The sequence below is a fragment of the Parambassis ranga genome, chromosome 2, assembly GCF_900634625.1.
Source record: "Parambassis ranga chromosome 2, fParRan2.1, whole genome shotgun sequence".
NCBI lineage: Eukaryota > Metazoa > Chordata > Actinopteri > Ambassidae > Parambassis > Parambassis ranga.
This window is the reverse complement of record NC_041023.1, coordinates 24,777,470-24,916,574: the sequence shown is the minus strand read 5'-3', so window position 1 is coordinate 24,916,574 and position 139,105 is coordinate 24,777,470. Positions and strand designations below refer to the sequence as shown.

Below are 139,105 nucleotides of genomic sequence, written 5' to 3'. Positions count from 1 at the left end.
AAATTAAAGCTAGTGGCTGGAAGAATACGTTTTTATTGACATTTGTTGCTGTTTTTTACTGGTTGTTGGCTAACGAAGGAGCAGTCAGCGCACTAATTTAAGTTATTTTAGCATATTTCCAAGAAAAGATCTAACTATAATAAAGCCGTACTTCTTCTCCTCTGGAGGTGTATTTTTGTCAGCAGATATTTGTTGGATGATTCCGACACCAGCGTTGCTAACTCTGACTCTTCCTCACTGGTTGGACTGAGAGCAGACTAGAAGCTGCAGTGGTAAGACACCAAGGCACAGTGCTGTGGCTAGCAGGTTAGCATCCTAACTCCAAGCATTAACAACTTCAAGTTAGATTATTTTTTTAATCTAGAACACCACAGAGTAGTTTAAAATGGTATCATTTCAGAATCCGTGGCTAACTGCTTAGCATGCTATCTTCAGGTTAGTTTTCAGGTAGATTATTTCTTTCTGGTTGGACTGAAGTCATCATCTACTGAATCATCTAGTGGTTCAAAGGGGGCATTGCACAAGAGCATAGACCTTGGCTAGCTGATTAGCATGCTGATATCAGTAGATGTATGTAATCCAAGACAGATCAGTGTGTTAAACATGACCTGAACCTACAGTCGTTCAGTTCTGGAGTTACTAGCTGAATCATGATTTTTTGTTTGTTTGCCATACCTGGGTGTTCAGGGGCTGTTAACGTGTTTGTCTGACATGTGACACTGTTTGTAGTGATGGACCTGCAGCAAGGCCCCCGAACCTGCAGCCACAGGCTGACTGAGTCTCAGCAGCTTGTGCTGCAGTTCCAGCCGACATTTTGTGCTCCTGCATCCTGCCCTGCCACTGTCTGTCAATGTGAACACGAACGAGCCACCGCCTCAGCAGGAGGCGTGACAGCCGCTGTCAGAGTGAAGCCAGCCTGAACTTCACTGCGTGCTGATTGGACGAGCTCCGTTCTACTTTTCAGTCATTACAGATCAGCTCTGAGGAAACTTTTGTTTTTATTTGGAAAATCCTTTTTGCTTTGCACGTCAGAGGCTTACAGCAGTAACAAGTGTGTGTGTGTGTGTTGACAGTGGATTACTTTTATATCTGACAGCAGGAAAACAAGGAAACACTGATAGTGTCACGTTGACTCCTCCCATCTGCTCACCTCCTGATCCCCCCTCCTCCTCCTCACTTCCTCTTCCTCCTCTGTTATCTCTTCCACTCCTAATCCGACGCTCCTCTCTCTCGCTGGTTCATTTCAATATGAATGAAAGTTGAGCTGATTTTCCTCGAGGCGCACACACACACACAGACACACACACACTTCATTTGCTTTTTTCAGGTTCTGAAAAATAATTTAATTTCTGTTCAGCTTCATTCACATTGAGACACAGTGTGTGTGTGTGTGTGTGTGTGTGTGTGTGTGTGTGGTTATAAATCAAAGGCCATTATTATATTGGTTACAGATTGAATTAACCTCATTTTTAGGTGATTAATCTCTCAGGAAGTGAGTGTAAATCATTTTAATGTCCTCACAAGTGACATACACCACTGTGTGTGTGTGTAATGAGGAGAAAGAGTCACAGTCCAACCATACTGCATTGTGCCATTTTACCATGGAAACAGAGAATCCTGGACTTTGATTGGTGTCTGAGCTTGTTGCATAATTTTGATTTGATGCCACAATATTTCCAACAGAGGAATGAAGTGAACTTTGTAATAGTCCTCGAATGCACCACGTATCAGATAAAGATCAAGTTTAAAACTAAAAGTTCTCTCCTCCTCAGCAACAAGCAGGAAGCTATGATGGAGTCACATGTGTGCAGCAGTCACATGACCAACAGAGATCACACCTTTTACTTATGTGCGTACTGCATACAAATACTTTTTCCAAAATAGATCTTTGTAGCAGCGTAGTCTAACAGTTTGGATGTAAATGGTCAAACACACCCACACGCACAGACATCTGCAGTCTCTCTCTGAGTGTTTTGTTTTTGTGCCTGAAGACTTTTTATATAAAAGACGCTTCTTACAAAACAGAACAAATCTGAAAAGCTGTGAACAAGCTGTGTGTGCGTGTGTGAGTGTGTCCATGCCAACCTCATTAATATGCAGATCTTTCTGCGCCTCGCCTTGTGTTTTGGGTTTCTGTGAATGGATGCTCAGATGTGTCGGCGCTGACTTTCGCCACGTTTCTCCTCCCGTCTGAGGCCTCCAGAGTTCTGCTGTCGTTGGGCTGTTCTGCTCTGACAGCAGCTGCAGCTGTTAACGATGTTTTTGCTTCATTATGGAGTTTTCACCAAGAGAAAATTGTCCCTGCGCTGCTTCCTGCATTAGTCTAATCGTGGCAGGTCCCGGTGTTTTTGTGGTGTTAACTGTTGTAGAATAAAATGGCGTCACATCTCATTATGTCCAGAGAGCATGAAAATCCCATGATGTCGTCGTCTCATGAAGCTTAAGGTTTAGAGACAGACTGAACGTTGGAGCTCCGTTTAATAAACAAGCAGCACACTCTTTTTCACCTGACAACAATAAAACTTCTTATCACCTCATCACAGTCCATGATGAACAGCAAAAGAGCAGATACCAGCCCATATGAGAACAGCAGATACAGAACAGCAGATACCAGCCCATATGTACAGGAGTGATAACACATATTGAACAGTAACAATAACAACAACAAAAAACATATAAATCTTTCTGCAAGCTTTAGCTGAAATGTTTATTTGATATATCAGTCGTTTGTCCTGGAAACCAGTGACTAAGTAGACATTAATTAATGGCCAATCAATAGCAAGTGTCTGACTCAGAGCCAATCAGAGTAAAGGCTGAAAAAGAGAGAAAAGAGAGCTTCAAGGTAAATGGAAATGTTCAGAGGAAATTGGATGTTTGTTCGAGACAAGTGGAGAAAACACGAGGAAATGACAGGCAATGTGTGTGTGTGTGTGTGTAGTAATTATATCAGCAGTCAGGGTTGATGGATGATTGAGGTTCTATCTGCAGCCGGAGGCCCCGAACGCACCACAGCACTATTAATCTGACATCACTACAATGTGTGAGTGTGCATGTAGCAATTTATGTTGGAACCCTGTGTGTGTGTGTTACTACAGTTTAAAGAAAGTTTCCATATCAGACAGACTTCACTGCAGGACTCAGTCTGTATGGAGGTCCATTAGTGCCGACACTGCAGGCTGACTTTTCACAGACTGTCCTGAGAGTTAGAGGCACGGCTGTGTTCTCTGACTGCTCTGAGTTCTTTCTCCACACTGAGCTTGTTTTGGGTTTTTTTTTACCTGCTCTCACCTCTGCACAGAGTGAAAGAGGATTTAGAGGGTTTTCTATATTATATTGTCTGTCACTGTGTGGATATCTGTCCTGATGGTGCATGTTTGTGTATAGTAGCGTGAATGATCGAAGGAGTGAGAGCTCTTACCTTTAATACAAGATCTTTAAGCAACATACAAGTTTTAGGGGGCGTGTTTAGATGGGTTCTCGCCCAGGGAGTAATTCAGTGTAGAACCGCCACTGGTAGAAACAAATATATATATATATATATATATATAAACTGTTAGCTTGTAGCTAGCACTGTATATAACAGGTTCTTGTAGATGAGAAAAAGCTGGACCCACAATTCCACCTAAAACTGAGCAAATGTGAACACATCAGCTGCACAGAGAACTGCACGGCACAGAGCTCCATGTCTGTCAGCATATAAAGAGGTGAGCCAGGCAAGCTGGAACCAGAACTGAGTTTCTGAGTCCAGGACACTCGGAAGCTGTTTGGCTATGGTTTGTTGTTAGCTTAGCATGAGGCCATGCTAAAGGCTAGTAGCTGCTCCACTATCTGTGTCCAGGTGCTCATTCTTCTTCTCTTGTTTGATGGAGTGCAGATTAGATGCTACATTGACTCAGTAGCAAACCTAGTGGTGGGACTTAATGGTTCATTCTGCACCTAATATGACTTCAGCACAGCACATACAGTGGAATGCGATTTCCTGCTCTACCTCATAAGAGAGGATCCCAGCAACAAGGTCTGTTTTCCTCCAGAGAACTTAAGCTCTGTTCAAACTCCACCCAGGAATTCATGCAGAAACACAAGTGCAATGTTCTGGAAGGGGCCACCCCAGTCCCCAGACCTTAATATCACTGAAAATGTATGGATTGAATACCACCTGCCAGACTTTAGGGGCCTGTCTGTACATAAAATGCACATAAATATGATTTCACTGCTGAATGTTTGTGTTTCCAGGTGTGAGGTGTAACATATGTTAACATGAAGCTGCTGCCTCAAAAGCTGAGGCAGTGTCCAAACCTCTGCATACCACTGTAGATGTGTTTGTCATAATATCAGCCGTTATCTCTGTATTGTCTGTTTACAGTCAGCGTTTGGGTCTTTAAACCTTTATTAAATAAACCTACAGTCTGCTTCCTTCAGGTCTGCTGCAGGCTCGAGGACCCTTCTGTGCGCCAGGGCTCATTAAACTTACATGAAATCAATCTCAGTGAGTGTAAGTGCCACTTTTAAAAGTCTGATTTTGGTGTAGGAAGGCCTTAAATGCACTAAATGTCTTCAATAATATTAATATGACTGTAATTATAAACAGCCGGGCTCCGGTTTCAAACAGCACACCTCTCCTCTGTGTTTCTAATGAGCGGTTTGAGACAGAAAATGAAACCTTCTATTCTGCTGCTGTCACACTGCAATGGGCCTCAGTGTGTGTGTGTGTGTGTGTGTGTGTGTGTGTGTGATACATATTACCATATCAATAGTTCTCTCCTCCTTCCACCCACTTGTTCTCTGTCTCTTTCTGTTGGGATGTAATTGTGGCTGATTATCAGCCAAGCTCTGTTATCAACACACACACACAGCAGATATGTGAAAGAAGAAAAGCCTCAGCATGATAAACAGCAGACAGACTGTATGATTTTCCTCCTCCGGATAAATCTGGAAATGGATTTGAGAAACAGGAAGCTGAGCTTCGTCACCTCCCTCTGCTGAACTCCAGTCTCATTTTGAAAGCTGCATTGTGAAGCAGCAGCCTGTGGCTCTTTTAGGATTGCAGCAATAACTTTCAGTCTGCAGCAGGAGGGTATCAATAACTCTGAACTTTTTCACCATGTCAGCTTCATTTCTGCCAAAAATCAACCCAATGATCCTCAGAAGGAGTTTTTAAGAGTCTGCGACACGTGAGGCTGCGGCTGCAGGAGTGCTAAAAACTAAAATACCTGAACCCGCCCGCGAATTCTCAAACACAGAGATCTGACACAATGACAGGGAGAAAATTATTCAAAAGAAACAAACCTCAAAGACACTCGAACAACAAATAAGACAAATGTTCACATGCAGCATGACAAACAAAGACTGAATCAACATAAAAGAGCCGAAAATGACTCAAAGTGCGACAAAGAAATCCAAACGACCAACAAAACAAAGACCAGCACCAACCAGAGGAGATAACAACTCAAACAATCTGAGGAAACAGCCAAGCAGCAGAAACACACAAGCTGAGAGACTGAACAAACAGAGCAATTACAAAATTAAGACAGAGAGAGAGCAGGAAGATGAGCTGTGGGTCCAATCACACACCAGCATCAGATGGTAGTTCAGAGGAGGAGACGAACACAAGTCACTAAACCATCTGCAGCGCTTCCTCTTCTTCTTTTCTTGTTGGACTGACAGCAGATGAGCTGTGACATTAGCTCACTAGTCCATCTAGTGAGCTAATGAGGGCCACCAAAGAAAAAAAAATGAAAAAAGAAGAAAAAAAATTACAAGTGTAATCATTTTAATGACCCAGTTGCGTCTCTACAGTTTACATTTATTGGTCTGTATCCAGTAATGTGCAATTAACACATATGGGGCTAAACCTGAGAAACATTGTAATGCACAAAAAAATCCCTGGGATTAGAGCTGGGCGGTATGACCAAAATTCTATATCACGGTATTTTTATATTATTATAACGGTTTCCGGTATTTGACGGTATTTTCTCCCCTTATGCATGACGTGTTACCTAACCCTAACTGCATTGATTGTGGGAAGAATTACTGCAGTAGAGTGGTTACCCTATTCCACAGTCATGAGAATTGTTACATGTAATACAGTAGGGCTGTGGGTTATGATTTAGTGTTTAATATGTTTATTGGGTTTTCAACAATATAAAGATACATATACAAACCCCCAAAAAACAGTTACTTATATATATATATATACATATATACGGATAAAAATACACCAAAACTAAAATAAACACAATTAACAACCCCCCCCCTAAAAAACTCAGCCAGAATAATTAAAAATAAATAAATAAATACCCACATCCAATTATTCCTGGATCTGTATCAATGGTTGGTCAAAAAGATTAAAAAAGGTCTCCACACTTGATAGAATTTCTTTTCAGAACCTCTTATCCCATGTCTAATTTTCTCCAGTTTAAGATTAAATAGCACATCTTTAATCCATTGTGACACTGTTGGTGGGGCAGGATATAATAATAATAATGCATTGGTCTTATATTGCGCTTTTCTGCTCTGTTGGGCAGGCACTCAAAGCGCTTACATTAAGATGCATTATTCTTTCACACCACATTCACACAGTGGCAGTGGTAAGCTACCAGTGGTAGCCACAGCTCCCCAGGGGGAGACTGACGGAGACGTGGCTGCCAAAGTGCGCCTACGGCCTCTCCGACCACCGCCGATTCATTCATACGCATTCATACACCAGTGAGTGCACTGGAGGCAATGCGGGTAAAGTGCCTTGCCCAAGGACAAGTTATTGGACAACCCTGCTCTACCACTGAGCCACTGCTGCCCTTAAAGGATCCTTCCACAAAATCAGCCGTCGGGCTAGTAGAGTTGAAAAAACAATAGGCCTACGCCCCCCCCAGTGGGCAACTGTAATCCCTCCACAACAACCCAAGAAAGCAACAAGAGTGGGTTTAAAGTTATTTTAGTTCCCAGTACACTCAAAAGTGCTTCACAAACAGTAAACTAGTAACTAGTAAGACATACTGCATATATTTGCTGCCCAATAATAATGACGAAAATTTGGCAGAACTAGGCCATCATCCTGTTTTGATTTCTGCAGGTGTTCCTTTCGGAGACGGGGTTTTTTATTATTCCAAATATAAGATGAATTTATAGATCCTCAATGTGTTTTTTTAAAAACACATTGAGGATAAACACAGGAAGACTCTGAAATAGATACAGATATCTAGGGAGTACAGACATTTTAATCACATTCATTCTCTCTATTAATGAGAGCATTAAAGGGGACCACCTAGTCAAATCCTGCTGAACTTGAGTTTGAAGTTTATCAAAATTATTCTTAAAAAGATCTCCAAAGTTCTTTGTCACACAAACACCAAGATAAACGAAGCTGTGCACTGCAATTTTGAAAGGTACCGTAACCTTGGTAAGTGAAGCATCAGATATATTCAGTGGCATTAGTTCACTCTTATGTATATTTAATTTATACCCAGAAATTTCCCCAAATTTATTAAGGAGCTCCAGAATTGAAGGGATGGTTGTTTCCGCCCTTGACACATACAGCAGGAGATCATCCGCGTACAGAGATAGCTTATGTTCTGTGCCCCATCTTATAATACCTCGGATAGAATTATTACTCCATATGGCTATGGCCAAGGGTTCGATAGCCAAAACAAAAAGCAGGGGAGTGTAAAGTAAATGGTTTGGAGCAATAAGTATTTGTAAGAACCATTGCTGAAGGACAGGCATACAATAATCTAACCCACAATATGGATAACCTGCCAAAACCAAATTTATAAAGAATCTCAAAAAGGTAGTCCCACTCGACCCTATCGAATGCCTTCGGGAGTGTATATAACATTAATCAGCCTACGAATACTAAAGACAGACGTTTTTGTCTGTCTTTGACAAAGCCAGTCTGGTCAGCTGATATCACACTAGGTAAAACAACTTCTAGACGGCGGGCCAGTATTTTAGCCAGTATTTTATAATCACAATTTAAGTGAAATTGGCCTATAGGATGCACATTCCAAAAGGTTCTTATCTTTTTTCAAGAGCAATGTTATACAGGCTTGGTTCATAGTAGCAGGAAGAGATCCTCTATTAAGAGACTCTGTGTATACTTCTGTGTATACTTCTGCCAAGACAGGTGCCAGTTGTCCAGAAAAAGCAGCATAAAACTCACTAGGTAATCCATCTGGGCCTGGTGATTTCCGAGGTTGTAATGATTTAATTGCCGCCACAATCTCCTGCTGCGAAATAGGCGCATCCAGGGCAGAAACCTGATCCTGAGATAATAATGGAATGTTCAAATCTTTGAAAAAATTAGAAAGAAGATCAGGGTTACAGGATTTATCAGAAGTGTACAATTCACTGTAGTAGTGTCTGAAGGAATCATTTATTCCTTGCTGATCAGTGATGATTTCACCAGCCTGAGATGTCACCCCATTGATCATCTGCTTCGCTCTGGCACCTCTTAGCTGTCTCACTGTCTCGCCAGAACCTTGTCACCATGCTCATAGAAGTTACTTCTGTTCTTTAACAGCAAATATTCTATAGGTTGTGATGTTAGTATATCATATTCTGCACCAAGCTGAAGTCGTTGTTTGTATATGTTGCACCTCCAAAATGAAAAGAAGCATGCGCTCATCTTCAGTTTTTGTTCTTTATTTGCAACATGCCCTCGGCAAGCGATACAACTAGTCTTCAACTAGACATTAAAAAAAACAAAAAGAACGCTCTTAAAGGGACCAACACGTATACCATTTCCCCTGGAACTTAAGGCAAAACCAATAGCGCCGTGAATCTGCTCCCATGAAAACAACACCCAAAATCACAAAACAACACATTTCTTCTGCTTTGGGGCTTATACTAACTTAAATGAGCACTATGATATAAAAATAAACCTGAAACATAAAATAATTATTCTGCTGCATTACATATAGATCAGGAGAAGGACTTTGTGAATGTCTGTTATCCAAGTCAGCTATTTGTCTTTCCAGCTCCATTTGTTTTATTTTTAGTATCTCTTTTCTTTTTAGCCACAAAAGATATTACCTGGCCTCTCAAGTATGCCTTAAGGGCTTCCCAAAGAGTCAAAACAGAAACATCTGGTGTCATATTATCTAAATATAAGGAAATTTGATCTGAAAGAAAAAATTTCTTCACAAATTCTTCATCCGATAATAAAAGAGAGTTAAACCTCCAGATTGGAGTGGGAGTCCTGGTATCAGTGATATTCAATTTGAGTAGAAGAGGGGCATTATCAGAAACTACTATAGGTTGATATTCACATGAAAGAATATCTGAAGTTGATTTATTATCAGTAAAAAAAAATAGTCAATTCTACTGTACGTTTGATGAGCATGGGAGAAAAAAAGAATATTTGCTGTCCTGTGGATGGAAAAAAACCAGATGTCTGAGATGCCATAGTTTGAAAGAAATGTCTCTAGACAAGAAGCAGATTTTGATATGGGATAACCAGGCCTAACCGATGACCGATCCATCCCTGGGTCCAGACACAGATTAAAATCTCCCCCCATAATAAGCAGGTGTGAATTTAAACAATGGATCAATTTATTGATGCGGGAGAAAAACTGTGGGTCATCAAAATTTGGAGCAATATATTAGCTAAAATAACTTTGAGATTAAAGAGTTTGCCAGTAACAATAACATAACTTCCATTTGAGTCGGCTAGTGTTGTAGAAGGCGTGAAAGAAACATCCTTATGTATCAGTATTGCAACACCCCAAGCTTTCCCTTGAAAGTTTGTGTGAAATAGCTGACCCACCCACCCACATTTAAGACGAGCATTATCCAAACTCCTGAGATGTTTCTTGGACAAAAGCAATTCCTGCACCCACAATTTTCAGATGAGTAAGAGCTTTTTTCCTCTTAACAGGATGGTTCAGTCCCTTAACATTCCAGGTAACAATATTTAAGGGGCTTACCATAATAACTGAATCAATAATGAAAATGAGAGAAACTCAGTGATCAACATACAACATTATGCGATGCTACCAAGTCAGCTTTGCTAATGGCGGCCTTGGGCTCGGCCCTTTCACTCGATTTAGAAGGTTTAGGTGGCTTGATGAAACGACCCACAACTGCATAGAGTCAGGAGGTATACTTATGTATACATATATAAAAACAGATGGTCTGACGAGAAGAAAAGTAAGCTGGTGGGTTATAAAGGTACCGTAGTCAAAAACGGGAGCTAGAGCACAACATGTCCTATTCCATGTACACCAAACCGGAAGTCCCGGGTTATGATTTAATATCCAGTAGCATCGTGATTACTTGAAAGTTTTTCCTCAATTACAATTACTCAATTACTAAAAATACAAATAATTGGGGGGGGTGTAGTTAAGTTATACTTAGCTTCACCCGTGGCTTCGAGTAAACGCAGACTAGATGAAGGAGGCGGAGTGACGTGACATAAGGGTGTTAAATACTCCACGAGGACAGAGAAATCTGTTCGTGTTCCTGAGGTGGCAGAAATAAGAATAAAATCCTTTTGGACCAGACTTTTCATACTTCATGAGAAACGAGTGTGCAGAACCGCTCATACAGCTCCACTGCAGCGCAAGCAGCATCACACACACATACAGGTTTTGATGCTGTTTCGCTGCTAATCATCGGCAGAAGCAGCAGTTCAGGTGAACATGTATGAAGCGGAAATATTTGGGAGAACAGGCAAAGCCATGAAATACTAAACAGTAGCATCGTCCTCCTCTGCGTCAAACATGTTTGTTCACCTAAACTACTGCTTCTGCTGTCTCCAAAAGTCTCCAAAACCTGTTTGTGTGTGACCGCGATGTGCGCTCAGAGCTGTGTGAAGAGTTTTTACACACATTCCTGCTTCAGAACGTCCCCTGTCCATTCTCACCAACAACTCCACTAATACCTGTGCTCTGCTCCATGCGCAACAATGAAAAACATCCCATGTGAAACAATTTACAACCGTTTGTTTTAGGCAGACATTTTAGGCAGGTGTTGTCAGTATATGGAAAATTCATATCATAACACAAATTCACATAATTCATTGCGGGCCGCCGTAAATGTTTCATTGGCCTGCGGGCTGCACATTGAAAACCTATGATCTAGTGGATGTTCATTAGTGTTGGGAAGTTCAACTCTTTTTATTGACTCAGATCTTTTTCTCTCGAACACTAAATTGATCTAATCTTTTTGTGTCTACTAATCTTTCATTCATTTCACAGCAGGTGGCACTGTATCCCTCTCGTTGGTGTTGTAAAAAATGCTGTGGTTCTAAAACACTAAACTGACAGAGTATAATACACAACTACCACGAGCAGTCCAAACCATGTGGAAACCTAGGAGAGAAAATACACCACGATACAGTGACTTCTGTCCTGCATCCTTCCTGCCATTGTTGTTTAGCAGCACGAGGTAGCACGTGACAAATGAACGAGAGACAGTACGGCTCCTCACACAGCCTGAGCTGTGAGCGAGAGCTGAACGAGAACGATGAATGAATCTGTGTAGCCTGAGCAGCCTGTCACGTGACAAAAGAATGAGGACCCGAGGACGAAGTCGTGAACTAATTATTTCTGTTTCCTGTCCTGCTGTGTGGCGAGAGAACAAATCGCTCACTGAGATGACTCATTACTCCCGGGTCATATAAAAGTTTGCAACCGACACATCACTAATATTTTTTTATGATGTGGCCTGCAGCTAACTGGTTAGCATGCTAACTTCAGTGCAGCAGTCCCAGTTCAGAGAAAACAGACTGGAAGCACAAAAAGAATCAAAGAGATAAAGAGCACAGACATGTGACCTGTGGAGTAGATCCACTGTTTCACCAACATACACTCAGTCTATTTCTGCTTTTAAAATAGATTCACTCTCTCACCTTCACACTACTGCATGGTGTGTGTGCGTGTGTCTCAGTGTGAGACTATAATTGGCTCTTAAAGGAATTGTCACTTCTCAGGGATGTATGAGCAGCAGAAAACGATAACCAATCAGACGAGGCCACAGCAGGAGATTTTTCACCAATCAGCACTTTTCCAGACTTTTTAACAAGGTTTTTCACTAAGTGTCAAATTCTGTCCACTCAGTGTAACTGACACGTTTTACCACCGCCATTTAGAGTGACAAACGTGGATCCATCCGCCACTGAAAATAGTCCCTATCCTGTGACAGTTCTTAGTTCCACAGTTGTCATATAAATAAAATGCTGAACAGTTAAACTGTTTGTTTACATGAGCCCTGCTGCTGCTCACAAGTGTCTAAGGTTTGCTTCTGAATTCAGATTGTTAGAGAAACAAGCGGGTTTGAGATTAAATGACTCTGGTCTGGGATTAAACCAGTCTTTACTGTCAGTAAACGGGACTCTGAAAGCTTCAGCATGAATCCAACAGCAGCGTGCCAAGAAATTAAAAATACAATAAACACAAAACCTGAGGCAGCCGCTCACGTTTACAGCCCAAACATTTCGTTCTGCATGACTGCAGCGATGAAAACATGCCACCGATATCTGCTGAGCTGTGTTAACCTATACACACACATGCTGTCAGATTCTAATGTGAAGGCCTCCACACCGAAAAACGTCAGGGTCAAAGGGCTTTTATTCTGAAACTGATCAATATCGCTCTCACTAACTGTGCTTTTAAATTGAATTCAGCTGAAAGAGTGAAACAGCTTTCATCTGTTTGGTGCTGATAGCAGTGTGTGTGTGTGAGGGAGAGAGAGAGAGAGAGAGAGAGAGAGTGGAGGTTGAAGCAGATAAGGAGAGAAGAAGCTCTTTAACAGAACAAGATGACACACGCGATAGCAGCAGTGTGTGTGTGTGTGTGTGTGTGTGTGAGGTCCGTTAGCTTCTCTGTTTTCATGTCAGCCGGAGTGACACAGTGATAGTGATCACACACACTTACTTACTTCTACACTTATGAGGACTCATTGTGATCTAAGCCACAGAAATAAAACTTATACTAAATAACAACTAAAGGTTGATGTAGTGATGATGTCATCAATATTTTAATTTGCAGTTTATAGACGGCGCCATTTTGTTTCTTGTTTTTTTGCTTAAGTGGAGATGCTTGAAATGACATTAAGGGTTAATTTTTACTCACACCACACACACCACAACCTAGAGTCCCCCATGTTAGTCCCCCATGTGTGTCCCGACATTCTTCACCACATTATTCGTCATTTCAGCCTCTAAATGAGTCCCCCGCATTAGTCCTCATGTTTGTCCCTGTATCTGTCTCCACATTAGTCCCACACAGTATTTCCCACACTGATGATCCCCATGTTAGCCCCATGTTGCTTAGCATTTTGGTTCTCACGTTAGTCCCCACACCAGACTTCATTGGTAGTGTTAAGCAATGTGTGTGTATGGATCTGTCCCTGTATGTTAGTCCCCACAACAGTCTCTGGATTAATCTCCAACAGTGGTTTCCACATTCCATACCGTTCCCTGATTAGTCCCCATGTTGGCGCCACATTAGTCCTCATTGTCAGTCTGCAGATTAGTCCCCAACATTCGTCCCCATGTTAGTCCTCATGTCAGTCTTCGTCTCAGCCTCCAGTCCACCACATTACTGTCCAGATAAGTCCCCATGATTGTCTGGGCTTTGTCCCCACTGACTCCACATGTCGGTCTCCAGATTAGTTTCCCACAGTACGGTAATCTCCACATTAGTCCCCACATTAGCCTCCATGTTGGGTCTCATGTTAGCCTCCAGACTAGTCCCCATGTTCGTCCCCTCACTTTTAGATCCACACTGTAACAGGACAGTTATTAAGTAATTAAGACATCATTCAGGTTCACAGCTGTGGGACAGACAGAATGTGGGGACAGTCGAGGCTGTTCCATTTAGAAATTTTTAATTTAATTATTAAACAAAAGCTTCAATCATCACAGAGGAGAGAGACAGTTGTCAATCAAAGCCGTCAATCAATGTCAGACTTCAAGTAGATCCATCATTTAAAGAAAGTCCTCCATCAGGGTTTTATTACCAACCTGAATCTGTTGATTAGGACCCCTGTGGGCTCTCTGCAGAACTCTCTTTAGATCTGGCACTAAAACAGACAAGGTGGAGGCGAGGGTGTTCAGATGTTTGGATCACCTCAGGTGTGTTAATTGGCTCGTCACCTGCTCCTATGAGGCTTTATTAATTCCGCGCTGATCACATGTTATGTTAGGAATATGTTCTTTCCTAACATATTAATGACACAGTGTTTAGTCAGACATGGTGGAAATTCATTCTACATGTTTATGTTCATTACAGCTGCAGCTGAAGGGAATGTGAAGCTTTCAGAGTTTGTTCACAGAAACTATAACTCGTTTTGTTCTTTTTCTAACTTTAATTCCTTTTGTGGCTTTTTCTCATTAAACATCTTCTTCTCACACTTTGGAGGCAGTCTTAATAAAGACCTGCAGAAAGCTGCTGCTGTCTTTACTTTCTTTAAGTAATGTTTTCACATTTGCTGCTCGCCTCCTATGCCGTCTCCATCCATCACAGCCAGGAGTGGGGGGGGGGGGAGGGAGGGTAATGGAGGTCACCACAGAACGTGATTCGTCTTTTCACTGCTGCTCTCTTGTTATTCTTCTTCTCTCCACATCACCAGCTCCTCTTAACCCGCTTCTTTCTTTTTCTCCTAATACCACTGCATCACTGGTGTCTTCTCCTCTTCTTCATCGCTCGGGTGTTTTATCTCTTCGTCCTCCTGCAGTGCAGTTTGGGACTTAAAGGACCGGTGCTTTATAGACAGTGTATATTAAACATACAGCAGAGAGAAGATCAAAGTGCACACACACACACACTGACACACACTCATTGCAGTCAGACTGAGGAGATAAAAGCAGAGGCTGAGATGAAATAAAAACTATAATGACTGCTTCCTGCCTGAAATATTCGACATGAACTCCACTCTGAGACAAAACACAGAGTCAGGATGAAACCCGTAAACAAGCACTCTGCTCGCCTTCATCTGAAGGAGGTCACACAATTACTGCTGCATGTTAACACAAACAGCACACAGTGTCCACGACCTGCTGATTTTAAAATGAAGATGATGCAAACTGACACACAACAACAGAGGCTGAGGCAACAAAACAGACACAAAACAACCACAAAGAAACTAAAAACACAACCACAAAGAAACAAAAAACACAAAGAAACTGAAAATGAACACAGAGATGAAAAGATGACACAATACTAGAAGATCATGAAAAAAAGAAGCAAAACACAAAACGACCACTAAGAAAAGGGTCTAGAACAAAAAAAGGAGACACACAACTAAAATAACACAACACAAGAGATACAAAACAACCATAAAGCAACACAAAACTAGAAAAAAAGACCGTAAACACACAAATCCAAAAACAAACACAAAATGGCCACAGAAGGTGTGAAATAATGACAAAGAGACACAAACGAACCACAAAGACAATCGTTCCAAATAATATAACCATTGTTACTGAAGCTGGATGATTCTAACAACAGGTTAAACAATACATGACACACACGGTGAGCTGTGAGTGACACACACATTAACAGCGCTCCTCGTTGTTGTCCCCCGGGCAGCACAGTGTGCGGTAAAAGGTGTTTCTCTGTGGGCCGCTTTCACAGCCTGCTTGTGGAGGTGTTGTTCCAGCTGGAAGCACACAAACAGTTAAGTGTGTGTGTGTGTGTGTGTGTGCCCGCAGCACTGCGACTTTGTGAAAAAGAGCCGTGTCGTGAATAAAACTCTCGTTCACGGCTGTTCTTAGAAAACACGAACGCAGTGTTTCAATTAAAGCGTCCAACCATGCAGAACCACCATAACAAGGATTTAAAAATGTCACATCGCTCACACAGGGAGCACAAACACACTGTGTGTGTGTGTGTGAGAGAATCCCTTCAGGTCAGGTTAGCAGTGCTTGCAGTGAGTCTGTGTGTGTCTGTAAATATGATTTAATGGCTGTTTAAATATTTCCAACATTTTTGATGTTTGTCTTTTTAAAGGATAGAAGTGTTTGTGTTTACTCATGATCCTCTGTAAACACACAACACAACACAACCTTTAACCATCTGTTTACTCCGCTTTGCTGTAGTCCATTGCTGTCGCCGTAGCAACAGGGTGACCAGAGACACCTTGGCCTCCACGTCTCCCACAACACCCACTGGATTCTCCACTCATGTTTCTCTTTTTTTTTAAATCACATTTTTAAGAAAAAGAAAAAACATCCACAAAGAAACTACAACTAAAAGAGAAACAAAACTACCACAAAAAGTCATAGAGAAACAAAATAAAACTACCACCCACACAGTGAACAAAACCACTATAAAAAGACAAAAAACTACTGGACATACACAAAATAAGACCACAGAGACACACAGGTGGAAGAGTGAACAGCTCGGTTCCTTTCTGTTCCTGTCAGTCATTGGCACTTTGTTACTGTGAGAACATGATGTTTAAACTGTCATATATTTTTCTGTTGGCAACACAAACCTGTCAGGCGGCAGTGACAGTTCATATAAACCGCAGCATTGTGTTGCAGAGGTTGCAGAAGTTGTTGTTATTGACGGTTTTCTCACGTTCCCTCATTTGTGATCATGAAAAAATTAACAACTTTCAGAGCAAACGTTTCATCTCACAGTGCGCTCCTGCTTCTGTACATTAGGACAGTATGAAGGTAAATTAAGAGAGGGGGCAGCGGCCATCTTGAATGGCTCACTGGTAGAAAACATGTGAATATTCACATCATGGAGGTTGATCATTTCAGCAGTATGTAAAGGGTCTCCCTGTAGAGATGTAAACACTGTGATTGTGTTCTTGTTAGCAGCGTGGACAGGTCAGCCTGTACTTCCTGTTACGCTCATTAGCACACATCCCTGCACAGAGAATGATGCTGTGGACATGTTTACCATCATTAAGGCGCCGTGCGGGGATTTATGTGAAACTTTAAATCAATGAGAAGCACCTGAACGCATCATTAGCTTTGGCGTACTTCAGATGGGTGGAGAGAGCACGTGATGAAAAGAGAACGGGACCCTGCAGCCAGAAGACATCTATCACCCTGACACACCTGTCTGTCTGTCTGTCTGTCTGACTGTCTGTCTGTCTGTCTGTCTGACTGTCTGAAACAAATGAAGTGAACATTTTTAATGTAGCTTCACACACATGCAGTTTGTCAGCTGTGTTTGTTGCTCAAAGCATCTGAGCATCTTTTTTTTATCCCCTCCATCCCTCCTCTCTAATCACAGCCTGGCAGAGTGCAGCTGAGCGTGTGTGTGTGTGTGTGTAAAAGCGTGAAGGAAAAACCTGAGGAAATAAATTCAAACCAGAAAGTGTTCAAAAAAAAGTCAGAGAGAAGAAAGATGGAGGGGTGAGACAGAGGGAGGTTTGAGTGGCCTGAAGACCGAAAAACAGCTGCTGCAGATGGAACACACACTTATACACACACACTGAAGGCTGGACATTCAGCATGTGTGTTGTCTGAGCACAGATGTTCCTAATTTGTTCCAATTATCGTCTGTTTATTCTGTTACACAGACAGCGGACTCACTCTGCCTCAGATGGTGGAGTCAGGGTTCATTCAACAACAGCACAAAGGGATTTTAGCTGTTTCACTACCAGGTTTGTTTATTTTGTTGTAAAATATTTTAACTTCATCTCTCATATTTGGGTTGGTGAACGGATCTCATCGCTTTTCCATTTGATGGGATTTTGAGGGGAAGTATGAATCAAGATGATGCAGTGTTGGTGCTGGGCAGCTGCCCCAAGTCCACACCTTCATCAGCCAGAGATGACAGACACAGCTCTATTAAGCAGTGACAAAAGCACTGAAAGCAGAATGAGTCTTCTACATGATCTGATTCTGACTGATGCTGACGGCACCTTAAAATGATAATGTTAGCTAGTCCAAAGGCAAAGGATGGCAGATGGCCAGGCTCTAACCTGATCGACCATCTGTCAGTCACTGAGCTAACTTTGACAAACAGTAACACTTTCGGCCCTCTGATTGGTCAGAATGTGGGAAAATAATGTCGCTTCTGAATTGTGTTTGGTTAAGTAAGGATCTGATGTCCTAAAGGGGCAGGACAGGAAGGAAACCCATGTGACTCTGATACAGGAATTGACACTTCCTATCTTGTTAGTGCTGACAAACATAAACACGCACTGTGCAGATGTAAAAATTAAAAAAAGGTAGTATCCAATGATGTGCTGGCGTCTGCCCCTGGGCTGAATGTGATTGGCTGACAGCTCATTATGCACGTGGCTGGGGCTCAGACAGCGGAACTGATTGGTTTGCTGTGGGGAAATGGAAATGTGATTGGTTCAACTTCAGGGTGAAATACAAATGAGGTTGTTTGGTTTCAGGTGGAAAATGTAGATGAGCTCTCAGCGGAGACTTTTCATCTTCAGTTGTTATGTTGTTGGACATAAAGTTGTGTGCGCTACAATGAGCATGAACTCTGCACAGGAAGTGATGTCACCGGTACCAGGTTCCTTCAATAATCAAGGAACTGTTTACTCTCATTTTTACTGCACTGTTTTTGTGTCTGTGTTGTCTGTGATGAGGTGTGTGTACAGTGTTTACCTGCACACACACACACAAATGTGCCTCTTCCTCTCTGGACCTCGTCTCATCACTCACTGAATTAAAACCAGTCTGAAATGAGTCCATCGGGCTCGTTGCTGAAATGAAAAGTCGATGAATCTCCCTGTCGGGCCGTGGTGGATTTTCAGGCATCTGTTTGTTACAGACTCACGTCGCAGGTCGGAGGATGATTGGGACGATCATGTCGGCCTGTGTCACTGCAGACAAACATGGAGAAGCTAGGTCACATGATCTTTCAACCTTTTTTTTCTGATGACAGAAAGTCATTTTTTCATTTCCCCTCCTCACTGTCTCTGTGGATTTACCTTTATCCTCCCTGTCAATTGGTGAGTGTGTGTGTGTGTGTGTGTGTGAGAGAGAGAGAGAGAGAGAGAGATTTGGGAATTACGTCACAATTTACAAGTTCACCTTGACTTCAGAAACTGAATTATTCTCTGCTTTGCTTGGTGGATCTGTTTCATTTCTTATTTATTTCTCCTCTCCTCCTCCCTCTCCTCTTTTCCTGCTTTCCTTCTTCTTTCTTCTTTACTTCTGCCTCCTTTACTTCTCCTCATCCCTCTTCTTCTTGTTTCCTTGCCTTCTCTCCTTTCGCCTCCTTTCTTTCTCATTTCCTCCTCACGTTCCCCTCTTTTCTTGTCATTTCCTCCCTTCTCTCCTCCTGATCCTCAAATCATGTTTCTTTATCCATCATATTTTCTTCCCTCCTCTTCCTCCTCTCATTTTCCTCCCACACATTCTTCCTCTCTCTTGACATCTTTCCTCCCCTTTTTATCTTCTTTCTCCTCTTCTTCCTCCTTCTTCATCACTCCTCCTCACCTCGTCTCCTCCTCTTTTCATGTCATCATTTCCTCTCTCCTCTTCTCTTTCACTTCTTTCCTTCATCATATTATCCCACCTGATTTTCTGTCCCACTTCCTCTTTCTCCTCCTTCTGTCTTCTGCTCCCCTCTCTGATCTCCTCTCATGTTGAACTCCTTCTTTCCTCTCCTCCAACTCCTCCTCCTCTCTTATTACCTCTTCCTCTCTCTTTGTCTCCCTGTACTCTCTCTTGTATGTCTTCTGTTCATGATGGATGTGCTGATGGATGCTGGGTTGCCACGGTAATTTGATAAATGGCTTAGCAAGCGATACATGAAGCAGCAGAGCGCACCAACACACACACACAGGCATGTGGTTTGAAACTGACATTGTTTTTCACACCTCTGTTCACAGTTCCTGACCTTTGACCTGGTTTGATGTCTGACTTTATAAAGTCCAAATAATGAAACAATTTTAATGATAAGTTAAGCATGACATGAGGAAGGGTGCCTCATCCTCATCAGTTCCAGGTTTCCCAGACAACAGGCAACTTTTATGCAAATGTTTTATGCCTCACACACACACAAACACACACACACACACTGTACCTTGTGATAGTTATGATTGACCTAGATATGAATCATAATTAAACGACTATTTCCCCTACTTAACAATTCAGTAACAAGGAAAAATGGGTGGAGTAGTATGTGTATGTATATTTGTGTGAGTGAGTGCGTGTGTGTAAGTGAATGTGTGTTGTCCTTGACTTGTGGCAGAAAAGATGAATGAGCCATAATTACGCTGACGTGAAGATAATCGCAGGAGGAAATGAGGAAGAGGAGGTGGAAGGAGAGCCAAGGTTGAGCAGCACAGCAGCTCATAAAAAATTCACCTGAAAAAAAAAACTTCGGGGTCAAAAAAAGTTTTTCCAAATGTGGATTTCAAATCTTCACAGTTTGTACAGTTTGTATCAAATTGTGCTTTTAGTGTTGTAAAACTTTCGTCAGCGCCAACTGAGCCGCTTTAATTTTTCAGTAATGTGAACTTTTCACTCAGAGCAGGAATACATTAGAAAAACACAAACCTTCCTCCTCCTCCTCTTCATCTCTGTGTCAGGACTCTGATCAGGCTGCTTTAACTGGAGGGGCTGATTGTGCAGTTTAATGTTCAAAGATCAAAGCAGAAACTCTGAAATGTTTAAGATGCTCCTGCTCAGATTTCTGGAACTTCATCTGCTGAGAATCAGCCTGGAGTTTGACTTCTGTTTACATTCTGCTTATAGAGCAGAAAAGAAATTTAAACACACTTTTACTGTAGGGTCATCACACGTTGATACACCAACACTGCTGAAACCTGGTTTATACTTCTGCACCGAACAGATAAACCGTTCAAACTCCTTGTCATGGTGAAATTCACCACTAAAAACTGTTTTTTTTCTGTAAAGTCGCTCTTTGATTGGTTGGCTTCCACCACTTCCTGTTTCAGTGAACAATGGCGACTGAGAGAGAGCGTGTGTGAGAGAGTATCTTGTTTTTCTTTTTTCTTTTTTGTTTGTTTGTTGGAATATCTTACGGTATGCCAGCACAGGAGCACCTAGTCTGAAGCGTTTTTTTTTAAATTATTGAAGTTCTTTCATTCAGTCTTTGTGTGACTTTTCTAGAATTTGGCCTCATGACATTATTTGGAGCCTGACATCTTTTGTGTTGTCGCCCTGTGTGGGGAGTTTGGCCTCAGTGTTTGGTTTATTTCCATGGTGATGATGATCACATTCTTTCTGTTGTTTTATTTAAAAATGTGGGCAGTGAACTATGCTATACTAGTCAACATAAAGTCGTCCTAAAAACGTTGACTTTATGAGAATCACAGTCAGCGGGTCAGCTGCAGGGTGGCCGATGAGGCTGCACTGATTGGTCGGCTCCCTGCAGAGTCAGCTGTGTGTGGCTCGTCGGTGATCAGAGTGTGTTGCATCACTGTGTGTCCGCCGTCATCACCACCCTCAGCAGGACAGACTCAGGCTGACATAAAGTAGTGAAAAGGAGAATTCGCCAATCCGTCCGACTCGAAGCAGATCAAAAGGAGATGGCTGCTGTGCTTTCAGCTGGCTGAACCCAACTAGTCCACATCCAACAGGGAGGAGGGTGGAGGCAGCTGACCCGTGGGCAGGCAGGACACAGGATGTATCATACTGTTGCACACAGACACACACTGCACTTTATGTTAGATCTTCCAGGAACAGTGACGCAAACTAACACCCACTTTCATCAGAAGATCACATGATGCTGCGTCTCTGTCTTCAAGGACCAAAACCTGTGACGTGTTACACAGAACTGTGCGATGATGGATCCACACTGGCATCATGATGAGGAAACAGGAAGCTGCAGTTTCTTCACTGCGTAGATGCATTTAGTTTCTGAGATTACAGCTAGCATGTGACATCTACACACGTTCACTCAGCACACACTGTGCATCCTTGAGTCCTGTCCTTGACGTCACCCAGCTCGCTCAAAGGCCTCCATCAGAGTGATGAGAAAACTTCAGGTTAGCAGAGCATCATGATCCTTAAGCCATGCCCACCAGAAGGGATAAGAGCCCATGACATGCAAAATTAAAGGCTGATAAATGTCAATTAATAAATTTTACATATATATATCACTTGTCTGTGATATCATTGATCAGCGCAGAGGTTTCGGCTCTTTGGTTGTGAAGTTTGTGGTCCCCCTGTGACCCAGGGGCAAATCCAGGGACATGTTGGGTCATGAAGGTGCTTCACATGTCCTTCATTACGGGCATAAGAAGGACATGTTTGAAAAAAATGTGACGCAGTTAAGTCTCTGTGTCCCCTGAAGGATGCCACATCTGATGTGGATCACAGCTGTAGTGTAGTGATGCTAGCTTGCAGTCCGACATGTGGACCGTGTCACCTCTGTGTCCTCCAGCAGACAGGAGAAAGACGTTTTAATGGTGTTTAATCCAGCCTCCACAGCTCTGACTCACTCTGAACATCAGACCTTTGACTGATGAGGTCTGATGTTTTAAAACTGAATTCGATCATATTTAATGGCGAACACAGAGTGTTTTGAAGACACATCTGCATTCATGTATTCAGTGGAACACGGGTGTGAAGCCTCCCGTGGGAGCTGCATCTTGGGTGAAGTGTTGCCGTGGAGATGTGAAGCTGTGCTGTGTGATGTTTGCAGTGTGTTATTGAGTTTTTTCGTCTGTGACTCAGGCAGGCGGGTTAAACCGGTGCTCATTTAGCAGCTCTGCTGAGAATTCAAACGCTTTTATTTAAATACACACTGACAGGCTGCTGATTAATAATCACGCAAACAGATCGATCCCTCAGATCCATAAACGAGCATCAGACACAGAAACAAGGTGTTTATGTGTTGGGGGAAGGGGGGGGGGTCAAGGCTGCACTTTTTATAAATATTTAAACCACCGAGCTGGAAGGAGAACTTAGATAAACAATACAGATAGATTTATAACACAGTTTGATTCAATTTTTATTATTGATAAAGAAAGTTGGACCAATAATAAAACCTGTCCAGACCAGGACAGGCTGTTCCAGGACTGTCGTCAAACTCCTCATCCTCTTCTGAATATAGGAGTAGGAAATACAGGAAGAGAAATCTTTCCCCTGATTGGAAACGACTGCAAAAGATGAGCCGCAAGCGTCACCTGGAAGTGAGTTTGTAAAACCAACCAGGGATCACCTCACCTGTGCACAGGAAGTAAAAACATCACCGCAATATTATCAATGTGTTACACAACACAGAAACACACAGGGGACCTCAAAAAGTGACGGACCTGCCCGGGACAATAATAATAATAATAATAAGCTAAACGCTAATGAATAATGTTAAAACGAGCAGCAGACTTTCACCTGTCCCAGCAAGTGCGTCACTTTTTGGGGTCCCATGAAAACATTTTTGTGCATTTTATCTGTCATTGTGACTGCAATGCAAATACACAACATATGTAGGGGCTTAAAGAAGAAGAAGAAGGCTTGATTTTCCCTCTTCTTCTCTCAGCCTTTATTGTCTCCAACAAAGAGTAACGAGTCTGTCTGTCACACGTTGTGCGTTATTTCAAACATCAGCATGCAGCACACACTGTTGGAGAAGGGATCATGTCAGAGTGTGTTTCATCTCACCATTACCTCACATCTTCAGGCATGAAGCCGGAGCAGCGGCCGGGCCAGTGTGGTCACTGTGTTAACTGGACCTCTGTGTGATTGTCTGTGTGTGTGTGTATGTGGCCTTCTGACTGAGTGCTGAGTCCATACCTGGATGATTAATACACCTGGAAAAGAGAAACACACTCTCACCAAGACAGGCCCGTGTGTGTGTGTAGTTGGGTTGAACTCTCTCATGTTGAACCTGATATGAATTGACACATGGAAATACCCACAATCCCCTAGGACAGGTCTCTAAGCTCTGTGCTGAGCTGATTACCTGCTGCTGACACACACACACACACACGTGTAGGAGAAATAAAAGTGTTTCTCCGCCATCTACAGAAATGTTTCTGCAGGTTCTCTGCTTTTATTATTTAAAGCCCGATCAGGAGTCAATAGAAAATCAATAGATTGAGGATTCTGTGATCAAATGTGGCAGAGACCCTGGCATTCCTCAAGGCTCCATCTTGGGTCCTCTGTTATTCATTATTATCCAGTTGCCTGTTCTAAGCCGATGATGCCCAGACCTGCAACTAGACTGCAACTAGATATTCTGGCATCTGTTGGACTCTGCTGTTCTTACAGTATTGATCCAAATCCAAAGAGCTTCATGTGAACCACCCTCAGACTCTGAAAAAGAAGTTAGTGACTGCTTATCATTGGTTTTCCCAGCTATAATCCTGCACCGAGGACTTCGCGTCAGAAAGTCGGTGAAGCAGCGAGCAGTTCAGGCATCACGTTTCAACAGCAGTTAAATAACATCTGTGGCTGCAAATTACCCCAAAATCCAGACTGTCTCTAACAGCAGAGCAGAAACCTACAGCAGAGTATAAACCTCAGCCCGTCTGTGTCCTCCGCCTCATTCTGTTTTACAGAGACTGATGGATGGATGATGGATTATTGATAGAGGGACGGGCCGATCGATCGGAGGAGGAGACAGGCTGAAAGTAGGCCACCCATCTGCTCAGACCCATCATTTATCTGCTGAAGTCCAATTTTTAATCTGGACAGAAGCAGAGGAGGAGGAGGAGGAGGAAGAGCAGTCTCTAAGTGGAAAAAAGTAGGACAGAAGGAAGAAAACAAGGAAAGAAGTAAGTGAGGACATGTGTGAGGAAGGAAAGGAAGGAGAGCAACAGATACAGCAGATGAAGAATGTGCAATATTCTAGAGATTATGTGAGGAGGCGATGGAAAGAATGAAGGAGAAAAAGAAGAGGAGAAAAACTGCGAATATAAACACCGAGGTCACATGTAAACATGTTCTGATGGTCAAAACAGATTTGACACCTTCAGTGTTTAGTGTCACACACTCTCACGTTTGTAAATTTATGGTTTTAATTTTGGAAAAGTTTTTTTTTTCAAGTTTGTATATATTGATTATATGCCTATTTATCTTTAATAATTTAATGTTGAGAATGTTTTATATTGTTTAATTTGTTTTTATTGTCATTTTGTAATTTTTGTTAACATAAATTAACACATTTTTTAGAATTTCTAAGACAAATCATTAGATAAATGAATAATTAATGAACAGAGGAAATAAAAAACACCACATTTACACCTTCAGTTCATGAAGTTTGTTCTCCTCCATCAGTAGAATCAGAAGAAATGTGACGAGCCCACAGAGAGCAGGAGGGAAGAGCAAACAAGAGAAGAAAGAAGGGAGGAAGGAAAGGAAGCGAGGAGGGAGGAAACGTCTGCACACAATCTTCGTCGTGTTGATGGACAGATGTGCAGCACCTCCTTGTGGCTGCTGGGAGGTCTGCACACACACGCACACACACACACACACACACACAGGATTTCATTATAAACTTTATATAAAGGCTCCACATCATTACACTGATGGAGCTAATACATGATATCCTGTTTCTCCCCTGATGAGAATAAATGAGTCTCTGAATGAGAATGTAATGAAATATTGAATATGTGATGCTTCCTCTCCACAGCCTCAGCTCCTAACCTGTGTGTGTGTGTGTGTGTGTGTGTGTGTGTGTGTGTTTAAAGTTTACACAGTGTGTTTTAAGCGATTCCTCCCTTCAGAGCTCTCTTTGAGTTTCTCTCATCAGGCATGTCTGTCTGATTGGAAGTGTCTCTAAAGAAATGGATTTGCTGCTGTGTACTGAAGGAAAAACTGCAGTAGATGTTTAAAGAATATTTGAATGTACTCATAAGTTGTTTTGAGTGGATCAAATTCATGGCCATTTTTTTAAATGAAAATTGTGAGTGAGGCTGTTCTGGATTTGGTGTCTTTTTGGGGACTATTTTCAGTGGCGGATGGATCCCAGTCTGGCGCTCTAGTGTGTATTTTTGGCACACAGAAACTGGATTAAATTGGATTTGATTAAAAGGCAGTTAGCTGTTATCATCCCATACATATGGCTGGCAGGTTATAGGCTGCATACCAGTAGGCCAGATGATGCATTATAATCTGTTCTAATGAGTTATAATCAGAAATGGGTCTCATGATCCAGATGAGGTCACAAAAAACACAACAGGAAGTGATGTCAGCCTGTTTGTGTTTCTGTGTGTGTGTGTTTGGTATACATGTGTCTTTCTGTGTGTGTGTGTCAGAAGTAATTCCAGTTTTCAGTTTTCTCACAGCACAGGTATTAACAGCTTCCTGCTTGACCGATCACATGACCCACATAACAAGAGGGGCGGGGCTAATTGGTGTTTAAATGTGGGGCAGACAGCATGACCAGGTAATGTAGCAGTAAACTTTACAGCCTCGCTCACTTGTGGTTTATTAGCATTTAATTAGCAGCCTGTGTGTGTGTGTGTGTGTGTGTGTAACTGCACCTCATTAGTGGGAAATGTGCTGATTGACAGAAACCTCCAGCTGCTGTGTGATTGGTCGATGGCTGCTCCTGCAAAGTTGAGAATTTTTGCAGAAAAATGGTAAAGTTGTGAATTCCTGCAGGAGCCAATTATGTTCATTCACACACACACACACACACGTATTCACAGGAAGGTGACGGAGAGTGAATTCACTTTAACAGCCGTGCTGCTAAATTTACTGAGCATCATTGCTGCTGCCATGTGACAGTTAAACAAACTCAGATTTACTTTTTACACATTTCTCACATCATTGCCTGAAACTGAATTAAAAAGGTCGGCTACCACAAAACAAAACAAAAGGAACACAGACAAGCAAAACAACACAAAATGCACACAAAGTCTGAAAGGACATTCATTATGAAGAATGATGAATTTTCCACATGAAGCAACCTCTGTCAGTCTCTGCTGCTTCTGCTGCATCAGCAGTGTTAAGCGTTATTTTCACTGATGATTATCATTAGCATGTGACCACACACTGTCACACAGCCTGTAAATATGAACACAAACATTTGCAGGCTGTGAGCATATTTTTACATCTTTTAACTGAACAATTAGCATTGTTACTTTTTGTCTTTGTGTCCCTGTGGTGGTTTTGTGTTTCCTTAGGTTCATATTACATCTCATTGTGTACATTTTTGTTGTTTTGGATTTCTTTTTATCCCATTAATAATGTTGTATCTCCTCTACCTCCTCCTGTTTTCATTCCACTGTAGCCATCTTGTGCCTGTTTCTGGTCATTATGGGTCTGCTAGCGGTCAGTCCTTTGTATTTTGCATGTCTGTTAGTCATGTTGCTTCCCTTTTATTGGTTTGTATCTCCTTGTTTCCATTTGGCCTTGCTGCGTAGTTGGTGGTTGTGTATCTGCCTCCCTTGGTGGTTGTGTTGTTGCATTTCTTCCTGACCATCTTTTGTCCCCTGTGTGAGTCTCTTTGTGGTCCCTGCAAAGGGCCTGTAGTCCTGCTGAGTGGCTCACATGTTAGTGCTGCATGTAAACGCTGTAACTAACACTGTTTCAGGCTGGCTGCCCAACATCATTGAGACTGATATTTCTCTCAGGAGCTACACCTGAATGAATATTTGACTTCGTCAGGTGAACACAAACACAACTGCAGATGAATGACAATGTTGCTGCTTAAACATGTGAGAACTCTGCTGCCCCCTGCAGGCTGGTTGCTGCTCACCATCCCTTTAAATTCACGTCTCTGTTCAGTGAAGCGATTTGTTTTCTTCTCTCCTCGACAGATGAGTTTTACCTGCTCTGATTCACATTCCCCGTCTGTGTGTGTGTTTGTGTGTGTGTTTTGATAACAGTGCTCCTTCTAATAATCAGCCACAATTACATCCCAACAGGAAAGGAGAAACAAGTGGGTGGGAGCTATCAGAAGGAAATCATTGATATGCTAATGTTGTCTCACACGCACACATTCTCAGGTCTGCTGCAGTGTGACAGCAGGAGAATAGACTATTTTATTTTCTGTCTCACAAACCTTTTATTACAACAGCAGACTGAAAGCTCTCATTAGAGGAGCCTGCGTGTCCATCACTCATCACACCCAGACATCTGCAGAATGTTCTCCATGTTCCTTTGAGGTGAAACTCCTCTGTTGACAAATATGATGCAGTGATGAGGCAGCATCTGGGGGCTGAGAAAAGAAGCCAATGCAGGAGTGTTAAAAACTGCAATTCATGCTGCAGCCACTAGGGGCTGACTGCAAAAGTGAGTCAATCCCCACAGACCTGAGACAGCAGAAATAAATGTCGGTGTTGTGTTATGGCCTCCACAGAGACAGCTCTTCAGTAAACCTATGGGTGACATCACAAACACAGACATCAAAGGAGATGGTTGTGGACTACAGGAGAGCACACAGTCAGCATACCCCTCTGACCAGTGACCTCCCCTGGACTAACAACACTGCATCACTGACCAAGAAGTCACAGCAGCGCCTCTACTTCCTCCGCAAGCTCAAAAAAGCCAGAGCCCCTCCCTCCATCCTGTGCACCTTCTACAGAGGGGCTGTTGAGAGCATTCTGTCCAGCTGCATCACTGTGTGGTATGGAGCCTGCACCACCACCTGCAGGAAGATGCTTCATCGCATAGTGAGAGCAGCTGAGAGGATCAGCGTCCCTCTCCCCTCCCTCCCTCCCGCTTCTTTAGTCTGCTGCCATCAGGAAAGAGACTGCGCAGCCTCCAGTCCAGAACAAGCAGACTGAGGGACAGCTTCATCCACCAGGCTGTCAGGAAGCTGAACTCTTGTTGTTTCTGCAGGAGGTGAAAATGTTTTTTTCATGTCTTCAGTTTGAGAGGTTTCCTGAAAGACTCCTCTGTCCTTTGTAAAATGCCTCTTGAGACTGCTTTGCTCAAGGGCACAGCAGCAGCTATTTTACAACTTACAGCGGCGGAAAACAGAGACAGGCCTGTTACCATGGTTACCCCGGAGATAGAGAAAGAAAGAGAGAGTCTATCTGACTCTTGTTCATGTCAGTTCAGGTTTCTGAGCCTGACAGGATTATAACCTGACATGAAACCCCAAACACACACACACACACACAGAGCCTGTGACATTGAGAGAAAATAGAATTGAAGGCTGCAGAGTCACAGTACAAATCAGACGCTATTTACCCTGGAGCACACACACACACATACTCTCACACACACAAACACACTCACGTAGACACAGATAACAGAGCAAACACACACCAGCGGCTCTCAATAGTTTGGATTACAGCTTGTGTGTGTATGTGTGTGTGTGAACCAGGGGATTCAGCAGTGAAGGAAATGCACACGAGACCTGCGTGCACTTAATAAAGCCTTTTTAAACCCTGTTAAAGGTTTACACGGACAAATAATCAGGTTTCTGCGGCTGAAATTGAGCTGTATTAACCAGGTCTCCTGCACCGGCGCTGTGGACACCACGCGGGTTTCAAAGTTTCATAAGAACAGTTTGGACGAATACATCAACAAACCAAGCAACAACAACGACAACAAAGTGCCTCAGAGTGCACAGTCTGAGGAGCCAGGCTCTTAGTGTGCAGTTCAATCTGAGGGGAAAGCTCATGGATGTGTGTGAGGGGGAGTGGGGGGCACAGTGTCTGTCCTGACCCTGGTCCACCTCTGAGTGGTATGAAACTTGATGTCTAGATGACAAGGTCAGAGGTCAAAGGAACACACCACAGAAACAGGGTCAAGGAGGGACCATGGAGCCATGGCAGGAAGCACACTCTGTAAAATCCTGTTCCCTGGTGCACTGTGTGGATGACTGTGGAGGAGATGCTCAGCATCTGCTTTCAGCTGCTGTGGGAGCTGAGTGCAGCGGCTGTTTGTGGAGTTTTTGGTCTGTTCGTGGTTGTTCACTTGCTGCCTGCTGATGTATGATTGGCCCAGACACCTCACCAAAATAAGGAGAAAATTATTCAGACCAATTATCATTGTTGTGAAATCACAGCTCATATTTTATACTGGACCATACAGACAGATGTTACGACAGCTCAAATAAAGTGAGGCCCCCTTGTGGCTGGCTGCAGTATAGGTTTATAAACCCCTGGACGCAACACAGTAGGGGTGGGCGAATCGATCTAAATATCGATAGTATCGATACCAAAGTTGGGATCAGTAATTACTCGATACTAGCGTGATGAGATCGATATTTCTGTGGAAGTTTCTCTTCTATACCTTCAGCAACTTTACTCGTATTTACTCGCGGTGCAAACAGCGCTGCTCTCTCACTCTGCTCAGTGCGCAGGCACACCCCGCCCCTCCCCCTCCTTCTCCACTCTGCTGGAGCAGACGGAGCTCCCGATTGGCTGTAAAGTACGGCTAGCATCATGGAGACAGCAGAGAGGAAGAGGAGCGCTGTTTGGAGTTATTTCACAGCGACAGACGAGAAGAACAAACTGCTACTTGTGAGGTGTGCAGGAAAGCGACCTGCCACTGTGGAAACACAACTCATTTACACAAACATAAAGCAGCAGAGCCCAAAGCGGAGCTGCAGAGTAAACAGAGGGAGGAGGAAGAGGCAGATCCCCAAACATGAACCAGAGACAGTGGTCACTGACAAAGGCTTTACTGCACAACACTCATGAAGATCCAGGTAGATGATTTAAAGAAGTGAAGGTTTAGATTGAGTAATCTGCAGCATGAATTAATGGTGTCTTTCTGAGTGCAGTGATAAGACATGCAATTTTAGCAGAATGACTTAACAGTCATCATATCACCAGCTGAAATAAATCTTGTTTTTCTCAAATTCCAAAATACATCTAATAATGTAATTATATAAGTTTATATAATGATATGTATTTCAGTATGATTAATATAATTATGCTTTGGTGATAACTGTTGAAGGATCTTTATTCTTCATATTTAGGCTCCATGCAGGTAGGTGTTAAACTTTTATACAAGTATCTTAGTCATGCTGTTTCACCTACATGATTCACAAAGAGCCATGGCTGTCACAAGGAGCATTGCTGACATGATTGTGAAGTTAAAATTTCAAACTTATACAGTTCTGCACTTTTGTTTGCAGCTTGATTTACTTAACAAATGTTTCTTGTGTATTATTATTCTGCTAATCACGATAATCTATTTAAAGGCAAAAAAAGAAGGCAAAAAATAATTATTTATGATCATGAAATTTCAAAGTAAAAGTATCGGTATCGGTATTGGTATCGGCGATACTGGCCCTGGATTTACTTGGTATCGGATCGATACTGAAATCTTCAGTATCGCCCACCCCTACAACACAGACCAGACTAACAACTGCAAGTATTCCTAAAAAACGTTTTTAAACATGTTAGGTGTTAAATGCTCTTTTTTCGACATGTCACACTTACTTATTGTTGCTAGAAAAATAAAGATGTTACTTCACAGCCAGTGCAGCAGGTGAGTTCACTTTTGTTGGCTCCTCTTGACATTTATTAACAGTAAAAAGCTCAGAAAACACACTAAGATGCAAAGATGCTGTTTGATGAGTATTATAAAGGTTCCCAGCCTCAACAAATTGATGTATTAATAACTCAGAAGTGGCTCAATGGCGCCTTGTAGAGGTTTTAGAATTTTGTGAGCCCTCGCCTTTAAGTGCGGCATCAGCGTGCAGTACAGCCACCACACCAGCAGGTGGCGTTTTGAGTTTGTTGTGGTGTATTAGCACACATGTAGCTAGCTGAGCTGCAGCAGACTTAGCAGGTTGTTCGGTTAGTTTGGGAGCAGAGGAAACACAGGCCTGTAAGTATCAGCTTCAGTGTGAGTGTGTGAAGTGAAGTGAGGTGAAGTGAAGTGAAGTGAAGTGAACTGAAGTGAGGTGAGTCTTTTGTACTTTTTCATTTCCTGCTGCTGTTGTTGTCGCGGCGCATATGCTAGTCTCGTTAGCATGTCTATGGCGTTTTCCATTTTACGTTAGCATAACGCTAAAGTCCGCGCGTTATTAATTATACAAGTTGTGTTTGCGGTTATTAATTTTTCACTCTATATTAGTTGGGTATATATTTGGGAAATTAACATACAGTTTATTGTCTTTTTTATGTGTGTTTTGTGGATTTGCACTGCCTTTATTTCATCTTCAATACAGCTAGCAACATTCTGTAAAATGTCACATCACTATAGAGACTGTGTATTGAGAGCCATCCACAAATGTTACAGTGGAAGATATGAGGACCAGCTAAATATTGTAAGGCATGACATAGGCGCGTTATTTTCTTTCTTATTTTTTATTTTTTTTTTTAAACATCATCATCTGCAACAAATGGTTATAATATTTAGACATATTTATTCATTTAGACATGAAGATAAATAAATTTGGGACCAAGACACTGTCATATAAACATCTAATTAGCCGGATAAAGGTCATATTCAGAGTTAAGTCTGTAGTTTTTTCACAGCGTTTTAAAGCAGATTCCAGCAGCTTTGGTTTGTTGAGTGAACAGGTCTGCATGTGTGAACTGGACCATCACTACTGCAGGAGACAAACAAGACAGCAATCATAATCGACAATGTAAATGACAAATAAAAACAACAAAGACAATCAAAGTCCACATACTCTGCTTATCAACATCTATACCTGCTACATCAGCTGTTGTCTTAAATAAGCTTGTAAATAGTGCAAGATACTGAAGTATCAAAGGTTGTGTGTGGCTTCTAATTAAAGAGAAAAACTGTCCGAGAGCTCTCAGTTTCAGTTAAGTGTCTGTGTTGGGCCAGTGCTTCAGCAGTTAGAAGAGACTTGGACGTCTTCCACCTCACATAGAGACACAGATGATCCAAAGTATTCAAATCCATACCCTAACCCGAAACCAAATGCAGGGTAAAGAGGCTCAGTGAACGTGGACTCAAAAGTGTGGAGGAGCACCAGCGTGCCAGAGAACACTTTGTAGAAAGACAGAATGCCGGCCAGATAGTCCAGATACACCGCCACTCTGTTAGACTCAAAAGTCAACCGGCGATCGATCACTCTGTCCCTGTCTTCATGCCGGACAGAAAAACCGTGTTCATCACAAAGCAGCATCCAGGAATGGTCGTTTGCTCCAAGACAGCCGTCAGTGCCCTCTCCTCTCCGCCGGATTTTTCTGTATGTCACAGCTATATAAGCCTTTTCTCTCCACTCCACCTCCCAATAACAGCGACCAATCAGACCAGTGCTGCACAGAACCTGACGCCAGCAGTCAAACCTCTCCAGGTGGTGCGGATGCCACTGCTGCTCCTCAGTTACTGTCACCTTGGTGCAGTCGTCAGACAGTTTGAGGTTTCTGTGAGCTGTGTTTTGGTCCAGTTTGAGTTCACAAATATCTGTTGGACACAAAGACAAAGGTTTGTGATTTGGCCGTGAACAGATCTCAGCTAGAATTCTGTGATGTAAATCAAGAACTTACATTTCTTCACGCCGGGCTTCAACCGCTGCTCTCCACCATGATCCAGGCTAGAAGAAAGAACACAGTCTGTTATCACCTCAACCATCAGTGTGACAAAATAAATAGTCTCTACATCCGGTCATACTTCAGTGTGCACTGTGGATCCAGTCCATCAGAGAGCAGCGCTGCCCCTCTGTCTCCTGGGTGATTGTAGCTCAGGTCCAACTCTTTCAGATTGGAGGGGTTGGACTTCAGAGCTGAGGCCAAGTAAGAACAACCTTCCTGTGTGATCATACAGCCAGAGAGTCTGCATACAAACACACAGTAGTTTTAGACTTCCAGAGTTTGGTTGCCAAAGCTCCAACGCTTGAGTTTGTGCTTTTTCCAAAACTGCTTGTGAGGACAGCTTCAGACTTTTAGCTTTGGATGCTATGTTTGGATTTCATCAAAAGACTCAAGAATGAACTGATTAGAGTGTAGTCGGTGAAAGGTCAAGACCAGTGTGACCTCATGTCTTTCCTGATCTACTTAACATGGTCAACACCACAAATCACGTTCTTTAAATTTGACAAATGAACTGATTAGAATCAAGCATTTCATTGATAATTTGACAAAACATTTTTTGTCGTACCTGGAGTTAAGTTATCCAAAACCAGGATGTTTAATATTTGTGAACAGAGTTATCTCTGTTTTAGAAGCTACATACAGTTGATTTGGTGAACCTGCCATGCTTTTGTTGTGTGTGAGGACCTTACTCTTCTGTATCAAGGGAGAAAGTGGAAGCACTTCATGCCAAATGTCCAATTTGCAAACTGGTACCACAAATAGTATCAGAATCTGTCTTTGTGGAAACCATCTTTGTTAGCAAGCACTATCCAGCATACAAAGCAGCATTGTAATGGACATAACAGCAAATGAGTGAGTTCTTACTTGAGACTTTGCAGGGTGCAGTGTGGACTTGCTAGTCCTTCGGAGAGAAGCTTCACTCCTGAATCGCAGAGGTCATTGTCGCTCAGGTCCAGTTCTCTAATGCTGGAAGGCTGAGAGCTGAGCACAGAGGCCAGAGCTTCACAGCTCTTCTCTGTCAGGTTACAGTTGTTCAGCCTGAGAAATTAGAAGTCAGACAAAAGAAAAAAAAAGTCAACATATACCCACATTTGCACACAGTCACAGTCAATGGTTGCAGATTCTCGTGCTCATACAGCAGCTTTTTGGAAACTTTGACCACCGGCAGAAGCCTCTGTAGACCCTCTGCTGAAGCAGAGTATTTCTTCAGGTCAAACACATCCAGATCATCGTTTGACGACAGCAGGATGAAAACCAGAGCAGACCACTGAGTAGAAGAGAGATTTCCTGAGGAAAGACTTCCTGCATGCAGGTACTGTTGGATCTCCTCCAGGAGGGACTCGTCCTTCAGCTCGTTCAGACAGTGGAACAGATTGATGCTCCTCTCTGGACAGATGTCCTGCCTCAGCTTCTCCTTGATGGACTTGATTATTTTGTTGTTGATATGAGTGTCATCTTTTTTCAACTTCAACAGGCGCTTAAGAAGATTCTGGTTGGTCTCAAGGGAGAGGCCAAGGAGGAACCGCAGGAACAAGTCCAGCTGCCCTTTTGGGTTCTGCAAAGCTCTGTTAAGTGCAATCTCATGGACGTCTTGTAAAGATTTTCTCCTGCAGAGCGTGCACAGACTCTCTACATTTAGCGTTGGCTCTGACAACACGTTCCTGTTGTTGTTAATGAGAGACATCACCACATGGAGGGCAGCCAGGTACTCCTGAAGGCTCAGATGGACGAAGCTGAACATTCTGCCCTTATCGTCGTCCAACTTCCACTTACGCACCTCTTCAAAGACCTCAGTGAAGACTCCACAGTACAGAGCTGCTTTGTGAAAATTAATGCCACTGTCTTTGAGGTCTTTCTCGTAGAAGATCGGGTCCTGTTTCTCCAGCTGGTGGAAAGCTAGTTTTGCTAATGACTGGATGTATTTGATGCCCTTCTTTAAGCCACACTTTTCTCCTGTCTTGGTGATCTGATAAGCAATGAATTCTGTGTACATCTCCGTCAGGGTTTTTGGCAGCTCTGTTTTCTTCCTGGCCTTTAAAACATCCTTGAAAACACAAGCAATGAGCCAGCAGAAGATTGGGATGTAGCACATGCTGAAGAGGCTCCGTGATGCTTTGATATGAGAGATGACTCTTTCGGCCTGTGTCTCATCAGGAAATTTCTTCTTGAAGTATTCCACCTTCAGTGGATCAGTGAATCCTCGTACCACCGTCATGCGATCTACAAAGTCTCGCGAGATATGATCGGCCGCCGCGGGCCGTGTGGTTATCCAGATCCGAGCAGGGGGCAGGAGGTCCCCCTTGATAAGGGCTGTCAGTAGCACATCCACTGAGGTGGGCTGCGTCACGTCAAAGTCCACCGTCTGCTTTTTACCACGAGCGCAGTCCAGGTGAAGACGGCTTTCATCCAGTCCATCCAGCACAAAAAGAATCTTAATTTCACTGCTTTTATAATCTCGGTTCCCTGATGTCTGTAGCTGAGTGAAGATGTGATTAAGTTCCCTCTCAGTGATGGCTTTGGATTCCCATATAGACGCATGGATTAGTTCGGCCAAACTAAATCTCCTCTCCTTCAGTAAATTCAGTTCACGGAAATTCAGAGGGAACAGGAGGTGTATGTCCTCATTGTTTGTACCTTCAGCCCAGTCCAGAACAAACTTTCGCACAAGGAATGTTTTGCCAATCCCTGCAACTCCGGTTGTCACCACTGTTCTTGTAGGGATTCCGGCAGGATCTTTAAATATATCACTTGGTTTAATGGGTTCCTCTGTTCCTCCTCGGTCCATTTGGATCTGTATGATCTCATGCTGTTTGTGCATCTCACAACCAGACGTGACATACAGCTCTGTGAAGACCATAGCCAGGTTCTGCTCATCGGTCCTTTCACTCATGCCCTCTCGAGCTCTGGTAAAAATGCCCTTCAGGTGAGATCTCAGTTTTTGTTGGTGCTTTTGAATGTTTTCTTGAGGTTCTGGACCTGGAACAAAACAAAGGAACTGGAATCACCTGACAGATGGAAAAGAGGAAAATCACGACCGCAATCCCATGTGGTCTGAGTGTACAACAGATTTTCATTTTGATATGAGGGAACTACGATCATGATCATGCCAACCAAAGGCAACAAGACCTCCTATCTTAAATCTATGAGCATTGCATTGTAAGAAAAGTTCTCCCTGTTCTTTATCTTTCTTTATCTTTTTACACATAATCCTTCATGAAATTCATTTAGTGTGGTGACCTGAGGAAATGTCATGCCACTGCACCATCATTAATTATGGGGAGTGCTGTTGCCTGCTTACCCGTTTGTTCTGAGATTTTGTTAGTCAAATCCTCAACCAGATCGTTCCTAAGAATCCTCCCCAAAATGCTCTTTGCCACATCCACAGCCTGTTCGTTGTAATGTTGTACCATCAATTTAGCTATTTCAGATTCGTCTGTCCCTTCCAGACGATTCTGTGGAATCCGGCAGAAGTCGTTGTAAGGCTGCCGCAGGTGAAACTTAAAATCTTTTCGCTCTTTTTGTGATAAGTCCTCCAAAGCACCAAAGAGCAGGCCCTCAATAGTCGCCATCTCTGCACCCTGATAGGATCAGATGAAAGGTCAGAAGGTGATCTCTGACAGAGGCAGATCACCTGGACTAGAATTACTGACAGACATGTGTTCTACATGTGGATACCTGGTTCCTCCCGTCGCCTCTAGAGGTCACTAAATCCGGCACATTCTTCATTTGCCTTAACAGAAACAAAAACAGTGTTTAGCAGATAAGATGGTGATACACAAACTGGGTCATATAAGGCAGAGTGTCACCATGATTCACCTGCTTTTTATCACATGACCCAGACAGATTATTTCTCAGCAGATTCATAAACTGCACGTGACTTTCGCACCAAGATACTAATGCTAACCTTTGGTACCATGGACATAAGAATAACTCATCAGTTTCCCCTCCTACTGTTTCAGAGTGATGTGAGGCGTGTGTGGCCTGTCAGAACCACAGACAGCACGTAGGCCTGAACATGAACCCATAACATCAATTATCAGCAGTATCAATCACAGTCATAAGATCATAAAAGGCATTTGCGGTAAAGCGACTGTAAAAATGTTTTTACTGTCACTGTAGGGGAGGACAGCTTTATGTGCACATGTTGATTAAACTGATGACTGGTGCTCATTATTAGCACATTCAGTACATAGTTCAGGTTTGATTTAAATTTAAGAAAATATAAATCTGAGTTCCTTGGAATGAAAACATGAAAGTTGTATGCAATAACATTTTTAACTGATAGTTTTATGAACTGAAAAACAGTCCAAGGTCTGCAGCTTATCGGCAGCTTTACAAACCACACGTCTGTCATTACAAAACTCACTGCAAGCAGCTTAAAATGTACTTAAAGTAAAGTTAGAATTTCATTTGTGATTTCAGAATTTTGCGGTGGAAGTTAATTTTTAATTAAAACAATTCTAAAGAGCAAATTCAAATGAATCCATAAAATTGATTTATCACCCAGAATCTAAGAATGAAGTCCAAAAATTTAGATAAAAATTATTTTCCTTCCACAGAATTTACAAAAAAATAAATAAATATTTTGAAAATAAACAAATTAGAATTTGTTTTCTCTGATTTCTTAGTTCACTGATACAATACTGACTCTTGACCTTTAAACTGAAGTCTTAGAACTTCTGACTTTTTAGGAAAAAAGCTCATAACCCCATTTTAAATAGACAAATAAGTAAGAATATAAGATAATATACAAGATAAGAAAGTCAAAAATGACCTACTGCAGTTTGTGTCTGGCCTTCATCCTTCCAGCTGGTGGAGCATGTCTTGAACTGTGAGCTAAAAACAGAAAAGTGCGTCTAATCCATGAAACCACCTCATTAAAAAATGAGGTATATGCCTGATCAGCTATCCGGGAAGAAGGAGGATCAATTTTCTTCCTTCCTTAAACTTTCCAGAGCTCTCAGCAGTTTTACTGCAGCTGTGAAGCACCGGTCAAAGTCCAGAGTGATCCACGCCCCTGTGGGAGATCCCAGAAAGTCACAAAGTGCTTGTTGGTTTTTGCAGAATTTTTACTTCTTGTTGACACACACACACCCTCACACACACATAATTATGATACTACAATAATTGCTACATATTGACACAGTCTCTCTGCCAGCAGTGAAATCAGATTGCTAGGTGTCTGCAGACAGACCGCAAATTATCCATCAGCTGGTAGGTCCTTGTTCCTAGGATTTCTGATGACTCTGTTAGTAGGAGGCTTTTTTATTGTTATTTAAACATCACAGTGATCCAGCTCAGTGAGTTTGGGCTTGTTGTTTTATAAAACAAAAAAACTTCATAAATGAGCTAAAAACAGAATAAATCATGCAATTCTCGTGCTGTCTGTGTGGTCACACGGTGCCGTAAGGCTTGGGTGCGTCACAGAAGAGGAACTTAGCCGTGCACTTCTCATCTTGAGATGCTGTTCTCTGCTAGCAAACCTTCAGCAAACAACTCTGTATCAGACGTTTTGGCTCCACTTGGTGACCTTCTATGAGTGCAGAGTCAGAGCAGTCTCCTCTCTGTCAGTCATGACATCAGCACAAACCAGGTTATACATGGACAGCAGGAGATGTAGAGAAGAGTGATTCAGAGTTTCTCCACTACAAACACAATTACTTTTACGTGACTTGTTTAATCCAGCAGTGACACCATCGTGTAATCCACTGATATCAACAATGTAACTGTATCAACCTGATCGTGACGTGGCACCGACACGAAAATTAGTAAAATTACGTGCAGGCACCACGCAAAACTGTCTCCATAGAAAGTCAATGCAGGGCATTTTCATAGGGATACCACGGTTTTTAATACGTGTGGACACCACGGACATGAGCTCCAATAGAAATGAATGAGCCGTTCTGACTACAGTCATGTCGCTCTGACAATTCACGCATTTTCGCATTCAGTCATTGTGACCATTTGTAACTTAAGTTATAAGTTACTTATATAAGTCACTCCTAAAAAGGCCCATGCAGCCAGTAGTTCCTCAAAAGGAACTGATTAGTCTGAACTGCTGCCAGCACACACAGTAGCTTGAGGCCTAACCTGGCTTTTAACATGCTTAGATGAAAAAACTATAATCACATGACACTGGTTGGATTTCTTTGTGTAACTGTTGTATTAGATCATCTGAAGTATTAGATCTAAATTGCAGAGTAGATGCCTAAATCAGGCTGGCTGCAGAGACGGAGGCCTCGTCTTTCCACTGTGCAAAGATTATAACAAACATGGTGGGGTGTAAGTGATTAGCCATACACATTAAAGTCAGTGTAACAACTGTGAACATGGGCAGTGAACACTTTGTCTTCAAAGTTCATGTGTTAAAGCAGAAATGTGTTCCTAATGTGTTCCTTCCAATATCGAGATATATATCGTGTATCATGAGATATCCTAAAAATATCGGGGTATTAGTAAAAGGCCATATCACCCAGCCCTACTGTATATATTGTATAACTTCCTCCATTGTCATACCTTTCAGGACATTTCCAAAGGGACAAAGGCGTCCCTGTTTTACACCACTAGACCTCAGAATGCACTGACAGTCAATATTTGTTGACTGTAAGAGTTGATAATGGAATGGTCTACGGGCATGATGCTGAAAAACCCGGGGATCAGGTTTTTTAAAGCAACAGCTTTCAAGTGACAGAATCACAATGAATATGCTAATATGATTTATTGATTTTATATATGCTATTTCTATCAGTAGTTTATTAGAAACTTCTGTCTCTACACTAAAACTGTGTGTGTGTGTGTGTGTGTGTGTTGTGGGTGTGGTGGTGTCTTATGTTTGATTTGCAGACAGGACTATAGCACCCATGACAGCATTCAGTGTTGATCATTTTTCCAGCTTCACCACAGCAGCACTCACAGGTTAGTAACATCAGTCTTACATGTTATATATTTCTTACATGTTAGTTTAAATGAATGAACTCCTTCTAGTTATATTAACTGTCGTGTTCCTGGAAGCACAGTCCAGTCTGCAGATTAATCCTAAACCTAAATCTACTCACAGTTTGAGAGTCTCACAAAAGCTGGAAGTCAGTCAGCCAGTTTTACTCGTCGTAATGTATCGTCCACCTGCTGCTGCTTATTCAGAGTTCCTGCTTAAGTTTTCAGACTTTCAGACTTGAAGTCATTATAGTGGTTGACTAACATTTATAGTGGATGTCCACTTTAACTCACTCTTAGTCAGCAGGGTTCTCTCAGTTAGTACAGTAACCCACACACTGTCACAATCCTGCCACAGCTCTGTTGAGCCTTGTATTCCTGTAGCTTAGTAGGGCAGACTTCATGAGCTTCTTCACCAATAAACCCACTAAAAAATCGTTGAAGACCAGACCAAAACCTTTCTGTTTTGTAAAGCGTATAGTTGTTAAACATAGTGTGTAGGGCTGATAGGATACAGTCATGTCTTGACATCCAACCACAGGTAGAACAGGCTGACTACCTCTACGTCTTTAAACTCCAGGTCATTCATCTTCATCATAGCTATGCTGCTGGGGACACAAGCATGATCCACTATCCAGTATGTCCCCCACCTCCTCAACACCACCACCATCTCTATTCCCCCACCTCCTCTCCTCTTCTTCTTCTCCTCTCCTCTGCCCTCCTCAGGCCGACCCATTATTTCATGGTCCTAAAGCGACAATGTTGATCGTAAAGGGTGCTATATAAATAAAATTGAATTGATTGTTTTATTTGCAAACTGCAAATTCAACAAATGCGTGTGTGGCTACAGTTAGCTGGTTAGGCTCAGCTGCCTTGCTTTGGGATGATGTCATCATCAAAACTGACTATCTGAGCACATTAGGGGCAAAATGGTAAACAGAAAAGCTTAGCATCCTTAGCAATGGTGTGGATTTTAAACAGCAGTGAATGATGCAACAAAACAAACCTTTTACTAAAAGCTGCAGGATAGCTTACTAGCTAGCTGAAACTTAGCTCTCCACCTTCAGAACTTAATTTATTCTGAGTTTGATCAGTTTATCTACAGCTCATCTTTCTTTGAATATTCCAGGAAACCACATCACCTGTAATGACTCTGTTATGAAAACTGAACATGTCAGCTGCCAACTATGTGCTAACTGAGGAGCAGCTTTTGTGCTGCATCTGTCTTGATGTGTTCACCGACCCCGTCACTTTACAGTGTGGACACAACTTCTGCAAAACCTGCATCATGCAGCACCTGAACTTCAACTCCCAGCGGCAGTGCCCCATGTGCAAAGAGCACGTGGACAGGAAGTACAAGCTCGCCATGAATACTTTCATATTGGAGATGGTGGTTCAGTTCAGACGGTCAGCTGGAAGGAAAGCCTGTGACAGCTCGGAGCCACGTGTAGGAACACTAGAAAAAGATGTTTACAGTGTCTCTGCTAAATGTGAAAGGAAGTCTGTGACAGTCCGTCTGCTGTTAGCGTTTACCCTCACATGCTTGGTTGTCTTCTTCACTGCTAACCAGTACTTTCATTTCATTATGTGCGACTTGAGTAGCAGGTGTGAATACACACCCATTCGTCAGTCCAGCATGAAGGAGAACCACAAAAGTCAGCTGGTGGTTCCTCTGGAAGATGAATATGAAATACAGAAGACAGAACTCCTGAACACAAAGGTTCAGATCCACCAAATGATCCAGGAGAGGTGGCAGAAGATTCAGGAGCTCAAAGAGTCAGTACAGCTCAGTGAAGAAGCTGCAGAGAGGGAGGTGGCCGACGGCATCCAGGTGTTCACCGCTCTGATCCAGAGTTTGGAAGGAACTCAAGCCGAGCTTGTTGAGATGATTGAAGACAAGCAGAAAGTGACCCGAAAACAGCATCAAGGTTACATTGAAGAGCTGGCGCAGGAGATCTCTGAGGTGATGAGGAGGCGTGCTGAGGTAGAGCAGCTCTCACCATCTAAAGACCAGCTTTGCTTCCAGCAGAGCCTCTCATCCCTGAAAGCTGCGCTGCCCTCCAAAGACTGGTCTGAGGTGAGCGTCTGTCCAGTGACGTTTGAAGGAGTCATGAGGACAGTAATGGGGAAAGCCGTGAGCCTGTTGACAGACCTGGTCAGGAAGGAAATGCAGAAGCTGCAGGAGGCAGAGGTGAAAAACCTCCAGCAGTCTGCAGCTGAGGTGACGTTGGATCCTGACAAGGCTCATCCAGCTCTCGTCCTGTCTGATGACAGGAAACAAGTTCACTGTGGGGATGATTTGAAGAAACTTCCAGACGACTCCAAAAAGTTTGAAGCTGCAATTAATGTTTTGGGGAAGCAGAGTTTCTCCTGCGGAAGGTTCCACTATGACATCCAGATCAAAGGAAAGACTGAGTGGACTTTAGGAGTGGCCCAAGGATTGATCAGTAGGGCAGGAGAACTCAAGCTGAACCAAGAGAACGGTTTCTGGACAATATGTCTGAAGAAGAGCATGGAGTACTTTGCGCTTGCGAGCCGCCTCGTCCCTCTCACTGTGAGCCATCCGCCAGAGAAGGTGCAAGTGTTTGTGGATTATGAGGAAGGTCGGGTGTCTTTTTACGACGTCGACACTGCTGCTGTTCTTTACTCCTTCACTGGCTGCTCCTTCACAGCGAAGCTCCACCCTTTCTTCAGTCCTGGAAGCAGAGACGGTGGTAGAAACACTGCTCCTCTTATTATCTCTGCTCCTGGACCCCTTCAGAGGCCTCAGACAGGGTCTAGATGACAACAACTAAACTGGAAAAAGACTTACTGACAGACTGCTGCAGTAAATGTCTGGAATTTGGTTTTATAGTTTGGGCACTTGTGAGTCAATTGTCTGCTTTATCACTGCAGAGTTATTGAGCTATTATGTGATTAGGGAACCTTTCTTCTCTTTGACTCATCTCAGAGTGCCATCGTGTGTGTCATCGTTTCCCATGCAGATAATTTGTTTTGATTAACTGTTTTGCCATTGGCAGAAAAGAACACTAAACCAGTCCTGCTCAGACAGATGTAGGCTGCCTCACCTGCTGTGACTCCACTTCAGCACATAACAACATGCAGCCTCACAAAACTCCAGCTCCAAGTCTGCACAAACTGTATGGATTATGATAATGTGTCAGAGGCCAGGTGCATGATGGGAAAGGGAGATGAGTGTGTCTTGGCTGGCTGGTTGGGATAGGAGACAGATTATGGAAATATGATGGTCTGGATTTAAGATTTCCTCCAAAGCTGAGCGACTCAGAGAGTCTTATCTCTGGCAGATTAACTTTTCTTTTCAGTCCTCCCAACATTTGGCTGCTTAGCAAAACAATCAAATATCTGGACAGAAACATGAGTCAGCAGTGCAGAGAGCGCTCGCCGTCGCTCTCTGTCAGCCTCAAAGAGGCTGCGTTCAAGCAGCTTTTATTTTGGATGTGGTTTAGACTCACAAAGATACACAACATACACAAAGATGTGCAGCAAAAGATTATGATTACGAACAGTTACTGAGTTCATTTGTAAACTTTTGATATCATCTTCATCAGATCAGTCAGAGAGCCACTTCTTGTTTTGTAGGAAATAAAACGAAGAAGAAAATCCTTTCCATTCTTACTCTTGATACTTGCATTGTTGCATTATTGTGTTCACACAGACGAGCAGCAGCCTCCAGCACAGAAAAAGGAATCCAGTATGGAAGCACATGTTATGTAAGCTTAAACAGACACAGACTGACAGCAGGTTGCACACGATTTATTGTGACAGAAGCTAAATCGGGTTCAGGTCTATCAGGTGGGACAGCAGCGAGAGAGACAAAGGAGAGCAGCAGATCAGCAACCACCAAGGTAAGAAATCCATTGTTTTTCTTAACCTGCTTGTCCTGTACAGGGCCAGGACCTCTCCCAGGTGTCCCAACACAGACCGCCAATCCCACTCACACATATGACAAGGTTAGAGTCTTCATATACAGAACAAAGCCAGGGTACCCAAAGAAAACCACCACCAGGTTCAACCAGGAGTGTTCTTGCTGTGAGGCAGCTGTTCTAACCACCATCATGCTACCCAGGGTAAGAAACAACACTTCAAATGTACTTTGTTGTGTGGTTCCACCTCTGTTAAAAGAAAAACAACCAAAATTAGACTGACTAGGATCCCACAAAATCCTTTGACCAGGTGCTAGGAGGAGCCAGGTCAACCTGGAGAGACGTTGAAAGCAGGTAAAACAACAGACAGGTCCAGAGTGGCCCAAGGGCCGAGGGTGGAGATGGAGAGATGATGTAGTTTTAGTTTCTAGTTTATTTACAGTCTGTTGGTACTTGGAGTCGTCCCATCACAATACTGTTTGTACATTACCTCGACTTAGCAATACTAACTGAACCAGTCCAGCAGGATCCCAACAGCACGACAGGAGCAAACCTGAGTCACCTTATCATCTTTACATCAGTCCCAGGATCACCAAAGGCACACTGCAGAGGTGTGTGTGTGAAAGACATTGCGAGATCATGCAGAAACTGGTTCTAAGAACTGATGCATGGTCCTTCTGTCAGTCCCTCAAGTCTTCCAGATTAAAAACATCTCAACCAAAAGTAGTGCTGATATAAATGTGCATTGTTATCATTAACTTGAACAACATATCAGCTAAAAAGCAAATACAATACATCGTATCTCAGCATTTCAATTATAACAACCTGTCATGTATGATGTTTGCTGCATGTTTGTTCTTCTCTCTCCTTCATCCTCTCTGTCCTGTCTCCCTCTTCCTCTCTCTCTCTCTCCTTCATCCTCTCTGTCCTGCCTCCCTCTTCTCCTCTCTCTCTCCTTCATCCTCTCTGTCCTGTCTCTCTCTTCTTCATCCTCTGTCCTGTCTCACTCTTCTTCTCCTCTCTCTCTCCTTCATCCTCTCTGTCCCTTCTCCCTCTTCTTCTCCTCTCTCTCTCCTTCATCCTCTCTGTCCTGTCTCCCTCTTCTCCTCTCTCTCTCTTTCATCCTCTCTGTCCTGTCTCTCTCTTCTTCATCCTCTGTCCTGTCTCCCTCTTCTCCTCTCTCTCTCTCCTTCATCCTCTCTGTCCTGTCTCCCTTTTCCTCTCCTCTCTCTCCTTCATCCTCTCTGTCCTGTCTCCCTCTTCTCCTCTCTCTCTCTTCTTCATCATCTCTTTCCTGTCTCCCTCTTCCTCTCCTCTCTCTTTCCTTCATCCTCTCTGTCCTGTCTCCCTCTTCTTCTCCTTTACCTGGCTGACTGTCAGCAAGAAGGTTCTCCTTATGAGTCGGGTCCTGTTCAAGGTTTCTTCCTTTCGTTCAGGCTCTGGGTCTCTGTGAAGCACCTTGAGATAATTTTGACTCTAAAAAGCGTTGTATAAAAAAATTAGAAATTAGAAAATTAGAAAATTAGAAATAATAAATAAATTGAAATTTGAGATTGTACAATCCTATGATGGTTTGTACACACACAGTAATTCAGAAGACAAATCAAATTCTGTTTTCCTATAGCGCCACCAATTTTGATTTTTGATGTTTGAATGAATAATTGTTATGGCGCCAAGAAGATGAACTTTAAGGGAAAACAATGGCTTCTCCCCGGATTATCAGGCCCTCTCTGTGGGGTTAGGTCTGAAGTTTTAGGCGTCCTTCCTTCTTTGTGTTCAGGTATCTGTTTCTGTACAGAAAGCGGTGAATCAGCACCTCCACGTTTCACTAAATGAGGTTTCAATTACAGAGACAAATGAGTGTATCACTGATGTTGTGCCTGTCGCTCGTCCCTCCAGCTTCATTAACTTCCTGTTTCTGAGCTGTGCCTCTCATCTTCTTGACTGTGTCTGTTTAAATGAGCTGTCAGTCAACCTGCCCCCAACCCCCCCGCCCTTCCTCCCCGCCAGCTGCAATTACTGCGACATTATTACCTCAGCGTACAAGACGGGGGATTAAAAACGCTTTTGCTGCTGTCAGTTCCCTTTAATGCAGGCAGAGCGCTACACCTGTCACAGACTGAAGGAAACAGCAGACTGTTCATTCCAGCTTGTGTTGTTTTTATAGATTCGTTGTGACTTTGTTGACATGGGATCCTTCCACCTCAAAGAAGACGGACTTTCATTATCCTCTGTGATCTTCTTACGGACGACGTCTTCAAGGTGGTTTTGATTGTCCAGACATCCTCAGGTCCTCCTGACACTTTGTTCTGCCGGCAGTTCTTTCAAGGACCTTTCAACTTTTCAAAGGACAACCTCTTATATCATCTCTGTCCTGTCGAACATTTCTTGCATCCTCCTGAAGATTCCAGTGTTCTGGAGGTCCTCTACAACCCACTCAGTACCGTAAACCGTCTTGAAGCACTTTCAAAGATCATTAAAACTTTCCTAAAGATCCCTGTAGCCACTCCTGTGACACCAACCTGAAATCCAAAACCTCCTCAAGAAGGATGACCGCACATGTCATGTACAGTCTCATCCAGGGTCTTCTAAAACTTCCCCCAGCAGTCCTCCTACTCTTAAAAGACAAAATCACCCAAGGAACCACCTTAAAGATTCCTGCATAGATCCTCAGAGCCTTAAGCACAGCTGGACTGTTTCTTGGACCACAGATTTGCTGTGTTGTAGTTTGGAGCCAGGACCAGCAGATGGAGCCATCTTATCATGAAACCAGCTCCACAGAGCTGCAGCTTCTGCTCTGTGTGTGTGTATGTGAGGAACATGCAGAGATCAGTTCTGTTAGATATAAGGTCCCATGAAATTTAGGATCATTACCCTGTCTTTTCCACCTAGGGGGCGCCAAAGAACAATTTTTAAAATCCCTAACAAATACAGTTTTGCAGATTTTTTTGAATTTTTTTATTTTTTATCTTTTTTTTTATTATTATTCTCGTCAGGACCAACAGAACAACTCTACAACAGCTTTCCGGATGCTCACATCCTCTTAAAGAACACCCACAAATCACTAATGGACGCCTTCAAACTGCAGTTCAATTCATTCCACCTACTCAAGGACCCTTAAGGACCTCTTTTAAGGACCTTTCTCAGCTCCTCAGTAACTCTTCAAGGACTATTCAAGGTACTTAAAACCTCAACAAGGACTCCTATCACGTCCCACCACTGCCCCCAAAGTCTCTGACTTACATTTTAGCTCCCAGCAGCCTCATCCAGGATGGTTGTAATGTTTTTAATGAATCATTAGCACGTCATCATCAACTCCAGCAGCCTCCTCAAGGACTCATCTTACAAAATAATACATATTGTTTGTGTTAAAGCGTCCATCTTCATCATTGTTTTTTGTTCTAATTAAAATCAAAGTGTTTCCGTCACTGTCAGGTAAACTCAGACATACATTTGAATGTAAATGACTGAACTGTCTGAACTGAATGAATCACTGCTCTGTGTCAATTCTGAACCTGTTGAATCACACACACGCACACACGCACTGCTCCCTGTAAGCCCCGCCCCTCCCTGACACACACAGACCGGCTGGTGAATAAGTAACATTCATTCAGAGGTCTCCTCTTTACGCGGCGCCTGCTCGGCTCTCTCTCGGTGTTTGCCGGCGGTGTTCGGAGCAGCGGAGAAAGCACGAAGCAGCGGACAGGTAAGAGCTCTGACGCAGAGGTATCGATCCAGCTGATAATCGATCACATTCCTGCAGTGTCCCTGTGATATTTATGATGCTAAAACTGGTTTCTGTGCTGCTCAGGAGGAACTTCTGTGAAGCTCCTAAAGGCTCAAACTCAAAGCAACTTTAGAGACATTTATTACCAATATTATCAATATTTCTGTTGCATTCCTGTTCTGTGTTAGCTGTTTCAACCCATCTGTTTCTCTCTGTAATTATGTTTATGTTTTTTTATTATAAAATGTATGTTTTGATCAGATTATGATTATTAATTTAGTGTTAGTTTAATTCAGCCTGAGGTCGTGCTTGTACAGAATAAGACAAATGTAAATAACACACACAGCTGAGCTCAGTGGAGTAAACTCCATTTGTTTTGACAAACAAATGAGATGAAACCAAAAAGAAACAAAACTCAGCAGTGTGTTCATTCGAGCTGCTGACAGTGAGCATCACCTGTCTGTCTCCTGAGGCTGACAGGATCCACAGACGACTCTAAGTACAGGTTAGCATGAGTTTAAATTCCTACACGTAAAAATGGAACACGTGTTCTGAGGCTGAACGCTCACCAGCTGCTTCCTGCTCTTTCATTCCAGTTCTCTCAAACGTTTCTGCTTCTGTGGTCACTATCATGTAACTTCCCACAAATCATCAACCAACAACCTGTCCTCCAAGTATCAGTTCAACCAAACCTGCCATGTGTGCAGTGATGACACCGCTAGGAGTGCTGTAGAGCAACATTTATGCTTTATATTGTGAAATCTTTTTTAATCAGCATGGTTAGACTCCACCTAACTCCTGATTAATCCAAATGTGGGTGAGCGTGAGTGGAGCTAGTGTCCTGTGATGTCACCCACCTGTCAATAAAAGCAGCCACCATGTTTATTTCTGCTGTGAGACATGACATTTTAACATGGAGGACTGACTTTTAGAGACAGCCCTCAGGTGGACACTCATGGAACTGCAGTTTTCTTTGTCAAGTTAATGATGAATGATTGATCCAAGGATGTTAGTCATCAGTCAGCGGCCATGACAATTTCCTGCCAGTGGTTTTCTGACAGTCAACATGTCAGGACAAGAAGCCAGAGCCTCTCAGGAAACATGCGCGCAGTCCGAGGACTTCGTCATCACACCTGCTGCACCTGCTGCTCTGAATCACTGTGTTTTCTTCCCACAGGTCACTCTGCAGCCATGTCATCACTCTTTATCCTCTCCTTCATCTTCATCCTCCTCACCCCAGCCTTGTCCCTGGAGTTTCGTTACCACAACAACCGTGAGATTGAGGAGTACCTCTTTGATGTCAAAGCCGCCAACCCTGACATCACACACCTGTACAACATCGGCCAGTCGGTCAGAGGTAACTGCACACAGAGACTTCTGTGACATGATCACAGGCGTGCTCCTGTCCTCAGGAGTTTCTGTTGTTTTTTTGTATCACATTTTATGAATGTTGAGGCCATGTTGACAGTCCTCAGACCTACAGGTGTCACTTTTAGACTACAGGGTCATAAAACATGCAAAAGGTCCAGGGGTCTGACTACTTCCTGGAACAACTACATGCCTGATGTCTGATGACTGAATCGTGCTAATTAAAATTTCATATAAAGAGACATGCTTCACACACACACACACACACACACTGGGAATGGAGGTTAACCATGAAGCATTGGGTGTCAGTCACCATGGCAACCAGGACACCGACTGTCTGTTGGTGTGATCAAATGACATGACTGTGAACGGAGGTTAATTTAATCTGGGACGTCTTAATCTGGCTAATACATACACACAGCTAATCTGAGGTAATCTGGGACACCAGCTGGCCTGCGTCCAACCTGTGTGTGTGTTTGCATTTTTGTGTGTCATCTTGTCTGTTTGCAATGAGACAGTTTACCCCTCAGGTTACTGCAACGTCTCGATCACACTTGATTTACTGAAGCTCTGTGTGTGTGTGTGTGAGACACGTGCTGAGGCTTGCATTCCTTCAGCGTCAGTGCTGACATTCACAATACTTACAGTAGTTTTGTTTATATTGAAACTTTTTTACACAAATAATTTACATGAAAACATATCAATCTTTTTTCTAACTTTTCCTAAATTACAAGTTTACAACAAAAAAACACAAATTTATAAGAAAAAATAGAACTTTACTGACTTTAAATTGTACTTTTACAAATATTCTCAGATTTATTAGATAAAAATATTTCTGACATGATTAAACGTGATTAAAGGAAAGAGTTTTTTCTGACATTGCAGTTGTTAACCTTCAAAAAATATATATTTAACATAAAAATCAACATTTATGAAAAAATATATTTTTCAAACAGTTGCTGCTAACATTTAAATTTAAATGTATGAAAAATCCATTTGTACCTCCTTTCCCCGCCTCCTGCTCCTACTGCACGTTGGCTGGTAGCTGTGCTAACCTTGTGGTGTTTGTGAAGTTGTATTTATGTATTTATTGTTAAATATAAATGAGTGAACGTCACCTCTTTGTCAGGTCAGCAGCTGTGGGTGTTGGCTCTTGGAGTCAGTCCTCACCGTCACACTGTCGGCATCCCAGAATTCAAATATGTGGCTAACATGCATGGAAATGAGGTGAGAGTAAATGCACACACACACACACACACACACACATGCATGAATACACTCACAACAGGACTCCTCCCTGTTAACAGGAAGCAGGACTAAAGAGATCAACAAAGCCTTTGACAGTCAAACACAGGGCTTTGTGTGCAGATGGCAGGCTGTGTGGTGATGTGTGTGTCTCAGAGGGAAACGGACAGTGTGCTGTGTCAACATGAGTCTGTTAGACAACATTATCACATAAACATGTGCAGATGAATTAAACGACAGCAAACGCTAAAAGAAAAGATGTTTCAGCTGCTGCAAAGCAAATGAATCAGAAACCCAGAAAAGAGGGAAAATTAGCAACAAGAGACGGGTGTGACGGATCGGAGCTGACAGTCATGATTTTTACATGATGTCCTTTCTCACTCCTGTCCTGACGCCACAAACGGGTCAAAGTTTTCATGCCTCATTGGCAGCGACCATGATGGCCAGAGGATGTATTTTTCCAGGTGATCTGTCTGTCTTCTGTTTGTCATCCTAAGAACCCCTTGATGGAACAACTTTGTCATCAACTTTGGCACAAATGTCCAAGTGGACAAGATCTGATTGGGTTTTAGTGGACAGAGGACAAAGGTCATAGTCACTGTGAAACATCATAAAGTCTGCTGAAAGAAGGGGTTCAAAATTTGGATTTAACATCAAACCATTATATCTCACTAATGTTAGCTGATATGCTAGCCTAAAATGATGTACCTGTTGCTTAGCTGCAGCACAGAAATGCTAATAAAGCTGCAGCCTCCTCCTCTGCTGGTCCTGACTGCAGCGATGTGACGTTTGGGTGTGACGGTCCTCTTCCTGTTTGGACCTGGACATTCACTTTGTGATGTACATCCTGGCATGCCCTCTCTGTTTACATCCACATACTTCTGAAAGACACGTTCTGAAGTGCAAGTTCACTGCAGCAGTGCAGCAGGAGCATGCTAGCCGAGTTAGCCTTTAACAGAGCTGCAAACAATAGACTGTGCATTCTGACTCCGCAGAGCTTTTTTTTAAAGAATGAACCACAAAAATATTCCCTTTGATTCTCTGCTGTACTAAAATTGTGTCAAATTATGACCCTAAGACTGGCACAGAGACCCGCCGGAGACAGGGAACGTTTGAGTGGCAGCTTATCACTGAATCAGCACATTTAACCAAACTGCACTCATTTTATCACATCAAAAAAAAAGTGTAGCGGAAACTTTGACCAGCATCTGGTTACCGTGGCAACCCAGGGCCACAGCATGTGTGTATGTGTGTGTGAATTTAAATGTCCTTAAATAGACTAGTAACGCCTGGGCACACACACTCAGAGTCAGCAAACAGAGTTAGCGGAGTGTGTCGGTTCAGAGGAATGGCCCATTCTCTAAAACCACTCACACACACAGTATGAGTGGAGAGTTTAAAGGAAAGGCTCAAAGAAGTGTCCTGCAGTGCTCGTTGTCTGCTGTGTGTGTTAGTGTAGACGGACTTTTGCTGTTCTTGGTTTATCCCGGCTCTATTTTGAGGGCTGTTAGGATCCTCAGGAGGAAAAAGACCATTAAAAAAATTGTGCGTTTGTGTTGGTGTGGGCGTTGGGGAATGAAGGCGAGTCAGTTTTCTTGTGTCTTCCAGAGAAACTGCTGCACTGTCTCTGTTTCTGAGGACATTAAAGGTCCATTAGCAAACATCTGCTAATGCACAGACACAACAAACAACAGCAGTCCTGTTTAATCTGAACTGACCAGAGACTAGTGAGGGCGGATCACTGAGGAATAACACACACACACACACACACACACAGAATCTGATGTACAAAAAGACACATGTGGAACATCACTACAGGTATTGTTGAAGTAAAGAAGTACAAACAGGAAGGGGAGGAAAGAAAAGAGCCAGGCGGTTTTGACGGATGATGGCCAGAGGCAGAGCCAGCCCTGACATGTGTGCGTGTGTGTAGCTGCTTTGTACACACACCTTTCCCACCCTTCTCTCTTTCTCACTCCTGAGGCTCTTATTCATTCACAAAGTTTCCACCCTTCTTGGAAAAAAAACCTGGCCTCTGAAGTGCGTTTCGTTTCCTCGCTGACTCACGACATCACTTCCTCCCCTGCGGTTTCCATCAGCGGAGAACAAGCGGGCATCAAAGAAAGAAAAAAACAGAAAAGGATGAATTAAAGCCTGAAACTCTGAGCCGCAGTGCTGTGGTTCATTCATAAAAAAACTGAAAAAGTCTGTTCAGTAAATGTCTCATTTTACCTTGTGTTGTGTGTCCAGGTTCTCGGCCGGGTGCTGCTGCTCCATCTGATTGATGACCTTGTGCGTGGTTACCGTAACAACGAGATGTGGTCAGTGCGGTTACTGAACAGCACCCGCATCCACGTCCTGACAACGATGAACCCCGACGGCTTTGACGCTTCCGACACAGACTGCCAGTACAGCCAGGGCAGGTGTGCAGCTTCCATGTGTTTAAATGTTTAGCCCATTTTAGCTCCCGAGTTTTGGCTTTAGCACAGTTAGCGAGCAGCATTCATCAGCTAGGAGGGCAGATTTCCCACAGGAGCTGGTGGAGACCAAAACTAGAGCTACCAGAGTGAAGAGTGGAGCCTGCTGGGATGATTGTGTTACTCTGAAGAAGACTCAAAGGTTTTATTTGTCCCACGCTCATACAATATGTATGAGCAAGTCCTGAGGGGAATATCTGTCTGTTCAGCTGCTAAATGCTCCGCTGTGTCCACCCGCTCGTACAGTTGCTCCTTTTATGAGTTTAGACAGAGTTTAAAGGTGAAAGTGTTCAGGTCCTTTACTTAACTAAACGTGCAGCTGAAGTCTGTCACTTTTTCATTCAAGCTGTGTATGCTAACCTTAAACTGACGCCTGTGGTGCCGTTCCTGGAGTAGGTGGAGCCTTTTGAAGCATCCAACAAAGTTTACAATCAGGGGAAGAGTTACACAAAGTCATGAGCTGCAAACACAAAACGCTACATTACACCGCTAGCTTCAAAAAGTTTTCACAGTTCATGGCAAATGTACCACACAAAGTCTAATCTGTGTCACAAGCTAGCTCATCACCTGTGGGCGGACGCTGGGGGCACGTTTGTTGATTATGCAACACTCCAATGCCCAAAACATGTTGATTGGCAGGAAACCATGACACACAGTAGATTTGTATCTCACACACGCACACACAATCAGACACACAGTCTATTTATGTGTGTTTTGACTTCATCTCTTTGTAGAAGATTCTAGTTTTGTGTGTTTCAATCAACTGGTGAGGACAGACACATAGCTCGCAGTGTCACTGCAAGGTTTGAAGTTCAGTGTGTGTGTGTGTGTGTATTTGTGTGTGTCCTCTCTTATCCTAACCCTATAAGGCAACGTTTCCCTGACAGTGAGACGTTCGAGGTCAGGTTTTGTTTTTGTTTTATCTGAAGATCAATAACAGCAGCGCTGGCTGACCTGTGATGTCAGCAGGTCATGTGACCGACGCCAACCTAATGACCTTGACTCTGATCTGAAACAGAACGTCATAGAATGTTTGCTCCTCGTGTTGTGTTGATAAAAACTTTATTTATAAGACTCTGTTTGATGCTCTGTGTCAGCAGCTGTTCACATAATGATTCACAGAGGATCGTGGGAAACCTGTGCCTTGCTCAAGGGAGCTTTGCAGGCAGCTGCACATACACAGACGAAAATGGTCATTCAGTTGTAATGTTTAAGTGATCAGTTGGATTGATCAGTGATCAGTGTGTGCTTTCCTCCATCAGGTTTAACTATAACGGCATCGACCTGAACCGGAACTTTCCGGACGCGTTCGCAGGTGTCAGAGGACAGCGGCAGCTCGCAGAGGAGCAGAGGGAAGCTGAGGTGGGTCATGTGACCTGTGGCATGTGTGTGTGTCATCAGCATTATTTATGACTGATTCAGGAGTGAAGGCGGTTAACGGGGGGCTGTATCTTTAATCCTTTCAGTAATATTTAAAATATTGTGGCTTTAATTCTGCTGTGTGATTGGTTGTTGTGTTCCAGGTGAGAGCTGTGATTGGCTGGCTGAGGACTGAGACCTTTGTTCTGTCGGCCAACCTTCATGGAGGAGCCCTGGTGGCCAGTTATCCCTACGACAACAGCAATGGAGGTACACACACACACACACACACACAGACACACACAGACAGACACTCACACACACACAGACACACACAGACATGCACAGTCACACACACACTCACTCACACACACACACACACACACAGAAGTTTGAGGATAAACAGCAAAGAGATGAAGAGGAAGACGCTGGTGGTCCACAACTCACAACACTCCCATGAGCATGTTTTTGTTTTCTAAGCTTAGTTGTGTGCCCTGACTCTTTTGTGCCCTGAAGTGTGAAGCAGAGAGAGGAAGAGGAAACAGGGTCTCAGCCCGAACATAAACACACAAACATAGCTGAACAAGCCGCCTTCACAAAGCTGCGTCACTGCACCCTCTGCTGGCAGCTGATGGCTCTGCACCACAGGTCCAACAAAGGCAGGCTCCACAAACTCACGTTTACACACTGAGTGTATGTGTGTGTCTGCTGTGGTCATTCCAACAGGTAGCGAGCTGGTGGGCGGGGCCAGCATCACGCCTGATGATGACGTGTTCGTTCACCTGGCCAAGGTGTACTCCCACAACCACGCCACCATGCACCGGGGAAATATCTGCGAAGACAGCAGGCCCTTCTTGGAGGGCGTCACCAACGGATACGAGTGGTACCCTTTGGCAGGTTGGCAGATGTTAGCTTAGCTTAGCTTAGCAGAAACCTAATGAGGAGAGGCTCTGTGACTGTCACTCAGCACCTCCTCTGGTTTGCAGCAGAAATATCATCACTGCAACCTGATCGTGTCATTTAATGTGTGTGTGTGTGTGTGTGTGTGTGTGTGTGTGTGTGTGTGTGTGTGTGTGTGTGTGTGTGTGTGTGTGTGTGTGTGTGCAGGTGGGATGCAGGACTATAACTACGTGTGGGCGCAGTGTTTGGAGCTAACTCTGGAGGTCTCCTGCTGCAAGTTTCCTCCAGCCGATGAACTTCCTGTTCTGTGGACAGACAATAGGATGGCTCTGCTGGCTTTTATCCAGCAGGTCCACCTGGGTCAGTACCTGTCTATCCACCTCCCTCTCTGTCTGTCCACCTTTCTGTCCCTCTCTGTCTCTCTCTCTCTGTCTGTCCACCTGGGCCAGTACCTCTCTGTCTGTCCCACCCTGTCTGTCCACCTGTCCCACTGGAGTAATACTTAACCACCGAATACTGTTTTCACAGGGGTCAAAGGTCGTGTGTTTGATGGCTCCGGCGTCCCAGTGGAAAACGCAGTGGTGGAGATCAAAGGTCGCAGCAACATGTGTCCCTTCAAAACCGACAGACACGGAGAATACTACAGACTGCTGCTGCCTGGAAACTACAGCTTCACAGTCAGTATGATTCTGTCCTGGTTATGTATGCGCACACCTGACACAGACATCCAAACAGTGCCACCTGCAGGCAGTAAGTCCAAACTGACAACAGACTGACAATAAAAGGTAGCCAGATAGCCACATGCTAACATTAAGTAAAGCTAATTATAACCTGTATCAGGATAGGAGATAAATCCATCATGAATGTTCTTCCCAACACACCTTCTGTTTGATCAACAGGTGACCTATCCAGGCCACGAGGCTTTGACGGAGACTCTTTACATCCCTCACGGTCCTGATCAATACTCCGCCAAGACACACAACTTCCTATTACGACGGATCACCACAACAGCTGGCTCCGCCTCAGCTACACCCACCCCGGCTAACACCAGCCAGGCTAACCCCAACCCTTCATGTAACTACACGTTACAGCAGCAGGAGCCGGGTAGAGCCATGAGCGGGCCCACATGGAGTGGGCTGCTGGTGCCTCTCAGCCTGCTGCTGGTGCTACTGAGTGACTGAAGTGAACTTCATGGTCACAAAAAAAACAGTAAACACTGAACAAGAAATCTCCAACATGACGTCCAACACTGAGGGAGTGTGTGGTGGAGGTGGTGGTGAGGGAGTTCACCACTCGCCACCAACTTTATGGCTGCCTATAACTATACACAGGGGACAAAGGGATGACCCACAGAGAGCCGAGCACTGCAGAACCAGAGCGAATTAGCATCCTAAGCTAATATGTCTTTATGGCACGGGACACCTTAACATAATGTTATATACATACATAGCTGGCATGCTAACTAAAGCTGGATCCATACTCCGCGAGAATTGAGAACTCCCTCCCCCATGCAGATGTTACGCCCACAAAATGACGTAATTTTTTGTCTCGGACCGCCCGTTGTTCTGCACTCTTGTGCACAGGGTCCGGGCAGAACTTTTTCTTTCAAGGCTGTGCGGCAACCCTGCTGTGATTGGTCGGAATGTATTGTGGGCGTGATGAATGTGGAGAAGCCAAGAGCTTCTTCAGGTGCAGAACACACTGACAGAAGGAGGAAGTACAGCAACAATGGACAGTTTAGATGAGCAGCTGGCAAACAGCTCCTGGAAGGAGAAACAGGGCGCACAGGGGAGAGAGTCTGTCCAAAAGGTGGCAATATAAAAACTAATCCCAGTATTGATCACGGCGTTACAGTGGCTTGCGCACATTAAACACTGGGAGACGGGATGTATTATTGCAGACAGTCATCCACACGTTCACAGAATTAAACTCACACAGACCAGAGGTCTGCTACAGTCAGCTGCACTGATCTTCTATCTATTGTCAGCTGTGCGCCCTCTTCCATGGAACATTATCAGCTCGTTAGGCCAGGTAACCACAACTGTGCACACAATTTACAATACAACTGCATTGTCACCCTAGTGTGACGTGCGCTGCTTAGGAGGGCCGTATGAGGAGTTCTGCACACACACGTCTCGCGGAGTATGGTACCTCCGTGCCGAAAAGAACTTTTTTTTTTTATCTCTTACCACCCGTGGAGCGAGTTCTCTGTTCTCTGTCTCGCGGAGTATGGAACAGCCTTAACCAGCTTGTTGTCTCAGGACAAGATGAACCAGGTTATACTCACTTTGCTTGCACTACTCAGTCAAGCGAGTTGTATGGAACAAACCTGGAAGCAGCCACCCCAGTTGCCAGTTTGTATTCACATGATAGCAATACAAATGTTAGCTGTCAAGCTAACTAGCTGAAAAAAGCTAGATAAACTAGACTTCTGCAAAAATGATGACCTTAAATTGCTGCTATTTTATAATACTGATAATACATGTTTATCTTATAGCCTTAATACTGACAGAGATACTAAAAGATCACACAAAGACATAGGATCGAAGGGAAAAGACGTCTCAGGACATGACAGCATGAAACAGTAACACAAAAGGATTTAAATGTGAGCCTGACAGCAGGGAGCTCGTTGTATTTGAAGGGGTGAGGAGAGGACTGGGGTCTGTGGAGCACAGAGGCCTCCCTGCAGCCGGTGCAGGAGCAGGCATATCTATTTTGTGTGGGTGAAGAGTAATTTTATCTGTGAGGACGAGCACTTTAAATTTAGCACTTACAGCAGCAGAGTGCTGTTTTTAGACAGAGTCCAGAAAAACTGAGCTGGGACATGAAGAGCTTTTGGTGACGCAGCATGTTTGATTCTCATGCACACGTTTAGTCCAGAATTCATCTGCTTTTTCTATGATGTCCATAATTTTACTGTGAAATAATGGAGAGTATTCAGGCCTCAGAAAGGCTCAGGCACAACCTGCTTTATACCAAATATTAACAACGACGACAACCACAGTGACTCTTCAGCTGATTTAAACTCTAAAGCTTGGATCTTCGTCAGGACAGAACCTCTGCAGGTCTTCCTCCTCTCTGCAGGTCTTCCTCCTCAGTCCTGTATTTTTGCCAAACGTGTGTTTTCTGTGTTTTTCTACTGTATGATGTGTACAATGACTTGTGCCATGTCGCAGTGTCTGCCGGCTTCAGTCACAGCTGAAACGTCAGACCTCAGCTTCTTTCTTGTCTTTCATGTTTCACTTGGTTTTAAAGCTGGCTGGGTGCTGCAGTGGACTCCAGCTGAGGACTCACTGCTCAGTCAGCCTGGTTATGGAAGGTTTCCATTTAATCTTTTTTTTTCTTCATTGATCTGATGGAGAGTTAAAATGATTAAAACAACTTTATTTACACATTTGGCGTCACTGGGTCAGTTGGTCTGGAGGTCTGACAGTAGTTAGCCGTTAGCACAGCTTTGACAGTGACTACCAAAGGAGGCCATGTTTGTACTGACACTGGATGTAGTGATGACTTTAACCAGAGAATGAGGGTCCATGTCATGTTTTGTTCTCTTATCTGGTAAGCACTGATGAAACAAGAACCCCCCCATGTAATGTAATGCTAGTGGATGTAGTGAAGACTTTAATGGTCTCTGTTGACTCACTGTACAAACACATCTGCTCTATTTTTCCCTCTTATAAAAAGAGACAGTCTGTATTTAGCAGCGCTGCTCAACAGCGCACTCTGCTGTCAACAGTGAAGACATTCAGATGCCCTGATTGGCCGGTGCATGTTAGATGGACAGTCTGTATTTTTTTTCTGTGTTTTAGTTCCTCTTTAAACTGTTTTAAATCAATCAATGTTGCCAAAATTTTATATTGGACCACATTATATTATTATTTATTGATGGAATCAGTAAAGTGGTGGTTTTAAATGTATTTAATTACATAAAAAATAAAAGTACAGTCAATATACAATCAAAGATAAAAAAAAGATATAAATAGAATAAAAAAGTATTTACTATAATTTTAGTCATTTTAAATACCCAAGCCCCTCCCTGTGGGCTGAGCCAAACACATAATATTTTTGAACTACATATTTTTTTTAAATTTAAAATAATTAAATAGGCCTACATTTACAACTTAAAGTTTTAAATTGTTTAAAAGTATTAAAATAAATTCTTCCAGGTCATGTGACTTCTAACTGTCCCAGATGAGACAGACCTCTGTGAACTGGCTGAGGGCATATCCCGCTTTATCTCTTGACATTAACAAAAGAGTTTTAAAAGTTATCGACCAAATACTGTTTAACATTGATTGAAAAAACAAAGTCATTACATTAAAAAATCAGTAATAATGAATACATATGATAAAGGTGGCCTTAACTTTTTAGACTTTAACACCTTAAATAATACCTTCAAAATCAATTGGCATAGACAATTTGTCAAGAACCCATTTTCTATTTAGAATTTCATACAAACTTTATTTTTTCTCAAGTAGGTGGTTTGAACTTTCTGAAAAAGTCCCTTTAAAGTTATCTTATTTTCATAAACAGATGCTTCTTTCCTGGTCATTAATCTATAAACACAACTTTTCTCCTCATAGATATTACATATGGAATAATAAAGACATCTTACACAGGAACAAATCTTTATTTTACCCTTTCTGGTTTAATCACAGCATACTTCTGGTCCATCAGTTATTTAACTCCAACGGTTCACTTTATACATATGAAGAATTGAAATATAATGTCTTAATTCCTATTAGTGAATTTAATGTTGTTATAAATGCAATCCGTGCTGGTATTCCTATGTTATTTAGAAGCACACTAGGACAGAATCCAACATTATTGCCTATAGATCCTACCAAACTTGCAATTGGCCAGATTTGTTTCTCCTCAACACGCAACAGTGTAACAACCTCCCAAAATCAATAAAAGTTTTGTTACCTTTAAGCAGGGTTATCAGGCTCTCCCGTACTATACTCTCTTTCTACTTTGTCATTGCATAAACCACAGACCCATTAGAGGGATGTTTTCTGCTGTATTCATTCAAAAATCATATTTCCATCACAACACAAATAACCCCACAACCCGACCCATATTTACAAATAATTGTCCGCTCCGTCCTAAACCAAATGTCCACTGGCAAACAGACAGATAAACAAAGTCACTCCAGCCCCGCTCCACGCGGGTGTTCCTCTCCACCAGCGTGTCCGGGGTTCAACAAACGAAAATAGAAAAATAGAGGAAAGAGTCCGCCGTCAGGGTCCATAACAAAGGAATCCTCTCACCCGTTACGGTCCGTACTATCCCTTAATTTACTCACGGGTCCCTCATAGTCTCCCCGTTTCCTCGTCGTCTCCGACGCCGCTCCACGCGCCCCTCTCTCGCTTCCTCTTCTTCCTTTTCCAGCCTATCCGCTGACCGCAAAGAAAAAGAAAAAAATCGTTCCATCCCCCTACCGTCCTTTCACACGCCGTGCCCCTCACTACAGAACATCAAACACAAAACATCCCCTGGCCTTAATCGGCCCTTCCCAATATACAGCAGATCTTTTATATGGCAATACCCCCCTGAAAACAACATCAAAAACATAATGCATATGTGGCACTGCTACATAGTCCCCCCCTCCAGCCAAAGGCTCCTAAGTTAAGACACCATGATATGCTTTCAAGTTTACCATGTTAATGGTATCCTCTCTGGTTTGTGGGTTACCCCAACCTACTCTGTAATTGACTGGCCCTAACCTTTTCAGAATCCTTGCTGGACCTTCCCACTTGGGCGCGAGCTTAGCTGCAAATTTATCCGTGGCCTTGGAAAGTGGATGGGACCTAACCCAGACTAAGTTTCCCGGCAGGAAGTGCGCATCTTGTCTGCGGGCATTATAATACTTAGCTTGTCGAGCTTGGTGTACCCCTACTCTCCGTTTTACTTCTTCGAGCAACCTCTGCTGTCTTTCCACTAGGTTGTAAGCGGAACGCTGATCAGGTGACGGTGGTTTATCGAGAAGCCTTTGAAGGGGTCCATGGAGATTTCGCCCCAGTGCCAACTCTGCAGGGGTTTTACCTGTAACTTCATGTTGGGCGGTGTTAATGGCAAAGCGAAATTCTGGTATCCACTGGTCCCATGTGTCATGCCGTGGGCCCACAAAGGAAGCTATCATAGTCTTTATCGTACGGTTAACCCGTTCCGTCAGATTGGTCTGTGGGTGGTAACTCGTGGTCAATTTCTGTATCACTCCCCAAGTTCTACAGAGGTCTTCTAAGAGATTACTAGTAAACTGGGGTCCTCGGTCAGAGACCAGAAACTTCGGTACCCCCCAGCGGGTGAAGATTTCCTCTCTAAGAATCCTGCTGAGACGTTCTGTTTTGCTGTCTCTTAGTGGAAACATTTCCACCCACTTAGAGAAATAGTCAATGACCACCAAGAGAAATGTGTTGGCCTTCTTGCTCCTAGGGAATGGTCCCATGAGGTCAATGCCCATCATCTCTCCCGGTGCCATAAGGGCAGTGTTCTGGAGTACCCCATAAGGCTTATAGTTGGCAGCCTTAAACTTCTGGCAGGTCTCACATGCCTTAACGTGTGCCCACACCTCCTTTCGGACCCCTGGCCACCACGCCACCTCCAGCACTTTCAGGAGAGTCTTCAACTGCCCAAGATGCCCCCCCAAGGGATTGTCATGAAAATATCGCAGGAACTCTTGCACCAGAGATTGAGGCACCACTAGCTGGAATTTCTCCCCTTGATCCCCTAGAGGGATTCTCCGGTATAACACTCCTTGATGGTGCACAAAACGGATGCGGCCCGGGGAAACTTTAGATGTATCGTAAGATTCCCCTAACTCCTGTACCTTTGGATCTTTCTCCTGTTCCTTCGCAATCTCCGCAAGCGTGGTGGGCAGACCTGAGTGGCCCCTGGTGGTAACAGTTAGACAAGGAGAGGGTAGCTCTGAGATAGGCTCATAAATCCGGGACAAAGCATCCGGGGCAGCGTTAAAGCATCCCTTCCTGTAGCAGACTGTGAAGTGGAATTGTTGCAGCCGTAATATCCAACAGGTAAGACGGGATGTTGTTTTTGGGCAGTTAAAGGCCCATGACAGAGCGGCATGATCCGTGAACACCACAAACTCCTTTCCCTCCAGATAATGCCGCCACTTTTCCACTGCCCACACTACCGCGAGACACTCCTTCTCTGAGGTTGAATAATTACGCTCGGGACCTCTGAGCCCCCTTGAGGCGTAAGCGACCACCCGCTCTCCTTCGGGAGTTACCTGCGTGAGGACAGCCCCTAGACCCACGTCACTGGCATCTGTGTGAACCTGGAAAGGCAAATCTAAATTCGGCTGGATTAACACTGGGGGAGACCGCAGAGCTTTCTTTAAAGCAGTCATACCATCCTGGCACTCGCTGGTCCAATTCCACGTGACCCCTTTCCTCTTGAGGTTGTTTAGAGGAGCCGCAATATCAGCAAAATGGGGAATAAATTTGTGATACCACCCTGCCAGGCCCAGGAACCGCTGTAAGGCCTTTAAATCCTTTGGGACTGGAAAGTCGGCCACTGCCTGGGTTTTCTCCGGGTTGACCTCGACTCCCCTTTCCGAGACTATGTGGCCCAGGAACTTCATCTCCTTTTTAAAGAAGTGGCATTTCTTCATATTAAGACTCAAGTTAGCCAAATTTAGTCTCTGGAACACAGCAGCCAGGTCTCGGAGATGATCTTCACGGGTCTTGGAATATACAATGATGTCATCAATATAAACAAAGCATATTTTTCCCCTCAGTTGCCCCAAGACCCTCTCCATCAACCGCTGGAACGTGGCAGCTGCATTCCTCAACCCGAACGGCATGCACTTAAACTGAAAGAGCCCTAGAGAAGTGATGAACGCTGTCTGAGGTTTACTGTGTTCTGCCATGGCCACCTGCCAATAACCTGATTGCAAATCTAAGGAACTGAACCAGGTGGCCCCGTCTAGAGACTCTAAGATGTCATGAATGATGGGCATAGGGTAGGCATCAGGTAAGGTTTTGGCATTTACCCGTCTGTAGTCCACACAAAACCTATAAGATCCATCAGGTTTTTTTACTAAGACCACAGGTGACGACCAGGCTGACTGTGATGGTTCTATTATGCCTTCCTTTAACATCTTGGCCACCTGCTCTTCAATAATTTGCTTTTTCATAGGGGAGACCCTATATGCCCTAGTTCTTACCGGCACCTCATCTTGTAAGAAAATGGTGTGTTTTTCCATCGTGGTCTTCCCCAGAACCCCAGAAGTAACAGCTGGCCAATCCTCCTTAAGCTGTTGTAGCTCTGCCGGGCCATCGGTGTCCTTACAGACTGGAGTTATTGATGTAGATAACTCTGCCCAGCATGGAGGCATCTCCCCTGGTTGTGGGGCATAATACAGATTAACCTGGGTAGGGGCTGTAGAGGCGTTTGTGCCTTCCCAATGCCTTTTAGCTTCTTGGCTAGAGAGAAATGAATAATACTCATATCCATGCTCTGTTCTCAACCCATACCTATTCCTAGCCAGGTCAAGAACTGCCCCAGTCTGAAAAAGAAAATCTAGGCCTAGAATCAATTGAAAAGCAAGATGACGGTCCTCCATGACATGGACTTCAACAGTCCATTGCCTACCATGCCAACTTATGCCTAAAGTCTTCCTACCTAGAGCTGGGTGAGCAGTGCCATCCGCCATCACGAACTTTGGTCTCCCGGCAGGTTGCAATGGCTCCTCAGCATGAGTAAGCTGCCGCCACCAGCTTTCCCGCATAAGTGTGAAGGTGCTGCCGGTGTCCACTACAGCAACTCCATCCACCTCTCTGATGGAGACAGGAGTGAGCAATAAACTAGGTTCCTGTGTTGGTCTAGGTTGTACCACGGCAACCCCCACAGTTCCTTTTTGCACCCCCTTTTTCTCTACCGTTCTCCTTGATGGCTTTTCTGAGTTAGCTTGGACTCTCTGCCAATACTCCCTCGCCCCCGAGCAGTCCTTCTCCACCATAGAGCCTATTCTCACCAGCTGAGCGACAGTGGAGACCGTTCCCCGAAGACATCCAGCAACTCTGGGGTTAATATTATTGAGAATGCGCCGCACAATGTCTTCCTCAGACATGTCTCTTTTCCACTTCAGGCATAGGGCCTGATAATCATATGCAAAGTCTCTGAGGCATTGATCAGGATGTTGCACCATAGACCGTAACTTCTCTTCCACCTCGCTCATATAATCAGTAGGGAGGAAAGCGGCAGCGAAAGCATCCTTAAAGGACCCCCAGTCGTACAGCTGACTTTTCATGGCCTTCCACCAGCTGAGGGCAGGTCCCTTTAACACGACGGACAGGGTCCCCATCAGCTCCTGATTTGATAGAGGGCGCAGCTCCAGGTAATTCTCACACTGCTCGATGAAGTTAATGACCTCCGAGGACTCACTGCTAGTGCCGAAGGTTGGAAAGTCTAGGCAAACAGGAGGTTTGGAATAATATGAGGCAGCTCCCAATTGACTAGGGGAAAGCGCATGGCCGGGGGTGGAGACAGCTATGGGACTGAACTCAGTGGAGATGGCAATGGACCTCTGAGCTATCGGTGGGCTAGCGGTTCTTAGCTTTTTTAACTTCCCATTCCATTGCTCATCTCTGCGTAACAAACAATTCACCATGTCTCTTTCTAGCTTCTCTACACTGGCGATAAGGGCTTTTTCCAGTTTAGCAAAGCTAGCGTCGACATAGTCCCTGAAACTGCTCTCACGGTTAAGTGAACTAGTGAGGGAATCTCTAAAATCTGCCTCCAATTTATTTAGCTGGTCTTGCAAAGGGCCCCCCAGGCTGTCTGCTGCCCCAAACTCGGTTTGAGTAAACTTTTGTTCTATCTCAGAATCTATTTCCCCTCCTGTCACAATCATTTCAGCATCCTCATCAGTATTAGCGTCAACCAGCACATTGTTAGTTTGTTTTACCATCCCCCCTCCCCCTGCAACATTATCATCATCTGCATCATCATCACATTCATCATTCAAATACAAAGAACCCAATAAAGACGTGAGGTCCCCAGTCGAAGATACTCTATGTCTTCTTGTGACAAAAGGCCCTGCAGTGAAACCTGGGTCACATGCCCCTGTCTCTATATCAGATGCAGTCCTATGAGTGTTAGACCCCTCCATAGTTAACAATTTTCTGTGGCACAAACAAAATCAGAGTACAAAAAAAACGAGCTATACATTTGAGCCTGGATATGAGCCTGTCCCCGTACGGGCCACCATATGTCACAACCTCCCAAAATCAATAAAAGTTTTGTTACCTTTAAGCAGGGTTATCAGGCTCTCCCGTACTATACTCTCTTTCTACTTTGTCATTGCATAAACCACAGACCCATTAGAGGGATGTTTTCTGCTGTATTCATTCAAAAATCATATTTCCATCACAACACAAATAACCCCACAACCCGACCCATATTTACAAATAATTGTCCGCTCCGTCCTAAACCAAATGTCCACTGGCAAACAGACAGATAAACAAAGTCACTCCAGCCCCGCTCCACGCGGGTGTTCCTCTCCACCAGCGTGTCCGGGGTTCAACAAACGAAAATAGAAAAATAGAGGAAAGAGTCCGCCGTCAGGGTCCATAACAAAGGAATCCTCTCACCCGTTACGGTCCGTACTATCCCTTAATTTACTCACGGGTCCCTCATAGTCTCCCCGTTTCCTCGTCGTCTCCGACGCCGCTCCACGCGCCCCTCTCTCGCTTCCTCTTCTTCCTTTTCCAGCCTATCCGCTGACCGCAAAGAAAAAGAAAAAAATCGTTCCATCCCCCTACCGTCCTTTCACACGCCGTGCCCCTCACTACAGAACATCAAACACAAAACATCCCCTGGCCTTAATCGGCCGTTCCCGATATACAGCAGATCTTTTATATGGCAATACCCCCCTGAAAACAACATCAAAAACATAATGCATATGTGGCACTGCTACAACAGTAACCGAGATATATGTGCTTTATTCCAAAAAGAAACTGTTTCTATTCCATATGTGGTCTCTTACTGGAATAACTTAATAAGCAACCTTGACTGAGGAAGATCTGGAGCTTGCCTGCCAGATACATGATAAATAATAAAATAAAAGAAGTGTCTTTCAAAATAATTCATAGAATTTCCACCTCTAAAGTCTTTCTTGCACAACGTTTTAAAAATATTACTGATACCAGTTGTTCTTTTTGTTTGGGATCCTCTGAAGATGTCTTTCATTTGTTTTGGTCTTGCCCTTCTTCTACCAGCTTCTGGACAGAAGTCTGTAATTTGATTTCATTTTCTATTGATCCTGATTTTTCCCTTTGTTTGGAGAATGTACTGTTTGGCTTCACTACCTTTTCACTTACAAAGACTAATCAATATTATCTTACTAATCTTATTATTTTGTTATCTAAATGGTATATTCACAAATCGTTACACAATTTGAAAACCTTTTTTTGTTGCATTTAGGAATGAGGCCAAACAGTACGTCAAATCTATAGAGAAATCTCATAATTTTAAAGCTATAAAGACTTTACATTTATGTGCTCTGTACAATATTTTTGTATAATATTAATTGTAAAAATAATATCTTTGTATATGTAACCCCCTGGCACTGTTCTTTATTGTTCAAGTTTTAATACAGGTAAAAAAAAAAACAACAACTGAACTGTCAAAAAAAATGTGAATGACTGAAAATGTCTTTATTTGAATGTAAAAGTTTTGTTTTTTTTCTCTGGAGCTGGATTAAAACCCTCAGCATGTGTCCAGCAGTCATTTCCACTTCCTGCTGGAAGCAGCCAGAACAATCAGTAACATCCTGAGCGGCCGTGGCTCTGAGACTGAGGTGAGTGGTTCTACTGTTACTCACGCCAAGGTTCAGCACAAAGAGAGCAGTGAGGAAGAGGAGGCTGATGAAGAAGGCCCCCTGCAGGAGGAACAGGATGTTTTCCTCTGTGCTGCCTTTCATTTAAACAGTGACCAATCAGACAGATCTGAGTGATGATTGTGTCTTAGTGCATCAAGTTGTGTTGTTTTGTGTTTTTTGTGTTGTGTTCTTTGCAGTCTTCCGACACACCGAGTTGTATGACTGTTTGCCTCTGTTGTTGTTTTGTGTTTGATTGTGTTATGTTTGTCTGTTTGATGCAGGCGGGCGATCGCGGAAGCAGAAAACTCGCGCCGTGATACGGCAACTGCCTGTCCACAAGTAATTTTAAATCCTAATCCAAATGAGTTGTAACAACATTCAGCCCCGTACAGTTGACTCTAGAAGGAGACTTATCAACAGAGACCCGCATCGTGTGTTGAACCAGGCCGTAAACACGTTTATTTCTGCTGTGAGGCTGCGGTGTGAACTGCAACTATTCACACTTCCGCGTTGTTTTAAAGTGTGAATCCCAGATGTTGCAGCTTCGCCGAAGTTTCAACCAATCAGTAGGCTCTATCAGCAGCGGCAGCTAGCTAACCCTGACCCAGAGCTCAGCCTCCTTTGAGCCGCTCCACCCGTGGCCGTGTTTTAATGATAATGTTTGAGTTTAGAGAAAGTTCTAGAAACGATTCTAGAGCTTTCCGTCTCGGCCTCAAAGAAAAGAGCTGCTGGTTTTTAAGAATTTGCCCCCTTACATGTTGAGGTAAGCTGAGCTTTTTCTATGCTAAATTATTAGCACTGACTTTTACTTATTATATTTAATTATGGTACTGTTATGATATTATACTGTCATCTGGCAAATACACAATAACACGAGTGTACCTGTTATTTCACGCAGTAGACAGAAGTTGGTACGTAGGTTAGCTATGTCGAGCTAGCATGCTAACGCTAGGTCAGCTGTGAACGCTGGTGCTGCAAAGACATGTCTTTGCTTTTATTGTGCAGGTTAAATTCCTGCTGCAAATGTTTTAAATGAGGTTGTGAGGATTTGAGTTGTTGGTTTAATACATTATGGTTAAGATTATATTGTTGTTGTTTCTGTTTTTATTAGAGAAATCACAGAACACTTCTCAAACAATACATGACCTGGCTGCAATAACCAGACACTCGAGGACACCAGAGTCCCACAGAGGAGCACAGACCTTTAGTGGTGAACTTTGAAAACGGCCACAAACTGCTGGACGGCTCATAGACAGAGCCTGACAGGAGGCACTGCCCACTGGATGGAGCCTGATAGTTCAGAGAGATGTTCTGATGCTCTGAGGACCACAACGGACACTGCCTCAGATTCAGGGTTTGTGCTTGTGATGAAGAAAGTTCAACTGAGGAGGAGAGGGGAGATGTGAATGACAGTGAGGAGGAGGAGGGTCTGGAAGTGGAGTAGGAGGCTGTTTTAATGGATGAAGAAGAACTGAAGAAGCCACTTGGGGGAGTGGCGAAACATCTTCAAAAAACAATCCTTGAGTCCAGTTGCCTCGATTTGAACTCTTGGAAATGGAGGAAAAAGAATATCAACTTTCAAAGTAAATCTGATCTCTACAGGAGATGTCTACAGGAAGATCTCTCAAGCAGCCTTTCCCCAGTGATCAGCTCTTTGGAACAAGACTTCCCGCTGCAGAGGTTGGCGACCAGAGTCTTCTATTGAACTTAAATTCCCCATGTAAGTATGGCTTGAAGGAGATGCACAATTATATTGTAGCTGACTGATCATGTACACCTCACTGTAAGCCATGTCTGTTTCATGTCTCTATCACTATCCATTGTTACGAGATAGACCAAGATGGATCCTTGCATAAACAATTTGGATGGCTGGTTTAATTAGAAAGGACATGACAGTTGATATAAAATATGTTACAGTCACTAGGACAAAGAATACCGCAACCAAAGTTATCATGATATTTTTATAGTTATATAGACATACAGTTCTCTTTAAACAATGCTTCATTTTTGTGGTGGTTTTCTGTCTTCATTTGTGTTTTAGGGGCACATTTGCATCTCATTGTGGTTCACATGTTTATCGTCCTTTTCTAGTTCAGGTCCTGTTGTTTAGATTTTGCATCTTGTTTTATGCTGCTGGTGCTTTTGAGTTTGTAATTTTTTGAGGTCTCATAGAGGTCCTTGTACATCTTTTTTGTGGTGGTTTTGGGACAGTTTGGGATATTCTTGTCTCTGTGGTGGTTTGATTTTTAGGCTTTGTAGATATGAAGTTTCTATAGTCTATTTCATACATGTCTGTGGTCCCTTCCAGTCACCCTGGTGTGGTTTCGTCCCCTTGTTGTCTATGTTTTTGGTTGCTTTTCCATTTTTATTGTTCATTTTCTTCACTTTGTGCTGGTCTTTTGCCCTTCTTGTGGTCATTGTGTCCCTCTCTGTGTGTTTTGTGCACCTTGGGGTTCATGTTTGTGTCCCTTCCTGGCATTTTGTCGATCAGTGGCCCCTCTCTGTCCCACCAGGCCCCCGGTGCTGTTCAGTAATCCATCTGAGCCGTCAGGTGTGTTTCGAGCTGTCTCACCTCTGATCTCACTTCAGCTGCATTTGAGCAGAAACGCAGCAATTAAATGGATTCTGGCTGACTTTGATCTGCTGTCTTCAGATTGTGTAGAGATTTAAAACACACACTCAGACACACACAGACTCACACTGTGCTCCCTCAGCAGCAGGGGTGAACACACTTTCTTCCTCCTCCTCCTCCTCCTCCTCTGCTCTCAGCGTCATTTTAATCCTGCCTGCGTGCTGACAGCAGACACAAACACCTTCTCCTCCTCCTCCTCGTCTTCTCTCTTGTTTTCTTCTTCACGTCTCCTCTCAGCTCTGATGAGACATGGGATGTGGAAATTCCTCACAGACGGCAAAAAACAACAACAGCAGCAGCAGCAACACTGGAGGTGAGACCCGCCACTCCTCTCTGTTTCTGTGTGGAGCTCCTGTTTTTTGTGAGAACAAATCTGCTGTTTCTGAACATTTTCATGTCTCACTGCTGGATTATTGTTCCCACAGAAGTTTTTTTTTTATTTAATCCATATATTTTGAGCCGTTTAATTCACTTCTGCCCTATTTCTGCCCATGTTATGCTGGTTGTTTGTATCTTTCTGGGGTTTTCTGTTTATTTAACTCAATGAAGACAAAACCAGGTTACTTATTGTGATTAGTAATGTCTCTTTAAACTCTTTAAAGTGCTTCACAGAAAAATGAAAACATCAAAATTAGGAAAAGAAACAAATAAAAAGAAAAATGAACTGAAACTTTGAGAAAATAAAATATTTTGTTTGTGGATATAAAGATTTTATATATTACAACCTAAAGACAGCTCATTAAAGCTAAAGATAATACTTAAGTCAGACGATCAAGAATCAGGTTTCTGACCTCCTCTGGAACAGTTAAAAAAGGAGATGAATGTAATTATGGTGCAAAAACCACCGACATCACAGCAGTGATCAGAGTAAATTGTTGTTGATGCCCTTTGTGGTCTGACCGATTGAATGAACAGCTGTCAGATAACATAAATGAGACATTTTTAGTTCTGTGAATGAAAATGTCAGATCATAGAACAAAAAACGCTGACTGATCTGCTTCCTGTCTGCTCAGGGCGCACCGGGTCCTCATCAAAGCTGTGAGTTCATTTTCATCTTTAAATGTGTCGCTGCTGTTTGACCTTTCTCTCATGTTCGCTGCACAGTGCTAATGTATATATATGTGTGTGTGAGAACAGCTCAGATGAGTTGATGGCAGACGACGACAAACAGAAGTGAGTTGATTATTTTTTATTCATTTATTTAAATGTGTGTATGTAAGACATTAACGTGTGTGTGTGTGTTCAGGAACTATGGCGGCGTGTACGTGGGTTTGCCCACAGACCTCAGCAGCATCCCTCAAGTCCAGATAGGATCACTGAAAGGTAACACATCTGCAACAGTGATGTAGTGTGTGTGTGGAAGTTCTGAAAGAGCAGAATCTTACTGTTATTCACAGTACAGCACACACACACACACACATGCATGCATGCACGTATCTCCAATTTCCTGTTGAATCTCCAGGGTCATGGGAGCCTGGGAGAGCGAAAACAGAGAGAGTGTGTGAGTGTTTGTTGTTGTTTTATCCTAACGTGTGTGTTTGATATTTTGTTGGTACTAAAAGTGGTGTGTGTTTGTGCTGTAATATTAGCTGTGTGTATGTTAATGAATTTCTCCTCCTCAGAGGCCAACAGAGACTTGGCATCCCTCCGGAGGCCGCTGTGGGGAAACGGCCTGTGAGTTAATAAGGAGGTGCCATGCACGCTGCGGTAAGTGACAACCTCTTCATTAATCAGCTGTGATGTCAGCAGTTAAAGGACCAAACTGCTGCTCGTGGTAGCTCAGTTACAGTAACAGACTTAAGACTTACTGTAACAAAAAGTGTGTGTTAGAGTTCTAGGATGACGATATACAGCATCACATTTTATATTGACATGTACACACACACAGCCTGCACGTATGTGTATGATGGAGCTATAGAATAGGATAGACGCTCCACTGTCTGTCCAGCCCAGGGAGGAGATTTGTTCAGTTTGTTCAGTGTCCTCCTCTCCACCACTGCTTCAAACTTCTCCTGTCTGCAGCCTTCCTGATCAGTTTACACACACACTGATATAAGTTTGTTTATATGAGCACAGCTTGATTCTTTGTCCTTCTGTCTGAACTGAAAGGTTCCTCAGAGGTTTGGCTCAGAATGACGTCCACCAGGAAGTGTCCACTGATCACCAGCAGCACCCAGCAGAGCCCAGCTCGCCCCACAGCGTCCCCCCGTCAGGACTCTAATGGGCCTGTCGACTCTCTCCACTCAAACACTTGTGTGTTTTTGTGCTGCTGCAGGTTTTTCCTCGTGCTGTGCTGTTGACACTTCAACACACTGTTGTGTATCAGGGTGAGTGGGGAATGTAGATATGCTACTATGCAGATATTAGCACGTGTCGTAGAACAGCATTCGTTTTGTACATACTTTGGAGCTAAACATGGACATTTTGCTCCTTTTCTGGCGCCTGTTTCATTTGTAATTAAACTTAATAGTCTGTCAATGTTGAATTTGAAGATTACGTTGTTTTTTTACAGACATTGTACATTAATGTTTCCCTTTTCGTAGCAGGTTTGTAAACCTGCTACGAAAAGGGAAATTGTGACCTGAAGTCTTTTAGGTCAAAATTAGTTGGAACATTAAATCATCGGACAGAACAGTAAAAAACAACCTGTTTAACTGTTCAAAAGTCACAGGCCAGAGTTTGTATACATAACATTTAAGGAAGGTATTTATGTTGTGCTAATAGTTGATCTGGATACAGTAAAAGTGCCTTTTATGCGACTACACATGCTAACTGCTACGTGCTAGCTTTCAAAGACCCTCAGTGGCTTATTTCCTTAGATCAGGAGTTAGACAGTCACTGGGTATCCTGTGAAAGCACCCGTTTATGGTTCTTTAAGTCGTTGCATCTTTAGCTTTTAGTCGCTAACATGTGTCAAACCACCTCACACCAGATTACTCCGCCTAGTCCCTAAGCACTCATGTTGCCAGAGATTTTTGTTAGAAAGTCCAAAAAACATTGTGACTGAACAAACAGCTGTAAAAACCTCTTCAGTGTGCTGGTGGTTTAATGATGTCTCTCCTGAGCTCACCTGCGGTTTGCTGGGACTGAAAACCTGCAGACTCTTGTGTTTGGCCCTCGGGGGCTGAAACAGTGAGCGGCTCCTGCTGTGACTTGACGTCTGTAAAGCGTCTCCTCCTCAGAGCATTTGGCTGCTGATGAAGGTAAAATCAGAGATGGTTCATGGTGTGGAAAAACCTTTAGAGGAAATGTTACAGCTTCAAGATGTGTGAAGCATTGTTCTTTAAAACTAATTTTCATATATTGGAAAATTAGTTTGAATGACATCATGGCTTTGGTGTTATTTACATCCTTTGTTACAGCTACAGGTGTGTTTTCTGTTTTGTACAAATTGTTGACATTCAAATTAAAATGTGACAAATCCTGAGTCAGTTTTGATGCTGTCTCTTCCCTGTGTTCAGCATCCATGCAGGCTGATGGGTGTTTTGTTTTGAGTGGACATCAGTATACCTGCAGGACCCTAACTCTGCAGTCGAAACGTCGAAAGAAAGGTCTTGGTGAGCTGAAACGGAGCACCTCTGCTCCATTTTTCTAACCCTAACCCTCTGGCACCCTCTGGTGGAGGCATCAGATCACAGTTTCGGTGCAAATGAAACAGTACTTTATGAAAACATGTTGAAAATAGATATTTAATTGAACCTTTATTTGTACAAATGTTCACCACTTAGTGAGGAACAACAGAACCACAAACAAACATCAGCTGTGAGGCACGCAGGTGCATTCATGCATGTAGAGCAGGAGTAAAGTGCACTGGAATGTGTGTGTGGTTTGAGGTCAGACTGAAGAATCTGCAGCAGAAGCTCATGAGCTGACTGAAAGCAACTGAACCAGTGTTATAAGATGTGGCCCAGTCAGCTTTATGTAACTTTGTAGAATGTTTCTGTATCATCTCACAGATTGAATTTAAAAACAGGACCAGGAAATGATCCACTATGGTCACCGGACCTGTGGACTGGTTTGTGTTCCTTGTGCGTGATCACCTGAGGACGGAGCTGTCGTGCTCATGCCAAGCTATGACTTCCTCTCCTGAAGCTAACTTCCTGTACAGCTGTGTCAGCTCGTCAGACTGCGGCGCCTTTGACTCCGGCGTGCAGGGAATATCGAAGTCTGACGACACCTGAGACTCTGGCATCTCCTCCACCCCTGGCTGGGGCGTGCCGCTGCCACCTTCCTTCCTCTGAGGGTGGCTCTGCTCTGGTTGGAGGATTACAGTGTCAGGTAAACATGAGTCCATGTTCTGAGATGAGTGATTGGACAGAGAGGCGGACAGAGTCAGGCTGAAGGTGTCATTGACGTCATCTTCCTCGCCAAAAAGTTCGGGTGTCTGCGAGCTAGTCCTGGAGGCGGATGTGACAGAGCAGCAGGAATGTGAGTGGCTGTTCTGGCTGTCAGGCAGCATCTCCGTGGTGAAGAAGTCCTCCCATTTCGGTGCCTGAGGAGAAGGGTTCTCTTTGCCGTCTTCCTCAGTGGTCTGTTTTGTGTCGCCTTTTCCCTTCTCATCTTCCTCCTCCCCATCTTCGTCTTCACCGTTGGACTCTGTGCAGTCAAAGTAGTTTTGTCCAAGAGACGAAGAGTCGGCGACAGGCAGAGGTAACGACTCCTCCACAGACACAGGGGGCGCTCTGCAGCCCGGAGGTTCATCTAAAATCAAGAAAAAGGAAACCAAACTGTATCAACGTGCCAATACTGCACTGTAAACACAACCTAGGCTAAAACATTTAAATACCATCAGATTAGGTTCTACGGATTAATCGATACACCATCACAAAATTGTACTGACAGTTTTTGATTTCCTGGTTCAGCCCCATCTTCTTCCTCACTGGTGCCAGATCCATCCCGTCAAAAAGATCTTCATCACTCTCCGAGCCTCAACACAGACATACAACCGTCATCAGAGCACATGCAGGATGGAGAGCACCTGTTGTTCGTGTGTGTGTGTGTGTGTGTGTGTGTGTGTGTGTGTGTGTGTGTGTGTGTGTGTGTTACCATATGTAGGCGGCTCCACCCTGCTGCGTTTGAGGACTCCCAGAGGTTTGTAAATGAATGCTGCCTGATCAGACTGGTTTCTGCACATCAGCTTCAACCTGACAGACATGTTCAACAGTCCAATCTTGTCACTTTTAATCACTTTTTCTGTACTTAGTAAAATTTAGATGTTAACATTTAAAAAAGTTCTTTTATTAATATTTAACCATCAAAACTTAAAGTGAACTCACATCCGTGTAACTTCGGCCAGAGTGCGACCGAGTGGGATGACATTGGGGTAGATGTTGACAGGTTTAAGATAAGACAAAAAGTCTCTGATCTGATAGAAGAAGAGCAACATTAGTCCACACACGTATTCTGTTACTCTGATTATCAGTTTTACTGACTAAAAGCTGAGCTGAAAAGTGTCTTTACCTCAGAGTACGAGGAGTGGAAACTGAAGCAGGCTCTGTAGGAACTGGACCCTGTTCTGGGACACACACACACACACCTTTGATTTATGAGAGAACACAGCTGTAATCTAAGATTATAAAAGCTGCTCTCACTTTATTATGACGTTTGTTTTCTTGGTTCTTTCTCCAAACCACATGGTGGATGGTTTGATGCTGATGATGTGCAGAGGAGTCCCGTCAGCAGCCGTACAGCCACAGGGCAGCCGGTTGCCCTGGAAAAACTCATCATCCTACACACACACACACACACACACACACACACACACACACACACACACACACACACACACACACACACACACACACACACACACACACACACACACACACACACACACACACACACACACACACACACACACACACACACACACACACACACACACACACACACACACACACACACACACACACACACACACACACACACACACACACACACACACACACACACACACACACACACACACACACACACACACACACACACACACACACACACACACACAACACACACACACACACACACACACCACACACACACACACACACACACACACACACACACACACACACACAGGGATAGCTCAGTATTTTTTGCCTGTTATTCACTACCTTTAGAGGAGTCTACTTTGTGCCTGTACAGTAAAGTCAGTTAGCTTATCATAAAGACAGTAGACAGCTAGCCTGGCAGTTGCTAATAGTAAAAACATTTACCTACCAACACCTATAACAATGAATACTCCTGCAGCAGGTGTAGCTTGCTTTGAATCAGACTATAGGTACTGTTGACCGATTTAGTGCAAGCTAATGTTTTATCTTTATAGCAGGCTAACCAGCGCTAACACAGATGTGATCTGAGTATTACATCGACCCTTAGCATGTTGCAGTCATTACCTTTGGGTGTCGACAGGCATGAATCTGTGAGCGGCGGTCAGTCGTCACATAGCTCAGGATTTCTGGCATCTTCTTGAACATGTCCAGATGGTTGACATGAATCTTCAGAAAAGAACTGACTTAAAACAGTGCTTTCATAGAGCAACAATCTGTATATAAAAAGGTGTGTGTTCAAATTCTGATCCACAGCTGAAGCACATGGGTATTTGTCACCTCATAATTAGAGTCACAGCTACATGCTGGGTTTCTGTAAACAACTTTTTTTGTTTCATTTTAAACTTTGGTGTGAAAATGTAGAAGGACTAACATACAGGCTGGTAGGAGCCAATCAGTGTGTGTGTGTCTGTCTCTCTCTCACCTGTGTGTTAAACTCTTCTCCCATGTTAGTAAACAGGTATTCGTATCCATATGCAGCTTTACAGTTGAGCCACACAACGTGATAAGAACTTTGGCTGATCCAGTTCCCAACTAGCTCTGAGATACCGTTCAAACAGACCTCCTACACACATGCACGCACACAGATGACAGATATTTAAGTATTTGCATAACTATTTTTTTACTGCCTCTACAGTTTTCATTCTACTCTGCACTTCAGCTGTACCTTATATTACAACACACAACACATTGTGTACAGTTATACTGGTTGGATTTATAGTGTGTGTGTATATATAATTATATACTGGTTACCGCTCACAGTGTACTTTTTGGATAAAGTGATAAAATCACTTACCCTTGTGGGTATCTGATAGAAGCGTGGGTCATAGAATGTGGAGTCTAGATAAACACTCTGAATATCTTTGACTCTGCAAAACAAAACACTGTGAAGAGCTGTGAGAGAAAAGAAGACAGAAAACAGAGAAGATCTTTATCACTGACCTGCTGCCAGAGTGCAGATGTTCTATCCTGGCAGCATCTCCAACAGCCAGCCTGAAGTCGCCTGTATACAACACGTTTCCATGGCAACCCTCAAACAGGAACCTACACAATAAACACACACATCATCAGCATCCAGGAGGCACATGTCTGTTTTCATTGGTGGTACAACGAGGTCTCACTCACATGACCGAGCCGGGACAGTGACCTGCCGGGAGCAGCGTCACAACAACCTCTTCTTTCTGCAACACAAACGCCAAAAAACAATCAAAGGATGAATCTACGTGTACCCGTCTGACAAGAGGCCAGGTCCATTCATTCCAACTGGTTTAAAAAAAAACAAAGAAGAAAATCACGCACCTCTCCTGTTGCTTCATCCACCAGAGAAATCTGAGTCGGACTCTCCAGCTCCAAAGGAACCTGAGCACATGAATAAAGACTGAGTCCTGGTTACAGCCATAGAACAATGTAGAAAGCAGAAGGTGGACTCACTATGTACTCCTCCCAGAAAGAATACTTCGGGTTGTTCAGCAGCAGCTCTTTGGTCACGAAGGAGCAGTACAGCCTGACTGTGCGGCTGTAAACACAAGAAGACATTTTCATGACATGTGTCCTCTGTTTGTTCACAAGTGTTTTAATCACAACTGTGTTTGTGCTCTGGATCTGCATAATAAGAACTCAAATACAGTGAGGTCAATAAGTATTTGATCACCCTGTGATTTTGCAAGTTCTCCTACTTAGAAATCATGGAGGAGTCTAGTATTTTCAGCATAGGTGCACTGTGAGAGAGAATCTAAAAATAAAAATCCGGAAATCACTTTGTATGATTTTTTTAACAATTTATTTGTGAATTACTGTGTCAAATAGGTATTTGATCACTTGAGTCAAAACATTTTAATATTTGGTACAGAAGCCTTTGTTAACACAGAGATCAAACTGTAACTCCTGTAGTTCTTTACCAGGTTTTCATACACTGCAGGAGGGATTTTGGCCCACTCCTCCACACAGATCTGCTCTAGATCAGTCAGGTTTCTGGGCTGTCGCTGAGCAACACAGAGTTTAAACTCCCTCTGAAGATTTTCTATTGGATTTAGGTCTGGAGACTAGCTAGGCCACTCCAGAACCTTGATATGCTTCTTACAGAGCCACTCCTTGGTTATCCTGGCCGTGTGCTTCGGGTCATTGTCATGTTGGAAGACCCAGCCTCGTCCCATCTTTAATGCTCTGACTGAGGGAAGGAGGTTTTTGCTCAATATCTCACAATACATGGCCCCGGTCATCCTCTCCTTAATACAGTGCAGTCGCCCTGTCCCACACCCCCAGAGCATGATGCTACCACCCCCATTCTTTACTGTAGGTATGGTATTATTGGGATGATACTCATCATTCTTCTTCCAAAAAGTTCTACTTTGGTCTCATCTGACCACAGGAATTTCTCCCATGACTCCTCTGGATCATCCAGATGGTCCCTGGCAAACTTCAGATGGGCCTGGACATGGGCTGACTTAAGCAGGGGAACCTTCCGTGCCATGCATGATTTCAAACCATGACGTCTTAGGGTTGGTCCCAGCTCTCTTCACAGCACTGACCAGCTCCTCCCGTGTAGTTCTTGGCTGATTCTTCACCATCCTTAGCATCGTTGCTACCCCACGAGGAGAGATCTTCCATGGGGCCCCAGTCCGAGGGCCAGTGACAGTCATGTTTAGCTTCTTCCATTTTCCGACAATTGCCCAGCAGCTGTTCTTTTTTCACCGAGCTGCTTGGCAATTGCCCTGTAGCCCTTTCCAGCTTTGTGAAGGTCTACAATTTTGCCTCTTGTGTCTTTTGACAGCTCTTTACTTAGACTTTGGCTGATTGTGGGGTGCACAGGTGTATTTATAAGAGCTAATGACCTCAAACAGGTGCTACTAAATTAGAATCATGAGCAGAGTGTAGCTGGACTATTTAAAAGCAAAGTAACAGGTCTTTGAGGGTCAGAAATCTGGCTGATCAGCAAGTGATCAAATACTTATTTGACACAGTAATTTACAAATAAATTGTTAAAAAAACCATACAATGTGATTTCCGGATTTTTATTTTTAGATTCTGTCTCTTACAGTGGACATGCACCTATGCTGAAAATTCTCCACCACTACATGATTTCTAAGTAGGAGAACTTGCAAAATCACAGGGTGATCAAATACTTATTGACCTCACTGTAATCCTTCTCTGCACCGACAGGTCTGTTTTCAAAAGAGCAGTGTCTTTAGGTAAATGTGGAGACTTATTTATTAACACATTTTTAAAAATTTTTAAATATTGACCGTTTTAACTTCAATTAGTGTTTTCTAATTTTATTTATATTTCTATCGTATCTTTAAAATGAGTCATTTACCTTTAAACCCCATACCTACCGAATGTTTTACTTATTAAGACGAATTTTAAACACTTTGTATCTTGGCTAATATTATTTTTACTGACAGATATGACCTTCCACAGTATCAGGTAAACGACAGGTCCTGTAAGGTACGTTACAAAAAATGCACCCGAACAGTTTTTACCTGAACTGCAGTTTCCTCCTCAGCAGAGGTCCTTTCAGTCCTTTCATGTGATCTACGAGACACAAGGAAGGATTGAAGCGGCCGTTAAAAGCTAATAAATGCTGAATACCACCCATTTAAACGAACTGAGATGATGCTAGCTAGCATCCAGTTCACCTTTGTGGCAGTGCGAGAGGAAATATGCCCGGGCATGTAGGTTCTCCCTGTCAAACCGGTCCAGAGACACGGTGGGATATTCCTTCATTCGACCCGCAAATGAACTCATCTTTAAGCCGAACCGTTGGCTTAAAGCGCCTAAATTTAATCATACGTTGTTTTTAAGAAACATCGCATATTCAGATAGTGTCGTCAGTCTTGTCCCGCCCACCGACTTGAAACGTTCTTCTTCGTTTCACTTTATTGCACTGCAGCGGTGTTCAGCGGGTAACAGCGACACCTACTGTCAACATGAACTCCGCTGTTTTAGCGCTTTCTAACCGCATTAATGTGCTGTATTTTATATTTAGTATAAATAATAATAATAAAATATGTGTTTTATCTTCAAATATGATCGTAACGACACAACCTCATCGGCTGTCTTTTTAATGTTGTCCTCTTTTTGTTTGTTATGGTTCATCCTTTGGCGCCATCTGCTGGAAGCGTCACGTCACGTAACCAGGCAACCAAAGAAAAATACTTCAACTTCCTCCGAATGTAAATGTAATATATTAAATTAAATTAAAGGCTCACACAAAACTATTAAAAAACATTAGTGAGCAACTAAATAGCTACATCAAAACAACCTAACACAATCTTTACTGTTAAAACTCATCTTTATAAAGTTAATTATTTAACTCTTTTCTAGGGGGTGCAGATGATGGCAGTCACCCACCCCCGTCATCCCCTCCACCAACACTGCCTAACATTCAGCCCCCAGGCTAGTCACTCAAATGCCCCTGCTATGTGTGGATTGAAGAGGAATTTCATCACTTTGAAGGTTCAGTGGAGTTGTGGTTTATTACGTGTCTTTTTTTTCAAGAATCAAGAATCTTTATAGTCATTATGCAAGGCACAATGAAATGTTGTTTAGCAGCTCTTGGCTTAAGGCACACAGGTAGACACATGGAATGAAAAAAAGGCTAAATATATCTAAATAAATATAAAATAGAATAAAGAATAAAAGCAGTAAAATCTAACAGTGCAAATTAACTTTTTTTTAAGTGACCAGTATGAATATATTGCAGCATATAAATGTTCAAAAGTACAGTCTGTCTGTGTACAGACTTATTGCTCAGTCTATTGGGGGGGGGGGGGGGGGGGGTATGGGAAAGTGGGGTGATGGATTTCATAGCTCTGGGGAAGAAGCTGTGTCTCAGTTTGTTGGTGTGAGTTCTGATGCTCTGTCCAGAGGGAAGAGGTACAAACAGTTCGTGTCCTGGGTAGGTGGGGTCTGCAGCTATACGCAGCCCTCCTTTGAATCCAGCTGTCGTATATAATTCCCTGTGTTGTCTTCAGCACCCGGGTCAAGTCCTTCCTGTCCTGTGCAGTGCAGCTCCCGTACCACACTGTACCACACTATTGTGGCTCTGTAGAATTTTGTCAGAAGCTGAGGGGAGAGTCCAGTCCTCTTGAGCTTTCTGAGGAAGACGAGCCTATGTTGAGCCTTCTTCAACAGGTGAGGCGCTGCTGCAGCCTTGTATGCTGCTGGAATGTTGCAGTAAACTTGATCCAGTATGTTGCTGTCTCTGGTGGGGAAGTGTATGAACTTGTGGAATTTTGGAAGCACTGCTTTGAGTTCCACATGATTGAAGTCTCCAGCCACGATCACAGCTGCCTCTGGGTTGGCTGATCAGACAGTAGAGCTCCTCTAGCGCTAGCTTAGCGTTAGCCCGCGGTGCAATGTACACAGCTATGATAATGATGGAGTGGCGTCCTGTCATCCATATTATATTAAAAATTATATTATATTAAAATAGTAAACACTCTCTGTTACTTTAAGGCGGCTGCAACCGATGCACTGGATCTAAGCTAATGTCTGCACACAAATTATGAATGGACATGTAGGTTGTTGTGTAGCCTACTGGTGTGTCTTGTTATTACAACCGTGATAAAAAGGAGTTTTAAAAAACAGAAGATTACACAGTTGCTGCTACTGATGCACGTTATTAAGGTTACTGTTGTATGCCAACTTATCATCCAGTAAAAGTGGCTAAGTCTTCTTTTCTTTGCTTCAACATAACACCTACCCCTGAAATGTTGTCGGGCACAGGCGATCAGCTGCTGCTGATCACCGGTAGCACCCCAGTAGCTCCGGTGTAGCTCCAGCAAAGCGTGATGACTAGCGAAGCAGCGGCGAATCCATCGACCCAGCCCGGTTCATACACGCGGCGCGCAGCTTGCAGCCCAGAAGCTCTGAGCTCTGTGTGGGTCCAGTTCATGCAGCTGCCGCTGAGGTCCAGTGCAGCTTTGACGTGTATTTGGATGAATAAATTCCCTCTTGCCATAAGTGATATTTAATCAACTTCTATTACTCTTTGTTTCAAACACATTAAACTAACCCCGTCCTCAGCAGCCGTCCTCCTGCAGTCAGAACACTGGTTGCTCCGGATGCTGTAATTGCCCCAACATTAAACACCTGTGGCAGGTTTGGCTCTGCCCCGGGTGCTGAAGATCCTTTAGCGCCCCCTAGCGCTCTGCTGCATGCTTACAATCCTACATAAACATATGACTTACAATCTGAATAATGCATTACTGTAGGTAAATATTAAACCGGTTTGTTTAGCCGATGTGTACATCGTAACGTGTTTTATTTAAACTTTGCGTAAAATATCAGAAACTTAGCTCTTTGAAACGTCATTCGGCTAAATCGTGTGAATTTTAAATGAAGTTTGGCGAGCAGCGGCGCCTCGTTTGGATTAATAATTTAACTTGAACAGCTAAATTGAGATTAATTGAACAACTTCAGCGTCATGAGTTTCTGTGTGTGTCCGAGTGTAAACTGCAGCTTTGATTCAGTTTAAACTCCTTCCAGTGTTGGGACAGTATGGCCTTTTTTTTCTTGACGTTTGAATCAAGTTCTCCGTGCGCATGCGCCCGGTCGGCCCAACAGTGATTGACCTCGCCTTTAACAGCTTGAACCGAAGCTACCGGGCTTATTGCCTTTAAGTGTGACCCGATTGCTGCGCTTCTGTGAAGTTATGTTTCCAGCGGAGTCATCACGGGAGCTGTGAGGCAGGTGAGTGTGCAGGAGGAGCGGGTTCTGTTCAGCGGCTCGTTGGTTTTTTCTCTAAATATGTCGCTTCTCCTCGACCGGCTGTCTGGGTGGTTAGCTTAGCTCCGTTAGACGGACCGCCTGCTTTACTGTTGGCCTCGTCAAGCTCGGGTTAGCTAACTTGAGTAAAGGTGGCTGTAATGTTTTCTGTCGTGTCTCCTGTTTGAAAGCTGTTACATAGTTTAAAGATGTTTTTTTCAGTGTTTTCTTAGAGTTAACGGTGACATATGAACGTTGCCCCGAGGCGAGTTAAGTCACACGGCTAACAAGCTGTCAAAGTTAAGTGTTTCCCTGGCTGCTCCTAGCATTGCAGGCTAAATGGTGAGATTGGAGTGAAACGTCTGACACGGTGTGTTGTTAATGTGTCTGTCTGCTGCTGGACGGTCGGATGATCTGATGGCTGATCAATAAGCAGAGGCTGGTGGACGCCCACACATTCAGTTCTCTGTTTATTCACTCTCTGCTCGTCTGTTTTCACATTAGCCTACTTTTAGTACTGAGATCACAGCTGTTGTTAAAAATATAATTCACTAACTAATCGATGAATCTAAAAATAAGAATCAGCCAGACGTGTTGCAGCAGGAATGAGTCTTAAGTTTTGGATGGAGTGTGGTTGGATGCTGTTGGAGGCTGGATGTGTGAGCTTGTGTTGAAGTGCAGCTGGTTTGGATCAGTCAGCATCCGATATGGAGGTTAATGAGAAGGAATTGCTGGTCCGGACATGGTTTCAGTGAGAGTGCCACAGCAACACCCAAGCCTTTAAAGGGAGGTTTGAAATGATTGATAAAACATATGCAAATGTGTGGCTTTAGTCACTGAAACCATCAGACGCTGAGTGAGTTGACCTTTGTCTTATTAAAATATCAAATATTGTTTGTTTCAGCTACTAAAATGTGAGTATTCTTTCTTTTCTTTTATTTATCAATCAGCCAGACAAACAAAACCTGCCAGGACTCCTCAGCTCAAACATCAGTTTTATTATTAAACGTCTGTTTTCTGTCTGATTCTTAAAAACCAGCCTGCTGCTGGCTGTTTTGTGGGATTAACAGAGGTATCACTGGCTCACATTCTCCTGCTCGCTCCGATAAGTCGTGGGGTCTCTCTTTAAGAAGCCTACTGAATCACAAGGCTGCAGAGGAATGTAGCTTTAGGCCAGGTTTATGCTAGTTTATAATGACGCTCTTGTTTTCCACTCTTGTGTGTTTTCTGCTGAGAAAGCTCTGCAAGGGTTTTATTTCCCTTCCTGCTGCCTTCTCACCCAGAAAGGAGGGAACCAGCACAGCTGCCTCTGCTGGACTGCATCTGTGAGAGAGAGGAAGATTTTCTCAATGTTAGAGTTATTCTGAAAAGTTGTTCTCTGAAATATGTAAATAAGGAGAACAGGCCTGCAGGTGCTGAAACAGAAAGAGGAGAAACCTTTATTTTCCTTTCTATATATAAACAGATCACGTCTCCACCTGGTCTGACTGTGGTGAGAACATACATCAGGGGAATTTTAGGGTTTTATTTGATTTTTTTAAAATAAACCCAAGGTGGCTCCTCTGAGCTGTGGAAGTACTGAACATGCAAAAATCTGTACGTTAACAGATAAAAACTCAACAACTACACGTGTCTGAGTGTGCACTCTTATTACAAAGAAAGAAAGTGTTGCTGCTGTAGTTCTTCTTGCGTCACACAGTCTGAATCATGAGGATTTCTGCTTTTTTTTTCATCCTGTGAAGACGCACGGATTCTCATGAATCTTTCTAAAAATCATTTTCTTCTTTTACTGAGCAGGGCTTTTGAACCACTGGGACAAAAGTTTATTTTTGTCTGATTTGAGCTTCCTCTTTTGTCTGTCATCATCATCATGATCATGAGCATTCACTCAAAAGATGGAAGTGGCTGTGGTTTGTTATCACTGCTGACAAAACAGGAAAAGCAGCCAGAGGAACCACAATAAAAATCTGAAATAAAAAAAAATCTCCTTCCTCTGATGGAGAAAATGTTCATCTGTCAACTCTTTGTGTTTTAGAAGAAAGTTTGTCTATCTATCTATCTATCCGGTGCTCATGTGTACCTTTGAACAGGTTTAACTCATTCAGTTTTTCATGTTAACTATCAGTAGATCCCTGCAGCTAAGATTAAGCTAAGCTCTGGACACTGTTCCCATCAGTTACACATCAAGAAGGAGAAAAAGGAAACGGGGAAAACCATCTTTAGCTTCTCAGAATTTTAAACTGTTTTTTTGTGCTGTCTTTGACACTTTCTGTTGTCACACAGGTGAAGCATCCTTCCTACCTGATCACTGCAGTTCGTCCTCCATGATGTCCACACACTGACGGGCCACACCCCTGACTCCTGTGCAGCTAGTCAGCTAGCATGCGGCATTGGTCCCGTGTTTCCGCAAGGCGGCGCTGCTGAGAGGTGATCGGCCTGTGCTGGGTGCGCATCTGCAGAGGCAGCCATGGACGACTTCTCCAGCAGAACGTATGGCACCAGCGGCCTGGACAACAGGCCCCTGTTCGGGGAGACGTCGGCTCGGGTAAGGGAGGACTGGACCGAGTCTGTGTGGGACTCTGAAAGTAATATTAAAACTTACATATGTGCAGGATGTGAGGAAGAAACAAAGTGTTCATGTGGTCTGAATGCGACATCCTGTTGACTCTTTTCTCACAGGATCGAATCATCAACATGGCGGTGGGGGGATTTACGTCTGTGGTCGTTCTGGTGAGTGAACGGTTGACATTCTGGCACACGGTGGTGTTCACACATTTGTACTAAAGAGCAATACACACGTGTTCATTGATTATAATCCATACCTATGACTGCATGTGTCTCTTTCAGGTGACTGTGATCTGTTCATTTGTTTTCCCGTCGTTGCCTCCTCGGCCGCTGAACGTCTTCTTTGCAGTGTGCATCCTGTTAACCTGTGGATCCACCTTAGTGCTGGTAACACACACACACTTACACACACTCACAATGTCACAGAGAGTACTGATGTTTACAAAATGTCCGACACCTCTCTCCCTTAGATATTCTGGTACCGGCAGGGAGACCTGGAGCCCAAATTCAGGAACCTGATCTACTACATGCTGGTATCCATCGTGCTGCTTTGTCTATGTGCCAACCTCTACTTCCAGGATGTCAGGTAAAGTGAACCGGTGGCGAGGAAGAGGAGGAGGAAGAAGGGAAGACATGGCCTTGACTGACAAGACACGCAGGCGGAAGGACTGCATGGACCAAGACTGTAACCAAATTTCACACACAGACTTGCAGAAGATTCTGGGACCAGAACCAGTGAGACTTAACGGTTCCAGGCTGAACATGTTGGTGCTGAATTATGCAAACACACTGGACACGAGGCGTCGCAGTGTAAATCTGCTGGAGGGCAAACACATCGTCATTCCTGCACTCACATCCTGAGAGGACATGAGGATGCAACAGTTTAAGGACAAAATCCGACATCATTTAGTGACTTTTACATGTTTCTTCTTCCTTTGCCCTCCTGTGGCTGATAAAATATATTTATATCTTTAAATAACTGTTGGAGGAAGGAGAGCTTTTCATTCAAGTTTGGCTCTTTGAGGCTCCAATAAAGTGTCTTTGAATGCTCTGTTCAGGCAGGAGGTGTCAGAGAGCTGAATGAAGAGCCAAACATTTTAGGAGAGTCTGAGTAACAGTTGTTACAGCTCGACTCACAGACTTCAAACATAAAGATGTCTTCCACACGTTTCACTGATTCAACACTGAAGAAAGTGTGTGCAGAAGTTGCCTTAGAATAATCTAAGAGTCAAAGAAATCCAGAGATGGCGGCCTGCTGTGCATTTAGAGTCCCTGCATAGTGGAGGTGCTAACGGCTAATTCAGCTAACATAACAACAAATTCAGGGCAGGAAGTCTGAGCATAACTGACACAGCAGCAACACTTTGAGCTGCACAATGAAATGACACATATCTGCTTCCTGTGTGTCAGTGATGGTGCATTCAGGAGCTGAATCAGGAATCTTTTTTTTTCTTTAAACTGGAATCATGTAAGCACAGTGAATGCAGCAGAAGACCGATGGTCCCTGCTCATGCCTGCAGTCCTGTAGACTGGAGCACAAACGGCGATGACACACAGCAGCTCTGGCGTTCTGTGGCCAATTTGTGCAACAGTTTGTCTTTTTTTTTTCCTTTTTGCTTCTTCGTCACAGTTGGTTTAATGAATTTCCAAATCTCGTCTCGCTAAGAGGATTTTTCTTTTTAAATTAGATTTAAATGCCGAATTACACTGACTGCCAATTCTCCCACTAAGCGTGTCTGAATTACGCTTTTGTCTAAGCCATGCACTCGCTCTCTCGCACACACACACTCTCTCTCTCAGGCCAGCTGTAGCACCAATGAAAATGAATGAATCTTGTCTGCCATCTCCGTTTGCACTAATAATCCTGCTGTTTCAAAGTCAGAGCTGCTGCAGCTTTAGTTTTATACATGATAAAATTTATTTATCAATTATTATCGTAGCTCTGTTTCAGACCGTCACCACGTTTTGTTAGAAAATCACTGATGCGTACGTAGCTGAATTAGCAAAGGCTACCTGAAGAAAAAGCAGAGGTGAAGGTGCGTTTGTTATGCAGCAGCCGCTTCCTGTTTGTTACTCCTGATTTGGTCTCAGAGTGTTTACGACATATACAACAGATTTGTTCATTCAATCTTCCATTCACATTCCTGTCATGGACCAATAGCCAATAGAAACTCTAAGTACACCGCTGTAACATGCTAGCAGCGCTGCAGGGCCACACTTAGCAGCATTTTACTGTTGAAATCCTAATTACAACCCAACCAGGTGCTGACCACAAACACACCACCACTCTGTTCTGTACAAGCTCCTCCACCGTGCAACACAACAAAACAGGAATGCTACCAAATCAGCTAGCTAACATGCTGTTTATCTTGTGTGACTATATTTTTAGCACCTCACAACTATGAGTGAACATGTAAGCCAAACTATGCATTAATAAAGCAAAATGCAGAGTGCTAAATGCTAATGCTAGCATGCCAACATGATTGTACAGATGATGCTAGCTTGCTGATCTAGATCTCGGATCCATCGGCGGCCATTCAATCCTGCATCCTTTAAGTCCAAACTAAAAATGGAGTCTGATTTCAAAGGAAAAAAAATGCAATTCTGTATTTTCGTTGAAAATCTAAACTTGTTGGCAAAAAAAATATGTAGTAGCTTTAAAGTTTGTTTGGCTGCCGTAGTTTTTGTTTACAGAAGATCTGCAGGAAGCTTTGAGGTGAACTGACAACTGAAAGCGAAGAGCCGACCTCGCCACGACTTTAGGATTGTCAAAGCCATGTGTTTCTTTTTTATTTAATATTTTATGGAATAAATAAATCTGTATCACCACCAACTGTCTGACCGACATCATGAAATCAATTCAGTCTGAACAGGCTGATGTAAACACAAGTAGAAACTGTGAGATTATTCCAAATAGTTTATTTGTTTGAAACGTGTGCAGTAGTGAGCAGAAGGTTATTGTTTGTTATTAAGGTTCCACTTCCTGCCTGGATAAGAGAGAAGTGCACCCGGTCTGAGGGGACAACAAGCTGATGATGGTCTATTAGAGCCACATGTTGAAAAAGGTGGGAAAAAAATCAATAAATATTACTAGGGGTACAAAAAATAAAAAAAAAAAATGCCTGGAAAAAATAGACCTTGTTTAAAACTATAAAACAGACAAAAAAATTAAATGTTTGTATAAAAAACGAGTTTTTACATGTGGATCTAATTTATGTAGAAAAAATAAACAGCGAGTGTCATGACAGTACAAGATGGCAGCAGTTGGGCTACGTTCAAGAGGGTGTGTCCTCACCTCTGAGCCAGGAAAGAGGCAGGGCCTAGACATCCACCGCTCTGATCACTACACCACCACGCTCACTCCTCTGGAGCTCAGGATGGCGTCACCTCACCTTACCTCAGCTCAGCCCAGCCAGAGGAATCGGTGACCTGTCATCCATCTTTATTTACAGTCTGGACGAGGGTCCATGTTGGCATGACGACAGGTCAATCTATGACAGTCTTTGGCACCGCTGTGAGAAGCTGCGTTCACATTTTATCCAGGGGTTCAAGCTTCATCATTCTGTTTAAAAAGTGCTCACTTCCTGGTTTAAGTCAGGTGACTCACAGTTCAGCAGTCTGAGGCGGAGTCTTTGTTCTGTGCAGCAGCAGCATGGAGGAGGAGACCGGGAGCCTCGTGTAGTCCAGCTCAGTCAGAGCCTTCCTGGTTCTCCAAGATAGGATCTAAAGACACAGACAGAAAGTGATGTCATGTTTAAATAAACTCAGAAGGTCTACAAACTACAACACACATTTTTACATGAGTATGTGTGTGTGTATGTGTGTGTGTTACCTGTTAGTGTGCTGCTGATGTTTGGAGGAGACACAATAAGCACAGCGCTGCCTGATGCTATCCCAGAATGCACCACTGGACCCTCAACAGAGGTGGAACTCAGCCCCTGAAAGGCACAAACACACAATTTAATGTTAACAGTCACTGACGTTTCTATTTTTTTTTGCCACCCTTTTCAAATTAAAAGCATGGACACCTTGTCAGTAAAGCCATCTGTGATTGGCTCCTGGGTTTCCGTGACAACACTCTCTGCACCCTCCAGGAGGCTCGTGGCATCAAGTCGTTCATCAGTCTGTGCCCGCCCCTCTGTCTCCATGACCAGCTGTGATTGGCTGAGGGGGTCTGAAGAGGTGGGGTCTGAGGCAACCGTCTGGATGATGACACCGTCGCTGGAGCAGAGGCCATCAGTCTGAGGAGGGGAAAACACACTGAAACACCCGGAAACACACACACACACTAACAAACACACACACAGAAAACGGACCGACAGGCTGTGAAGGATGATGTGTTCATGTGATGAAGGTGAGGAGCCCGTCGTCAGGGTGACTGTGCTGTTATTGGCTAAACTGAGAGGAAGCCCCTGATTGGACGTTGTCTGGAGGTAGTAGGTCCCCGGAGTACCAGTGGGCTGCAGGTGGAAGGACTACAGAACAAACACACAATCACAAAGAGGGAGGAGAGAGCACATTGACACATCAACTGTCAAACGCACAACACAGTGAACACATTCTGTGGTCCCTTCACAATAAAAGCCTGTGTTAGCTGGCAGCTGTGAAAGCGTTGTTGTGCCTCACCGGCAGAATCTCAAAGGTCTGCAGGGCGCCTGTGTTCAGAGTGATGGTCTCACTGTCACTGGCTGATCCTGCAGAGTCTGAGGCTGACACAGACACACAAAGACATGGACTGTCAGGACGCACACAAAGCAGACATCTGCGTCAGATGAATGAAGTCAGGCGCTGTGCGGCGCTCACCCAGGTGTGTGATCTGCAGCGGGATCTGTACAGGAATCTGCAGCGCGGCCACAGAGCTGGGGGCGGGGCTATTGCTGCTCTCGTCCAATCGGGTGAGTCGAATCTGGAGTGAGGAGGAAGAAGGGCTCCCAGGGCCAGACGATGACTGTGAGGATGCCATCACCTCATGGAGACCCTTTAGGAGGACTGAGAGGACACACAGAGGTTTTAATACCTAATATGAAGAAGAAAATGTGTGTGTGTGTGTGTGTGTGCATACCGCTGAAGGGTATCTCTTTGTGATTGGCCACTTGTCTTTTGATGCTCCACCACTTGGATCGCAGCCACTGAGGCGATCGCACACTGCTCCACCCGCCAGCGAGGTCCTCCCACTTTATTTCATTCTCATCCTCCACTTCAAGCTCCAGAATCCTGCAACATGTTCACCATCATATTTATGTAACGCTTCACACACACACACACACACACACGTCTTCCTACCTGCGTATGAGCTTCAGGTCGTCCTCCTTCGTCCACTCCGTTCCACCGCTGTGTTTCCAGTTCAGGTAGTTCAGCCATTTTGACCGACACTGTTTCTCTGAGCGGGTGCGAACCTGATCGGCAACCATCGCCCAGGAAACTCCACCCGTGACCGCTGACCCCGGAGACACACCCGCCATTTCATACACGACCTCTGCGAGGCGTCTCTCCTCCTCCTCGCTCCACTTCCCTGATTGGGAAAAAAAACACTGGTCAGTGACACACACACAGACACACTCGCCTGCCTGTCTGTACCTGTGTTGCATGTGTCCTTCATTAGACGGCAGCGGTCTTTGACAGACGAGGCGCTGCGGCCCAGAGCAGCTCCGATGGTCGCCCAATCATTTCCATGCTTCTCCCTCAACCTGAACACACACAGCGCAAATCAAAACAAGCTAACATGTGTTCACACTAAAAGAAACCACACAGAGGTTTTACTCACGATTTCAGCTTCTCGATCTCATCAGCAGTGTACCTGAAAAAAAAAACACATTACAACATTACGACTGAACTGAACTGAACAATCCGTGAGTCTAATTGCCTTGATTTGGATGAACATCTTAAAGTTTCCGGTTTCCCGCCATATTGAACTCACTTGCCGACGTGGTTGCGGTTGTCATACATCCGTAGGACTCGTCTGTAGACGGCGAACAGCGGTCGGTTTAAGCCCAACGCCACAGAGCGGTAGAAGTCCTTCCTCTCCTCTTTGGACATCTCAAAAATGATCTCAGCCGGATCCTCGATGCCGCGGCCCTGAGAAAACATCACACACATTCAGAACACCATAACATCAAAAAATGATGATGATGATGATCATCATGATGATGATGTGGGAACCTTCACGTATCGGTCAATGTTGCTCATCAGAATGTCGATCTCCTCTTTAGACCACATGCCCTGTTTCCACTTGTGACCTGAAGAGGAAGAAATGTGGAGTGAAACAGATTTTCTTAAACAGTTTTTTCAGAGCTAAACAGGAAGAAGCTCTTTCAGAGTAAGAGTCTGTTTAAATGAACCACATCAGAGCCCTGATGCCAATACCAAATACCAAAAACCACTATGAAAATAGAGTCTAGACTCACATCCAAACCAAGTCTGAAATCTGAAGTCTTAAATACATACTGATTTAGATAAGGAATTAGTTTGGGGTTGTTCTCCTCTGTACCTTTGTTAGTCAGCGTGTCTTTGTCTTCTTTGGTTGTAAACCAGGCCTGACTGACAGGTGACACTTCTGTCTTATGATTGGGTGACAGAGAGTCCTCGTCCTCATGCAGGATCTACACGCACACACACACACAGACAGTGTTAAATTAACATTCATTATTGAGGGAAAAAGCAGAAGAGAAGCATCAAGTGCACCTGAATCTGAGCGACGCCGTCCTCTGACAGGTCGCCGTCTGCTGTGGCCGTCATCGTCACCTCGAAGCTCTCGTCATTTTCTGACACTGTGGACAAAAAAAGACACAAAGGTGTTTTTAAGTGATTAAACATCACCATGTAATTAAAGGTAGGGTAGGAGATTTTGAAAACTCAGTGAGAGTCAGCCAGATTTTGAAGGTAAACACACGCCCTTTTCTCTCGGAGCTCACCCCAAAGCCACGCCTCCCAACCAGTCTGTGAATTCGGCCATCATGCACGTACCTCTCTTGTGCGCAGAGCAGGAAGAGAGTGACAACCAGCCGCGCAGGGGCGTCTCATAGGATTGGCTGATGTTTTTAGCGTTTTATAGCTTCCACAGATGATTAATATTCTTCGTTTTAATGTAAAACTGGCAAACTGATTGGTTGCTATCGGATTGTAAAGAGAAGTTACACTAATTTAACAAAAAGTCCGTCAGAATGAAATCTTCTACCCTACCTTTAAGATTCAGAAAACCAGACTCAAAGTTTCACATAATGTCAGAGGAAGACATCAAAATGTCTCACTGGGTAACGTGACGACGGAGAACTGAGGTGTTTCTGAGTCTTCCTGTTCTTCTGTGGACAGGCGGAGCTTCTTCTGAAGGGGCTCAGAGTCCTCATCTACACACACACATCGTTTCAGTTATAAAACTTGTAACATCTGTAAACCTGCATACATGCGCTTTCATGTGTGCTTTGACCAACCATTGGCAGGACAGTGCAGTATGATGCTTCCATCGCTGTCCTGAGTGAGTGTGACCGACTTCACAGTTTCTAACGCTGCTGCGTCTTCGTCCTCTGCTGCTGAACTCATCCTGCACCTGCTGACACACAAAACACACACACACAGGTGTGTGTTGTTGATTAAGTTCAATGAAAAAAGAATCCCAAAATGAACTACATGAAGTCCTCTTTTCCGCGGTCAGGCACTGCAATAATGCATCCATGCATCATATATTGTGCTCATACTGCATACTGTACTCTGATTTGGATTTTAGTGACACTTATACTCTTATACTCTGTACTTAACTGCATTTAATGTAACTTGATAACTCTGGCACAAGAATTTCCTTCGGGATTAATTTTTATCTTATCTTTAGTACAGTCAGAACTCCCTTCAGAAATCTGCCACTTTAAGGTTTATTACACAACTTATATTATACAATAATAACTGAAATGATCATTTCAGGCTCTTCAAAAAAGTTTGATATTTTACTTAAATCCTAAATATACTGAGAATGTTGATTAATGTGGTTAATCAAGAGCAACTAGACATTTCAGTAGCATTTTATTGTGTATCTTAAATCCACACCAAACTCCCAAAATAGTTTCAATTCCCACATCTATTACTGTTCACTTATACACTTATATTCACTTATCATCAGTTAATATCAGCAAACTTGCTGATGCAAAAACAAGTTTCAGCTGGTATCAAAAATTAAAACTGATTATTGGCTCGCTGCTGCCCTCCACAGTTTTCATGTGGAAACAAAGTTGAACAGTTTGGACCATAATATGTTGAAATGTTTTGTGATTATTGAACAGCATGTGCGCCAAACTGTGCATGAGAGACCTTTAAGTGGGTTTACTTTAAGTTAGAAACAGTCGTGAATGTGTTGTTTGGAAAACAAAAGGTTTGTGTAAAATCAGTCATTTTCTGATCTGAGTCCTGATTCTACGCATCGCTATTTGCAGTGAGATTCTCTCAGTGATTAAATTATGTTTATTGACCGGAAAATTGGCTCATTATAGTCAGAATGCATGAATGATGTGATGTACTGTGAGAGAAATCTGCTTTTATCCTGCCATCACTGCAGCACATAATGCTAACCCGTTAGCATCCAGTCAGCTAGCCAGCTAAATGAAAGACGAAAAGTCTCCGGCGCCATGTTAGTGCACAAGCTGAAGCTTATGGCGTCTGTGCGCTGTGACGGAGGTCTGGCGCTTTGGCGGATACATTTCTGGCCCTGAGTTTTCTCGGTGCTTCGCAGCCGCTTCCACTACTGAACAGAAAGTGAATTTTACTTTTGATTTGGCTACTTACTTCCTGTTTTTGGTCCGGGGACTTGTGAGTTACCAGGATGAAGCGAAGTGCCAGGATGGAGGATCGGCCGTCCGAGGGCCGCCGGGTTGCCAGGTTTTAATGTTATTCGTAAAAAGGAGGTATAAACACAATGTGGTTCGTACTGTAAAGTATCATCATCTTTATTCATATGCTATTTGTATGTAATGCCTACAGTTGTAATAGAAATGTATTCAAGAGGACCATAAAATATCGTAATAAATAATCAAGAGAACATATTTAAATTTAAGTGAATTCTTTTTATTTCTTTGAAAATTAAAAGTATTTAAAAAATCTCAGGAAACCACTTTCACACAGTTTGGTATAATAAACATATTCTTCCTGAGACATTTGAGAGATTTATTTACATAAATAACTACAAATTGAATAATACAGATACTTGATATGATCGTCATGATATGATATGATATGATCATGTATATTACGTTCAAAAGAATCAGCGGGTAAAAATTCAAATCTGGCAACCAGTGTGTCCGCTCAAAAAAGGTGTCCGAGTAACCGCCTCAAACACTGCTTATTTTCTCTTTAACCTCCATAAAGGTTTGCAGTGGTTAAAAATGTAACTTCCTGTTTAAAAGATTTGATTAGTTTTTGTAAACGTGTCACGCAATCTTTGTGTACGTAAACGTGCGCGTAATTCATTTAGAGGGAACGGTTCCGCTGCCGTTTCGCCCGGACAGTTAATGGCGGCGGACAGCGCGTTGAAGCTGCTAAAATCCAAATCACACATTTGAGCAAAATCTTAACGTAAACATGGAGGATCCACCAGTGAGAGTGTAAGTCTGACTTAACCGGAATTTAACCCGCTGCTGTGATGACGGTTCATGCAGTTAAATGTTGCTGCTGTTAGATCTGAGATGGTTCTTATTGATGACATTTGAGCAATTCCATGATGTCACATTTCAGTGTCCATTAAAACAAGGTTACACAAACTTTAGAGCCATCGATCGACTCGGATCAGGATTTATAAGAGTTATAACATGTTTAAATCTCAGCAGGTCAAATTTGTTTGTACGTTTTTGAATTAACTGGATCTCGCCAAACTTCGATAAAAATTTACATCGATTACGGTTTCTTCTAAGCGACAGTTATTTAAAGCAATGGACGAGCCATCGATGCATGATCGGTGTTGGTATTTAGTACCGAAAAAATCGGCAAGCAAACATTTCACCAGAATGTTAGGCAGCCTCCTTCAAACCTTCGATCATTGATCATAGATGTAGACAAAAATACATTAAACAGATGTGTGTGTCTGTGCGCAGCTTGGTGTGTGGAGATGTTGAAGGCCAGCTGACCACTCTGTTCAACCGAGTCCAGGCCATCCAGAAAAAGACCGGCCAGTTTGATGTGAGACCTGTCTGACACAGATAATCCAGCATGTCACACACTGTCAGCAGTGGGTCAGCAATGGTTAATCAGTGTGTGGGTGTTTGTTTTCCTTCAGTTGCTGCTGTGCATCGGGGAGTTTTTTGGAACAACACCAGAGGCCGCGGCAGAGTGGCAGCAGTTCAGAAGTGGAGCCAAGAAAGGTGAAAATCCTATTTTAGTCCAAAGGTCCTATTGTTCGGCCACAGGGGCGCTGTTAAGCTACTGACACGTGCCAGTCTTTAAAATGGTTAAAAATGAGGTGATCAGCAATCAGATGCTGCATGTTTAGAATTCTTCTGTTGTGGTCCTGGAGTAACTGTACTTTTTTTGTGCCTCCTCAGCTCCTATCCACACCTACATCCTCGGAGCAGCCAGTCAGGACACGGTGAAAAATTTCCCAAACGCAGACGGCTGTGAGCTCGCTGAAAACATCACCTATCTGGGTAAGACTCCTGTAGACACTTAACAAACCCTGAGTTGTTTGCATGTTAATGTCTCCACACTCATCCTGTGTGCGCTCCAGGTCGGCGTGGTGTGTTCACCGGTGCGTCGGGCCTGCAGATTGCCTACGTCAGCGGCCAGGAGGCCCTGCAGGAACCGGCCCCGGCTCACTGCTTCACATCCAAAGATCTATCGGCTCTCGTGACGCCGCTGACCAGCACCTCCAAGTACAGAGGAGTCGACATCCTGCTGACATCACAGTGGCCTCGCGGTGTTTGGCACTACGGAAACAGCCCTGTAATGAGGAGTCCATCGTCTATCACTCTGACAGTTTAAGTGTTTATTCAATCTTTTTTGTTTCCTTGTTTTCAGGAAGTGAACACAAAGTCGTGTGGAAGCAGCTCCATCGCTAACCTCGCAGACAAGCTAAAACCACGATACCATTTTGCTGCACTAGAGGGCGCTCACTATGAGAGACTCCCATACAGGTAGACGTCTTACTTCTCCTCATGTTACTCTGTCTGCATATGACGGCAGTACTGTACATGTGTTCCTGTCTCCGTCCTCAGGAATCATGTCATTCTTCAGGAAAACGCTCAGCATGTTAGCCGCTTCATCGCCCTGGCAACCGTCAACAACCCTGGCAAGAAGAAGGTGTGCGTCTGTCTGGTTTTTGTGTCAAAATCTGAACATATGTACACAAAACAGTTAATTAAGGAAATAAAAATCAACATCCATAAATCCACCTAGAAATAGAAATAACATGCCTTTCAGAACTTCTATTTTAAATTTTGTTGTCATTTTTTTCACATTACTGTAGCCCAGTGATAGTTGTCAGTATATTCATGAATACACCACAAACAGGAAGTGCTAATGACTAATTTGTTTTTTGGCCAAATGTGTCAAAATGTAACAAGGTAGAGACCCTGGATCCTCTGCAGAAAGCAGAGGTGGAGTTATACAAAGGTTCCTGCTGTAACAACTTATGACAGCTTCCTGTTTACACTGCCCTAATGCATTATGGGAAAAGTTAATAACAAGTCACTCTCTCCTTGTGTCTGCAGTATCTCTACGCTTTTAACATAATCCCTATGAAGACCATGGATCCATCAGAGCTGGTGAAGCAGCCACAGGATGTGACGGAGAACCCGTACAGACGCGCCACAAAAGACAAGACGGACACACAAAGGACGACCTTCGGCACCACAGAAGAAGAGGTGCAGCAGCTGCTTATAAAGATGTTCAATTTCACTACACGGACTGTGGTCACCTCTTTTCCTTTGTTTGTTCAGGAGCCGGCCAGTCAGTTCTTCTTCGACCTGAGCAGCAAGCAGGGCGGCAGCGGTCCTCGGGGCCGCGGCAGGAAGAGACCTTCAGATGGAGGAGGAGGAGGACGTGACCAGCAGTATGACAGAGAGCGGCATCAACAGGGGCTCAAACAGCCACGCAGACCACGTGAGTCTGAAAAACACAATGTTTGTATTTTAACCCATTATCCACTGGGGGCACCGGAGAGTTGCCTTTAGCTTTAAGCCAAACAAAGAGCCCGTACCTGTACTGATGAAATGTTTTCTTCTAATTATTTATCGCGTGTAGCTCAGCCTTCAGGTCCCTGCTGGTTCTGTCTGGCGAGCCCTCAGGTGGAGAAGCACCTCGTCATCAGCATAGGAACGCACGTGAGTTTACACTGACATCAAACACATGTTAAAGAGAACAGGCCCGGTCAGCAGGATGGTCTGTCCCACAGTGCTACCTGGCTCTGGCCAAAGGCGGCCTGACCCCTTACCACGTGCTGATCCTCCCCATCGGGCACTACCAGTCTGTGGTGGATCTGAGTTCAGAGGTGGTGGAGGAGATGGAGAAGTACAAGTCATCCCTGAGGAACTTCTACAAGAGCAGAGGACAGCGCTGTGTGCTGTTCGAGAGGAACTACAGGAGCCAGCATCTGCAGCTGCAGGTACACACAACACGTCAATACATTTATGACACTTTGTTTACACATCTCATGACTAAAATGGCAAGAAATGTTTTAGCTACAAAATTACAATTAATGAATCAACCTTTGTGCTGTCCAGGTCGTCCCAGTGCCGTTGGATCGCTGCACCACAGAAGATGTCAAAGAGGCGTTCATGGTCCAGGCTCAGGAGCAACAGATGGAGCTGATGGAGATTCCCCAACACACTGACCTCAAACAGGTGAATGCACCAGGAAACTGCTCTCTTACTGCCACTCTCTCTCACACACACACAGTGGGAGCAGAAAGGGAGTTGTTGAAGTTAAATGTGTGTATGTGTTTAGATCGCTCCTCCCGGGACTCCGTACTTCTTTGTGGAACTGGACTCCGGGGAGAAACTCTATTATCGCATCCAGAAGCATTTTCCTCTGCAGTTTGGAAGGTGAGCAGCAGTCCCCACAAAGGCTGTAAATATGAAGCTTACACAAGCATCTTCCTGTGTCCATTCTGACCAAACACTAGCTCTGTTTGTAGCATATCAATGTGTGTGTGCAGGAGTCATTAATATTTCACTGTAGGGTCACTGTAAAGAAGGTGTGTATGTTTGTGTGTGTGCAGGGAGGTCTTGGCCAGCGAGGTGCTGCTGAACATCCCGACCCGAGCAGACTGGAAGGAGTGTAAACAAACCAAAGAGGAAGAGGAGGAGAGCGCCAAAAAGCTGAGAGACGAGTTCCAGCCACACGACTTCGCCTGGGATGATTAACACAGACGTGTGTGTGTGTGGGGACTGTGGTAGAAAAGACCTCATCTTTCTCTGTGAACCTGTTAAAGATGGATCAACACCCTTCAATTGACAGGATAATTATGTAACTGCCAGCCAGGTTAGCGTAGCTTAGCTAAAAGACTGGGGCTCCAATGTTTTCTTTTTGTCTGTTAGCTTTAGCATCGTTGCTACAGTAGGTGCATTTTGTTGCTTCTGGATTTAGAGCTAGTTTCCTGTTTTTAAGTTAAGCTAAGCGTGCTAACTCTGGTAAACCTGGTGTCCATCCATATTTTAATACACACATTTAGATTTTTATATTGAATATTGTTGCTGGCGAGTCTTTGTTTATCATAATACACAGAAACAGGAAACGGTCCTTTCAAAATAAAATATTTCTACACAGACCGGAGCTCTTTAACAGTAAAACCTTTCTGTAATTTCTCTAAGCTTGAAATTACAAAACAAAAGTGTTTTGTTTTTAAACATGTATTTTGTAAATGAACAAATAAACTCTTATTTTGGGTCTGTGGCGCCGTGTGTCATTATTACCCGAAAGAGCCGAGAGGAAACATCAAGATGTGGGTTCAGATTTCTTTTAACAAAGCCTTTACCAAACCGAAAGCTTAGTTTAACACAAATCAGTGTTTATTAGTTAATTTATTTGGCATCTTAAAGACATGTGTGAACTGCATTCATAATATTTGCATAAAACAGTTCCTGCTTTTATAAAAAAAAAAAAAAAAATCAAACCTAACAGGCGAACACATTCAGTTAGCTGCAGAGAGCCTGTTAGACTGCAGCTCACAAACTTTAAGCAAATTTCACATAAACTACAGCAGGGTAAAAACAAAAGTGTCCACTAGGGGGCAGCACAGTCACACATCTCCTGTGGACTGTCAGCCTGCCCTGTGGATTATATTTCTGGTACTACATTATCCTTCGGTTGTACTCCAGGTGTGAACATAAACTTCTTGCAGGCGCTACTGAGACAAAGTTAAACTCCATACGCTCACAGGTCGACACCTTCCTGCATGGATCTGAGCAGCGTGCTCAGGGACGACTGTTACTGTGTTTAAACTCTAAAGCGACAGGTTGTAAAAAGTGATTAAAGATAGATATGTGAGTGAGTGTGTGTGTGTTTTATTGTTTGTTTTACACAAAGTCCCGGGACCTCTTAATGGCGCAGCAGAGCATCATGCTGAAGATCATCCCAAAGATCTGCAGGAGGAAGAAGAGTCAGCATGGGACACAAAAACACTCACTAGACTCTTTAATGCTCATTATAACATATTTTACATATCGAGGTGAACTAACGAGTAAATGACTCAGATGTTCAAATATTTTGATCATAAATAATAACATTTTCTAACAGTAAATGGTTCCTCAGATCGAGGTGTTCTGAACAACATGGCAGCTCTTGTTTGAAATCCCACAGCAGATGTTGCTAACTGGCTGTAGCTATAGTCTCAAGTGTTCAACTGTGTGATGTTAGCTTGGTGTGTATTACTCTTTAGATGTCATTGATCATGTGATCACTTCAACCAATCAAATCAGCAAACTATTAAAAGAGGAAATAGAACAATCTTTGAACACTAGCTACTAGCAGTTAGCATGCCTGTAGTAATGTAGTGTAGCTTATTTGGTATATGCTAATTATGTAGGCTGCATGGCGTGACTCCACAGACACATTCCACATTAATATAACACACATGCTGGTTGCATTATGCTAAGCTAACGGGCTATAAACACTCACCATGATGATTCCGATGCCGATCCCGACTCCACCGATGATGTGCAGCTTGTTGTTGAACATCTCATCGATGGCAGCCGGACAGCTCTGATGGGACGACACAAATTCATCAGTGTGCACATTTCGGTCCTCATGCAAACACAAACACATGGGTGTGTCTCTGCTGCATTACCGTGGTGACAAAGGCCTCCAAGCCCTCCTTCTTGGGGCAGGTGTCCTTGGCGGCGTCGATCACTGTTCCTGTTGGACCACAGCAGTCCAGCTGCGAAGAGAAGACGCCGGCTCAGACAAAGTGTGCGTTTGGCAGATTGATAAACTGAATCAACACTCAGGCTGTGTGTGCTCACTCCGAAGTGGATGAGGCGCAGCGTCTCCTTCAGCGCTTCCTGTTTGGTGTCCTTGTAGTTGACGTAGGTCTGCTTGTAGAACTCTGTGACGTCCTCCACCACCTGAAGACACACAGAGCCGTTAACCCACTGCTGACTGACTGATCGATGATCAATAACAGAGCTGTGTGTATGTGTACCCGGTCCTTGTTGGAGAGACCCCAGATCCCAGCAGCCACTTCAACCGCAAAGATGAGGAGCAGGAAGAGGAAGAACTGGGGCAGACATCATCATTCAGTGTTACAGGAGGTGATGACGACACAAACACAAACTTCTCTTCATGTATTGATGGCCAATATTTACTCTTATGGATCGCTCTGTAGCAGCTACAGTGAGCTCAGCACGTCGTCTGTTTGTTGACATCAGATCAGACTCGTGTGTGTGTGTTCACCTGAACAGGTGTCATCTTTTGTTCCACCTCTGCATGCAGGTTGTATGTATGTATGTATGTAACTTTAACTCACCAATCCCAGCATGCACGGCGACTCTTTGATGGCTCCGCAGCATCCCAGGAAGCCCACAACCATCATCAGAGCGCCCGCCGCGATCAGGATGTACACACCTGCAACACAAGCGTGACAGAACGTCTGAGCACAAACTACACACTCTTACAATCATCAATCGTGAGACAGCTGCTCACGTTCACTGTTAGACTGGAAACGCCTGCAGGTCTTGATAGAAATCTCCATCAGTTGTTGCTGCATGTTGTGTCATCATGTTTTAAAAAGAGAAGTCTCAGGTGTTTGAAACATCTCATCATAAATTAGAGTTTCCAAACTCCGGAGATGATCTCTGGATGAATCATGAGACAGCTCCAGAGGAAAACAATAACACACATCGCTGATGTCACAAGCACACACACCATTATTCCTCCTCCTCCTCGTTCTGTCTTCTAAAGCTGTCATTAAGATGTTTGTCATTGCAGGCCGGGCCTCTGTCGCCTCGCTGCCCACTTCACTTATCAGTGTGATGGAGGCGAAACACAAAGAGAGGGGGGGGGGCGGGAGCGAGTCCGTCTTTCTGTCACAGTTCCTCCGAGAATACAAAAGTCTGAGAACAAAGACATCCCTGTGCGCCGGCAAAGAAAGAGCGCTATGTGTGGAGGAGCCGCCTCACTGTGGACTAACTTTGGCCTCAGCTGCCCTCTGAGCGCCCGCTGCCTGCTCATCTAAGCGGGTCCATGCTGCATCCACAACATCAACACATACAACAACAGGAGCAGCAAAGAGCTGACACAGCTGAGGAGGTTTATGTCCCCTCTGTGACTGGTACTGAACTCAGGTGTTTCATCCTCCTGCTGCCCTCTGCCTGGGTAGTGCTAGCTTGATGGCAAACATAGACAATCAAAACACTGTCCACAGAAAACGGCATCCGATTCATCCAAACTAAACTTTATTTACAAGATCAACATATCCAGATAAAATTATAATATATATATATATATATATATATATATATATAATAAGCTACAGCTAGCCCACTAAGCTTTTCATTTATCATTTATCAGCTATGAAACACTAGACTGCTAAGCTTGTTTGGTTGCTAATGTTGTCACTGTCTGAGTACAATGACAGTTAGCTAGCTCGCCATGGAACAAATATGTCAATGTTGAATTTAGCAAATATTAATGAACAAACATGCAAGTCAGGACTTGTTAGCAAGCTAGCTGTAGCTTCCTGTCCTTCTAATGAGTCCACACAGTCCATCACTCATGTGGTGTGGTCTTAACATGAAGCTATGCTCATGAGGTTTAAACTTTAATGATCCCAGAGGACCAAAAAAAAAACAAACACACTTCCTGTGTGAGCTTTAACGATGCGACACTACTGGAGTCGCTCTCAGTGCTGTTGAGGTTGTCGTTTTGACCTCACAGGTCTTACCAGTGAAGAAGACGGAGGGCGAGTCCTCTCCTTCAAACAGTCCTACAGTCCGGGAGTCGAAGCGCAGCCACAGACCCACAGCAAGCACTGCAGTACCTGCAAGCTACAAAACAAACACAACTTTATTAACAACACGCACAACATAATGAAGAGATGCTGCAGGTGCACATCATCACACGCGGTGAGTGTGCTGAGCAGATGGTAGCGCTGTAAGTCAAACAATGACCATGTTTTACACCTGACCAAAGTACTGGTTTGTCGGGCTGTTTTTGTTCCAGACCAGTTTGCATGCCGATGAAAGAGTGTTCTCAGTGAAGCAGACTTTCTGGAGGAACCTGACCAACCAGCAGCTCCGCATGTTTTCAATCCCACCATAAATCTGCATCACAAAGTATTGACACAAAGGCAATCAAATAACACACTGTGTGTCAGGGACTCGTCGTTTCCTTGGTAACCAAACACTGATTACATCAGGCTCTTTGTTGCCACCCGAATAACTTCCATAACATCCCACAGCGTGATCCTGACGTCGGTGTTGTTGTGAAACATAAGGCATTCTCCACTAACTGGCAGCGTTCTTCTCTGACACACGTCTACATCATGACCAACACACATGCACACACACACACACACACACACAGTTAATACACTGGACCCTATTGGACAGCAGAGCGCTCCGGATCACAACCAGTCAGTGGAAAGTTTCTAAAATTAGATCAGTTGTAATAACACTGATAACATGTGATAAGCTAACTCTGAGACACCTGGGCTTGTTTTAACATCTCTCCCAGAGAGGACACACACAGTCACATGTTCTGGGTAATAACTATAATAAGAATATTCCACAACAAAAGGCACAGAGAGAAGATTTAAAGCTTGTAAACCTGAAGCCAGTGCATCACATCCACTTCTGTCCATGGCCACACACAGCCTGTCAGAAGCAACCAATACAGCAGTTCCTCAAACAACCAACAGAGGGGGGTCAAACAAAGGGAGCCACTCTTCACAGGGCCACTCCTTCTGAACAGAACCAGGTGGATACTGTTGGTTCTAAGCCAGCCTGTGTCAGGTTTGAGTACCTCAGTAGAAATAGAGCAAGGATGTTAGCAGCTACAGCTAGCGTGCAGAATGCTTCGTTATTACCTGCTTTAATAACACACAGAGCAGCGTTAATGCTCCATAAACACACTCAGGAGACAGTGTTTGTGTGGAGGAAACACAGCGCTGCCTGGTGGTGACAACATCTTTCCCCTGAGGTCGGTTAGCTCTTATTAACCACAGAGGTGCCATTAAACCCTCAGGAACAACAACCATGGAAAGATGAATCACCACAGCAGCCATGACTGAGGCGACCACAGAGGGGACGGGGCTACACAGCACGACAAGCGATCAGAGGACAATACAGGAAGTGACCTGTTTACCTCCATTAAACCACAACAGCAAGTCCTTACACTGTAAAAACTGTCTCGCTAAAACAACTCCACAATCTTCTCCAAATTCTGTCATTTGTCATGTGACTGCTAGTCACATGAATACAATACAACAATAAATAAATGAGTGGAGTATCTCTCTGGCTTCCACAGAGGATTGTGGGAAATGAGTCTGAGTACGTAAATGAATCTAATCCGCAGTTTGTTTTTGGAGGTTTCTGACACACTGTTGTGTTGTGGCAGCTGACTGTGACCTCATCACACACACAGTCAAAACAGTCATTAGGCTCAGAGCAGCTGTGTGTGTGTGTGGTGGATGTAAACAGGTAACAACACATTTCACACACAGACTCCTCTGAACTTTTTCTCCTTCAGTCAGTCAGGCAGGATTTACTGTTCCATCAGCTGATCTGAATATGACCTGCTCTGCTCTGAGGTTTTTGCATTTTCAGGATTTCCACCTCTGATTAAAATGACATTTCTTCTTCTTGCTGTGACAGACAGGACTCCCACTTCACCACGAAGGTTCAGGCTGACCACTCAACATGGAGATCTCTGTTAGCTTCAGCTGGACCTGGGATTGTTCTGATGTTCTGATGGATACATGCCAGCTCATGTTTAAGAACAAATACATGCCGTCATTTCATGAGCTGAACCACGATTTAAAACAGCTGAAGTACAGAACATGTGACCTGACCTTCCTCCTGTGGTGTCAGCTGGCATTGTTTGACTAACAAAGAGTGTATGAAGCACAGAAGGAGCCACACATCCACATCCAGTCTGTATAGCAGAGTAAACTTCAACAATATAAGCTTCACAGAAAGACACACGTGTAAGAAAAACTGATTTTTGTAATCATAAGCATTAAAAACTGTCAGAACAAAGTGATGACTTTAGAGAATATAAGTAAAAGAGATCAGTGTGAGCAGACTCCTGGGGCATGTTCTGAGACTGTCCTCAGTTCCTCATGCCTGCAGTGAGCCTCTGATTTCACACCACTGCCCGTGAACACCGAGCACAGTGTCATGTTTCCACCACAGCTACGTACCCAGAAGAGGAAGTTGAAGATAAAAACCAAGTACTTGATGCACTGCAGTCCCCCCATGGCTCAACACAAAGCTTCCTGCTGTAAGACGGCGTGGAGAGAAAGAAGAGCAGCGGCAGACGCAGGAGTGTTTGTGCGTGTGTAAACCACACCCTGAGTGTGTGAGGAGCTCACCTGGCTGCTGGGAGGAAGTTAATGGGTGGAGAGAATGAGCTGGGAGGGATGAAGGGGGGGGGGGGTGTACAGCTCAGACAGCAGGTGAAAAGAATTAGCTGAGGCCCAGAGAGGGACACACTCTGATTGTTGGTCATGTGACTGCTACTCACATGTGACGCCATCATGGCTTCATAGTTTACACTGTACGATGCATTCAAGGACCTGTTAAGTCTACCAGTTTTTGCTTTGTTCTGTGAGGAATGGTTGATTATTGATCGATCTGATTGGAGTGTTTAGCTCTACAGGTGTGTTCACACAGACACACCTCCTGGGAGTGAGGCTGTTTGGTTGAGGTAACCCGAGCTGGTCCCTCCCACTCAGACCAGCAGCAGCACTGATAGATCCTCCCTCCCTGCTCTCTCCTCCTGTCAGAATCTCTTCCAATGTTGTTGTCTAATAATCTCGCTCACGTTCTGACTGATCATCTTCTCAGGCAGTGGGTCATTGGCTCGACATCACCTTCCCTTTCCTATTGATGCTAATAACATACAAACACCAGGCTGACAGTGCTGTTAGCATGTTAGCATCACTTTAAATTCGGAGGCCCTCACTGTCTATACAGGTCAAACCATCTCTGTGAGCTGTTAGCAACAATGCTACACCATTGACAGTAAAAACTATGGACAGAGCTTCCGTGACGTCACCCGTTTGTTTCTGAAGAACGGTTTTGAGTCTCAGTGGGAGGTTCCGGGACGTGATGACCGCCGCCATGTTGGCAGCGTCACGTCATCTAAAACTCCGAATATGGACAAAGAGGGGGAGCACGAGCGGGGTTTAGGGGGGCAGGCGATCGTGGAAGCAGGAAACTCACGCTGTGATACGTCAACTGTCTGTCACTCAAGCGGCAACGCCCATAATTAGGCGTAATTTTAAGTCCGAATACAATTGAAACGAGTGAGTTGTAAAAACAATTCACCCCCCGTACAATTGATTCTAGAAGAGGACCAATCATCTGAGACCACAGCGATTTTTTGTACCAGGCTGTAAAAATGTTCTTTTCTGCTGTGAAATCGGCCATTTTAACATGGGAGTCTATGGGAAATTACTCGCTTTTGGAGCCAACCCCCAGCTGTTGCAGCATGAATTACAAGTTTTGACACTTCCGCATGGGCTTCAACTTTGAGCCCCGAAGGTTGCTACACCTATGACTTTTCATATTACCATGGTTACTGTAGAACGCTGTAGGTGGAAGGAACCAAACAGTCTGAACTGATGGGGGTGTCACACTTTAAAGCCATGCTCCAGAGCTTCCAGGCTCCCCCTACAGGCAGTAACAGTAATTATTTCAACACTGTAAATACCTGTGTACATTGACTTGAAACAGATCTGAGATCGTTCTCTTGAACTGTAGAAATGTTTCTATATTTCTGTTTTAATTAAAAACCTGGAACATTCCAGAGCTAACAGTGTTAGCGTGAATTTTTTGTTGTTGCCTGCAGCATCACAGATGTCACAGTTTAAGCTTGATGCCTCAGTGTTGTTGCTGCAAACAGGAATCTGGAACATCACACAGCGCTGAGATCCACCTTCACAGGCTGCGGGGTTTCTGTGGCAACATGGCCGCCATCATGTGTGAGTCCTTCTCTGGAGAGGTTTCACTCTCACCACTACATCCATCCAACCCATGCTATTTAATTATGCAGGAATTTACGATTTTACATTAAATGATCAAATGTTATCAAATAACAGTAAAGTTTTTTTTACAGTGTAAAAACCGACCAGACCTGTGTGCCCTGAGAGTGCTCATTTTCATTTCTACATACATGTAGATAAACTGTAAAAAACAGTCTTAGTGTCTCTAGGACACATTTGTACTCCCCACGCCAAGCCCCATTCAGAAAAAGCTTCTTTTCATTAATTTGTAAATAACATTAAAGAAAATAAATCTGAGCAACACTGCACTGAAATAAATTACACGTGGCTCTTAACTTGATGTTCTTTGTCATTATTAAATCATAATACACAGACAGATTAAATTCTTTATATTCTTCAGATTACTGCTAACAGTTAAGGTGAAATATTATTATTTATAACAGAATTAAGCAATTAAGCAAACTGATACAGTTACAGGATTATTATTAGACAAAAAAGCGCTCACCCAGAAGACGAAGTTGAAGATGAAGAGCGCGTACTTGACGCACAGCTCCCAGCTGGTCAGCGCCGTCATTCCTGCTGTTGGCGGTGATTAAACGGTAGAAAGTATCCGTCGGTCTCCGGCTGTCTCTGGCTCTTTATTCAGTTCGGACCTGTCGCCACGTTTCGGCTTTGTTCGGTCACTTCCGTCAGGACTCGGTGATCAGCTGCTGCTGCTGCTGCTGAAGTGAACACCCACAGACAGAGAGGGGTTCTGTCTGACGTCTCTTTGTCTTTTGTTTGGACTTTTGTTCTTCTGACAGAAAACAGCATCACTGGATTAAAATAAAGCAGCGAGTGAGAGAGCGACAGAAGAAAGTGATGGTACACAAACACTGGACAGCTGAATGAAAGTGGGCCTATAAATAAAGTCAATAAATGTTTTAAAATAATCAAATACCTACCTGCAGCTGTTTTTTTTACATCAGGCATGATGCTAGTTGCCAGATAAAAATGCTAATGACTAGCAATTGCCCCAACCAGCCTATGTTGCCAGTCCAACACTGCTAATGACTAGGGATGCTAGTGACTAGCTACAGAATGCTAACAGCGAGTTAAGGAATGAGAGTTACTAGCCTGGTAATGCTAGCTACTAGCCTAAAGATGCTAATACTAAGTTCAAGATGGGGCTAGCCGAGGCGTACTACTGACTAACACAGACAATGCTAACAACTGCTAGCAACTAGCGCTAAAATGGCAATCCAAAGCGGCATGAGAATGCTAGCAAGGAGTTACAGTGAGTAAGCAGAAGGGTGCTAGCAATGCGTTTTAGGAGGCTAACAGCTAGCCCACGTATGCTAGTTGGCAATCTAAGAATGCAAATGTTTAGCTAGTTGAAGAACACTAGTGAGTGCTGGTAACTAGCTGTGGGACTGGAGGACACTAGCTTCAGGATGCTAACAAACACATAGCAGGAATTCAGTAATAGGACATAATGACCATAAATGTGTACAGTTACAGTATAAACACACACTTTTAGATTCTAAAGCCATAGGTCAAGACCAACAAAAACCGTGTGTGTGTGTCAGGAGGCTATATTCTCCCTCTCTCAGTGGGAAATGTGACAGTTCACTTCTTCTTCTGCAGAACAAAGACAGCAGTGTGAGCGCTCAGCCCACCGCTGTTGTTTGCAGCTGCACACAAACACAGTGATGATGATGATGATGAAGGAGTACAGTGTGACACAGCCTTCCAAAATCATTTGAAAACATTTAGCTGCTGGGTAATACTGAGAATGATTTTAAACTACAGCTTTTTAGATATTAAAAATACTTGATGGGATTTTTATGTTAATTCTGCGTTGCAGTTTTTTTCTAAGCTAAAAAAACCTGACTTTTAAGCAACACCGCTTTTATGCTGTGTGTGTGTGTGTTCATCTTTTCACTCCTTCACAAAGCTCCCCTTCAAAGCTGCAGCAACCGCCTTGCCTCTGTGTGTGTGAGGAAGGAGAGGAAGATGAGGCTCATTTTCAGTGTTGTTCTCAGTTTATCAGAGAGCTCTGTGATGATGATGGTTTTTTAGGTGTGAATAGTTTTGGAAGGAACAGGTTAATTTAGGAATCAAAATACCAGAGGTATTGAGAAAAAGCTGCGAGTTACTGACCTCTAGTGGTCAAATGCAAAAAGGGCAACAACTCACCTGCACAAAAATGATCAAGAAAAACATTTCAGTACAGTACATGTGTATATATTATATTACAAAAAACTGTACAATTATTTACCTCAAGCCCAGGTGACTATATTAATTAATTTATTATATTTTTAAAATATTTTTAAGGCTGTTGCTTTTCATAGAAAGGTCCATTTTGAATCTCGTTTAGGAGTGAAAAGAGGAACACACACAGAAAATATTTTCCACGTGTATTTTTGTAACATGTTTATATTTAAAATGTATTTTTAAGTGATTGCCTGAATTGTTTTCAATTATGAAACGAAAGGTTTATCCTCCGGCCAATCAGCAGCGTCCTGCTTCTCTGTGCGGACCAATCAGAGAGCAGTGTGGTCTGATGAGGCTTCTAAGCGCCGGTTCACCTGCTCAGTGTCCTCACGCTGGACGACCCGTCTCCACCTGCCCGGTTCACAGGAGATGCAGCGCTGCAGCGCACCGCCTGGTTAAACCCCCAACACCGTATCCAAGAGCCATGGCCCGGACCGGCTCCGGGACCCTGCTGTCCCGCCGGAACCACAAGTTGGACTCCTTCCTGAAACGGAACACGGAGCGCGCGGTGTACGAGCGGATCCGAGCCTACGAGCCGTGCGTGGTGGTGTCGGACACCTTCCACAAGGTGTACATGCACGCGGTGCTGAGCGACGAGCACGTCTACCTGACGGAATACCCGCCGCGCACCCTCACCGCTGCCGTTAGTTTCGGGCGCGTGCGCGACATCGAACTGGTGAGTTTAAAATAACCAATAAAAAAACCGACAATTAACAGCTTGTATTCATCAGTTGATCGATCATGTTGTTTTCTGTGTTAAAGTCATTCATCAGTAAATGTTAGTAAAGTTTCCAGTTGCAGCTGCTCTAAAGTCACATTTCTGAGATTTCTTTTTAATTTATATTATGTTTTTTTTAGACATAAAATGAAGAGATGAATCGATAATGGAAGCAGTAGATTATTATGACTGTCAATAAGTCTGACCAATAGAAAATAAAGGCGGCACATTTACAGGGAATTCAGCTGGATCCCTGAAGCATGTGATCAAACAACTCTGAGTTCTGCTCAGCCTGTCTGCTGGTGGCCATGATGGTTTCAGCAGGACTTCATGCTGCACAGACTCCTCAAAGGGTTAATGATCCAAACAGCATTTATGCATTTATTAAAAAACAGCTGTTGAAGCTGCACAGAGTCACAGTGTGTGCCTGTTAACTAAGAGGCACTGGATGTTTGATCCTTGTTAAACTCTTCAGATTACAGGTGATTTACAGGTTTCACTTCTCACACACACACACACACATCGACAGGCTGAGTGTGAGGACGTCACGCCTCTGATCTGCACTCTGAAAACACAAGTGTTTGCTTCTCCTGACCATCAGAGCGATCCAGTGATAGTTACTAAAAAAGAAAAAGCTAATTGATGATTAGTGCTCTTTAACAAACATCATGTTGTGCTAATCTGTGTTCAATCAACAGCTCCTCATCCTGGGATTAAATTTAACCTCACAGACCTGGTCTGAACTATTTTAACCTTAAAATAGGTTTTGACACTACACTGCAGAAAAGGTCTGTGTGTGGCAGTTCGAGTAAGCTTCTGTTTTCCTCTCAATCTCGTTATGTCAGAGGGTTAACTTCTAATCCCATCTGTAAACTGTCAGATTACTGACAAGGTTGCCCTCGCTGCATGCGGATGCTGTTAGTGTAATGGAAAGTGAATAATGACTCGCAGGAGGCAGTGTGCAAGGAAACATTTCCAATCTAATCTAATCTAATCTCAAGAGTTAAATGTTTAATTTTAATCCTAATTCTTCCTCCATTAATCTCATTATTCTGTGGCTTCTGGAGCTGATGTTTGTTCTTTGCGTCCTCCTTTCAGGTGAAAGACTTCCCAGATTTCCTCAGTGGGAAGGACAGAGAGCGCTGCCAGCACATCCGAATCATCCACACCGCTGAAAGGTCAGCGGGGAAGGCACGTGATTGGTGGAGGAGAGACAGGGGGGAGGGGCTTCCACCTGTAGTTCTGCTGTCCCACCCTACAGTGATGCAGACTGGGGAAGGTAAAGAGTCTGTCCAACATAGAGAGTAGATTTTTAATGCGGCTAGCGCAAGATGCTAACTATGCTAACAGGTATCGGTTAAAAAAATGTCCATAAAAGGCCACCAGACATCATACCATGGTACCACTTCCAGACACGGTGCCTCATAAAGCTTGGTTTAATCCTCGTGTTTAGGACGTAGGCTGCTCTGAACATGAAGTCTCTGTGCTGAGAATCACATTTCAATCAGGGTTGAAATCAGTGACCTGATCTTTGTAAACAAAGGTGCTCATGTTTCCCTGTAACTCTAACAGCCTGTCTCTGCTTTCCCCACAGGATATCCTGCAGAGAGGTGAGCGCACACACACACACCTGCACACACCTATACACACACACGCACACAGATGTCAGGGTTCACGTTCATTATGGGACCTTTGTCCCTAGAAGGATGACAAGTCCTAGTCCCCCAGTCAGTAATGTACACAAACACACTCAGGTCTCTACTTTGTCAGGTGATTGTACTCGTGTGGAAGCTGCTGTTACTTTTTTGAAGGGTTAGTCCACCCAAAAACACTCTACCTGGCTCTCCTTTGCTGGTTTTCTTGGGACTGTTCTGGTGGGGGATTTCGGGTGGAGGCTCTCAGCTGGTGAATCTTTATGTGTCTGATTCTGCATTCCTCCAATCTCGTCCCGTCTGTGGAGTTTCTGGGCAGGAGTCAGGGAGACAAACTGTAAAACCTTTACAGCTGTGGCACAGCAGGAAGGCAGAGGGTTAACAGAGCTGTTTATATTTGTATGTCTGTGTGCAGTCAGTTTAACAGTTTAATCCTGTTGTAAATGTGCAAAAGCCGTGTCACAGCCTGAGTGTACAATGACCCTCTCATAAGCATCTCAGGTAGCTCATGTTTAATTCATCCAGGAAAGAGACGACTTTACCTGCTGCTTACTAAGAGGCGGCATCACAAAGAGACACAAAACGACCACAGAGAGACACAATGTGACCTTAAAGAGACACAAAACAACCACAGAGACACAATGTGACATTAAAGAGACACAAAACAACCAAAACAACCACAGAGACACAATGTGACCTTAAAGAGACACAAAACAACCACAGAGAGACACAATATGACCTGTTAAGTGCTGTTAGCATCACTCAAGAAATTTTGTGAGACTGCAGGGAGACAACAGGAAGGAAGTGCTGTCCCAGGACTGTTGCCTGGTTACGCCAACATGCTGCAAAACTGATGCACACGAAGCAAACAGCGGTCTCTCACGCTTGTCTGCCTCACTGCTCGGATGTGTTCACCGCTGGGACATCATTAAACACACAGACACACACACCACACACAGACTTGTCTTTCATGTAACAGTAAACAATAAAACTTCATGCAGCCGTCTCTTTTGTTCACTCAGCCAGTGGGGCACAGAGGAGCTCTGCCCACTGGTGAAACCCACCCGCTCCGCCTCCTGCCCAAACTCTGAGACTCTGGGCCTTCTATGGGTCCCTCAGCCTCCCTCCCTCTCCTCTTCACCCAGTTCGCCTCCATCACCCTCAGAGGAAAGCCTGACTCAGGTACACACAAATCATTTGGTCTTTGTTTGGCTCGACTCACTTCCTGTTACACACCTCCTGATGCTGTTATGTCACAGGTGTCGAGGAGGTTCAGTTCGGTTCTGTCTCGCCTGCTGAGACGAGACGGGGTGACCGGCGAGGAGGAGCGGGACACCGAGCTGCATCTTTACGTGGTTTCAGAGACGTCCAGACTTTACCTCCACCTGCAGAGCTGCTGGAACAGTTTCATCATTGTGAGTGAGAAACAGAGCTGCACCTGAACCAAACAGAGAGGCTGTGTAATCGTTAGAAAGACACAAATCTCTGATGTGAATGTGAATACAACTCTTTTGTCATCAGAGGTCCACTCTGCTGCAAGACCCACTCTACAGGAGGAGGTGCAGCGCTACACCCGACTCCTCTGCCATCAGGTAGCTAGCATGCTAGTAGTGTTGGCCTTTATTGTTTGTCAACATTTGATTTAAAAGTGTCTGTGTGTGTGTATGTGCGTGTGTGGCATGTGCAGCGGGGAGCGGACGGCCCACCTTTTCGGGCAGCTGAGCTCTGAGCTGCTGCAGGATGGGATCAGCGTGGAGAGTCTGTACATGTTGTTGCAGGAGCTGCGAACAGCCGCCCTCCGCTACGTCACACTGCGCCGACTCTTCTGGAGGGTGAGGTTGCTGAACAGCAGCAGGTCCTGCAGGTTGTTCGTTGTCCTCGCCTCTCACACAAACTGTTTTTTTCCTGTTTCAGTCCAGTGAGCTGTGTGATTTCCTGGTTCAGACGCTGGAGGACTGTCTTCACGGCTGTGTGGGCCTCGGTGGAGTCTACACAGCAGATCAGCTGCTGTCAGTTTTACTGTGTGTGTGTGTGTGTGTGTATTTAAGTCATACTGTGGGGACATAAATCTGTTTAGACAGTCACACTGTGGTAACACAACATCCGCACATCCTCCTGGGTACAAGTGCCTGTGTAAACTCTAGGATGAAGGTTTTGGTTAGTTTAAAGTTAGGCTTAAGTTAGGATGAGGTTAAGTCCGTGTTTAGATTAATGTAAGGTCAGTAAGTAATATCTAAGTAAAGGTGGTAAAGTTAGGTTGAGGTTAGGATGACATTTTGGTAAAGTCAGAATACAGTAAGATGCAGCTTGTTCACATTAAATAGCTTACATATTCTATTAGTGATCGATAAATAGCTGCTAAAAATGTAAAGACGTGTAAATCAACAGGAGGCTTCTGTTTGTTTTTAGGCTGAGCACCCTGATCGTCCAGACGCTCGCGGTCATGTTCAGGGAGACAGAGGTCGAAGCCGCCAGAGTCAACCTGCTCTCTGCTAACAAGTAACCACCCAGCAGACCTGTTTGTTTTTGTGTGTCTTGGCGTCTTGTGTATCGTTAGCATGTCCTGCCTCCTGCCATACACAGTTCATGTCAGTGCTGTGGTGTTTGGTCCCTGCAGAGGCGCCCGGGCCTCCAGGATGCTGCTGGCCTTGGTGTGTGATCCACACACACACAGATCTGAGACGGACTCTGAGGTGAGCTGCACTCTGATGTCATCAGTGACGGCTGTGAGAGTGTTTAACCCTGTGATGTCGGTCTGTATGTCAGCTTCAGGCCTTACTGGCTGAGTATCTGGACGCCGCCTGCGCTCTGCTTTTCGAGCTGCTGATTTTAGGCTATGAGGTGAGATCTGACACGTGACTGAAGTCTGATGGAGACGAGCTCTTCTTCACTTGTTCTTTGTGCGTTTCAGACCCGCTGGTGCTTCTCTGACAGCTTCCTGTCTGTCAGCTGGACGCTGCGAGTCCTGCAGCCTCACCCTCACCTGGTAAACACCACACCAGCAACCTGCACCGTCCCACCGCAACAACAAACCCCACTAACCTGAGTCTGCCCCCTGCAGGTGGCCTTCGTCAGTTACCAGGCCCAGCAGGTGGTTCTGGTTCTGTCTGGGCTTCAAGAGCTGGTTCTGACTCCCGTCCAGTCCGTTTTACTGTTCCAGCGCTGTCGCCTCCTGCTGGCCTGTCTGCAGTACAACAGCCACCTGGCCCAGCATCTGCGGTCACACTTCAGAGAGGAGTTCAGGTTTGAACTGACGCTAACAACATGCTAAACCTAAAGAGGCAGAGCTGAGCGTTCAGCAGCCGAGTCAAAAGACAGTTAAGCAACCAGATATCAGAGACAGTTAACCACAAGGCTAAAGTCAGAACAGCCAAATCCCCCCAAAAAAGACCAGTAACTACACAGAGGTCAGAAAGATGGTTGCCAGTGTGGTGAAAACAATAGAAGGACAGCTACCTACACAGCCACAGCCTGACAGGCAGCTTACTACATGGCTAAAGATAGGCAGTGGCAGCTATATGCATGGCCAGAGTCAAAGAGAGAAGGCTAACTACACAGGTAAAGCCAGGAAAGAGCTGCTGCCTGCATGGTAACAGGTTTAGAACCACAGCTCCCTACATGACTGAAGTCTGAGACATGAGTCAATACAAGGACAAAGTCCAATAAGAACGTGCAACAGAGAAAGACGGCTAAAAAAATGAAAACTAAAAATCAGTCAGAAAGACGGTTTGATTCACTGTTAAAAGCAGGAGTCAAGAAAATCTGTGTTATATCAGTATTTATATTTAAACTGATGCAGCAAAGCTTGAAGCCGGTGTCGGCTGAGGATCTGACGCATCATCGTCTTCCCCCCGCAGATATTCTGTGAAGCCATCCTGTGCTGGAGAGAGCCTGCCGCCTCACTACCCAATCAGCCGGCCGACTCTACAATTAGTGGAGAGCATCCTGAGTCTGATCCTGCACAGATGATCCTACAGACACATGTGCTCTTATTTTGTTCATGAACAGGAAGACGTTTGGAAAGTGTGTGCCTTTAAAGTTTGTGGTGGGGGTGGGGGGGGGCATCATCATCATCTTCAGTCTCAGACCAGTTAAAGCACATCCATGTTGTAAACATATAACACGACTGTATACCTGTTACAACGCTGCCAGGATTCAAACCGACTGTAAACGTGCCAGAATGTCTGATAGTTTAACCCTTTTGAGAGACGAGCACGCTAAATAAATCAAACCTGGAGACTTCTACACACACAGCTGTTTGTTTACTATGAAAAATAACTCCTGTTAGCTCGTTTAAAATAAACTATTTAAATAAGAAATATGAGGTGTGGCTGCACAGTTAGTTATCATTATAAACATGAGCTTTCCTTCTAAGCTCCATGACAGGTCTGAAAATAACACAATAGCATTTAGCAGGAGGTTAGCATTCCTTAAAACGTTTCTGTAATATTTACCAATACACATGTCTAAAAATCATTTAACAAAATGACAAAGATTGGCTAAGAAATGTTAACTAGGGTTAAGCAGTCAAACAACTTTAAAATAAACACAAATTTATTTAAATAAATTCATATTTATTTTTGATCAGATTACAAATCTGGGTAGATGTTTACAGAAACTTCCTGTCTGCACTCAGACACAGAACTGGTTCCAAACATCCAAAGGTTCCATAATGTCCATGAGCTGATGAGCCGCCTGTGTCGCTAACACACAAAGCTAACAAATCACTGATGTTACATTTTAAACTGCAAATATCCACACGAAAAAAATCACACAAATGATTTTATGTTATGACCAAAGAGGCTAACATCTGTTGGCTAACATAATCGTCTCTATTGTTCTGCAAACTTTTTACATCAAACGGATAACAGGAAGTTAGCTTTTTAGCTTTAGCATTCATATTCTGCCTTAGTTACTTCTTGTACTTTTACAATACAATACTGTTAATAGTATGTTTTTTCACTTGATACCAACATTTTGATGACTTTAAATGGAGTCTAAACAGATGCAGGATTTAAAGAAGTGTATGAAAAAGTTACAACTCCGTCCCATCATCTGAACCCGCTTTGTCCTGCAGTGCAGGGTGATGGAGTGACGGAGCCTATCCCAGCTTTTAAAATACTCAACAATACTAATTAACAGTAATACTAAAATAATACGAATAGCTTCTGTAAGTGTTCGAATAGAGAACAAAGTTTGGTCATATAAACTCTTCAGTGTGTGTCTGCTTGTTGCTTCGTGCACACGGTTGTGAGAATAAGGCACATTTTGAACACGACCAGGTAAAAGCTGAGCTCAGTGTGTGGAGGATCAGATCTCACGTGGCAGTTCTGGGGGAACAAATCGGGGCTTCCTCACACAGCATTACATGTTCCCGCCGTCTAAGCTCGGTCACATCCGGGCTTTGAGTGTCGGGCTGCCGTACAGGTGATGCTGCAGGAAGCTCAGGATCTTCCTCCAGGCGTCCTCCTGAGCGTCCGAGTGAGGTTTCGTTTGTCCCCCCCACAGCAATATGACTGCAGCACACACACACACACACACACACACACACACCCTTACAATGTCAGCTATAAACCAAAGCCTGTCTGTGTGTGTGTTTCACCGACCTTTCTTTTTGGTGATGTCTACTATGAAGTTAGTGGCTCTGAAATGAGGCGAGTATGGCGGCTCTATCAGGTGTCCGGTGTCAGGGTACGCCAGTTTGCTCAGCAGGTGTTCCTTCCCGACCGCTCGCATCATCTGGGTAATCTGTGGGTCAAAGGTCAAATGAAAACAGCCCAAACTCTACAGGGCTGCATGGACACATGAGCGTCATTAACACACACACAGTGTGTCGAACGCTAACAGAGCAGCTAACATTAGCTTGTGCATGGTTACATATTGGTTAACAGGTTTAATAAGATCATTGTGTTTAGGCCGATGAGTAACTAAATTATTATCCTGTAAGAGTTAACATAGCTAACACTCTGGCTAAGGACATTACTTTGTAGAGAGAGAGTGTGTGTGTGTGAGCTCACATCCTCCGCCGTCTCCACTGTACACCAGTTTTGATCATCACAGCCATTGACCAGTAACATTGGAGCGCTTATTTTCGACACCTGGCACCACAAACATTCAACATGTAAAGCTGACAGAGCTCCATTGACGCTGCTGCTGGAACAACAACAACAACAAATAACTCACATTGACTTTTTCTGCGGGGTCCTTGATGATTTCCAGACTGATGTCTCTCCAGATGTGATGGTTGTTCTCATCCACTCGTTCTTTGTCAAAATATCTGCTGTCACACACACACACGTTTCTGTGCACTGTAAATCTGTGTGTAGTGTAAATCATCTGACAAACACCGCACGTACTTCCTCAGATTTTCGTTGACTCCGCGCAGCATCTGTCCTCGAGGATAACAGTAGTTTCCGCTGATGCAGACGATGCAGCGAGGCTGAAACACAGCAGGAGCTTCAGTCAGAGAGCGACAGCCTGACCAGAGCGCAGCTCCGAAAGTTCAGCCTTTACCTGCACCACAGTGCTTTCAGACGCCAGGTACAGGCTGACCATGGAGCCGAGGGAGAGGCCGAATAGGCCGACCCGGTCCGCCATCACTTTGGGATGCTCTTTGATGATGTTAAATGCAGTCTGTGCAGAGCAGAGTCCAGGACATTAAGAATACCACAACACAAAGGTAACACAACACACAGGTCGATGCAGCATCCCAAACCTCGAAGTAACTGAACTCCACATCAGCTGACTGCAGCTCACCAGCTGAGAAGTACTCCAGTGCCAAAGACACATAACCACGAGATGCTAGCAGTGCAGCCCGATACTCCACCAGGCCTCCTCCACCTCCCCACAGGTCCAGCAGCCCGGGGAAGGGTCCCGGACCTGAGGAGAGACATGGACAGGGTTCTGTCTTCTAGCTTAGACATCAAGTACAGAGCCATGTTCAGGACAACAACACTGACTACAGCTGCGGGCACTCAGAGGACGCCTCGGGCCCTGACAGCTGCTCCATCCGTACCTGGAGGTATGAACAGGGTCCCTCGCACTCCTTCCTGTCCCACTTTGATCCTCTGGACGCCTGGAGCCATGTGCCATCTCTCTGTGAGCACTGAGGCCAGAGGGGCCCGGCCCCTGAAGCCCTCGTGTCCACTGTACACCAAGATGTTGACCAACATAGGGCCGCACACATTCCTCCTCCTCAACCTGACGGGCCAATAAAATAACTTATTTACCCCTGGATGGATCAGAGGCAGTGACACACTCCGACAGACACAATGAAGGATATCTCTGCGTCATTTTTAACACTGTGGTGCCCCCTGGTGGAGGCTTTGTTTGTTACAATCTGCTGTTTTGAAAAAGATTTGTTTGTGAACAAATCCACAGGACCTGGATCCAGAGACGGCCCCATCTCTAGAGACAAAGAGAACCTGTACATTATGTTTAAACCCTGACATCGAGTCACCTGAGGCCTGAACGGCTGCCAGGGACAGGACGCATGCTCCACAGCAAACCCATGGGCTCCTTCCCGGTGTACGTGCCTCCAAAGCTCAGATCCTCTGACACTGTGAGAAAGACATGGGATAAATTGGCATGCGACGTAAAGAATTAAACCTTCAACACTCAAAGAGGAGGCGGGTCCTACCAGACACCACCCCTCTGTGGTCACTGACGTAGAAGCCATAGGCCTCCCAGTCGTCCTTGTCCTCGGAGTGGTGCAGCGAGCGCACCGTCACCGGACATGCCAGCGGCAGCTTCTCCACCAACACGCTGAACTGCTCATCCACCAGGGCACGGGTGGGCTGGACGGAGAGCAGGGGCGGAGCGGCCCGGAGCATGGCGGTCTGTGGAGTCTGACCAATCAGAGACACAGAGACAGAGACGGACTCTGAACTGCAGATGACTTCAGAATCAGAATCAGAATCGTGTTTATTGCCATGTAAGTAAAGGGGATTCACATTACTAGAAATTTGCCTTAATGATTGGTGCATACATAAAAACATATAATAATTAACATGAAATAAGATAAAATTAAGATAAAATTAAGGTAAATAAGGTCAAGTAAACAAGGTAAACTAAGGTAAGGCTATAAATTGGTAAGGTAAGGTAAAGGTAAGGTAAAGGTAAGGTAAAGGTAAGGCTATAAATTGACATGGCATAACAGACATGACATAACAGACATACAATGAACAGAAAATAAAATAAGTGGTGGTTGTAATGGCAAACATAGACCCTTATATGAATGAGTGTAACAGTGTAATAATGTAATAGGTACCACATGGATCGGTGAGGTGGTACTAGTGTGCAAGTAGTGCAAGATGGAAGTAAACAGAAGACCTGAACCACTGGAACCTCCTGAAGCCAGGGGTCACCCCTGAGCAGTCGGTGTCTCACACTGTTCATGAACCACTAGAACCAGGAGCAGAGGGGTTAATTCAAGCAGCTCCACACCTTCATACTGAGCTGTAGACAAAGCACACAACACTGGACTCAGTAGCACAGCTGGACTCACTGCTGGGTTATTGATTTAAAAAGGTTTCATCATTTCACTGAGTGACTCCAGACTTGAGCTGATAATACAGCAGAGGACGCTCAGTGACACGTCTGGGGTCATTTAGTAAGAGGAAGCTTTTGAATTTTCCATAGAAATATAAATATAAGTTTAAAGAGTGTCTTTTTATTTCAGACTCAGATAAATGAGTCCACTTGCTGATCCTGGTCCTTCAGGTGTAAGTCAGCATGGAGCTGCTCTCTGATTTAACCCTCTGAACTGAGACCTTTACTTCAGTTGTGTGAGCTGCTGCCTGTCTCCACCTGAGCAGCAGCTCTGGACACATGGACACAGTCCTCGGCCTGACGGTCAGCCGCTGGCTGCTGTGTTCTTAGCATGAATTATCATATTATCCATGAGTCCATCTAACACACCGGTCAGAATCACCCGAACAGCGTCTTACCGGGTCAGTCCTGAGTGCATGCGGTGTCCCGAGGCCTCGCTGTCCTCTCCGCGTCCTCTTCCGCATCCGAGACGTACTCCGTACGGGTGGATACGGGCGCGCTCACGGGGCGATATGCGCGCCACCGAATATACTGAAACGTGAAAAAATGACCAGAAATCAAAGGTCAGATAGACACACGTCAACCACGTGACGTCCCATGACGGCCACGTGTCTAAAAAGGGAAATGAGAGTTACAGCCCACGTGATAAGACCTGCAGAGTGTGGAGCTGTGGAAATATTGATCAGAGTGATTTGGAATTGATTATCAGCAACACCTTTAACCACCAGGTGGCGTTGCTCCCCACTACATTCTCATCATTATGTTTATGAATATTCTCTTTTCTTATTAAATAATCATTATGTTTGTGTTTTCATTGTGTTTGTGTTTTTTTGTGTTCCTCTCATTTCCTCCTGCCATGCTGTGTTTGAGTTTTAAATGTACAAACAATGATTTTTTATTGTCTCATCATGTTCAGACATTATTGCTTTTTGTGAGTGTGCTGCTGTGATCCATCACTGCTGCACTTTGTGTGTGCGCCATTATTGTTGTTGTTATTTATATTCTGACAGTGAACTGATGCTGTGTTCCTGTGCAGACACACACAGACTGTCAGGCCTAAACTTAAGTTTTCTTCCTGTTTAACAATGTGATGATTCACCGCTCCTCCATCCTTCTAGGCCACATTCTTCTGTAGTTATATGACTCTTCTTCAGTCCATCCTGTTCTGCACACGGTGCATGAAGATCTTTCATTTTTCATTTTCCTCCCTGAGATTCACACATGACATTTTGAGAAATCTGCTGAAAAGCCGACTGTTCCAAATTAGCATGAGTCATTGGGCTGCTGTTACGTTTTTTTAATTATTTATGACTTTAGATTTGAGTAGCTGCCATATAAAACATGCTAGTTTGTCATTTTAGCCATTAGCTTACTTTAGCTAACTGGTTTTAGTCTGTATCCTGGCTGTTTTTGGCTAGCAGCTAGTTGCTAAATTGTTTATCCACAGTGTCGGCTAGCTAACAGCTACACACGCTGCATCATGTGACATCTTGCTGTCATGAACAGTTCCAGATCCGTCATGGGGGCTTTTCTGATGGCTGAACCTGATGATGAGCAGGTGGTGGTGTTAGCGCCCACACAGGATGCAGCAGATCACTTTGCTTTAACCAGATTATGAAGACATGTTTCCACTGGACTGGTCCTGGATGCTGTTACTAATGAGAATCTGACTGGATTGAGAGGCGACAAAGGCTGAAAGAGCGAAAGAGGCTGAATATAAGATAGCTCAAGAGGAAAGAAAGCAAAGAGAAAGGATAAAGGCACTGGAGGAGCAACACAAGAAAGAAATAGAAATCCAGAAACAAGAGCTAGAACGTCTACAGGGTGAAAAGGATGTAAAGGCAGCTCGGGCCAGACTGGAGGCCTATGAAAAAGAGATAACACAAATGAGTGATGCACAACCAAGAGTGAGCAAGTGAGTCTGAATCCTGTACCACAGCCCCCTACACCAGCTCCATCAAACTCACCCATGTTGTCAGAACCCCCTGGTGTCACTCAGCTTGCAAAGGCCCTGCAGGACAGTATAATGATGAACAGGCTTCCTACACCAGAACCAATGATATTCTTTGGTGAGCCAATTCACTTTGAATGGAAATCTACTTTCATGTCACTAATTGATCAAAAGGGCATTTCTGCTGCAGATAAACTGTATTATCTAAAAAGATATGTAAGTGGTCCAGCTCGTAAATGCCTTGAGGGAACCTTCTACAGAAATGATGAAGAAGCTTACCAAGATGCCTGTGAAAGGCTCAACCAGCAATATGGCCAGACATTTGTCATTCAGAAATCATTTAGAGAGAAATTATCCAGCTGGCATAAGATACAGTCAAAAGATGCTGAAGAACTAAGAAACAGATTTTATAAATGCATGCATGCGCGCTATGCCTCATGTAAAGGGACTGAAAATACTGAATGGCTGTGATGAAAACCAAAGACTGTTACAAAAACTGCCTGAATGGACAGCTGCCAGGTGGAATCGCAAAGTCACAAAGACCTTGATGGAGGGCAAAGATTTTCCCGGCTTTAGTGATTTTGCTACATTCCTGACAATGGAAGCAGAAGTTGCCTGTAACCCAGTCACTTCCATTAATGCACTTCTCTCTGGATGTAAACAATGACAAAAGAAATGTAAAGGACATTAAAAGGAACAAAGCAAGCGTGTTTAACATGAAAGCAGCTGTACAAACGGACAGACAGCTAGCGACCAGAGTGCATTTGGGATCTCCATGCATATTGTGTGAGGACATACATCAGCTCCACAAGTGCCCAAACCTCATAGAAATGTCTCTTGAAGATAGAAGGGCATATGTTAAAGACAACAATCTGTGTTATGGCTGTTTGAAGAAAGGTCACAGTGCAAAAGACTGTAGACACCGCCTCAGCTGTGACATTTGTGCAAAAAACAACAGTTTTCACAAAAAACAACAGTCATCACAATCCCTCATGCATATACAAAAGACTATATACCTGCAAATTGAGAGAACATACCAACCTGTGAAACTGCCAAGCGCTGGTGTCATCTGTCACAAATCATAGATGAAGTCCCTCCTCTCCTCAGCTGTGAAGTGGGTCTCCTCATAGGTTGTAACTGTCCCAGAGCATTAGCACCAAAGCAAACAATATTAGGCAAAGATGACGAGCCTTATGCTGTTCAGACGGACCTAGGGTGGAGCATAGTTGGCAGTTCAGAAACTCACCTGCAGATGGACATGAAGAGCAGCCTCTGTCATCGTGTTACTGTGAAAGAAATGCCCCCAGTAACTTCCATGGATGCAATCCACGCACTGGAAAGTGACTTTAGAGAAGCCACTGGAAATGACAACACAGTGTCTCAAGAAGATCTTATCTTCCTGGACAAGCTTCAAAAAGGCATAAAGAAAACGGAAGAAGGGCATTATGAGATGCCATTGCCATTCAAGGAAAGGCCACAAATGCCTGATAACAGACAGCTCGCAGAAGTCCGCCTCAATCAGCTCAAAAGAAAACTCACTCAAGATGATAAATACAGACAGGATTACATCAAATACATGAATGGCATCATTGAAAGAGGTGAAGCAGAGGAAGCTAAAGATGATGGACTCCCTGGTGAGACATGGTATATACCACATCATGGCATCTATCACCCAAAGAAGCCTGAAAAGCTGTGTTCGACTGCTCAGCCAAACATAAAGGGACCAGTCTCAACGAACATCTTCTGGCTGGCCCAGACATGATCAACAATATGACAGGTGTCCTTGTACGCTTTAGGCAACATCAAATAGCCCTATTATGCGACATAGAAAAAATGTTCCATCAATTCCAAGTCAGAGAAAATAACCGCAACTACCTCCGCTTCTTATGGTGGAAAAATGGAGACACAAGCATGCAACCTCAAACATACAGGATGACAGTACATCTCTTTGGCGCTGTCTCTTCACCAGGATGTGCAAACTATGCACTGAAACATCTAGCCAAAGAGAATAGCCGTACATTCCAACTGGGCTCTCAGTTCATAGCTAGAGACTTTTACGTAGATGATGGAGTCACAAGTGTAAAAACAGTGGAAGATGGCATACAGCTAGCTCGAGAGGCACGTGAGCTATGTGCCAGAGGAGGCCTGCGGCTGCATAAATTTGTGTCCAACAGTAGTACTGTCCTAAGCAGCATACCAGCATCAGAGCATGCAATTGACATCAAAACAAAGGACCTCGCTCTCTGTGAGACACAAACAGAGAGAGCACTAGGCATTCATTGGAACATAGAAAAGGACTGTTTTACTTTCAATATTGCCCTGAAAGACCAACCTCCCACACGGCGTGGAATATTATCCACAGTTGCAGTGATATATGATCCTCTGGGTTTTGTTGCCCCCTATCTCCTCCATGGCAAAAGAATCTTACAAGAAATGTGTCGCCAAGGAACTGGGTGGGACGACCCGCTGCCTGCTCATCTGGGACCACGGTGGGAGTGCTGGAAAAAGAATCTCAATAATCTGGAGAAACTGCAAATAGCCAGGTGTTATGTGCCTGCCGACTTTGGAGAAGTGGTAAAAAACGAACTGCATCACTTCTTAGATGCAAGCATTACTGGATATGGACAGTGTTCTTACCTGAGAATGATAAACAAAGACAGAGATGTTCACTGTGTTTTTGTCATGGGAAAAGCTAGAGTGTCCCCCTCAAAGGTCACCACGACTCCAAGGTTAGAGCTTACAGCAGCAACAGTCTCAGTCACAGTGAGTAATATGCTCAGAGAATAGCTGTTATTCAGTAATGTGGAAGAGTTCTTTTGGACAGACTCTAAAGTCGTCATAGGATACATAAGTAATGAAGCAAGACGTTTTCATACATTTGTCGCTAACAGAGTGCAAAGGATCCGCAACAACACGACACCCCAGCAGTGGTTTTATGTTCCAACTTGTGAAAACCCAGCAGACAAAGCATCTAGGGGAACAACAGACTGTCAGTTTTCATCAACTTGTGATCATCAAAGATCTACAGAGACAAACATATCATGAAGAAATAAAGATACTAAGCAGAGGTAAACCATTACCAAAGAACAACAAACTTCATCATCTTGATGCCTTTTTAGGCAGTGATGGTCTACTCAAGGTGGGAGGAAGACTGCACAATTCATCTCTCCCTGACTCATTTAAACACCCAACAGTTATTCCTAGTGAACATCATATCACAAAATTGATGGTTGCATACTACCATGAAAGGGTTAACCACCAAGGTAAAGGCTTTACTATGAATAAAATACGTTCCAGTGGCTATTGGATCCCCAGACTGAGCCAAACAGTTGCATCCTACATCCGACAGTGTGTGTTTTGTCGGAGACTAAGGAGATCTGTTGAAGAACAGAAAATGAGCGATCTCCCAGCAGAACGGGTGGAACCCTCTCCACCTTTCACCTATTGTGGCATGGATGTCTTTGGCCCCTTCATCATCAAACAAGGACGAAAAGAACACAAAAGATATGGCTTGCTCTTTACATGTTTTTATTCATGTGCCATTCACGTGGAAATGTTAGATGATCTGTCAACTGATGCATTTATTAATGGACTCCGATGTGTTATCGCACTTCGCGGTTCAGTCAGAAAAATTAAGTGTGACCAAGGAACCAATTTTGTAGGTGCCAAAAACAAATTTACTGCATCCCTACAGGAAGTTGATGCTGAGAGACTGACAACCTTCCTTGCTGAAAAATAATGTGATTTTACATTCAATGCACCTCACGCAAGTCATGCAGGCGGAGTGTGGGAGAGACAAATAAGGACTGTGAGGAATGTTCTCAAGGCTACACTCACATGCTTATCTGCTCGACTCAATGATGCTTCTCTGAGGACCTTTCTATATGAAGCAGCAGCAATTGTGAATAGTCGCCCTCTCACAACAGAGAATCTGAATGACCCTAACAGTTTGGAACCACTCACTCCCAATCACCTCATCACTATGAAGGCTACTCCTCCTCTGCCTCCTCCTGGAAAGTTTATTAGAGAGGACTTATATGCACAAAAAAGATGGCGGCAAGTACAGTTCCTGGTGGAGCAGTTTTGGAGTCGCTGGAGAAAAGAGTATCTCCACAACCTCATGGTCAGACAGCGATGGCACAGACCTAAGAGAAACATTCAAGTAGGTGACATAGTGATGGACACTGATGAAACACAACAAGCTTGGCTTGGAAGAGTCTTAGAGACTGTAACAGACAAAGGTGGACTTGTTAGGAGAGTTAAAATATGTCTTGGAGACAGAAATCTGAGCAAAAAAGGACAAAGACGACTTTTATTTTGACACTTCCTGCCAGACTGGAAGTTTATGAGCGACGCACATAGACAAGGAGGGTGATAGAAAAGAGCACTAACAACATGGATACAGAAAGACGGTAAACTAAGTACAAAACAAGGACAATCAGTAACTACGGTCAAACGGAGAATGGTATAAAGTGGTAACAAGGTATGTCATGTTTAATGTTCAAATTTATGTTAGTTATGTGTCAATTAAGAAAACTGTAACTTTGTGTGAGTTGTAACATGTCATGTGTTTGTATTTGTATGCAGCTCTTACATTGGTTGGTTGGTTGGTTGTTTAATTGATGGACAGCAACAGTTTATTAAAAGGAGCCATAAAACCATCAGTTCTGGCTAACTTCTTTCGACTGGATGCTACAGTGGAGGTTTACCTTCCTCACACTTTAGCAACTAGCATGTTAGTGCATTAACAAAGCCATTTATATTTTTATGCGAAAAGAGTCCGAAACAAGAAGAACATTTTGATGGAAGCGCTCGTGTCTCTTTGTGGAAATGAAAGAACCTGAAGCCGTCATCTTTCAACAAGCTTCAAAGCTGCGTCAGTCCGTCACAAAACACTTCAAACTGAATTTCCATGTTTAGATGAAGGTTCAGCACTGCTGTGATATAACTCGACTCCTGCTTCTGATTATCCTGCTGCCATTCCTGCTTTACAAGCAGCCTGTCATGTGAACTCACGGTGACACGCTAACGCACCGCTCGTCCAGCAGCATGTTTCCCAGATGTTCGGGTCTGACTGCACATCAGAAAACAATCCGTCTGTTATCTGCTGCTTCTTCAATTCCTGGCACTTCAGTTTTTTTAATCTATTGCTCAGACTGCATGCCCGCTACAAGGAGCCTCTCATATATCTCACTTTATGTAACTGTGCATGTCGCCCGGGGCCGGACTTATGTGAAGATTTACATTATTCACAATATGTGTAATTATGACTGATGTCTGCAGTCAGGAAAGTTCAGAGACATGCTGCTGAAGATATTTTCCACCCACACACTGGAGTACAGTGAATGAGCTAATTCAATGTACAATGGAGGCATGTTTTAGCTAATTTTAGTACTGTATTAGCATGCTAACAATTCTAATTATCATTAAACCCAAATTAGTTATGCCCAATGTTTAACAGCAAATTAGCAATGCTAATTAGCAATATGTTCAGCATAAGTAAATAGCCTACATTTTTATTCAAGGCTAAGCTAAATGCTAATTAATGTAAAACACAAAGTGACCCTTCTATCAGGCTCATAATAATAACATGTTTTAGTGTATACACAGGCTAACAATGCTAACATGCTAAGACAAAATAAGTTTAGCAAGTGTACTGTCTGTTGTCTTAGTTGAACAGATTAGCATGTAACATTGGAAAGTTAGCACAAAGCTAACATAAAATAAAGTTAAGAAATAGAAAAGAAGAAACCCTCAGCACAGCTGTGATTTTCTGTATTACACAACAAAGTTCCTCAGGAACATAAACTGTTTTATGTAAAACATCTGGATGTGAATTCTAGACGAAGGTCAGACTCTGTTCATTCAGAGAAATGAAGCGGACATCTTGAAATGGTAAACATTCCTTCAAAGCAGCCTCATCATGTGTTGTGTTTCGAGCTTGCTGTCTTCATCTCCATCAGATTTTTAATCTGTTTCTGACCCACAAACACCCCCCTCCCCCGCAGAGGTATTTTATTTTGAAACTCTCTGGAAGTCACGTATGTGCAAATGGAGCTCTTCCCCTGTTTACGTGCCATGTGTCCGTGCATTCAGGAAGTGCTTTTCCTATCAGGCCCCGCCGGGACAAAGCCGTCTATAATGAGGCTCATAGAGGACCGCCGGCCGCCATGATTATCTGACATCTCTGAATCTACAACTGCTGTCAGAAATTACACAATCCCTCTCTACACACATCCTCCAACAACAACAGGAGCTGCAGCGGAGAGTAATGGTTTATTTTTACTGTATGTCTCATTTATTGGGATATTTTCAGTGGGCTGCAGTGTAACTGTTGTGTTTTGATACAAAGGGCCAAACAACCACAAAGAGACAAAACAACCACAAAGAGACACGAAACAACCACAAAGAGACACAAGACGACTACAAGGAGACACAAAACAACCACAGACACAATACAACTGCAAAAAGACACAAAACAACCACAAGGAGACACAAAACAACCACAATGAGACAGAAAACAACCACAAAGAGATACAAAACAACCACAAGAAGACACAAAACAACCGCAAACAGACACAAAACAACCACAAGGAGACACAAAACAACCACAATGAGACAGAAAACAACCACAAAGAGATACAAAACAACCACAAGAAGACACAAAACAACCGCAAACAGACACAAAACAACCACAAGGAGACACATAACAACCGCAAAAAGACACAAAACAACCACAAGGAGACACAAAACAACCACAATGAGACAGAAAACAACCACAAAGAGATACAAAACAACCACAAGAATACACAAAACAACCGCAAACAGACACAAAACAACCACAAGGAGACACATAACAACCGCAAAAAGACACAAAACAACCACAAGGAGACACAGAACAACCACAAAGAGACACGAAACAACCACAAAGAGATAGAAGCACAAAGCGAGACAAAGGAAGCTTCAAATGCAACAACTATAAAGATATGAAACGACCATGGAGACAATGAATGATGGTCTGTATTGACGAACAACAACCAGGCGGACACAGTGGACAGAGGTCTGTCTATTGTTAGAACTGTTAAAGCGTCTGTGGAGGTTTGAGTTTTTTTTGAGATTTGGCTGCTGGAAGACAAGCGAGGACATTTACCAGATAAGAGCTCATTTTGGGTTCTGCCTAATTCTGAGATGGACAAATAGACTAAATGTAATGAAGGAAATGGAGAGGCAGAGATCTATAGAACGATAGAGACCACTTAGACCCGACCACAGGATGGACTCCGCCCGCCAGCTTTAATGTTGGAAATGCTGCTTTTCAAAGACTCGCTCCACTGCATTCATCTGCGCTTCCTGTCTCTAACAATGCACTTCCTGTCTCTGATTTCCTGCAAAAACTAGAAATACGTCCCCTAAGGACACAGTGATTGATTCTGAATTGAATTCCTTCAGAGCAGCAGGAAGCTGCTCCATTCACAGCAGGTTTATGAGCTGGTTTCATTCACATGTTTTTAAAGCAGAAGGATGTAAGACAGTTTGAACTGTTTTATATGCAGCTGTTCCAATGATCAATCTGAGGGGTCGTGACATCATCGTAACATCTTTATTAATATTTGGGTTGACGACAGACGCTTGTTACAGAACAGAGTCTTCACTGTACATGCAGACACCTCCAGGCAGAAGCATGAAGAGCCTAAAACTGCAGTTCCACATAAGTAAGTTGGCTGACAACAGCTCCTCAAACCATACGTCAGCCATTAATCTGTCACTCAACATCTGCTAACTTCAACAAACCAGCTAGCATGTAGCAGTTAGCATGTGTGTAGATAATCGTTGTGTCTTTGTGAGGACAATATGAGCATAAATCAGTTTTAATAAAACCAAACAAACTGAACCAAACTCGGACTCAGAACTGACAGCAGCTCCTCACAGGGAGCTGACTGGTCCAAACCACCTGTTGCACAAATCTTACAAGATACTTAGCGAGATGAGAAGCCATCAGCGCAGTGAAGAAAATGGCAGAGAAGTTTGTTGTAGATGAAGACATTTGTTGTTTATCTACCAGATCTGAGTGCAAAAAAGTTTGTCTAGTTAACTAAAAGTATTCTTTTTAAACAGACCAGTGCTGTGTGTTTGTTACCTTGACATGTACACACACACACACGGCACTGGTCTGTTTAAAAAGAATACTTTTAGGTTATTAAAAGGTGAAGACAAAATGAACCTTGTTGAAATATGTTTGTCTAATTGTTGTTGTTGCACTTTGAGGACAAAACCTACAAAACAGATCAAATAAGTCCAGCAGAGGAAAACAAACAGAAAACCTCTCCCAGGCCCTGCCCTCTGAGTCAGGCTCCACCCTCACCCTCATCTTTTTTTATTCGTCTTTCCATTTCAGGCGTTGCTGCACCTCAGGCTGCCATCCTCACCACGCACCACTAAAAACATCCTGTGGAAGCCTGTCAGACGGAGGACAGCTCAGCGCCCGCAGGTTTATTTTTTCAGCTGGATTTCAGGCATCAGCTGATTAATGTATTCATTTAAGTTGTGTAAGTGGCTGCTGCACCTGTTCCATCATGGCCTGATGCAAGATTCACCACGATCATCCCAGAAAAATGATTTATGCATGAATTAGTGACATTACAATGGATGTTTGTGTTTTCATCCACAGCCATTAGATTAATGGAAACAGCCTGTAAGGGGTTAATTTATAAGAATCAAGAACAAGAGTCTGCATCAGGATGGAGGCTCTGTGAGGAACTGACATGAGTGCTGTTGATGTAACAGACACATTATGACACAGAGGAGCCCTCATCGACTCAGCTCTTCTTTAGACCGTGTAGCCATCAGTGGCTGAAGATTCAGAAAGTTCTCTCAGGAGGCGGTGGCGACCAAACACGTCACATCACACAGTGAAATATTATCAGTGTCAACAAACAGCTGATGAAGCTGGAGTGTCGGACAGATTAAGATTAACACCTTTATTGAACAAAGTGCACTGTGATCACCACAGACACTGAACATTTACTAAGACTGTAAAAAAAAATATTTAATATTAATTTCTTTCACTACAGAGACTGAAGCAGACAGTCAGAGTACCTTCAAACAAATAAAAGTGCTGCGAGTATACATGTGTGCAAAGCTGACTTACTCCATCGCTGCAGCGCCCCCTGCTGGGTGGAGGACTGGTTGTTATTTACTTACATCGAACAATAAGCTGCTGTATCTTACAGGTTAATAAGGTAAGTCTGTATAAGTGCTGCTGTTGTTTGTTGTTTTCCTTTAAAGTTAAACATCATCAAAATATTTACATATTTTTAACACAACATTCCATACACATAAATAAGTTTATAATATTTATAAGGATCTTCGGATGAAGTCATTAACTTCTATGAATCTGTGAAGTTTCTAAAATGCCTTAAAATAAAGAAAGAGAGCTAAAATCAAACAGCATGTTTGTATAATTTGATTTAAAGTGTTTATAAATTAGCATCTAAATAAACTGCAGCGTGTTGGACAGAGATTAACATGAATGTGAAGCTTCAGAGGTCTGACTGCTGACTTCATGAAGGATGTTTGTGATGTCTGAAGAGGAGAGTTTCAAGTTGAAGCGGCAGCAGAGTAGAGACGGAAACATAAACTTATAAAAAGATTAACTTACTCTAAAGTGACTCTTTGCTTCAGGGTAACCAGCAGCAGAGTCACTTTTTTGTGTCTGAATAACTGGTTAAAGAACCAAAGAGGCACCACCATAGAGTCAGACGGAGGAGCTCTGGGTTGATGACGGACTTCAAAACTCTACTCTAGTTAGGCAGCAGAATGACCGTGGAAGGTTTGTTAGGTTACAGTTAGATCCAACCTGGGTCTATTAACATAAACAAAGCTGCTGCAGTCAGTGAATGCAGCGTCACAGCGCTCTGATCTGTCAGATTGCATTTTAGAACATCTTCAGGTGACAAACCTATTTTATTCTAACTGATGTCTCACCCTTGAGCAGCTTTCTGGAACGATTTCAGTATTTTTTATAGTATAAATATAGATTTATGTTGAATAGTGAGAACATGGAAGTTATAAAGTGCTAACAGCACTGTGATGGTTTAAGATTAGATTTTATAATCCTTAAAGTTTTAAAATGAAGCTTGTAAACTTGCATCAAACATTAAAAACGACTCAAACACAGAATTTGAAATACATTCATTCCTACTGTAGGTTTCCTCTTTTAGTTCGTGACAGTGGGAGACAAACCCACAGCAGCACAGGCTGTGGGCTGAGAGAGAGACGCTTTCAACTGTTAGCCTTGCCATGCTAACAACTTACAGCTAAAGTCAAAGTGAGTGCGTTTGTTTTGAAGCTGAGGACCTCCAGCTGGCAGTCTGAGCAGAGCTTCAGTTCTAACAGCCGTGTGAACACAAACAAACCTGCTGCAGAGTTTCCACTCTGGACCGGACCAAAGAAAACAAAGCATAGGTGTGACCGCGCCCTCAGATGAGGTCATCCCCTTCTTCACTGGCGCACACTGCAGGCTATTACTGAACACACACAGGTGACGCCTGCGCGGGTCAGGATGCAGACGGGACCTGCACGCAGGTTTTACAGGTGGTGGGGTTTAGGGTGAAGGGCTCTGACAGCCGCGGCCCCTGAAGCCGGGACAGCAGCGTGGTGCGTCGGATGCTGCTGTCCGAGTCGTGATGGTGGAACTTGTTCCTAAGGCGGCGGCAGCACGGCAGGCTGCCGGCGAAGTCAGAGAGCAGGTGTCCGCTGAAGATCATGTAGATCCAGGGGTTGCAGCAGCTGTTGAGGCTGGCGAGCAGGGCGGAGAGCGTCACGGCAGTGTTCTCAGAGTCTGTGGGGAAACAGGAACACAGATTTAAGGGCCTCGCCAGCAGACGTCAATGACTGTGTTTACTGTTCGTCTGGAGGGGGCAAAGCTCTGAGGCGCCGACCTGCTGAGTGTCGCCTCTGTGAGCCTCAGGAATGAGGACGTTTATGAACATTAGATGTTATTCTGAGGCAGAAAAAGGCTGCTGACAGAAAAAAAATAAAAACCTGCACCTGTATTTGGCGCCATATTGGTAAAAAAGCGGTACCTCAAACAGGAAGTTAATCCTCCAACAGTTTGATTTGTTACAGATTTATTTCCAAATTCAGAATACTTTTTCTCTTATAGCTGACAACAGTCAGATTTATTTGTTTTTGACCGGCGCCATCAAGTGGTCACACAGGGAAGTGACTCTTCCAAGATGGCCGCCAAGTCTTTACCTGTGGTCCTCCATGTTAAAACACCCAGTGTTTACAACACCTCAGCACCTCTTTGCCTGTATTTGGATTAACAGGAGCTCATGGGCTGAGGTTGTCACCATGGCAACAGCTGGGGCCTCAATGCCTAAAAACTGCTTTTTACGGCGGCATGACTGTTGTGAGTTGTTCTGACTCAGTTTTGAAGCCACCATCAAGTGGACACTGGAGGAAGTGCAGTTCATTCCTCCACCCCGGAGGCTGAACCTTGACTTTGTACAGCTGTGACATATTTTTCCTCCTGTGCCTGATAACTTAGCACATCAGTTGTTGTAAATGTGGCGGCAGCAGAAAGCCATCAGAGGCCGGCTGAGACTCCAATGCTTCCATTTTAGCACACAAAATGGACTAAAGGGGTTAAAGGGTGAAAGGTGGAGTCTGTAATGAGCCTGCAGAGCAGCTGCTCCACATGAATTAAAGTTCAGAGATGCACCTGACGGAGCGGGTATGAATTTTATTTCTCAGCTTTGGTCTGAAAACACCTGCAGCTGCTCACCCACCTGAAGAATTTCATTACAGCCTTAGAGGAGAGTCTTTCTGACTCATGACAGTCTAGGCACTGCTTTCTGAGGCTTTCGGAGCCTGACAGGAATATATTTTCACACCATCGCTGCAAACTGGCCGCTTATTGAACACTGAGAGGCATCGGTCAGGAACATTCCTGTGTGCGGACACTTTAATAGGCTGCAAAGCTCTGATTTGTCTCCTTAAACCACACAGATCGCAGAGTTTACACAAGAGAAAGTGCTGTAAACCAGCCAAAAAACGCAGATTCACTCATCGGCTCACAGTTCACAGAGCAGCCTGGACACCAAGATGTACATACAGTCAGAAGAAAAAGGAAAATAAAGGACCAGTGGTGAGATTAAAAGATGATTGCGTTACAGTCTGCACTAAATACACAAAGATGAGAGCCAAAAATTTGACTTAGATGGCAGATATTCACTTTACAACTTTCAGAGAGAAGGTTATATGTGGCACTAACACAGTGACAGGTTGGTGACATTTACTGAGCTGTTTCACACAAATTAAATAAACTTTTATATCTGTTATCACAGTTTTATCATCAGTCCATCTGTGGTTCGTTGTGTGAAGAATTCAAAATAATAATCTCTAATCTCTTTCTTTTACTAAAATAAGAGCAGACCAGCAATAAACTGTATGTTATTAAATCATTTGATTAAAGATGTGGAGTTGTTTGTTAAACAAAGATAAATTTGACAGATCAGATCACTCACCGTCCCAGGAGAAGGTCTGGTCCCACACCGACCACATCTGCACGGTGAAGAAAGGCGCCCAGCACACCACGTACGCCACCACGATCACAGAAGTCATCTTGACGGTGCGTAATTTGGCGCGTGAGATGGTGCTGACGCTGCTGACCGAGTTCCTGCCCAGGATCCCGTTCTTGTTGGCCTCCGCCACCGCGCTCGCGCCTCTCCTGCGGGTCTTGTACTTGTGGTTGCTCCAGATTGTGCGGCAGATGAATCCGTAGCAGAACACGAGCACGACCACGGGTACAAGGAAGATCCCCACCGTGATCCAGGTAATGTACGCGCGCAGCCCCCACGGCTCCATGAAGTGTCCCCAGCAGTCGTAGACGGCCGAGCCGGGGTGCACCTCACTCAGGGAGAAGATGAAGTACTGCGGGATGCTGAGGACCAGGCTGCACGCCCAGGTGGACCCGATCATGATGTAGGCGCGCTGCGTGGGCTGCTGGAGCGTCTGCAGCGGGTGGCAGATGGCGATGTAGCGGTCCACGGTCATCATCACCATCATGTACGTGGACGCGAACATGCCGAGGACCTGCAGGTGCTTCACGATGCGGCACAGAAAGTCCGGCCCGTAGAAGCGGAAGGTGATCTCCCAGCAGAGCTGCGGCAGCACCTGGAAGAAGGCCACCACCAGGTCCGCGAGGCTCAGGTGCTTCATGAACAGGTGCATGCGCGACAGTTTCCTCCGGGTCTTGTACATGGCGAGCAGCACGCTCACGTTCCCCACCACAGCCGCGAGAAACGCCAGGGTCAGGACGGTCATCTCGATCTTGGCCACCTCCTCGTTGCGTCCAAACGGGTCGGTGTCGTTCCTCCTCCCGGTGATGTTCCCGGCTGCGGCTCCGCTCTCCAGCTGCTGCGTCAGGTTCAACTCCACGGTGCAGTTTTGGCGCACGGTGTTGCAGGAGCTCTCCGTGGGAAAAGGCATGGTGGCCGCGTGTGCTCCGGGCGCACCGAGGTGCCCGCCCGCTAGTGCGTAACGGTCACTGTGGAATCCTCGGTGGCGCGAACGAACAGCGGCCACAAAACAAACGTGATGACTGCGACCGGCCGTGGCGCGCAGAGACTCCAGATGTGGATCAGGGATTCGCTGCTGCAGGTCTTTTAAAGGCTCCAGAGACCAGACTCCCTCCCACCCTACTACCCACACACACACACACATACACACTCCATTTCTCTCTCTTTCCCCAACCCACTCGAGATTAAGTGAGTCTGCAGGATGATTCTATGAGTGTGACCAGATAAAGAGGCTGAAGAAACCAAATTTACTTTTTATCTGGAAGAATCACGGAGCATCTGTCTGTCCAGAATAATAAAAATAAAAATGTTTTTAGTTTTTGAGTTTTTTTTATTAATTTTAATTCTGGGCAAAACAGCAGCCAGAAATAATTCTTTGAGTTTTATGCTGATAAAACTGATTCTTTTCACATTTCAATATTTGAATCATCACTTGAGGTCACAAAAATGCAGAAAATATCCTCATTTGAAAACTTAACATTGAAAGAATTAAAATATCTGACAGACACAACATCATGACTGAGCGTCAGAAAAGCCTGAGGAGACAATTAAAAAGTCCATTTGTCCTGAAACAGAGTGAGACGTTTTCTGAACGCCGCCCGCCTCCATCTCCCTCACCTGATCATGGATTCAGCACAACATGCAGTTTGTGTGTTTGAATGCGTCTGTGTGGTTTTAAAGTGTGTGAGTGCAGATAACCTGACACACTGCTGCTCCACCAAGGACAGAAATCTTTTGAAGAAAGCAAACAAAGCCCGGGCCCTGGTTTATACCGCACGTTTGTCGGCATGTTTGCAGTGTTTCTGTGGATGTAGCAAGTGTTAGCATGAGTTAGCAATGTAAAATCTACAAGTGTAGACTCTCAAATCAGAGATCAGTCGCTGCTGGTACTGAAAATGTGAAAACTGTCTGAACTCAACATGTTATTGGAAACGTGGTGTTACCAAATACCACCAGCAGGTGGTACTAATGCCACCAGGTATCACTAGAGAGAACATTTTTTTTGCTTAAGACAAACAAATCTATGTAATGTCGCACATAGCTAAGCGTGAAGTCTGCCGCCATCTTGGCAACGCCTGAAGTTAGAAGGTGGCGCCTGAGTGGAGCTGCTAGGTTTCTGCTGTAACACTGAACATTTTAACACGGCGGTTCAGACTGACTCACTTTTAAAGCCCGCCCCCAGGTGGCCAATAGAGGAACTGCAGTTTTTTACATGTATTGTTTATTAGTGGGCTCAGAGTCTACACTGATCAATCAGTGTTTTTGCATCTTTTCACCTCTCCCACGCCCCCTTGTGGAGGCTTTGATTTAATGTTAAACTGGAACCACAGACATACAAAATGAGCTTATTTGCTTAATAACAGGAGGTTTAATATGGAGCTGAACAGATGGCGCTCAGCTATGCCTAGTGGCCACTGAGGGTATTGCAAAAATAAAAACCCAAAACATATTTTTACTATATCATATTCTACCCCTAAAAATGTCTTAATGGCCTCTTTTCTGGCTGTCCTTCCACAAACAGTGGTAGTTTTTTTTGATCCACAGAGGCTTCATATTTCTCAGTATTTATAAGTCTTGGAGCTGACTGAGTCTTTAATGAGCAGACAGAAATCTGAACGCTGTAAAACCATCTCTGAGTCCAGCTAAACTGAACTTATTAATTCATCCTATAAACAACAGGAAGAGTTCACTGGGTTGAGACCCATTTTTTTCTGTATTAGAGTAAGAGTAACAACTTAATTCTCCCAACAAGACTTTACATCGTGCAGAATTGAAATTCCTCACCACCCTCTGATGCTTGAATAAAGCACACGGCAGGTTAGTGCACACGCTGCCTTACAAGGCCACAACTTAGTATCTTAATGTTCAATCTATATGCAACGAGTGCGAGCAGAGAGAGAGATTTAGAAGTCGCAGAGTCTGTTTTTCATGTCAGAGGCAGCAGACCATTACATAACGTGCTGTGGTTAAACAATGGTGGGTAATGGCCAGCACTGTCAGCACTTATAGATTTATTACGCTGCAATTATGAAAGCTGTCACACTCACAAAGTAATGATACATAACACAGGCACACACTGATAAGAGCTCAGATACTGGCACACATGGAACGTGTGTGGTGTGAGACACAAACACACTTCACACACACACACACACACACACACAGGTGTTCTGAGAGTCTTACATCATCAAACCTGATAATAACAAAATGTGAATACAACCAGGTTTGTGCTTCTCTTCATGTGTTGTTTTAATTAAGTCTTAGTTGATCCCAATGATCCACGGCCACAGGGAAATATAACGTAACCATAAACAGACTTAAAATGATCACAAGACTCTAAACAATCTAGAGGAGTCACCGCCACAACAAATGGACTCAACCAACCAGAACAAAGGCAAATGGACCACAAAAAAAGTTTAAAACCAACATAAAGAGAATTAACAACCACAAAAAACTTAAACCAACCACAGAAACATGTCTATCAATCCTAAACAGAATCAATATGACCAGAAAGAGCTGCAAAACAACCACAAAAAGACTTAAAATTAACACAAAGACACTCAGTCCCATCACAAAGAGACTAAACTGGCTGCAAACATGTTCCAAACAACCACAGAGAGCCTAAATCACACCAAAGTCTCAAAACAACTGGCAGACCTCTGTGTGTGTCTGGTTTGTTGGTCAGAGACACTTCCATGTTTTCCAGGTATAACTTTGACCCTTGTGGCATGTTGCGTGCGTTTTCTTCAGGAAACATATCAACACTGTCACTTTCTGCTTTCTTTGGTGGTGACCGACCCTTTGCTGCACACACCTTCCTCTTAAAGCTGAACCCTGCATGCATGTAATATCGATCTCTGTAGGGTGCAAGTCTTTAAACCCCATTATTCTTTGTGCCCAAATAGATTCTGTGTGTTTTCCTGAGTCAGAAGTATCAGGGTCTGTTCCAGGTGAATCACTATTGATCTGTAATGCTACCAGGACTCACTCTCCTCTGAGACTGTAAATAAATCCCACTTATTGCCCCTTTAGTTCTTACTGTTCTTTAATTAACTATACATTATCCCAGGCAGTCTGCTGGGCTTCACTATTATCACCTCAGGTCCAGTTTGGGGGGGGGGGGCTCAGTATACAGTAATTCAAAACTAAATCAACAACAAGACTCGGGGCAAGATGTGGGAGCCAGAGAGGAAACACAGCAGCCAGAGTGTGAGCGGATATGAAGCGAGATGCCAGTGACGGACCGCTGCTCCACCTCCTCACTCAAGTTTAAGAAGCTCTCACCAAAAACTAATGAACACTTTATTTGGATCAGAACTTTTTGTTTGGCATTTATAGAAACCAGGAAATAGAATAAGAATTATAGACCTAAATCAAAACAAGGCCAAAGAGTACTCAAAAACATGTGACTCAAAACAGCCACAATAATTCTGAAAATGAAGACATAATACATCTACAGAATAGTAGATGTAAAATGATGACAGACACAAAACCACTTTAAGAGCCAATTAATAACTTTTGGTT

At 43.9% G+C, this 139,105-nt stretch overlaps 12 protein-coding genes across 21 annotated transcripts; 6 read left to right on the top strand and 6 right to left on the bottom strand.

Annotated features, from left to right (window-relative positions):
• Positions 1–32,370: 32,370 nt before the first annotated feature.
• On the bottom strand, positions 32,371–38,161 carry LOC114431578 (NACHT, LRR and PYD domains-containing protein 3-like). 2 transcript variants are annotated; one of them, XM_028399126.1, is made up of 9 exons: positions 38,046–38,060; positions 37,172–37,276; positions 36,943–36,997; positions 36,566–36,845; positions 34,404–36,243; positions 34,132–34,305; positions 33,347–33,508; positions 33,223–33,269; positions 32,371–33,139 (listed from the first exon to the last, which is right to left on the bottom strand). In XM_028399126.1, exons 3-9 carry the CDS (start codon positions 36,991–36,993, stop codon positions 32,559–32,561), a joined length of 3,135 nt encoding a protein of 1,044 aa, XP_028254927.1. In that variant the 5' UTR covers positions 36,994–36,997; positions 37,172–37,276; positions 38,046–38,060; the 3' UTR covers positions 32,371–32,558. The 2 variants fall into 2 exon arrangements, with proteins under 2 accessions (XP_028254927.1, XP_028254925.1); XM_028399124.1 differs by lacking the exon at positions 37,172–37,276 and having other exon boundaries at positions 38,046–38,161.
• A 3,210-nt stretch (positions 38,162–41,371) lies between these two features.
• LOC114432505 (E3 ubiquitin-protein ligase TRIM21-like) lies at positions 41,372–42,985 on the top strand. Its single transcript, XM_028400555.1, has one exon. The coding sequence runs from the start codon at positions 41,372–41,374 to the stop codon at positions 42,983–42,985; it is 1,614 nt and encodes a 537-aa protein (XP_028256356.1).
• Positions 42,986–47,699: 4,714 nt separating this feature from the next.
• On the top strand, positions 47,700–56,712 carry cpm (carboxypeptidase M). The gene is made up of 10 exons (XM_028398705.1): positions 47,700–47,790; positions 48,989–49,168; positions 50,309–50,406; positions 52,675–52,847; positions 54,164–54,263; positions 54,425–54,530; positions 54,987–55,157; positions 55,368–55,520; positions 55,689–55,837; positions 56,060–56,712. Exons 2-10 carry the CDS (start codon positions 49,003–49,005, stop codon positions 56,339–56,341), a joined length of 1,398 nt encoding a protein of 465 aa, XP_028254506.1. The 5' UTR covers positions 47,700–47,790; positions 48,989–49,002; the 3' UTR covers positions 56,342–56,712.
• An 11,984-nt stretch (positions 56,713–68,696) lies between these two features.
• On the top strand, positions 68,697–72,745 carry LOC114431935 (overexpressed in colon carcinoma 1 protein homolog). Of its 2 annotated transcripts, XM_028399621.1 has the most exons (7): positions 68,697–68,725; positions 69,875–69,950; positions 70,651–70,675; positions 70,775–70,810; positions 70,884–70,960; positions 71,260–71,344; positions 71,747–72,745. In XM_028399621.1, the coding sequence occupies exons 2-6, from the start codon at positions 69,887–69,889 to the stop codon at positions 71,313–71,315; spliced, it is 258 nt and encodes an 85-aa protein (XP_028255422.1). In that variant the 5' UTR covers positions 68,697–68,725; positions 69,875–69,886; the 3' UTR covers positions 71,316–71,344; positions 71,747–72,745. The 2 variants fall into 2 exon arrangements, with proteins under 2 accessions (XP_028255422.1, XP_028255421.1); XM_028399620.1 differs by lacking the exon at positions 68,697–68,725 and having other exon boundaries at positions 69,696–69,950.
• A 565-nt stretch (positions 72,746–73,310) lies between these two features.
• Positions 73,311–79,810, bottom strand: dclre1c (DNA cross-link repair 1C, PSO2 homolog (S. cerevisiae)). Of its 2 annotated transcripts, XM_028396525.1 has the most exons (15): positions 79,602–79,810; positions 79,446–79,497; positions 77,398–77,482; positions 77,266–77,325; positions 77,092–77,147; positions 76,909–77,010; positions 76,763–76,835; positions 76,391–76,531; positions 76,033–76,134; positions 75,229–75,365; positions 75,098–75,152; positions 74,914–75,002; positions 74,684–74,781; positions 74,478–74,564; positions 73,311–74,338 (listed from the first exon to the last, which is right to left on the bottom strand). In XM_028396525.1, the coding sequence occupies exons 1-15, from the start codon at positions 79,708–79,710 to the stop codon at positions 73,674–73,676; spliced, it is 1,911 nt and encodes a 636-aa protein (XP_028252326.1). In that variant the 5' UTR covers positions 79,711–79,810; the 3' UTR covers positions 73,311–73,673. The 2 variants fall into 2 exon arrangements, with proteins under 2 accessions (XP_028252326.1, XP_028252327.1); XM_028396526.1 differs by lacking the exon at positions 76,391–76,531.
• A 2,720-nt stretch (positions 79,811–82,530) lies between these two features.
• Positions 82,531–88,072, top strand: tmem243b (transmembrane protein 243, mitochondrial b). Of its 2 annotated transcripts, none has more exons than XM_028398358.1 (5): positions 82,531–82,659; positions 84,958–85,219; positions 85,354–85,404; positions 85,522–85,626; positions 85,710–88,072. In XM_028398358.1, the coding sequence occupies exons 2-5, from the start codon at positions 85,142–85,144 to the stop codon at positions 85,827–85,829; spliced, it is 354 nt and encodes a 117-aa protein (XP_028254159.1). In that variant the 5' UTR covers positions 82,531–82,659; positions 84,958–85,141; the 3' UTR covers positions 85,830–88,072. The 2 variants fall into 2 exon arrangements, with proteins under 2 accessions (XP_028254159.1, XP_028254166.1); XM_028398365.1 differs by lacking the exon at positions 82,531–82,659 and adding an exon at positions 82,666–82,806.
• A 66-nt stretch (positions 88,073–88,138) lies between these two features.
• On the bottom strand, positions 88,139–94,092 carry dmtf1 (cyclin D binding myb-like transcription factor 1). 2 transcript variants are annotated; one of them, XM_028398353.1, is made up of 17 exons: positions 94,006–94,092; positions 92,667–92,782; positions 92,487–92,582; positions 91,921–92,006; positions 91,727–91,838; positions 91,399–91,475; positions 91,157–91,314; positions 91,004–91,036; positions 90,817–90,926; positions 90,523–90,751; positions 90,302–90,453; positions 90,043–90,228; positions 89,866–89,948; positions 89,556–89,714; positions 89,268–89,480; positions 89,072–89,177; positions 88,139–88,962 (listed from the first exon to the last, which is right to left on the bottom strand). In XM_028398353.1, exons 2-17 carry the CDS (start codon positions 92,773–92,775, stop codon positions 88,928–88,930), a joined length of 1,944 nt encoding a protein of 647 aa, XP_028254154.1. In that variant the 5' UTR covers positions 92,776–92,782; positions 94,006–94,092; the 3' UTR covers positions 88,139–88,927. The 2 variants fall into 2 exon arrangements, with proteins under 2 accessions (XP_028254154.1, XP_028254156.1); XM_028398355.1 differs by having other exon boundaries at positions 92,667–92,785; positions 94,006–94,090.
• A 605-nt stretch (positions 94,093–94,697) lies between these two features.
• cwf19l1 (CWF19 like cell cycle control factor 1) lies at positions 94,698–99,095 on the top strand. Its single transcript, XM_028397287.1, has 14 exons — positions 94,698–94,820; positions 95,307–95,391; positions 95,489–95,573; positions 95,754–95,855; positions 95,936–96,150; positions 96,226–96,341; positions 96,423–96,507; positions 96,918–97,070; positions 97,146–97,308; positions 97,450–97,529; positions 97,601–97,810; positions 97,929–98,048; positions 98,152–98,249; positions 98,426–99,095. Exons 1-14 carry the CDS (start codon positions 94,798–94,800, stop codon positions 98,568–98,570), a joined length of 1,680 nt encoding a protein of 559 aa, XP_028253088.1. The 5' UTR covers positions 94,698–94,797; the 3' UTR covers positions 98,571–99,095.
• Positions 99,096–99,305: 210 nt separating this feature from the next.
• On the bottom strand, positions 99,306–107,616 carry LOC114428514 (CD9 antigen-like). 2 transcript variants are annotated; one of them, XM_028396995.1, is made up of 8 exons: positions 107,376–107,616; positions 102,587–102,689; positions 101,171–101,268; positions 100,847–100,921; positions 100,668–100,769; positions 100,493–100,582; positions 100,324–100,407; positions 99,306–99,788 (listed from the first exon to the last, which is right to left on the bottom strand). In XM_028396995.1, exons 1-8 carry the CDS (start codon positions 107,442–107,444, stop codon positions 99,723–99,725), a joined length of 687 nt encoding a protein of 228 aa, XP_028252796.1. In that variant the 5' UTR covers positions 107,445–107,616; the 3' UTR covers positions 99,306–99,722. The 2 variants fall into 2 exon arrangements, with proteins under 2 accessions (XP_028252796.1, XP_028252805.1); XM_028397004.1 differs by lacking the exon at positions 107,376–107,616 and adding an exon at positions 105,065–105,224.
• A 1,858-nt stretch (positions 107,617–109,474) lies between these two features.
• On the top strand, positions 109,475–115,465 carry c2h12orf56 (chromosome 2 C12orf56 homolog). Its single transcript, XM_028400553.1, has 14 exons — positions 109,475–109,802; positions 110,943–111,123; positions 111,439–111,454; positions 112,519–112,678; positions 112,756–112,911; positions 113,018–113,088; positions 113,184–113,328; positions 113,411–113,505; positions 113,906–113,995; positions 114,114–114,189; positions 114,263–114,337; positions 114,408–114,482; positions 114,558–114,739; positions 115,354–115,465. The coding sequence occupies exons 1-14, from the start codon at positions 109,551–109,553 to the stop codon at positions 115,463–115,465; spliced, it is 1,686 nt and encodes a 561-aa protein (XP_028256354.1). The 5' UTR covers positions 109,475–109,550.
• Positions 115,466–116,053: 588 nt separating this feature from the next.
• Positions 116,054–120,578, bottom strand: LOC114427319 (acyl-coenzyme A thioesterase 4-like). 4 transcript variants are annotated; one of them, XM_028395326.1, is made up of 12 exons: positions 120,445–120,562; positions 119,766–119,899; positions 119,136–119,343; positions 118,956–119,055; positions 118,512–118,696; positions 118,212–118,375; positions 118,010–118,129; positions 117,853–117,935; positions 117,680–117,776; positions 117,514–117,594; positions 117,103–117,244; positions 116,054–117,012 (listed from the first exon to the last, which is right to left on the bottom strand). In XM_028395326.1, the coding sequence occupies exons 3-12, from the start codon at positions 119,326–119,328 to the stop codon at positions 116,888–116,890; spliced, it is 1,290 nt and encodes a 429-aa protein (XP_028251127.1). In that variant the 5' UTR covers positions 119,329–119,343; positions 119,766–119,899; positions 120,445–120,562; the 3' UTR covers positions 116,054–116,887. The 4 variants fall into 4 exon arrangements, with proteins under 4 accessions (XP_028251127.1, XP_028251136.1, XP_028251106.1 ...); XM_028395335.1 differs by having other exon boundaries at positions 119,766–119,953; positions 120,445–120,524; XM_028395305.1 differs by lacking the exon at positions 119,766–119,899 and having other exon boundaries at positions 120,445–120,578.
• An 11,928-nt stretch (positions 120,579–132,506) lies between these two features.
• Positions 132,507–135,618, bottom strand: LOC114453372 (arg8-vasotocin receptor-like). Its single transcript, XM_028433245.1, has 2 exons — positions 134,528–135,618; positions 132,507–132,837 (listed from the first exon to the last, which is right to left on the bottom strand). Exons 1-2 carry the CDS (start codon positions 135,489–135,491, stop codon positions 132,554–132,556), a joined length of 1,248 nt encoding a protein of 415 aa, XP_028289046.1. The 5' UTR covers positions 135,492–135,618; the 3' UTR covers positions 132,507–132,553.
• Positions 135,619–139,105: the final 3,487 nt, after the last annotated feature.

Coding starts and splice junctions, on each gene's coding strand:
- cwf19l1 (XM_028397287.1), top strand. CDS start 94,798: ATGGAGGATCCACCAGTGAGAGT. Junction 96,342..96,422: donor TATGAGAGACTCCCATACAG/GTAGACGTCTTA, acceptor CTCCGTCCTCAG/GAATCATGTCATTCTTCAGG. Junction 96,508..96,917: donor ACAACCCTGGCAAGAAGAAG/GTGTGCGTCTGT, acceptor TTGTGTCTGCAG/TATCTCTACGCTTTTAACAT.
- dmtf1 (XM_028398353.1), bottom strand. CDS start 92,775: ATGAGTTCAGCAGCAGAGGACGAAGACGCAGCAGCGTTAGAAACTGTG. Junction 91,476..91,726: donor AGACACGCTGACTAACAAAG/GTACAGAGGAGA, acceptor CTTCCTCTTCAG/GTCACAAGTGGAAACAGGGC. Junction 89,178..89,267: donor CAGATGGCTTTACTGACAAG/GTGTCCATGCTT, acceptor TGTGCCTTTCAG/GGGCTGAGTTCCACCTCTGT.
- LOC114428514 (XM_028396995.1), bottom strand. CDS start 107,444: ATGACGGCGCTGACCAGCTGGGAGCTGTGCGTCAAGTACGCGCTCTTC. Junction 102,690..107,375: donor TCTTCAACTTCGTCTTCTGG/GTGAGCGCTTTT, acceptor TTTGTTTTGTAG/CTTGCAGGTACTGCAGTGCT. Junction 100,583..100,667: donor TGCGCCTCATCCACTTCGGA/GTGAGCACACAC, acceptor TTCTCTTCGCAG/CTGGACTGCTGTGGTCCAAC.
- LOC114431578 (XM_028399124.1), bottom strand. CDS start 38,068: ATGAAGGCCAGACACAAACTGCA. Junction 36,998..38,045: donor AAGGCCAGACACAAACTGCA/GTAGGTCATTTT, acceptor GTTTCTGTTAAG/GCAAATGAAGAATGTGCCGG. Junction 36,244..36,565: donor CAAAATCTCAGAACAAACGG/GTAAGCAGGCAA, acceptor GTTTTGTTCCAG/GTCCAGAACCTCAAGAAAAC.
- LOC114431935 (XM_028399621.1), top strand. CDS start 69,887: ATGGGATGTGGAAATTCCTCACAGACGGCAAAAAACAACAACAGCAGC. Junction 69,951..70,650: donor CAGCAGCAGCAACACTGGAG/GTGAGACCCGCC, acceptor CTGTCTGCTCAG/GGCGCACCGGGTCCTCATCA. Junction 70,811..70,883: donor GCAGACGACGACAAACAGAA/GTGAGTTGATTA, acceptor GTGTGTGTTCAG/GAACTATGGCGGCGTGTACG.
- LOC114432505 (XM_028400555.1), top strand. CDS start 41,372: ATGTCAGCTGCCAACTATGTGCTAACTGAGGAGCAGCTTTTGTGCTGC.
- LOC114427319 (XM_028395305.1), bottom strand. CDS start 120,510: ATGCGGAAGAGGACGCGGAGAGGACAGCGAGGCCTCGGGACACCGCAT. Junction 119,344..120,444: donor ATGCACTCAGGACTGACCCG/GTAAGACGCTGT, acceptor CTGATTGGTCAG/ACTCCACAGACCGCCATGCT. Junction 118,697..118,955: donor GGCAGCCGTTCAGGCCTCAG/GTGACTCGATGT, acceptor TTGGCCCGTCAG/GTTGAGGAGGAGGAATGTGT.
- c2h12orf56 (XM_028400553.1), top strand. CDS start 109,551: ATGGCCCGGACCGGCTCCGGGACCCTGCTGTCCCGCCGGAACCACAAG. Junction 114,190..114,262: donor GATCTGAGACGGACTCTGAG/GTGAGCTGCACT, acceptor TCTGTATGTCAG/CTTCAGGCCTTACTGGCTGA. Junction 114,338..114,407: donor TGCTGATTTTAGGCTATGAG/GTGAGATCTGAC, acceptor TGTGCGTTTCAG/ACCCGCTGGTGCTTCTCTGA.
- dclre1c (XM_028396525.1), bottom strand. CDS start 79,710: ATGAGTTCATTTGCGGGTCGAATGAAGGAATATCCCACCGTGTCTCTG. Junction 76,532..76,762: donor TCTATCAGATACCCACAAGG/GTAAGTGATTTT, acceptor GCATGTGTGTAG/GAGGTCTGTTTGAACGGTAT. Junction 74,782..74,913: donor CTGGCCGAAGTTACACGGAT/GTGAGTTCACTT, acceptor CATGTCTGTCAG/GTTGAAGCTGATGTGCAGAA.
- cpm (XM_028398705.1), top strand. CDS start 49,003: ATGTCATCACTCTTTATCCTCTCCTTCATCTTCATCCTCCTCACCCCA. Junction 55,521..55,688: donor TATCCAGCAGGTCCACCTGG/GTCAGTACCTGT, acceptor CTGTTTTCACAG/GGGTCAAAGGTCGTGTGTTT. Junction 55,838..56,059: donor CTGGAAACTACAGCTTCACA/GTCAGTATGATT, acceptor TTTGATCAACAG/GTGACCTATCCAGGCCACGA.
- LOC114453372 (XM_028433245.1), bottom strand. CDS start 135,491: ATGCCTTTTCCCACGGAGAGCTCCTGCAACACCGTGCGCCAAAACTGC. Junction 132,838..134,527: donor CCAGACCTTCTCCTGGGACG/GTGAGTGATCTG, acceptor GTTTCCCCACAG/ACTCTGAGAACACTGCCGTG.
- tmem243b (XM_028398358.1), top strand. CDS start 85,142: ATGGACGACTTCTCCAGCAGAACGTATGGCACCAGCGGCCTGGACAAC. Junction 85,220..85,353: donor TCGGGGAGACGTCGGCTCGG/GTAAGGGAGGAC, acceptor CTTTTCTCACAG/GATCGAATCATCAACATGGC. Junction 85,405..85,521: donor TTACGTCTGTGGTCGTTCTG/GTGAGTGAACGG, acceptor TGTCTCTTTCAG/GTGACTGTGATCTGTTCATT.